Source organism: Phascolarctos cinereus, unplaced genomic scaffold (assembly GCF_003287225.1).
Source record: "Phascolarctos cinereus isolate Bilbo 61053 unplaced genomic scaffold, phaCin_HiC Scaffold_4;HRSCAF=312, whole genome shotgun sequence".
NCBI lineage: Eukaryota > Metazoa > Chordata > Mammalia > Diprotodontia > Phascolarctidae > Phascolarctos > Phascolarctos cinereus.
Window position 1 is genome coordinate 728234844 of NW_027555847.1, and position 143623 is coordinate 728378466.

At 43.4% G+C, this 143623-nt stretch overlaps 6 protein-coding genes and 1 long non-coding RNA gene across 8 annotated transcripts in view; 3 read left to right on the forward strand and 4 right to left on the reverse strand.

The window, feature by feature from the left end:
* The window catches only part of LOC110201792 (uncharacterized), a 67077-nt gene extending 41542 nt beyond the window's left edge, over nucleotides 1-25535 (forward strand). The window contains exons 5-6 of the mRNA XM_078154513.1: nucleotides 1-646; nucleotides 23986-25535. The exon at nucleotides 1-646 is cut by the window's left edge and continues 942 nt beyond it. Of these exons, the coding sequence (XP_078010639.1) occupies nucleotides 1-646; nucleotides 23986-25321 (1982 nt within the window). The 3' untranslated portion in view covers nucleotides 25322-25535. The remainder of the gene's footprint in view (nucleotides 647-23985) is intronic.
* LOC110201786 (putative KRAB domain-containing protein ZNF788) lies at nucleotides 9181-23589 on the forward strand. Its single transcript, XM_020977690.2, has 5 exons — nucleotides 9181-9290; nucleotides 10503-10588; nucleotides 18166-18292; nucleotides 19014-19074; nucleotides 23481-23589. The coding sequence occupies exons 2-5, from the start codon at nucleotides 10553-10555 to the stop codon at nucleotides 23497-23499; spliced, it is 243 nt and encodes an 80-aa protein (XP_020833349.1). The 5' UTR covers nucleotides 9181-9290; nucleotides 10503-10552; the 3' UTR covers nucleotides 23500-23589.
* Nucleotides 25536-36461: 10926 nt separating the features above from the next.
* Nucleotides 36462-86624, reverse strand: LOC144456631 (uncharacterized). Its single transcript, XM_078151913.1, is given in 5 exon segments — nucleotides 36462-41735; nucleotides 65225-67027; nucleotides 80770-80865; nucleotides 81991-82117; nucleotides 86060-86624. Coding segments are annotated over 5 exon segments (4065 nt in total). The 5' UTR covers nucleotides 86273-86624; the 3' UTR covers nucleotides 36462-39909.
* A 2217-nt stretch (nucleotides 86625-88841) lies between these two features.
* On the reverse strand, nucleotides 88842-108785 carry LOC144456628 (uncharacterized). The gene is made up of 4 exons (XM_078151876.1): nucleotides 108709-108785; nucleotides 104111-104237; nucleotides 95438-95533; nucleotides 88842-92501 (listed from the first exon to the last, which is right to left on the reverse strand). Exons 1-4 carry the CDS (start codon nucleotides 108739-108741, stop codon nucleotides 90262-90264), a joined length of 2496 nt encoding a protein of 831 aa, XP_078008002.1. The 5' UTR covers nucleotides 108742-108785; the 3' UTR covers nucleotides 88842-90261.
* Nucleotides 108786-117075: 8290 nt separating this feature from the next.
* Nucleotides 117076-143623, reverse strand: part of LOC110201793 (uncharacterized) — a 31237-nt gene continuing 4689 nt past the window's right edge. Inside the window, 5 exon segments of the mRNA XM_078151869.1 lie at nucleotides 117076-118004; nucleotides 136448-137441; nucleotides 137443-138179; nucleotides 141021-141116; nucleotides 141548-141674. Of these exon segments, the coding sequence (XP_078007995.1) occupies nucleotides 117130-118004; nucleotides 136448-137441; nucleotides 137443-138179; nucleotides 141021-141116; nucleotides 141548-141674 (2829 nt within the window). The 3' untranslated portion in view covers nucleotides 117076-117129.
* On the reverse strand, nucleotides 119882-133057 carry LOC110201776 (uncharacterized). Of its 2 annotated transcripts, XM_020977670.2 has the most exons (5): nucleotides 132816-133057; nucleotides 132241-132331; nucleotides 125349-125581; nucleotides 122988-123083; nucleotides 119882-120977 (listed from the first exon to the last, which is right to left on the reverse strand). In XM_020977670.2, the coding sequence occupies exons 2-5, from the start codon at nucleotides 132271-132273 to the stop codon at nucleotides 120860-120862; spliced, it is 480 nt and encodes a 159-aa protein (XP_020833329.1). In that variant the 5' UTR covers nucleotides 132274-132331; nucleotides 132816-133057; the 3' UTR covers nucleotides 119882-120859. The 2 variants fall into 2 exon arrangements, with proteins under 2 accessions (XP_020833329.1, XP_078008035.1); XM_078151909.1 differs by lacking the exon at nucleotides 132816-133057 and having other exon boundaries at nucleotides 132241-132517.
* On the forward strand, nucleotides 120803-122073 carry LOC110201803 (uncharacterized). Its single transcript, XR_013485643.1, has 3 exons — nucleotides 120803-120878; nucleotides 121263-121378; nucleotides 121996-122073. It is a non-coding gene; the product is annotated as an uncharacterized LOC110201803 (long non-coding RNA).

Sequence of the window (143623 nt, forward strand, 5' to 3'; positions counted from 1 at the left end):
CCCATGGTAGTGAGAGACCTTATGAATGTAATGACTGTGGGAAGGCCTTCCGCTGGAGGAGAGGACTTACTGTTCATGAGAGAATTCATGCTGGTGAAAAACCTTATGAATGTAATGAGTGTGGAAAAGCCTTCAGTCAAAGATCAAGACTTACTCAACATCTGACAATTCATACAGGAGAGAAACCTTATGAATGTAAGGAATGTGGAAAGGCCTTTAGACAGAAGACTGCTCTTACTGAACATCAAACAATTCATACTGGTGAGAAACCATTTAAATGTCATGAATGTGGAAAAGCTTTCCGCCAGAAGACTGGACTGAATCAACATCAGACAACTCATAGTTCTGAAAAACCTTATGAATGTGATGAGTGTGGGAAGGCCTTCCGCCAGAGAACACAGCTTGCTCAACATCAGAGAATTCATACTGGTGAGAAACCTTTTGAATGTAATGAATGTGCCAAGGCCTTTGGTCACAACCGAGAACTTAAAAGGCATCAGAGAATCCATACTGGAGAGAGACCTTATGAATGTAATGAATGTGGGAATGCCTTCCGCTTGAGCACACACCTTACTCGACATAAAAGAATCCATACTGGAGAGAGACCTTATGAGTGCAATGAATGTGGGAATGCCTTCCGCTTGAGCACACACCTTACCGACATAAAAGAATCCATGCTGGAGAGACCCCTTATGAATGTAATGATTGTGGAAATGCCTTTCGGCTGAAAATACAACTTACTCACCATCAGAGAATTCATACCAGGAAGAAACTGTGAATTTAAGAATGATTGTGGAAAGACTTTCCTCCACCATAAACACTTTACACTGCATCATTTTAGGCTGGGATATATGATGTAGGTGGAAAGCCAGTTAGCCAGGGTATCTAACACATTTCCTATACTTCATGCTGGAATGAGGCCTTATCAAGATGATGAACATAAGAATGATTTCAGCCAGCATTACAATCCTTTGTTGAGAGAGAATTGAAACCAAAGGGAAACCCTGTAGATGAGGCAAATCCATGCCTGCTTTACCATGCTGGTTATTTCAAACTTCTTCCTCCTAAAGCCCACAGCCATCTCCCTCCCAGAAATCTCATGTATTCTTACTTTGCTGGGGAGGTTTGAGGTAATTTTACAGGTGCTGTCTATTTGACCTCCACTCCTCAGAAGTAAACTCAGGAACTTAACTTCCTGGTAGAACTCCATTTGACTAGAATTTCGGGGACAATTGGTTTTGCAGAAATCAAATTTAGACCAGCATTTATACCACATATACAACATATACCACATATACAACAATAGTTTCAAATGATGTGAAACCTGTATATAAAAGATTTTTTTAAAAACAAATTAGAAGAACCTGATAGGTTGTATCCTGGACAACTTTGGATGGGGGAAGAATCTTAACCAAATAAGGAACAGATAGGTGATCATTAAAAACAAAATAATTTTGTTACACAAAATTTTAAAACTTGTCAATGAAAAAAACTGAAGCTAGAATAAGAAAAGTCATGAGGAAATATCTGCATCAACTATCATTAGTAAAAGTGTGATATCTAAGAGACACTGAGAATTAACAAATTTGTAAGGCCCCAAACCAGTGCCTAATAGATATGTTTTCAGACTTTTCTGTTTGGGGGAACAAAGCTTCATAATATATGCAGTTTACCTTCAGTGCTTTTATATGAGCTTCAGCCCTTTTTGCCCCTTTTTATGTTGCATACAAAAACTGTCTGCCTTCTATACCCAGATTTTCCCAAGGGGCACTGGGCAAGTGCAAATGGGAGTCAGAGGAAAACACTGAAGGGTCTTCCCAAGATTTCACCAAATCATCGTTATGGCCGAGTCTGGCCGGCTGGGATGTAGGTTGCATACAGATAAAGAAACTGAGGACTCTGGTGGCTGTGACTTGCCCTTACTGACGTGAACAGTAAGAACGCGAGGTAAAGTTCAAACCCAGGTCTTCCTGACTCTTGGTCTGGCACTTTATCAGTTGTATTTCATCGTCTCCCTAGGCCATCAGACACAATTGCATCCAAACACAAGTAACTTCCAGATCATGGGACATGAAGTGTACACGTTACTAAGAGAAGTCACATGAGATTTTGGGTCATCTGCAGAGGCTATGCCCAAGACAGGGACCAGGCCATCGCAGAAAAAGTATTGACCGTCCTTACCCTCAAGGAGCTTATGTTCAACTGGGGAAGAACAACATTTTCACAGATGCAAATGCTAGATACGGAATAAATACACAACAATGTTAACAACTCAAAGATTTAAGAAAGACTCCTTGAAGGAAGGCTCACTTGGGATAGGACTCAGAGCAGGAGTGTGGGAGCCCACAGGAAACACCTGTTGGGACAGGGACCTATGTGAAACACGGGCTGGGTTCTGTTGGACATCAGGATCTAACTGAGCTTAACCCAGGCAGCCTTTCCAGGAATTTGAGTATAACAAACTTGGCCTGACCTCCACACCACATTGGCCAGAAGTTCTTTCCTACCCAGTATTCTTCCATTTATTACAAGTGAGACTCCACTTCTGTTACCATGGAATTGGTGCGGCAAAGGATCCAGGTTTCTAAGCCTCTGTTTACTGTTGGATGGCAAGAGAAGGAAGAAACACCCCACATCAATTTCTTCTTTGTTCCATTTTATCACAGTTGATATTATTTGGTTATAGGACCTTCAGTTATCTGATTGGTGTTTATTGTGGTGTGTGGCATCAGATGCTGATCAAAACCGAATTAGAAGTTTGCAGTGATTCAATGTCAGCATGGCAAGAGAACTCCAGGGGAGTGCCCCAAGGTTCTGCGCTTGGCCCTGGGCTGTTTGAGAAGTTCATAGTGATTCAATGTCAGCATGGCAAGAGAACTCCAGCGGAGTGTCCCAAGGTTCTGTGTTTGGCCCTGGGCTGTTCGACATTTTTATCACTTACTTGATAAAGGCATAGATGGCTTGCTTACAAAATCTGCATATAACACAAAGATGAGAAATAAACCAATTGGAGGGTGGGCAGAATCGGGGTCTCAAGGTATCGTGACAAGGCAACAGCACTGGACTGAGTATAATAAGATAAAATTCAATAGAGATAAGTGAAAAGTCACATGATCATATATGAAAAAAAACAACTTCCCAAGTGTAACATAGGGAAGCAGTTGTAATGAAGTACAAGCCACAAAGGAATCTGTACGGTGACTTGACAGTCAGAAGCTAATGCCACCTTCAGCTGCATTTAGAGGAGTGGAACTTCCAGAAGTGGGGAGATGACATCCCTATAGTTTGTTCATTATTGCTCTTTGTACTCAAAGACCAAAATGACGACATGATGTTGGGGTCAACATAGAGTATGTCAGACTGGCTGTTCAGTCCAATGTGAGCTCAGAAGGTTCTACTCCAGGTTGGGCACAAATAGTCTGTATGAACATTTGGGGTTTCCTCTAGTTTTGTTAGCTTTCATCTGGAGTACTGTGTTCTGGGATGTGCTTGGAGGCTATTAAGAACTTTGGAATTGATTTGTGACATAGGAGACACTGGCACAGGACCACCCAACATGGCGTGCCCTTATCAGAGAAGGTGCTGTACTGCTGCAGGAGCAAAGCAGAATTGACTCCCCTCAAAGGAAACTCGAGATGCACAGATTTAGAGGATCCACCCCAAATGTTCACACACGCTATTTGCGTCCAACCTGTGGTAGAACATTCCGAGCTCGTATTGATCTGATCAACCACAGTCGGACACACTGAAACTTGACTCTAACATAGTGATGTCATTTTGGTCCTCTTCAAGAACAAAGGACAACAACCAGACCAGACTGGAAGCTATCCAGAGGGAGCAGCCAAAGCCATAAAGGGGCTCAAGTCCACAACAGATGAGAAGACTTGAAGGAAGTGGTCGAATGTAGCCTCAAGGGACGAAGCCCCTCTTTAAGGTCTGCAAAGTGTTTTACAGCTACTGCCCCAGTTGGTCCTCATAACAACCCTGTGAAGTCTATGCTATTCTCCTTTTACAGATGAGAAATCTGAGGCACAGGGAGATGTGACTTACCCGCGGTAACACGGCTGGCAGACATCTGAAGCAGGATTCAACTTGGGTTTTCCTGACTCAGCAGCATAATTCACTATACCGTACTATCCGTCACAAGCAGCAGGGTTGTCCTTGGCAAAGAGAAGGATCCCCTCTTCATGAAATACTGGAGTAAAGAAAGTGAAGGGAGACTTTGACATGTACAGTATGGAGGGGAGAGAGCTCATAGGAGAATGAATATCCTCTCCTCACAGCGGGGTGAGAGGCAAGGTCTTCTGTCAAGAGGCTAGAGAGAGGCGGCGTGGAAAGCTCGAAGAGAGAAGAGTTGGAATTTCTTATACACAATGGGGAAGAGGTAAAATGATTTTTTCTTGTAATAAGAGTCTAGTTTGGATTACGTAGTTCCGTGACTTCCTTCAGCAGTACATGAATGGGAGAAGAAGAGGGGAATCCAGGGTTGGGGCTTGGCAAGTGTTTTAGACCAAGGGCACACTGGTCAGATTTTACAGAGATTGGGGCAGATACTAAAATTACAAAACAAAAAAGTTTTTTCCAAATATTAACATGCTTATCAATGATAGGTCCCAATAGGAGACACACAGGTTGATAACAGCAGCCTCCATGGCAATGAAAAGTCTGTCACATTTAAAGAGCTATGGCTTCTTGATGCTGGCCTACATAGATTTCACAAAAAGCATGTGACTTTTCCTGTTTGTGGCTGGAGTTCAATGAAGGTGTATGTTGTGAGAGATTGAGGGACTGGGTGTTTGAAAAAGCACCAGTGTGTAGACTGAAGTCCTCTAGTGTAAAGCAAGGAGGGGATGAGATGGAGAGGAAGGACCTGTGAGCCAAGTTCTGAACTTTTACCATTCCAACAACAACACAACCCACATTATTACAAAGCATTTTTATTACTCTCAGATTGCAACCAATCACCTACAGCTGGGTCCAGGGAGGCTATAGCACTTGCCCTCTTCCACTAAGGGACTCAAAGAAGAGAGGTTAAATGAGTTATGGGAAGAAAAAGACACTAAAAATTGTTTTACTATACTAGTGTGGGACCTAAATGTATCCCTCTAAGAACTAGATAAACCAAAATAAGAAGTTAAAGAGATGAAAAGAATTTTAGAAAAACTAGATATGCTAGACCTCTGGAGAATATTGAATGGGAATAGAAAGGAGAAAATCTGTTTCTTAGCTTTGCATGACACCTTCACAAAACTGACCATGCATTAGGGCATAATAACCTCACAAACAAATGCAGAGAAGCAGAAATATTAAATGCATCTTTACAGATGTGTATGTGTGTGTATGTATATAATTTCCAGCATTAGCATCACCAGTTATAAATGAGACATTTCAAACTGAAAAGTCAACAGACATCTTAAACTCACCATGTTGAAAACAGAATTCATTATCTCCCCGTGAAATTCCCAATCCCACGTCTCTTCCAAAATCCCCTATTTCTGTCAAAGGCACTGCTATGCTTCCAGTCTTCCAAGTTCATGATCTCAGCATTATCCACTCCTCTTCATTCTCCCTCATTCAATATCTAATCAGTTACTCAATTCTTGCCATTTCTACTTCCACAAAATTTCTCAAGAATGCTTTCTACAGGTCTGAGATTCACTCTAGCCCTCTGGTCAGAATGAGCAACAGAAATGTTCAGATTCCTTGAAAATCTGGCCAATATGGCTGATCTTTAATAAACCTTGTCTTTGGCTGAAAAAAAAACTTTCTACAGGCGGCAGCTAGGTGGTACAGTGGATAGAGCCTGGCCCTGGAGTCAGGAGCACCTGAGTTCAAATCTGGCCTCAGACACCTAACACTCACTACCTGTGTGACCCTGGGCAAGTCACTTAACCCCAACTGCCTTGCCAAAAAAACCCCCAAAACCTTCTACATGTACACCAAGTCTATTACCTTCCAGTTAAGATAAAGACTGACAATGAGGGGGAACGTGCTGCTTCTTAAAACAGTCCATCCCAATTTTGGACTGCTCTGATTATAGTTAAATTTTTCCTATTATATCCAGGCAAAACTCAACCATTTTCCACCATCCTGACTTTGATTCTACCATCATGGCCCACGTACTTTACCCTCCACCTCTCAGCCTTCCTTTCATGTATTGTTAGATTATAAGTTCCATAAGGGCAAGGACTTTTTCCCCCTTGACTCCCCAGTGCTAAGCACAGTGGCTATCATATGTAAGTACTTAATAAATTTTTATTCAACTGAATTTCTGCAACATTCACACAATGCTGCCACTCCTGCCATCTGTGTTAAAGCAGAACAGAGCTCATCTCTCCTCATGCCAATCTTTCATAAACTTGGAACACAGCTATTCTTCATTTCTGACCAGGCTACAATCCAGACTTCTCTATCATACCTTGCTCCAAAGTACTCTCTTCTTCCCTGCCTGTCACTTTCAGCTTCCTTTTATGTGTCTTCCCAAATTCCCCATTAGGGCAGAGACTAATAAGAGTTTTGTCAAGATAACCCACTGGTCAGAGCAAACACTCTTTCAACAGCTCAAAAGGTGACTCTACACATGAATATCACCAGATGGTCAAGGAAGAAATCAGACTGATTATATGGTTGTTGTTATCCTTCATGTGTGAAAATGACATCACTATGTTGGGGTTAAGGTAGTGTATCTGACTATGGCTGATCAGACCAACAGGAGCTCAGAATGCCCTACCACAGGTCAGGCACAAAGAGTCCATAGCAATATTTGGAGAGAAGATGTCTCTACATTTCTGCATCTCACATTTCTTTTGAGCTACTATAATTCTGCTTTGCTCATGGAGCACAGTGCCTTCTTTGATGCACGCACTCTATGCTGGGCGGTCCTGTGCCATTGTCTCCCATCTCATACAATCAATTCCAAAGTTCTTCAGTGACCTTGAGAATATCCTGGTGTTGATTCTTCTGACCTCCACGTGAGCACTTGCCTTAAGTTCTCCATAAAATAGTCCTTTAGACAAATGTATGTTTGGCATTCTAACAACGTGACCAGTCCGTGCTCCAGTAGAGTCTGAATGCCTGGCAATTCAGCTCAAGAAAGGACCTCAGTATCTGGTACCTTATTTTGCCAGATCTTCAGACTCTTCCTAAGATAATTCAAATAGAAGCAATTCAGTTTACTGGCATATCACCTGTGTACTGTCCGGGCTTCACAAATATACAATGAGGTCCCCACAATGGCTCTGTAGACTTTCAGTTTGGTAGGCAGCCTAATACCTATGTCCTATGCTTTCCTTCAGAGCCTCTCAAACATTGAGCTAGCTCTGGCACTGTGTGCATCAACCTCATTATTTATGTGGACATCCCTAGAAAGTATGCTACCAAGGTAAGAGTATTCAAAATTTCTCCATTTGCTGTAACTGATGGTTCTGTGGATAGATGGTATAGGGTGTACTGGTGAAGAACCTGTTTTCTTGCTGTTAACTGTCAGGCCAAAGTTAGTACGAAGAGCAGAGAATCAAGCTATACTCTGTGGCATCTCAGCTTCAGAGGCTGCATTGAGTGTTCAATTCATCTGTGAACAAAAAGGTCACAGACCAACTCTCACTCCACTTTAGTCTTAGCTTGTAGCTTTTTCAAGTTAAATAATTTACCAAATTACTTAAAGAAATTAATTCATGCTATTTACCTGAAGGTCAAATGTTGAAGCTGAAGCTTAAATACTTTGGCCATGTAGTGAGAAGAGAGGACTCATTGGAAAGGACCCTGATGCTGGGAAAAACTGAAGACAAAAGGGAAAGGGGATGGTAGAGGATAAGATGGATAGACAGTATCATGAGAACAATGAACATGAATCTGGAAAGATTTTGACAGATAATGGAAGATAGAAGGGTCTGGCGTGCAAAGGTCCATGGGGTCACAAAGAGTTGGACACAACTGAACAGCTTCCCCAATTAGAATGTAAGCTCCTTGAAAGCAGTTTTTGCTTGTGTTTATATTCCCAGCACTGTAGCACAACACACAATAGGTGCTTAATAAATGCTTGTTGACTAGGATAGCCACTCTTCTCAAATGCAGTCATCTTTATCTTCCTAAAATGATTCTCATAGGACACAATTTTGAAGGTCCTCAATCACGTTGGTTACATTCTTCTATGAGCAATCTCTAGTTTATCAATAATCAATGTCAAGAATTCTTTCCTCAGCTTTAGTTGTGAAAGATGTCTCCATCCACTTTCTTCTACTTTAAAAAAACCCAAACCCAACCCAACTGTATGACCTTTTCTAATGGTCAGGTATCAGAACTTGCTGTGATGTAAAGAGTAACAGGCTGGTCTAAATCTCTTTTTTTCCATATCGCTTTCCAGTTTTCTCATCAGTTCTTGTGCAAAGGGAGTCCCTGCCCAAGGAGTTCACGTTCTTGGGTTTATCAGGCATACCAGCTGTTATTGAGCTCCAATGCTTCTGATCCTTTTGTATCCAGGCTGTTCCACCGATGAGACTCATTTTTGGTGAGAGGACTCTTAAGAGCTCTGATGGTTGCTGACTTACAAGTTTTTAAAATTAAGATTTCTTTAAATGACAAGCATTTATTTTCCCTGTCCGTGCCCCACCCCGCCCCAGAAGCCTGGGGGGAAGCCCGGCCTGAGCCCCCCCTTTTCTTCCAAACGACTCCCCCCGATGGTCCACAGCTGTGGCTCCCCAGGGGGCCTCTTCCTCCTCCTGGTCCCGGGAGGCCCTCGTCCCAGACCCAGGAGGGGCCTGCTTCTTCCTCGACCTTGTCGAAGCTGCCCAGACTCAGAGAGGGTGGGGACCTGGGCCCCCTGAGAAAGGGGGAAACTGAGGCCCGGCGCGCTGGGGTGGGGGAGGGGCTCAGCGCTGGCGATCCGAGGGCTCTGCGGGATCAGTCACGGGCCTGGGTCGGGCTCCCGCGGCCGGGGTCCTGGGGTGGGCGGATGGTCAGGGCCGGGGAGGTCAGGCTTAGCCGGCGCCGGGAGACCAGGGAGGGGCAGACTGCCACGGGAACCAGTCCAGCTTCGGGGACCAACGGCAGAAAGCGCCTGCGCAGGTGGCGGGATTCGAGCATGCGCACGGAGCCCCGCAGGAATCCGGACTACGTTTCCCAGAAGGCTTTGCCCTTCAGAAGGGACTCGTTAGCCATGAGAGCGGGGGAGGGGGGAGCGTGACGTCACCTCCGCTTCGCTCCTGTGCCCGGCGGGTTCCTGCTTCCCCAGCCTGAGCCTGGGCGTGGCGGGGAGTCTAGGAAGGTGGCAGCCAGGGGCGGAGCCCCGAGAGGTAGGAGGGGAGGGAGCGGCCTAGCGTCCTCGGCACAGCCCCGCAATCCCCCGGGCTGCCCCTCGCGGACCCTGGCCGTGCCTTGCCGTGCTGTCCAGTCCCCGCGCCGGCTCCGGCCTCAGTTTCCTTTTTTGTAAAAGACTCGATGACCTTGAAACCCCCAGTTTCTGATCCTGGACCCTGCTCCCCTCCGTGCCCCGGGGGTCAGACGACCCCCCCCCCAGGGCAGGACCCCACCTTGGGCTCCAAGGCTGCTCCTGCTGGGAGGAAGCACCCCGAGGGCAGGGGTTTGGGTGTGCAGCGGGGGTGGGGGGGTCTTGGATTCCCCTTGGACCCCACCCAAGCGAGAGGAAGGAGCGAGGTCCCTGCGGGTGGCCGGGGTCATGGAGGCGGGGTGGGCCGGAGCCTAGGGAGTCCCTGGGTTCAAGTGTCTTGTCAGTTGGGTTGCACACCAAGTCACACTCTCCTGGGCTGTGAAGTGGGGTAGGGGCGCGGCAGGAGGGGTCACCTGCGAACTGCCGTCCGACCCTGATCAGCACCTGGGGGGCGGGGGGGGACTTGTGCCCAGGAAGGGTGTCCTATGCGGGAATCAGGGAGGGCTCCGTGCAGAAGGTGCTTGAGGAAGGCGGTGTAAACGCCTTGGAGGGAGCCCGGCGAGGAGGGACCCTAACGGACGACAGAGGCGTTTACCCTCGGAGAAGAGCCGGCCATGGGCGGAGGGACTAGTCTGCAGCTGCCAGGCGAGGCGGGAGCTTGCGGAGGCTTGCCGGCACCAGTGTAGATGCGAGAAGGATGCCCGAGGAAGGGACCAAAGCTGTGGCCGTGGCTCCCGGGACAGCCCCGGGGCTTCAAGCCCCGGGCATCCCCAGGCTCGTCTAGAGGAAGCATCACTGGGGTGTCGAGCAGCCCCGAGCCCTTAAGTCCGTTGCCCTGCTCCCCTGGAAAGAAGGGGAGTTCCCCGATACCTACCGGGTCAATATAGTCCTCACAGAGCCCCGACCTCAGCCGTCACCTTGGTCTAGCGCTTAGGGGTGGGAACCGGACAGTTAGCCGCGTACCCTATGGCTAAAGTAGGTTTGCTAGTGTCCAGCTCGAGGGGAGGATGCTTGGCAAAGCTGCCAATGGGGTCCAGTTGAGGTGGCTGCCCTGCCCCCGGTTGACTGTTAGCAGTAGAGCTTGGTAACCCCGCTTCTGGTTCCTTTTCCTCCCCAGCTCCGCCTTAGACAACTCTCCTTCAAGAGAAGGAACCTTGAAGCGGAAGAATGACCCCTGTACTTGGGACAGCCGGCCACCGCCAGGTGAGCTCTCTGCTGTCTGCTGTGTTCTTCTTAAGGTCATTGTTTCTACAGCTTGGTCTTGATCCAGGCACTGTTAGGTGCACAGAGTCTTTTGTCTCCAGTTTTGCCTCTTTTCTCTTTTTCTTTATTATGTCATGGTCTAATTTGTTTTAACTTTCTCCCCTTTTTTGTTGGTGTTAAGTTCTTTGTGCCCTAATACTTGATTGTGTGTGTGTGTGTGTGTGTGTGTGTGTGTCCAAGTCACATGAGAGCCTGAGAAATACGTGTCTTGGCTAAAGTTTCCATTTGGAAGTCTCCCTAGATTTATTAAATCTAGTTTTTTTATTTAAGGTTGTTTACCCTGCTGTTGAATTTGTGAAGTTCTGACTGGTGAACCTGGCCGGTCTCTAGACCCTCTTAAGGATCTGTTTACCTTGCGTTCAAATTCCGCTTTGGTTCCCTTCTAATCATTTGGCTGCTTTGATATTAAGTGCATGTGTTTTACATTGGTGTAGATTCATTAAGCTGATGTCATTTCCTTTCCTGCTTGTTTCTCTTACTCAACAAGCATTTCTCAAGCTCCTACTGTGCGTCAGGCACTGGGGATACAAGTACAGAGGATGAAAAGTCTCTGCTCCCCTGTACGTATATAGATACATGCAGCATAAATATAAAGCGTTCCTATCAACATGAGCAAAGTAATCAAATACAAGATATTTGGGGAAGGAGAGCACTTGTCAGCAAGCACTTATTAAGTGCCTCCTGTGTACCAGATATGTGCCAGGTATTGGGGCCATAAAGAAAGGCAGAAAGCAGGGAGTCCCCGCCCTCAGCGGGCTCGTGGTCTAACAGGAGAGACAGCCTGGGAACAGGAGAAGCTGGAGACAGTCAGCAGAGAATGGCACAACCATGAAGGGGAGAGAGAACTTTCCCGGCATGTGGGCAGCCACGGAGAACAGCTGAAGTTGGGAGGTGAGAGTCTCAAGTGCCAGCCGGCCAGCGTTGCCGGGATGCATGGAGCCTTGGGGAGGAGAGCGCCTCCGGTGCGGAGCTCCAGCCCCTTTCCAGGCTGCTCCTGGGCCTTCACCCAACTCTCACTTTCACAAAGCTGTAGCATCTGCAGCAGCCACACCCGGGTAGACAGGTTAAACCAGGTTAAGCAGGATAACCCTTCCAGCCCTTTGGTGAGTTAGGGGACTTCTGCCCAAACATGTAGAGACTTCCCTGGTGGAATGGGCCGATGAGAACGGTTCCACAAACCGTGAAGGCAGCATGCAGACGCTATGGAGCGCTTGGAGCTTGGTCAGACATGGAGAAGCCAAGGTCATCTGCTGCAGCCTGGGCCATTGCTGGTTATCTGTCTTTTGTCGTGCCACTGGACTTCAGTGACTTGGAAGAGAGAGTGACGGAGGGCTTTGTGAAGCTCTGCCTCCCTTACATCCAGTGCATGCATGAGGCATGCCATCATCCTGTCATGTCATTGGTCCTCCTTGAAATGAAGGGCAGAAAGGGCCAGATTATAAAGGGTTTATTCAAAGCCACAGGCTTTTTTGTATTTGATCTGGGAGCCAATGGAGTTACTTGGGGGGGAGGGGTGTGTAAGATGATCCGATCTTGCTTTAGGAAAATCGCTTTGGTGTGAGAATGGGGACGTCTTGAGGCAGGCAGGCCCCCCAGCAGCTGTTGCGGGTCTAGGTGTGAGGTGTTGAGGGTCTGTGGCTGGGGGTGCAGTGTCACAGGAGAGGAGGGCCAAGTTGGAGGGGTGTTTATGTGTGTCTTCATCCCTAGCACTTAGCACCAAGCTCTGCCCATAGCAGGAGCTTCATAAATGCTTCATCCATTCATTCTAAAGGTACATGATAGCCAGGGCAGCTGATTGGGGTAAGGGACGAGAGGAAGGAGGGAGGATGGTGCCTAGGTTGTAAACGCATCTACCTCTTCTCATCATCTGCCACCCACTTCCTCCTTGTTCGTGGACCTGGCTCAGTCCCTACTCCTCCAGTATCCTCTTTAATACCTCTTAATATCTTCCTTAACTTTTCTCGATCTTGTTTCTTTTCCTGCCAAAAAGTAGAATCTGGAGGACAAAATTGTTCTCCTTCAGTTTTAAAAAATTTTCTCCCACATTTTGCCAAATTTTTCCTTCCCAAATTCTGCTTCTGACTGCCCTTACCTCCGAGACGTTAGAATGATTCCCTTCTCCTTAGTTGTTGTTCAGTCCTTCGTGACCCTGTTTGGGGTTTTCTCATCAGCAGTACTGGAGTGCTTTGCCATTTCCTTCTCTGGTGGCTTCACTTTGTTAGGCAGTCAGAGGGTAAGTGACTTGCCCAGGGCCACCCAGTTAGGAAGTGTCTGAGGCTGGATTTGAACTCAGGTAGATGAGTCTTCCTGACCCCAGACCTGACGCTCTGGGCACTAGGACGCGTGCCTCCCTCCCCCCCCCCCCCCAGGGTACCCAGCCTGACCTCATAAGTAGTTAATAAATGCTTGTAGATTCAAGGAGCTGGCCTTGTTTAGCCTGGAGAAGACTCAGGGGGACATGGCGGCTGTGTGTGAATCTTGGTCTAGAAGCAGAACCAGCAGTTGCAGGAAGAGGCCTGAGGCCAGGGGGAGACTCCCAAGATTACCACACACCAGCCAAAGGATCCCCTTTGTTTTCTAGGTGAGCTGGCCTTACCACGATTATAAAGTTCTGCCTTTCCAGAGGCAGCAAGGTGGCAGTGCATAGAGCATCCACCCTGGTCAGGAGGGTCTGAGTTCAAATCCAGCCTCAGACACTTGACACTCACTAGCATTGTGACTCTGGGCAAGTCACTTAACCCCAATTGCCTCACCAAAATAAATAAATAAATAAAGTTCTACCTTATACCACATAACTCATTAAAAAAGCAGAGCTCTCCATCATTCTACCAGCTGGTCCCCAAAACCTTTCTAGGAAGGAAGGAGCTGTCTGAACCATTTCCATTTCCCCTGTTTCTGAAGACCTTTTTTTTTTTTTTGTGAGTTGAGGTGTCTTGAGGCCTGGATGGACTTAAGGAGAGGCTGGAGAGAGTCAGCTGGGACTGTGTCCGGAAGCAGGTTAGCTGATGAGGCAAGTCCTCCTGAAGGCAGGAGCCAAGACACTCCCGGAGTGAAGAGCCCTGTCCTTGGGACTTTCAGTCCCCCGTGCCTCCTGGGCGTGTGATGAGAAGCTGGTGTTCCACAGTGCCAGCTGCCGACAGATGGCAGGGAGTGGAGACGGACACGTGTGGTGGCTGCTGGTTCAATGCCACAGCCCACAGGGGATCTGCTTTGCCAGCACTGCTTTCATGTGAGGGTTTTGGTGGTGACTGACTGAAGCGACTTCATGGGCACTGCGGCCCCCTGCCTGATGAGGGCATCAGGGTAGACCTAGGGAAAGAGGAAGTATTAGAAGCAGGACGCCGTGCCCGACCAAGGAGAGGCTTGCACCTGTCCCCGCTGTCTCTCTTTTTCCTGCAGACTGAGGGGTGACCACCAGGTGGGCAGGCAGGGCTGTTGTTGGAGCTCCCTGGTGAGTCTTGAAGGCACTGTGCTGGCTGTGTTCAGAGAAGGAAGGGCCTGTAGGAGCTTGCCGAGGCTTCTGATGCTTCCCTGAATCCCATCTTCTTTGGGGTTGGTTGAGTCATCAAGGTGGGGATGAGGAGAGATGGGGAAGGTGGCAACCTCCGAGTGTGTGCTTATTTAGGTGAAGCTGTCTAACAGGTGGACAAGAAGTCAAGAGAAGACCAGAACCTGTATCAGGGGTTGTCTGGCTGTGGGGGGAATCAGAAGCAGCTTCCTCTACGCGGTAAATGTGACACATTAGAGGCGTTTTCTTGTGGAAGGAGTTGGCTGCATTCAGGCTCAGGTCATACTGTCCGAGCATCAGATTTCTGTCCTGTGAAAACTAGGTAATTATACCTTACATGTTTGTAAGACTTCAGTGAAGACAAAAACACTAGAATTATGTCAGCCATTAGGTCAGAAATGAACGGGCTCAATTAATAGTTCCCAGTAAAAGGGGATGTTGGAGGAAACCTTCTTTACCGACTAGAATCCAGAATCTATGTGCCAGGGTAAACTTGTGTGAGTCAAAGTGGACCTTCCACGGAGGCCCCTCCAGGAAAGTTGCTGCATGAGTCTGAGACTGTGCCGTTCTAAAGAAATGTTAGAAGGGGCTGGGAGTATTTCATTTAGTCAAAATCCTACTTGTTATTAATGCAGTGGTGCTGCTCTGTTTCTCTAATTGTAAATTAATACTTAATTGTACATTAATAAGACATGGAAAACGGATGATTTTCAATAAATGACAAAATAGAAATTTGTGACTTAGTTCTTCTGGGGGTGAGGTACATGTGTGTTTAATTTCCTTCTTTTTTAAAAAATTTTTTCCTATTAAAAAAATATTTTCCCCTACCCACTTACCCCCTGCCTTCCTTGAAAAAAAAAAAGGAAGAAAAATAAAACTCTTATAATTATGTATACATATAATTAGGTTAAAAAAAATCCCTGTGCTAGCCATGTCAAAAAAAATATGGTTCATTCTGCCCTCTGAGTCCATCCCCCACTCCCCCTACCCCCAGGATGTGAGTCCTTTGGTCATGGTGACGTAGAAGAGCATAGCATGCAATGTCAACTTTAGCTATAGGACCCTCTGTTGTGATCTGTCACCTTCCATTTATTATATTTTTCCCATTTTTAAAATGAGCAAAGTGTTTACTTCTGCTGTTTGCCTCACAGAGTTGTTAAGAATTAATTCAGTACCATACCAATCAAATTACCAAAAACATTATTTTATAGGGCTAGAAAAAATAGTAAAAACAGTCATCTGGAAGAAGGAATGGCCAAGAATGTCAAGGGAATCGATGGAAAAAAAAAAGTGAAGGAAGATGGCTTAGCTGTGCCAGATCTCAAACTATAGTACAAAGCGGTAATCCTCAGAACAGTCTGGTACTGGCCAAGAAATAGAGTGGTGGATCAGTGGAATGGGGTACACAATACACAGTTGTAAATGACCATAGTAATCTAGTGTTTGACAGACCCAAAGATCCAAGCTTTGAGGACAAAAAAAAAATCAGTATTTGACCAAAAATTCTGGGAAAACTGGAAAGCAATTTGGCAGAAACTAGGTATAGACCAACATTTTACACTATATATAGAGATAAGGTCAAAGTGGATACATGATTTAGAAATAAGGGTTAATAGCATAAGCAAATTATGAGAGCATGGAATATTTTGTCTGTCAGATTTATGGATAAGGGAAGAATTTATGACCAAACAAGAGATAACATCATGAGACGTAAAATGGATAATTTTGGTTACATCAAATTAGAAAGGTTTCACAAAAACAAAACCAATGCATCCAAGAGTAGAAGGGAAGCTAGTAACTGGGAACAATTTTTTACAGCCCGTATCTCTGTTAAAGGCCTTATTTCTCAAAGCTGTAGAGAACTGAGTCCAATTTATAAGGATGTGAGTCGTTTTCCAGCTGATAAATGGTCAAAGGATATAAACAGGCTGTTTTCAGAAGAAATCAAAGCTATCCATAGTCATATGAAAAAAATGCACTTAAGTCTCCATTCATTAGAGAAAGTGCAAATTAAAACAACTCTGAGGTACTACCTCACACCTGTCAGGTTGGCTAACATGACAGGGAAAACGACAAATGTTGGAGATGTAGAAAAATTAGGACATTAATGGTGAGGGGGGAAAGTTGGTGTTGTGAACTGATCCGGCCATTCTGGAGAAAAATTTGTAACTGCCCAAAGGGCTATAAAGCTGTGCATACTCTTTGACCCCTCAAAGCACTCTACTAGGTCTGTACCCCAAAGAGGTCAAAGAAAAAGGTAAAGGACATATAAAATATAAAAATATAGCAGGTCTTTTTGTGATGACAAATAATTGGAAATTGAGGGTGCCCTTTAGTTGTGGAATAGAAGAATAAGTTGTGAGATATGATTGTGATGGGATACTATTGTGCCATAAGAAAGACAGGCAGGATGGTTTCAGAAAATCTTGGTAAGATTTACATGAACTGATGCAAAGTGAAATGAGCAGAACCAGGAGAACATTGTGTACAGTAAAAGAAACCTTGTATGATGATCAACTGTGAATGACTTAGCTATTCTGACCAGTACAGTGATTCAAGACAGTTCCAAAGGATTTAAATGAAAAATGCTATCCACCGGAAAGAACTGATGGCATATGGGTGCAGATTGAAGCATCCTTTTTTAAACTTTCTTCAGTCTTGTTTTTTCAGTCTGTTTTCTTTTGCAGCATGGCTAATACGTAAATGTTTTGCTTGACTGCACATGTCTAATCTATATCAAATTGCCTTCTTAAGGAGGGAGGAGGGCAGGGAAGGATGGAGAGAATTTGGAACTGGGGATTTTAAAAAATGAATGTTAGATTTTCTTACATGTAATTGAGAAAATAAAAAAGTTAAATGTAAAAATGAAGAAAAAAGAGTTCAGCATTAAAACATTCAAATAGAGCAATTATTTCATTGCATGTTTCAGCATCTAGTATAAACTGAGTCGTAGGTGGTGCTATTCAGTCCTGTCTGACTCTTCGTGGCCACATTTGGGGTTTTCTTGGAAGACACACTGGGGTGGTTTGCCATTTCCTTCTCCAGCTCATTTTACAGATGAGGAACTAAGGCAGACAGGGTTAAGTGACTTGCTCAGGATCACACAGCTAGTAAGTGTCTGAGGCCAGATTTGAATTTAGGAAGATGAGTCTTCCTGACTCCAGGCCCAGTGCTCTATCCACTGCACCTATCACCAGGATGCCCCTGAGTCATAGTTACTAGTGAACATTGCTAGGGGGCAGCTAGGTGGCAGCTAGGTGCCACAGTGGATAGAGCACCGGCCCTGGAGTCAAGAGGACCTGAGTTCAAATCCAGCCTCAGACCAAACACTTGACACTTACTAGCTGTGTGACCCTGGGCAAGTCACTTAACCCCAATTGCCTAAAAAAACCCCCAACAAAATAGCATCCAGTAAAAAACTATACTACGTCCATTTGTAAAAAAGCACAACAGACTTCAGAATATGCTGTTTCCTGAACCTTTTAAAGACCTCCAGCTTTGCCACATCCTAGCCCTGGGTTAACTCCCCCCCACTCCCTTTAGGCATGCCTGGAGGCAGACATGGGGCTCTTCTGACTGCATGCACTGCAGAGTTGTGGCTTTTTAATAGCAGCGCTGTGACTGCATCGATGCAGGGAGCTTTCCTTGGATGTGGAGCACCCCTTGCTCAGAGCTAGGGTGTGTCCGAGGTGGGACCTTAACCTGCTTCCTGCCTGCGTCCCGCCCCCCCACTACAGCATCTTGTGGCTGCTCAGCCTGTGTGGCGAGCCTTTAGGGAGCGCTCTGTTTCCATCCGCTTTTGGTTTGCTTTCCTCCCTAATCCTATGTGTTTATTTTATGCATTTAAAAACATGCTTCTGAGAACAAGTGCATAGATTTCAGTAGACACCAGAGTGGGGCCCTTGACAAAAAGGGTTAAGAACTCGTCGTGTTTGGGAGTTTCCTTTCTTTCCCCAGATCTATAAGTCTGTACAAGTCCCTGGATAAGCATTCATGTCTGGTGTTTCAGGGGTCAGTGACCTTCCAGGATGTGGCCGTGGTCTTCACCCCGGAGGAGTGGGGGCACCTGGAACCTTCCCAGAAGGAGCTGTACCGGGAGGTGATGCTGGAGAACTTCAGGAACCTGGTGTGCCTGGGTGAGGAAGCTCCCCCGGGACTTGGGGTCCATCCAGGGGAGGGTCTTTGCTTCTTTCTGAGTAAATATAATAGGGGCATCTTCAGTGCTGAACAGCTATCATTTGGCCTGAATAGGTCAGAGATGGCTAATTTTTTTGTGGCCAACTGACAGAATTATTTTGTAAGCTGCAGGCTTTGCTCTATGCACCAAGCTGGCAGCTTGGTTGTATCATCCCTGGAGGTGTTGACCCTCCCCATGGCCTTCCCTTAGGCCTTAGATTCTCCCCTAAAGCCCAGAGCCGGGTGCCTAAAGACGAAAGACTGCCTTCCTCTTAAGAAATTGATCTCGGGGCAGCTAGGTGGCACAGTGGATAGAGCACCGGCTCTGAAGTCAGGAGGACCTGAGTTCAAATCTGGCCTCAGACCAAACACTTGACACTTACTAGCTGTGTGACTCTGGGCAAGTCACTTAACCCCAACTGCCTAAAAGCAAAAAAAAGAAAAAAAAAGCAAAAAAAAGAAATTGATCTCATGAGACTTTTCTCGGTCTGTGCACCACCTTGCTTGCTAGTAAGACATCCTTCCAAGTTTGTGTGTATTCCTCCCTGGCCCCTCCGAGCACGCCTAATTTCCCCAGAAGAAACAAGGGCAGGGATTTGGTTTTGAGGTGGCTTCTGCTCCTAACTTTCCCGTTCCTGATGAGCAGGGCTTGTGGTTTACAAACCGTCTGTGATTTGTCAGCTGGAGCGAGGGGGAGCACCGTGGAAGCCAGGGGGAGGAGCCCGGAGAATCAGCTCTTCAGGTGAGACTCAGCTCTGCCGTTCACAGGGAGCATCCTCACGGGTCATAGGCCAGGGCACTGCCTCAGAACTCCCAGGACTGAGAAGAAAAGGCGGCACTCTCTGGCACTGTAGACTCTGTCAGACTTGTCCTGTCTACACCAAAGGATAGATGGGCTGAACACACAAGGAGCAGGTTTTTTGGTTTGTTTCCACTTATGTGGTTGTAGCTGGTGCGCAAATATACAAGACCTCTTAATGGGCGCAAGGCTGTTGGGCAGATTCCAAGCTGCAAGGGAGCATGGGGGTTCAGAGAGGCAGTGACCAGGTGACTGGGATAGGCAGTGGCAGAGGGGCCCTTGAACCTACTTCTTGTGACTCTTCATCGTTATCATTTGAAGTCCTCTGACCATTAGCATTTGAACAAGTATTCATGTGCTTACTGATAATTTTTTTTTCAAGAGAACTGCTTTTTCTATATGACCTTTTATATGGTTTATTTTTTGGAAAATAGATTTTTAAATATTAAATTCTAGTGAAAATGCTTAGGATAGAGATTTTTTTACTATAAAGTATAATGAAGCAAAACAAGCCCGTGTGGTGTGTGTGTCTGACAGCCTTGTGAATGTGTGTGCTCTGTTGAGAAGGTGGCCACCACACCTCCTCGTCAGTCCTCCTTGGGACTTAACTGGTCATCGCTTTGATCAATGTCCTTCAGTCTTTCAGGGCTTTCCTTTGCGATATTGTTTTCTCTGTACAGATTGTTCTCCTGGTTTGACTGTGTTTTGTACCATTTCATTACGGGTATTTTTCTGTTTTGATGACATGGTCTAGTCTGTTGTTTCTCATGAAAGAATAATATTCATGTACATGTATGGATCATGTTTGTTTAGCCATTCCAGAATGGCATGGGCACCCTCTTAATTTCCATTTCTCTACTTTAAGAAAAAGAGCCACTATAAATAATTTTGTACATGTAGGGCATTTTCCTCTTTGTTTGATCTTTTTGGTGACCTGGGCCTGGTAATGGCATTTCTGGGTCAGAGAGCTTAATTATTTTGTGGGCATATCCCAAATGGCCAGACTGGTTCATGTCTCCACCAGCAGTGCATTGATGTGACAGTTCTTCCACAGCCCCTTCAGTGTGTTTGGGGTTGTTTTTTTTTGTCAGATTTACTTTAATTTCTCTAAGAGTTAGTGATTTGGAGTTTAATGCATTTCTATACCAAGCTCTCTGTATGTTCAGCCTATGTATCCTTTGGTGGAGACAGAGCAAGTCTGAATAATACTCTTCCCCATATCCTCTCATGTTTGTGTTCTCTCCTTGCACACCTCAAGAATGAGAATTAGCCACTTTCACCCCCTTCTCCATCCTTTCTACATTAGGATATTACTTTCACCTTCTTATTCCCATCTTAAAACCCCCAGATCAGAATCAGTCTATTACTGTTCTCCTTTTTCTTAGTTAATTCCTTCTGTGCCCTTTAAACCAAGAGTTCTTAACTTGGGATCTAGTTTAAAGAAGAGATATAGGGATATAGACCCCTTTGGGATCGATTTCAGGGAGTCTCTGAACTTAAATGGTAAAAATATCTTCATTTTCACTAACCTCTAACTAAAATTTGGCATTTACTTCAATTACAAATGTAGGCAATAAGCCAGTTCTTCTAAGAAGGGATCCCCGGGCTTCACCAGACTGCAAAATACAGCCACAACACAATAGTTGTCAAGGGTCTTTTCTTCAAAGACACCAAGCCTCTGAAGGGATGCTTGTTTTCCCCCATTCAGATGTTAGCACCATGTCACATGGAACTCTTTCCAGGTGCTCAGGGATTCTGGAAAGCCTGCCCCCTTGCCTGTTCTCTTGGGGTCCCCTTTTGCCACTCACTCTCGTAGGCTAAGTTAGTGTTAACTAAGTGAAGTAGCTTTGGTCTCCTCCTTTGGAATACTGAATCCCAGCATCTCCTCAGTTAGATCCGAACCTGCTGGCTCTTGTGTGGTCCGGGCTGTGGCTGCTGGGAGCTGGATGGCTTCTTTCTGGATGACAGCAGTAGCGCTGCATTTTGGTGGCCATGCTCGGACCTTTCTTTTTGGGGTTTCTTTGAGTGATTTTCATTTTTGCTTTGTTGAAATAGTGTCCAAAAATGTTATGGTTTTCAGGGAATCTAGTCCTTCTTAAATTCTCTCTCCTTGGTTTTTCACATCAAATATCTCACATTGCCTTCTGTGTTTTCAGTATTTTTATTTTCTTTGAACATTTCTTGGGATCTTATTGAGTCACTGATTTCTATTTGGTCTGTTTTAGTTTTCAGAGAAAGTCTCATTTGGTGGGTAAGGTTTACAGTTTTCTAAGCTACTTATTTTCCTTCTAGTTCTTACCCCCAGAACTTTAATTTCATTTTTTAATCTCTTGATACATTTTTCCTAGGTATTCCTGTAATCCTTGTGAAAATCTATTTGTTTGGGGCAGCTAGGTGGCACAGTGGATAGAGTTTTGGCCTTGGAGTCAGGAGGACCTGAGTTCAAATCAGACATGTAACACTGACTAGCTGTGTGACTCTGGGCAAGTCACTTAACCCCAATTGCCTCAGCAAAAAGCAAAATAAATAAGTAGGAAAAAAAAAAGAACATCCATTTGTTTCTTTTAAATCTCTACAGTTAGGTTGTTATTGGGTCCTAGGCTGGATCATCAGGTATATCTGGATATAGAGTACTTTTTCACACTGGCGATTTCTTTGGTTTACTCATCTTCTCAGTTTTAGTTCCTGAGCTAGGCTTTTGGATGGGATCACCCACTGCGTATTGTCTCTCCCTGCTGGCTCTAGCCTGCGCTTTCCTGCACTGACCTCCATCTTCAGAATTAAGCCTCCGCAGATCTTTGAGGTTCAGGCTCGTCTGTGGTATCTCAGCACAGTGCCAGGCACCTCTAAGCTATCTTGGTATGAGTGCTGCTGTGCGGACGTTGGCTGATGTCATTCCTGGTGTCTTCTGAGGTACCAGCCATGGGTTTCTGACCCCCTTGGAACTCTCTGGGGAAGCCCTCCTCTCTTACTGTTTCTGGGCACAGTCTATACGTCTGGCCAGTCTCTGGTCTTGCTGGGATTCTGGCTTATTTGCCCTGGCTCTGGCTTTACTGGTGACCCTCTTTCCTACTGCCTTTGTTTGACTTAGTACTAGAAAAGTTATCTATAGCAGAAAGATGGAAAACAAATTGAGGGACTGAGTATTGATAAAGAGGAGGTAGGAGTATTTTGCAGTGATATGATAGATAACGGAGAGTTGGAACATCAGTCTGAAAACTAGTGGAGATGACTTTATCACAATAGCAGTGTAAACGTGTATCCTCTCTCTGGATACTCATATTCAGCCAGCGTTACCCACTTTGCTTCCATCTGTGGTACACTTGTTTTTATATAGAATAGCTGCCATCCAGAGAGTGAGACAGTTAGCTGGCATAGTGGATAGAGCGCTGTGCCCGGAGTCAGTAAGACCTGAATTCAAATCTGGCCTCAGACATCGACTAGCTGTGTGAACCTAGTAAGTCACTTTTCCTGCCTTGGTTTCCTCCTCTGTAAAATGAGAATGATAATCACCTACCTTCCAAGATTGTTGTGAGGATCAGATAAGAAAATACTTGGAAAGTACTTAGAACAGGCCTGCACAAGGTAGGGGCTACATAAATGTTAGCCGTCATAGCTGTTAGTGTGAGATGACCTCTTGTACTCTACTGAGTCTGACTTGGCATCTGCCAAGTGTGTTCTGTGGGCTCAGGTCATTGGTGCCCTTAGGCAAACAGGAAGCCACATCAGCACAGCCAAGGGGCTAGTCCCCTGTGCTGTTCAAGTCTTGGGGACAACTTCTTTAGCTTTGAAGAAAAGAACTAAGCAACTTGTGTGGTGATGGAGGTGGGAAGAGGGGTAGGGGGACTTGGCCTGTCACATCTGCCAGTGCCATATTATTTTCATGGAAATATAGGATGACAGGAGGTGTTCAAGTATCCATGGTGGGCCATACCAACACAATCAGAATGGTTACTTTAATCCATAGTTTTGTGCTATTTTCAATCACAGCTCCAAGAAGTAGAATTTCAAAATAGGAACAAAACATCAGGGGTAACAAAGGGAATAATTTTTCAAAGGGATAAGAGAAAGGGTCTGACACCATAAGAGCTCTCAGTGTTACATCATAAAACAGTAATTGTGCCAATTCTGACACTGGTTAAAGAGTGAATTTGTGGAGCGGATGAAATAAGCAAGGTCTAAAAGCAAACCCAGCCGCCTGGGGAGCGAGTTATTCTTTGGAAAAACTGGTTGGGTGGAAGGCAGTTTTTGGAGGAAATAGGTTTAGAAGATCTATTTTTGGTGGAGAATAAAGGAGAGAATTAAGTGATAGGTGAATGGGGAATATTTACATTTTTTATATTTTTCAGATTGGGAGACTCTGCTTGAATCCAAGGAGTCACCTCCAAAGTTGGTCATTTCTATGGAAAGATTATCCCAAGAAATACTCAAAAGCAATGATCCTTTCATCTCCAAGTTAGGAGGAGTCTGGGAATATTGTGCCAAGTTAAAGAATCAGCAAAGCGATGAAGAAAAACATTTTCAGCCATCGAAAGTCACGGTAAACAAATCTGTGAATAAAATGAGAATCTGTGAATATAATCAACATAGCAGAAACTTCAGTCTGGGACCAATTGTCTTTTCAAAACAGACAGTAGTAGGAAAAAGTCCCCATAAATATTCTACCAAGAAAAAACATAAACTTTATGTAGATTATAGAAAATATAATCAAATGTGCTTAAAGAAAATATATTCCAATTGTAATGAATGTGAAAACTCCTTTAGGTATAATTTAGCACTTATTAAAAATCATAGAAAATCTAGTAGAGAGAAACATTTTAAATGTAATGAATGTGAGAAAGCCTTCTACCTTACCTCACAGCTTACTCAACATCAAACAGTTCATTCTGGGGAGAAACCGTTTGACTGTAGTGTTTGTGGGAAGGCCTTCCGCCTGAGAACACAGCTAACTCAACATCTGACAATCCACAGCGGTGAGAAGCCTTACGAGTGCAGTGAATGTGAGAAGGCCTTCAGCCAGAGGTCACAGCTTACTCAACATGAGAGAATTCATACAGGACAGAAACCTTTCGAATGTAGTGAATGTGGGAAGGCGTTCCGCCTGAGAACTCAGCTTAATCAACATCAGAGAATCCATACGGGAGAGAAGCCTTATGAATGCAGTGAATGTGGGAAGGCCTTCAGTCACAAAACAGAACTTAATCGACATAACAGAATCCATACAGGAGACAAACCTTATGAATGTAATGAATGTGGGATGGCATTCCGCTTAAGCACACACCGTATTAGACACCGGAGAATTCATACTGGAGAGAAACCTTATGAATGTAATGAATGTGGGATGGCATTCCGCCTGAGAGCACAGCTTACTCAACATAATTATCAACATAATAAAATTCATACTACAGAGAATCGTTATTCATGTAATGAGTGTGAGAAGACTTTCCGATACAGAATAAGTCTTACCAGACATCAGAGAATTCATACTGGAGAAAAGCCTTATGAATGCAATGACTGTGGGAAGGCCTTTAGCCAAAGCTCACAACTTAATTTACATCAGAGAATTCATACTGGAGAGAAACCTTATGAATGCAATGACTGTGGGAAGGCCTTTAGCCAAAGGTCACAACTTAATCTCCATCAGAGAATTCATACTGGTGAAAAACCTTATGTTTGCAATGACTGTGGGAAGGCCTTTAGCCAGAGGTCACAACTTAATCTACATCTCAGAATTCATACTGGAGAGAAACCTTATGAATGTAATGACTGTGGGAAGGCTTTTAGCCAGAGGTCACAACTTAATCTGCATAAGAGAATTCATACTGGGGAGAAACCTTATAAATGCAGTGAGTGTGGAAAGGCCTTCTGTCATAGGTCAGGACTTACTCAACATCAGACGATTCATACCGGAGAGAAACCGTATAAATGTAATGACTGTGGAAAGGCCTTTCGACAGAGGATAGGACTCACCCTACATCAGAGAATTCACACTGGTGAGAAACCTTATGAATGCAGTGAATGTGGAAAGGCTTTCAGTCAGAGGATAGGACTCACTCTACATCAGAGAATTCACACTGGTGAGAAACCTTATGAATGCAGTGAGTGTGGAAAGGTCTTCAGCCAGAGATCACAGCTCACTCAACATCAGAAAATTCATGTTGGAAAGAAACTTTATGAATGTCATGACTGAGGGAAGACTTTCCCTCTGAGCAAACACCTTACTAAACATCGGTTCATAAAGAGTGGACACAGACAAAAGGACAGTTTTGTTATTACCATGTTTATACTCCTTAAAAAAGAGAGACCAGACTATCACAAATTCCATTTCAAACTCTATTCTTTGCATATATGAGTTCATGTTTCTTGTTTAAGTTCATAATAAAAATAACTTTTTTTCTAAATAATTGGCTCTTTAATGGAGAGAGAAACTTTATGTGTATAAGGAATGGAGAAAGCCCATCAGCCAGACCACAAAACTTCCTGAACATCAGATAATTCACATTGGACAGGAGTCTCATGAATATAATAAACATGGGAAGGGTTTCAGCCTGAGCTAAGTCCTTTATGAAAAATTCCAGACAAAAAGAAGTGTTATAGATGAAGCAAATCTACCCTTGCCTGCTTTCTCTCAGCAGCTGTTGCAGATCTTTTACTTCTTTTGTTAAGACAGCCCCATCCCACCCACATCCCCTACATTTTCGCAAGTGACTATGTCTTAATTCTCCTAATTTATCAAGACTGTTGTAGCCATCTGGCAGGCCTTCATCTCCTCAGCTGTGCTCCTCCTTAAAAATTATGAAAGTCATTAACCAATTTCTTCTGGTTCCAAAGTTAGAAGTATCTTTACTTGTGTATATAATGAATATGTGGGTGGGACTTTAGTTCCAGGGCAACACTTAGCATAAAAAATTCTTCACACTGGAGAGAAACCTGATGGCATTTGTCTTGAGAGCATGGCTTACTCAAAAGAGGCTGCTGGTTCAGTATGTGAAGCACTGGGTATGGTGTCAGAGGACTTAGATTCACATTCTGCCTGGTACGTCATGCCTTTGTGACCCTAGGCCAGTCACCCAACTTCCCTGAGGCTCAGTTTCCTTGACTGTAACATGAAGAGATTGGACCTCTAAGGTCTTTTCCTTTCCAGCTGTGGCCCCAGAGAAGAGAATCTATGAATGTTATGTCATGGTTGCTCTTATTTGGCCGCGAATGTTGGGGCGATGTGTCAGGTTCTTGCTCCTCCAATTTTCCTCTCAGAATTCTGAGAATCATCTATCTCTGCTTTATTCCCATCACAGAGGAACACTTGTCTTGAGCCCTTGCTGAAGTTAGATCCTTTTTCTGTCCCCTTGATCCTTTTCCAGAACTTTACTCCAGTAGTCACGTTCTTTCTTCCACTCTCCACTCTTTTCTAATGGTCTACAGTAAACATTTATTGAAGACTCTTCAGGTCCAAGCTTGGTGCTCAGGTGCTGGGGACATAACCTAAAAAGTCATTGGCTTCTAGGAGTATCTTCTCTTTGGGGGGGGCAGGGGAGGGTCATGTGGAGTGGGAAACACAAAGTGCAAATGGATTAATAAATGCAAGGTCATTTGGGGAGATCCCTGATAGCTGGGTGTGTTTGGAATGGGTTCATGTGAGAGCTCATGACTGAAGTCATCTTTAAAAGGTTTTCAGAAGCAGATGGAAAGGAGAGAGTGCACACCACACCTAGGCACAGTCCACATAAAGGCAGCGAGCCTGAAGAAGGAACATCTTGGCTGGAATAGAGTTTGTTATGTGGCAGACTGAGAATCAGTGGTTATCCTAGAGGTAAAAAGAAGCCAGTGAAGGTTTCTGGAGCAGGGATAATGATTTGGTGAGATCTGTGTTTTCAGAAGTTGATTGACAACTGAGTAGAAGGCAGATTGGATAGAGGAGATGCTGAAGAGAGGGAGGGGCTCAAAGGTGACTGAGGGGGTTGGCTCCCATGCTTGGAAGGATGATGGTATAGTCTACCAAAATAGGGTGTTGGAGAAGTAGCTTTAGGAGGGAAGAGAATGGGTTCTGTTTGGGGCATATTGAGTTAGACCTGCTGAAAGACTGTCCAGGTGGAGTCCAGCAGGTTGGGAGGCTGTGACTCGAATTCAGAAGAGATTACAGCTGGCTGCATAGATTTGAGCATTATTCCATCGGGATAAGTGAACCCATGGGAGCTCCTGAGATGACCAAGGAAGAGCTAGAGAAAAAAGAATCCAGGACAAAGCCTCAGGATACATCCATAGTGGGCAGAGAGAAATGAAGGATGATGTTCCAGAAAAGGAAAAAGAAAAGCAGGGGTCACATGGAGAGGAACGCTAAATGATATTGGAGCCTACTTCTAACCCTCGGAGAACAGATAATGAAATATGCCTCCCTTGTCAGGAGAGAGGTGGGGAAGCACAGCGTGGCATAATTTGTCACACTAGGTCACAGCTTTGGTTGCTTTTGTGTGTGTGTGTGTGTGTGTGTGTGTGTGTAAATTATTGTGATATAAAAACAAAAGGTATCAATCATTTAACAGACCTCTTCTTTTCAAAAGCAAAATTCTATTCGTCATGGGAACTAGTGCCTTTACAGTTGTTCGCTTTTTAAACTTTTTTTTTTTAAGCAGAGCACCATCTTTGGATGGTGAGAGAATATGTGTGCTTGATAAATGTTAAGATAAACCAAATCAGCATTATAATATAGCCCAATTGGGAAATAAAGCAGGGGCTGAAACAGGAAAGTAAATATCGATTTCATTCAAGGAATTCATTCGCCACGCTGGATCGAGCTGTGAGGGTGGCTAGAGAGAATTCAGGCCATCTACGTGAGGGTCTCACCCAAGTCCAGCATGTTTAACAGTGAGATGAAGAGGGCTGGGATCCAGACAGAGCAGAAGTGTACGTGTGTGGGCCGAGTGCAGGATGCGGGCACAGAGGGGCAGGGATTCTTCAGACAGAGGGCACACGGGGGCCTGATGAAACCACTAGGTGTGTCAAAGCCGCATGTGGTTATGCAGGATCAGCTAGACCTTAACATCTAGACGGCCACGTTTTCAGACAAGATTCAGTCGAGGAAATGAAACAATTCTGCACCTGCATGGGAAGAATCCATATCTGCCCACCCGGGCTCCTGGAGTGTGACATGATCTCCCATCATATCAGACCCAGGTGAGGACAGGTACTGGCTCATTACAGGTAGTGCCGTTTTAAATGGCATTGACCAAGCAATGTTTGGTGGGCTAAGGGGGAAACCTTATTCTACTTTTTCATTCACTGGAAAAATTGCGAAGCATATTTGATCACAAAGCTTAGGCCCTTGTTTAGTCAAGTACTAAGGCTCGTTTTCTCCCATCCTCCCCACCTCGCTAGAAGGGGGGGCAGAAGTGAAGCTGTGCAGCCACCCCCCCTTTCTCTCCCTTTCCTCTAGGACTTGTCCAGCCTCAGTGCCTGCCCTGGGGAGCAGGCTTCCCGGCAGGTATGAGGGTGATGAGGAAAGCAGACACGTAGGCAGGTTCTAAGCTTGAGTTCCAGCCTGGCTGTGGCCTCAGGTCCATCCCTCTGAGCCTCAAGTTTTTCTGTTTTAACATTAGCCCCTGTTAATGGCTGCAGAGGGTCTTCCAGGTTGTCACCAGCACAAGAAAGGAGTCTGGCAGAGAGAGACAAGACTTGGGTTCTAGCATCGGCCCTCCCCAATGACCCACTGTGGAATGCTGGGCAAGGTCTTGCCTTCTCTTGGCCACCATTTGTATACTGAAGGTGCAGACTCCCCCAGAGAGAAACGCAAGGTGTGGCTATATAAAAACTTAGAGCGCAGGGGGACCTGAATGGGCTCTCAATGAGACCCTAGGGCACCTGGCTGGGCGGGATAGTTAGGAAATGGAGATAAGTATAGCTAGCCCCTATAGAGCACTCAGTTCCACAGAACATTTTAAAACGACCTCATTTTATCCTCACCATCCCCCGGGGGCTAGGTGCTACTATTATCCCCATTACAGCTGAAGAAACAGAGGCAGAGAGAAGTCGTGACTTGCCCAGGGTCACACAGCCCGTAAGTGTCTGGGGTCAGATTTGAGCTCTGGTCTTTCTGACACTGGGTCCCAGAGGTCTCTCCACTCTAGCTCCCCCAAGCTGCCTTGGATGCCCCCCAAGGGGACCTCAGGTTTCAAAATCCCCTTCAGAAGATCAGCCCAAACCCCAGAGGGTCTGTCAGCCGCAGTGCTCCCCTCTCTTCTTGTCCCTCCAGTGTGTAGAGGTGGCAAACTCAAGTAGAAACGAGCCACTAAACCATACGTGAGAATCCCTGTAGGCGAAAGCCATGTATTAACAGTGATATTTTACTGTGTTCTTATTGATTTTGTTAAATATTTCCAATTACATTTTGGAGATGCAAGTCTGAAGGCAAGGAGAGAGCTTAGGGCTAGGTAAGTTGATTTGAGGATCGTCAGCATAAAAATGATAATTAAAACCATAGGAACTGATCAGATCTCTAGGAGTGTAGAGAGAAGAGCAGATCAGAGCTTTGGGGGACACCTCCCCTATTAGTAGACATGGCCTAGATGAAGAACCAGCAAAGAAGACTGAGAAGAAGCCATAAGACATATAGGAGAATAACCAGGACAGAGCAGTATCATAGAAAACCTAGAGAGAAGAGAGTTTCAAGGAGAAAAGGGTGATTGCCAGTGTGAAAGGCTGTAGGGAAGTCAAGAAGTAGAGTTAGGAAGCCAGACCATAAAGGGTTAAGAAGAGAGTGAGAGGAAAGGAAGCAGAGGTGCCTATTGTAGATAGCCTTCTGGAGACTGAGTCACAAGAGGGAGGAGAAATAGAGGACTATTGTTCAGTCATATCTGACTCTCTGTGACCCCATTTGTGGTTATCTTGGCAAAGATACTGGAGTGGTTCGCCATTTCTGTCTCCAGCTCATTTTATAGATGAGGAATGGAGCCAAACAGAATTGAATGACTTGCCCAGTGTCTGAGGCCAGGTTTGAACTCAGGAAGATAAGTCTTCCTGATTCCAGCCCTGTTGCTCTATCCACCATGCCATTTAGCTGTAGGCAGCAGGGAAGAAGCCAGCAGACAAGGAGAGTGAATATAAGTGAGAGGGGTAGATGGCAGAGGGGGTGATTTGCTGGAGGAGACAAGATAGAATGAGATTGCTTGTGCAAGTCGTGGGGTTTGCCTTGACAAGGATATCAGCCCCCTCTTTATGTGAGATGGGTGAAGGAGGAAGGTGTCTGAATGATGTGAGATGAGGAAGAGGGGAGAAGAAAAAGCTCATGCTGAATGGCCTCAATTTTTTTTTTTTTGGAGAAGTATGAGGCAAAGTTCTCAATGGTAAGGGAGGGGTGGCCATGTGAGGTTAGAAAAGGAATGAAAAGCTTTGGAAGATCCACTGTGGTGAGTGGGATAGTGAGTTCATTGTAAAGGTATAAAAGGATCGCTTTGCAGCAGGAAAGGCTCTGTAGAGGTTGTGTAACAAATTTGTAGTGGAACCAGTCAACATGGTTTCATGATTTTCTCCAGCTTTGCTCAGCAGCATAGGAATAGGAGTGAAGGAAGACCAGAGGAAGGAAGTAGCCCAGGCTGAGGCTTGGCTACAATAGGATAAGAGGAGAAAGGTCTCAAGAAAAGAGGACAGCATAGAGCAGAACTGGTTCACCAAGGAGTGAAGATGAGGAAGAGAGAAAGGGTAGCCAATGCATGGCCGATGGCTTGGGAAAGGACAGAGGCACAAAGGATTGGAAGTCATGAGGTTGAAGAACAGGAGTTGGAGTTCCAAAGCAGAGGGAGAATGATAAAAGATTGTGATCAGATAAAGGAATTTCAAAGTTCATGAACACAGAAGTGGAACAACTTGTAGGCGATGGCAAAGTCATGCTACAACAATTGATATATATTGCTGCAGTAGAGTAGAATGGGTCTTTGGGAATGAGTACGCTGAGGAACTAGTTTAAGTATCTGTGTATACAGTCTGTTCTGCTATAACATGATGTGTTGCCCCCGAAATGCAAATTGCACAATAAAAACAATGGGGCTTATGGGGGAAATGGGGTAAGGAACATTATGTTAAAAACTTTGTAAGTGACATGTAAAAAAAGAGATAGGAATTCAAGAAAAATGGTAGCACAGCTTTTGTACATATTAAATCGCTAAGAAATACACAAATACTGCAATAAATAGGGTGGCATCCACAGCCTTGGGCTGCAACTCAACCTGTGCCCTCCTTCCCATGTCCTGGGGCTGACCCTCAGCAATTGTGGAAGGAGGCGAGGCACAGACCAGTGAGCCCTGTCCATGGTTCCTCCTGCACCAGAAGATAGTCACTATAGCCCATTACCTGGAAAAACACCTGAAGTCCGCTTGCAGAAGTGGGCCAAAGGGTTGCATCTTGCAAGAAATTGTGAAGTGGTGCAGTTTCCGGCCAGTGGATATCTTACGTCAGAAAACTTGAAATTCAACCTCTACTGAAATTGTTCCCTAATGTACCAGTTGTTAGAACAGATTGTGTCTTCAAAACAAGTGTTGTGTGAGGGCAGGAGCTGGAGTACTGACTCTTTAGGAAGGGGAATATCCTCGGGGCTCAGCAGCCACCAGCATCTTCATTCATTAGTGGGGATTCTTTTTCAGAACAAAGTTGAAGTAGATGACCTCAGTGTCCTTATCAACTCTAACATTTTATAATTTACGGAGTCCCTCGAAGAGCACCTATGAACCATTCTTCCATTTACATGCCACATCTTCATCGTTTTTGGAGTTTCATTCATAGGTAAAATGACCATATGGAACATATGCTGACATTTTGGTTAATATTGCCTTCTTTACTAACATTAAAAACCTCAGAATATTTATTTTAGGGACAGGGGGTAGAGAAGGGATGGTGCTCATGGTCTGCTCCAGGATAGGCAGGCGAGAAGCCCAGATCAGAAACAGTAGTGGGAAGGGAAGCAGGCAATAGTAGGGCCAGACTAGGGAGTCAAGTGTGTTCAGAGGAGATTAGTTCCTCTGGTGTGAGGGCTGCTTTCCACCTGTGGTGACTACCTGTCACCCAACTCTCACCTGTGGCTCCAAGAAGCTGCAGCACTCACAGGCCACACCTGGTAAACTGTTTTAGCAGATGGGCTGAACCAGGTCAAGGGTAACCAAGGACTCTTCAACCCATTGATGAGTAGGGGGATGTCTACCCCAAGCATGGGAAGATTTCCCCCAGTGGAATGAGTGAATGAGAACCATTTGTTTCAGTGGCCATGTCTGGTTAGACATCAAAGACACTGAGGCCATCCACAACATGCCGAGCCATCAACAGCCATCCTGACTCTTAACAAGATGACTTGACTGAGACAGTTCCGGAAGAGAGTGAGGCTGACGACTTCATGCAACTGCGCCTCATTGAAATCCAATCTATGCATGAATCAAAAGACGTCACCTATACATTTTGACTGATCTCAAAGTCACAGGTGCAAATACACTGGGAGCTGTAGTCCCAACCCTGCACAAAGGTGGCCTAGGCCATGGGGTCGTCATCTCACTGGAAGCAGAAGTGGGATTTAGCAGCCCCCTGTGTGTCTGAGTAGCTTTAAGGATCACACTGCTCACATTCTGGTGTGAGGAAGAGGCTAAAAAAGGTGCCCTAAAAATTGTCTGTTTACCAACAATCATCAAAACTACTTGGTACTGGCTAAGAAAAAGAGTGGTGGATCAGTGGAATAGGTTAGGTACACAAGACACAGTAGTCAACGACTGTATTAATCTACTGTTTGATAACCCCAAAGACTCCAGCTTCTGGGATAAAAACTCATTATTTAACAAAAACTGTTGGGAAAACTGGAAAATAGTATGGCAGAAACTAGGCATAGACCAACATGTTACCCCGCATGCCAAGAGAAGATCAAAATGGGGTGTATGATTTAGACATAAAGAGAGAGACTATAAGCAAATTAGGAGAGCAAGGAATAGTTACCTGTCAGATCTACGGAGAAGGGAAGAATTTATGACCAAACAAGAGATAGAGAACATTATGAAATGCAAAATAGATAATTTTGATTACATTAAATTGAAAAGTTTTAGCACAAAGCCAATGCAACCAAGATTAGCAGGGAAGCAGAAAGCCGGGAAACAGTTTTACAGCCAGTGTCTCTGATAAAGGCCTCATTTCCAACATATATGGAGAACTGAGTCAAGTTTATAAGAGTACAAGTCATTCCCCCAATTGATAAATGGTCGAAGGATATAAACAGGCAGTTTTCAGATGAAGAAATTAAAGCTATCTATAGTCATATGAAAAAAAATGCTCTAAATCACTGTTGATTAAAGAAATGCAAATTTAAACAATTCTGAGGTACCATTTCATACATATCAGATTGGCTAATATGACAAAACAGGAAAATGATAAATGTTAGAGAAGATGTGGGAAAACTGGAACACTAACGCATTGTTGGTGGAGTTGTGAACTGATCCAACCATTCTGGAGAGCAATTCTGAACTATGCCCAAAGGGCTATAAAATTGTGCATAATCTTTGACCCAGCAATAGCACTTCTAGGTCTGCATCTCAAAGAGATCATAAAAAAGGGAAAAGGACCCATATGTACAAAAACATTTATAGCAGCTTTTTGTGGTGGCCAAAAATTGGAAATTGAGGGGATGCCAATCAATTTGGGAATGGCTGAACAAGTGGTGGTATATGAATACAATGGAATACCATTGTGCTATAAGAAATGATGAGCAGGCTGACTTCAGAAAAACCTGGAAAGACTTGTTATGGTCTGACACTGAGTGAAGTGAGCAGAACTAGGAGAATGTTGTGAACAGTAACAGCCACATTGTGCGATGACTAATATTGACAGACTTACCTCTTCTCAGCAATACAAGGATCTAAGACAACTCCAAAAGACTCACAATGGAAAATGCTATCCACATCCAGAGAAAGAAAGTCTGAATGCAGAGTGAAGCATATTATTTTCTCTCTTTTTTCATTTCTTCTTTCTCATGGTTTTTTCCTTCAGTTTTAATTCTTTACAGTATGACTAATGTGGAAATGTTTAATATGATTGTACATGTATAGCCTATATCAGATTGCACACTGTCTTGGGGAGAGGGGAGAAAATTTAGAATTCAAAATCTTACAGAAGTGAATGTTGAAAACAAAAAACAAATTAAACAAAATTTTAAAAAAATTGTCTGCTTACCCAATCCTAGCCTTTCTACTGTGGCAAGTGGGGAATCCCACCTTGTAGTCAAAACACACACACACACACACACACACAAAAATGTACAAAAACTTCTGCAGAAATGATTTTACTCACCATTGGTACATGGAATGCATGACACAGGAGACTCACACAAAGGACTACCAAACATGGCATACCCAAAGGTGCTGTGCTCTTTGATTTGTGATCAGAGCAGAACTGAAGTAGCTCAAAAGAAATGTGGGATGCACAAATTGAGAGAATCCACCCCAAATGTTCACATGGTGTATTTGTGCCTGACCTGTAGTAGAGCATTCTGTGCTCATACTGGTCTGATTAGCCACGGTCTACGCACTGTAACTTGACTCTAACATAGTCATTTTGGTCCTCTCCAAGAACAAAGGACAATAGCCAACCGACCAACCCATGGGCCTGTGGGTTACAGTGGTTCTATAGGACTTTGCCCTCTTAGCCCAGTTCTGCCCTTCATCCTCCTTTCTACCCTTGTCTCCTTTTGGCACACACCTTGCTATAGGCTCTGTCCAATGGGAAGACACCATTGGCATTACATAGAGTCTGCATTCCAACTGCTTTGTAGGTGGTGATGGTGGTAGGTGAATACACATTCCTACCACTATTGAAATGTTCTCAGCATCAAAAAGTGGAACTCAGAATGCATTTGTACAGTGGAAGAACAGAACTTGGAGTCACAGGGTCCGAGTTTGAATCCTGCCCTGCCATCCCTTTCAACTACTGTCTTATCTCTAGGCCTTGGCTTCCTTATCGGTAAAGAAATGGGATTAAATGACCTCCCATTAGACTGTGAGCTCCTGGAGGGCAGGGACTCTTTATTACTTTTCTTTGTATTTTTAGTACTTAACCCAGTGCCTGGCACATAGTGAGCACTTCAATTTGCCCTTTCAGGTGGGTTCTGTTCTTGGTTCCAGCCCACCACATGCGTATTGGGGCCTACATCTACACTACTGCCTTCTTATCGGTCTGCCCATCTCAAATCTCTCCTTGCCCCAATCCACCCTCCGTACAGTGAGCTAGGACTCGAGATTTGGTGCTGCAAATCACATGGGAGATGAGGCAACTGTCTTACTCCCTGACCCAGCCTTGTGTGGTTGTGATCAGCTTTTTGTTCTTTCCTGATATTAGGTGAATGAATGTTCCAATGTGGGAGCATCCAGAAAATATCGGAGTTAAAAGGATCCAGAGGGCTTCTCTGTGGTCAATGCCGTGTCCACCACAGCCAGTAGCTGCTTCTCCTGGTGCCAGAAGCATCTGCAAAGGAGCCATGATATGCACTGAGGCCTGGTGGGCACCCTGAGAAAGGTCAGTCTAGTCACTGTTTCCACTGACTTCCCTGTGCAAAACACTCTCTCCAGCCACCACTGACCCACGTCGGCTGCCTTCCTCTACTGGAATTTCTGGTCTGCTTGTATTTTTAGCTCCAGTCCTCAGAACGATTCTTGGTACATACTAAGTACACAATAAATGCTTTTTCATTCAGTTAGGTTCTTTAACTCTCAAGCAGGATTGGAAGGGTAAGCAGTGGAGGGTATACATTCCTGCCCTCAAAAAGCTTACCTTCTACCACAGGAGACAACCTATACCTACATGACACAGAGCGGATGGCAGGTGACCCCAGAGTGGATGGTAGTAGCCTCTAGGGGGAACAGGAAGGTCCTCTAAGCATGCTTAGAGCCAGAGGGAAGAACCTGCTAGGAATGGGGGACAGTCACTGCAAAAACACAGAGGAGGAGTCTGCCTGGAGCATCACATGTAACAGCACGTAGGCCAGTATGACCACAGCACACGCAGGGTAGTAACATAAAGAACCTTGGAAATATAGGAGAGCAGGTTGTAAAGAACTTTTAAATGCCAAACACAGAAATTCATCTCTCTAGATGTGATGAGGAGTTACTGGAATTTACTGAGTAGAGGGATGACACGGCCAGATCTGCACTTTGGGAAAATCACTTTGGATCTATTACAAGGGAAGCATTTTATTGCAGGTGGTGGGGGAGATGGCACAGTAATGATATTGCAGGGAAAAAATAGCCTTAGTAAAACTAAATATAGAAGAGAACTCAATATAGAAGAGAAGCTCATAGGGCAAAACTTTTACACAGGACAACTTTGGAATTGACATGAATTTATTAAATACTTTTAAAAAGCTGTACACAATAGATTCATAGTTTTCATATAAAATCATTTTTTTCTGTCCTTGTATGTGGAAATGTTTGTCAAGTTTGGAACAATAAACTTTTTTTAAAAGAAATTCATGTTGGCAGTTGTCCAGAGGGTGGATTGGGGTAAAGAGAGACTTGAGATGGGCAGACTAGTAACAAGGCAGTAGTGATGAGGCTCTGAAGGATGGTGGTGGCTGTGTGAACCAAGAGAAGGGGTTGCATGCTTGGGGAAGGACATTACAAGATTTGCAACTAGTTGAATGTGTAGGTTGAATGACTGTGAAGAGTCAGAGTTGACACAGATTACAAAAGTGGATGACTGGGAGAATGGTGGTGCCCTCTACGGAACAGTGAAGTTTGGAAAAGGGGAGTGTTTGGGGAAAATCTAACGAGTTCCGTTTCGGACATGTTAAGTTTGAGATATCTGCGAGGCATCCACTTCAAACTGTCCCATAGGCAGTCGGTAGTGTAGAAGTGGAGCTTAGGACAGAGGGTGAGGTTGGATACATAGATCTAAGAATCATCTGCATAGATAAATGAACCCATGAGAGCTGGCAAGATCACTTAATGAGAGAGTATAAGGAAAAGAGAGAACACATCCTTAGGGGACACCCCAAGTGTTAAGTGGGCATAACAGGATGAAGATCTAGTACAGGAAACTGAGGAGTGGTCAAACAGGGAGGACAACCAGGAGAGAGAACCTCAAAAACCTGGACTACAGAGTATCCCAGAAGAAAAGGTAGTGCACTGTGAAACTTTGCAGAACAGTTGAGGATTGAGAAAAGGCCATTAGATTTGGTAATTAAGCTCATTAGTAACTTTAGAAAACTATTTCAGTTTAATGATGAGGTATCAACTCAGATAGCAAAGGATTTAGAAGAAAGTGAGGAGGTGGGGGGGGGAATGGAAACACTGAGTATAAGCCGCTTTTTCAAGAACTTTACCTGAGAAGGGGAAACATGGGGTTATAGTTGGCAGCCATGGTAGGATCTAGTGAAAGTTTTTCATAGATGAGGTTGGGGCATATTTGTAGCCATCAGGAAAGGAACAAGTAGATAGGGAGAGACTGAACATGAGAGAGGGAAGGTGAAAAGTAAAATCAAAAGGAGTGAGGGTACACACAGAAGGGCCAATCTTGGCAAGAAAGAATATCTCTTCTTTGGAGCCTGAAGTGAAGGAGGAAATGCATGAATGATGACAGATGATAGAGAAGGAAGGGAGATCTAAGAGGGCAATGGAACCAGATTAAAACATAACTGGAAAATGTTTAACAAAACAAATAAAATAACTATAACATATTAGTGTTTTTTCTAAATCAACATATGGCCACAGGTATTCATTGCTATTTGAGTTTGACCTCAGCACTTCGGGTGAATGGCTTCATTTTTTTCCAGTGAGGGTGGGGTAGCATAGGACACTTGAAGAGACACGCATAGACCCATGCTCTAAGAAAATTAGCTATTAATTAGCTATTAGCTCTGAGAGAATGCTAGCTATGTGGAGAATGGCCTAGATTCTTAATGGGTGAGTACTCAACCTTGCAGCAGTGGGACCCAAGCCCACTAGGCCTCTTACTAGGGCCATCTGCATGCCATTGCACATACCCTTCTCCCATCTCAAGCTCTAGTTGCAAACAGTAATCAAGCCAAAGCTATCATCCCTAGAAAAGGTGTGTCTGTCATTGGTCCTATGACTCCAAATCATCATTCCCTTTGGCTACCCTATCCAGAATACTCCTCCCTGACCCATATTCCCTAATATGTGCTAACTTTCCATAATGGCATAAGAGATCATGGAGGCAGGTACTGTTTTGCTTGTATTTGTATTTCTAGCTCTTGGCATAGGACCTGGCACATGGTAAATGTCTTAATACATTCCTCATTTATTTACTTCAGGCCGGGAGACCAGATAGGTGGTTATCATAATTTGGCCAGGTGATAAGAGCCTGAAGTACGGTGGTCCTGTGTGAGTGGAATATTATCGTTAGAAAGAGTAAGGTTTGGCAATTGATTGGAAATGTGCACATGATAAATATTTCTGGAGTGGAAGAACTTAATAGGCAGCTAGGAAAGATGATTGGGAGGGACAGCTTGAAAACAAAAGAGTATATGATTACTTAGATGAGGTCCTAGAGTTGGCAAGAGGGGGTGGGATCAAAGGCACGAGAAAAGGAATTAGCCTTGACAAGGTGCAAGGATACCTCTCTTCCTCTAGACTAGAAGGAAGAGTGGTTGATCATTACAATAGTTTCTGAGGAGTGAAGATGGGGTCCTGAGCAAACACCAGATTGTCACAATTTCCTCAGCAAATCAAGAGTCTTAGGCCATCTACAGTATGTGTGGAGACTGTGGTAAAGAGGTTACTGGAGATTTCAGGATGAGGGAAAAGGAAAAGCTACTGTGAAAACATACACAGGAATTTACATACCTCATTTGTGCAACTTTAGTCTCCATTCTCTAATTTTTCAGTAAAGAATGATGTGACTGAACCAGGAAAATGCACAGTAATGACCACAATGTAAATGGGAAAGGATGAGAAACCAAAATGTCAAAAGGAAATGTAACAAAATGATAAAGATCCAACAAGACCAGGCTGAAGGTGAGAGGATGCCCTTCCAACCTGCCCATTCGTGAAGGTGGGAGGCCCACAGGGACAGGTGTTAGCACTGAAGATTTGGGGGCTTTTTCTATATATTTAACAGTTGTGCTTTTTTTTTTCCTCTCTAAAAATACTATTCTAGGGGTTGGCTCTTGAGGAGGAGGAGGGAGAAGAATACTTGGGCTATGATATAAGAAAGATTTTAATAAAAACTTATTTTAAAAAAACAATGATAGTTCTGACTGAAATCTTCACGTTCATTCCATTCATAAGATTTGTCTCCAATATAAGGTATGTGGCTCATGTGGAAGGCCTTCCTATTTTCATTGTGAAAAGGTTTCTGTCCAGTATGAATGCTATGCTAACATCTGAGTTCTACTCTGTGCCTGAAGGCCTTTCCACATTCATACAGAAAGAGTATGTCTTCTTTTGAGACTAAAAGAGAATGCTTGACAATTCCAAAGAGTTCTGGGGTATGAAACTGAAGTGACAGCCTGTCAGATTGTGCCTGTTTTGTTATAAATCAGGTCTAAATCACCTGCAGCACATTTGGGGATTGTGGAAAGTAGGCACAGAAGGGAGACAAAGGTTTTAGAACAGGTGCTCTGAAAAGTACTTGGTGAATCTATAGAATATCCTTTAGTTTGAATTCTCTTATTTTCAGTTAAGGACTGTCTGGGTGAAATTTCTCGTTCATAATGTTCATATGACCTTCCAATATAAATTACCTGATTTTTAGGTTTGTGCTCTAGCTAAAGGCTCTTCCACATTCCTTATTTTCACAAGATTCCTGTTGTCAACAGCAGCTGATATCGAGTAAAGTGTTTGCTTCGGAAGAAAGTCTCCCTCAATCATGACACTTATAGAGTTTCTTTCCAGTATGAATTCTCTGATGTTGAGTAAGCTGTGTCTTCAGGCGAAATGACAATAGACATTCACTGCATTCATAAGGTTTCTCACCAGTATGAATTCTCTTATGTCGAGTAAGGTGTGTGCTAAGGCGAAAGGCATTTCCACATTCATTACACTCATAAGGTTTTTCTCCAGTATGAATTCTGTGATGCCGTTTAAGTTCTGGTCGGTGGTTGAAGGCCTTCCCACATTCCTTACATTCATAAGGTTTCTCACCAGTATGAATTCTCTGATGTTGGCTAAGTTGTGCTCTCAAGCGAAATGCCTTCCCACATTCCTTACATTCATAAGGTTTCTCACCAGTATGAATTGTCTGATGTTCAGTAAGTCCTGTCCTCTGGCGAAAGGTTTTCCCACATTCATTACATTCATATCGTTTCTCACCAGTATGAATAGTCTGATGTTGAGTAAGTCCTTGGCTCAGGCGGAAGGCTTTCCCACAAACCTTACATTTATAAGGTTTCTCTCCAGTGTGAATTCTCTGATGCTGAGTAAGTTGTGAGCTCAAAGGAAAGGCCTTTCCACATTCATCACATTTATAACATTTCTCTCCAGTATGAATTCTCTGATGCTGAGTAAGATATGAGCTAAGGGGAAAGGCTTTTCCACATTCATTGCATTCATAAGGTTTTTCTCCACTATGAATTTTCTGATGTAGTGTAAGTCCTCTGCTCCATCGGAAGTCCTTCCCACATTCATCACATTTGTAAATCTTCTCTCCAGTATGAATTCTATGGTGTCGGGTAAGTTCTGCCCTCTGGCTGAAGGCTTTCCCACATTCCTTACATTCATAAGGTTTCTCTCCAGTATGAATTGTTTGATGTTGAGTAAGACCTGTGCTCAAGCGGAAGGCTTTCCCACATTCATTACATTCATAAGGCTTCTCACCAGTATGAATTGTCTGATGTTCGGTAAGCTGTGTTCTCAGGCGGAAGGCCTTTCCACATTCGTTACACTCATAAGGTTTCTCTCCAGTATGAATTCTATGATGTCGAATAAGATCTGCCTTTTGACTGAAGGCCTTTCCACATTCATTGCACTCATATGGTTTCTCACCAGTATGAACTGTCTGATGTTGTGCAAGTCCTGTGCTCAGGCGAAAGGTCTTCCCACATTCACTACATTCATAAGGCTTCTCTCCAGTATGAATTGTCTGATGTTCAGTAAGCTGTGTTCTCAGGCGGAAGGCCTTCCCACATTCGTTACATTTGTAAGGTTTCTCTCCAGTATGAATTGTTTTATGTTGAGTAAGTCCTGTACTCAGGCGGAAGGCCTTCCCACAGATCTTACATTTATAAGGTTTCTCTCCAGTGTGAATTCTCTGATGTTGAGTAAGATATGTACTCACAGGGAAGGCCTTCCCACATTCATTACATTTAAAAGATCTTTCTCCAGTATGAATTGTCTGATGATGAATAAGTCCTGTGCTTAGACGAAAGGCTTTTCCACATTCGTTACATTCATAAGGTTTCTTCCCAGTATGAATTGTCTGATGTTGGGTAAGTTGCACTCTCTGCTGAAAGGTCTTCCCACATTCATTACATTCATAAGGTTTCTCTCCAGTATGAATTCTCTGATGTTTAATAAGCCTTGATCTCCATTGGAAGGCCTTCCCACATTCACTGCATTCATAAAACTTCTCTCCTGCATGAATTCTATTAGGTAGATTAAGGAATAAACTCTGGGGGAAGTCTTTCCCACTTTCATTACCTTGATAATGTTTTTCTCCAGTATATAATCTATGATTTTCAGTGAGCTCTGAGGTATACCTGAAAGATTTCCCACATTCATCATACTTAGAAAGTATCTTTTTTGCACATATTCTGCTATATTTTCTTAGGTCTGTATGTAGTCTGAAATGCTTTTTAAGTGTATCATATTTACAGAGACTCTTTCCTACATATATTCTCTGTTGTGGGAAAAGGATTAGCCCCCGATTGATGCTTCTGCCAAATTTATTATACTCTTGGACTCTTAGTTTATTGTGAGATGTCTTTGGGGTGATTTTTACTTGCTGAGAATGCTTCACATCGCTCTGCTGCCTCTGCAACTTGGCATCATATTCCCAGGCTTTTTCCATTTTGGAGAAACAGGTACTACTCCCTGTGATTCTGTCTTGGAATGATTCTTCAATTGAAATACTCAACATTAGAGCTGACTCCTTGGTTTCAGGCCTAGCTCCCCAATCTGAAAGACATAAGAAAATGTAACTCTATTATTTCTCCATTCCATACACATGGAACTTTGTTGTATTCTCTATCAAGAAAAAAAAAATTAACCATATTTTCTCACAGTGATGCAGTGAAGTATAATGGACAGTGCTTGGCTTTAAGTCAAATTAGGTCCAAATTCCTCCTCTGTCCCTAGTTTTCTTACCAAATAATTTAACTTCTCTATACCTCAGGGAACTCTGAAACAAGAAATGGGTTGCCATCTCCACTGATGCAAACTTGTTAGATTGCTATATTTTCCTCAAAAGTGTGTTTCAGGCATCCCTGCAGTTCATGTTAAGCAGGATTCCAACCCCAGCGGTTTATGCTAGAATACCATTTGCTTACAAGTCTTGATCATCTAGTCCTGAATTTGAATTTGAAGTATTTGTGAAAAGGACTAGATGGTTTTCATAGTTACTACTGGATAATACATGCTATCTGGTCATGCTACACCCTTTTAACTCCTATCATTTTAAATTATTTCCCTTGATATGGCTAGCTAGCATTACTAAGAGCTTTACAAATATCTCTTATCCTCACAACAACACTGAGAGATAGGTACTATTATTATCACCCCCATTTTACATATTGGGAAACTGAGGCAGGCAGAGGTTAAGTGACTTGCTCAAGATCACAGAATTAAGTGTAAAAAAGATAAACAAGGATGACATGGAAAACAGACCTGATACCTGTAATTCAAAGATCCTGAGGAGGCAGGAGGGAGGGGAAAAAACAGAGAAAGCCTGTTACTACCCTGTTGTGGAGAGGACTGGGGTCTACATAATTGGGGGTCTTTGTGACCCATAAGACAGACCTGAGGAAAAGGAAGTGCCTGAGGCCAGGTTTGAACTGAGGTCTTACAGATTCCAAGTCCAGCTCTTTATCCAGTATGTCACTCAGCTGCCTCTAATAATATTCTTGACCTTCTACTCTTCCATATGAATATTGTTACTATTTTCTTTAATCCTTGTTTTCAGGTTATTATTCACTGCAATTACTTCCCATGATTTACCCTCCCAAATTCTGCTGAAACAAAGAAAAACAGTCAAATAAAACCAAACAAAAATGACCATGTCCATAGATGTAACAGCCTTTGCCTACAGTCCATCAGTTCTCTACAAAGAAGAGGAAAGTACATTTCATCACAAGACTGGTCTTTACATTTGACTGAGTTAAGAGGGCTTCTAGTGCTGGTTTCATTTATATTATTAAAGTCATTGTGAATATGGTTTTCTCCTAATCCTGTTGTCTTTATTCATCAGTTAACAGAAGACTCCCCATGTTTCTCTGAATTCCTCCTATTTGTTCTTGCTAATGGTACAATAATAATAATATTATTTATAGACTGCTTTAAGGTTTGCAAAGCATTTTAGCTCATGTTGTAAGGAACAAATATTGTCCCACTGGTTCCTTGCAACATCCCTATGAAGTAGATACTATTATTAGCTTCATTTTTCAGTGGTATCCAACTTTTCCTGATTCTCCCATGTGGGGTTTTCCTAGCAAAGATAACTGCAGTAGTTTGCCATTTCCTTCTCCAGGTTTATAGATGAGGAAATAGGCAAACAGAGTTAAGTGACTTGCCCAGGGTCACACAGCTAAATGGCCAAATGGCAAAAGAGGTCCAAAAAGCCAATGAGGAGAAGAATGCCTTAAAAAAAGGGAAAGGAAGGACCACAGTCTAGATAGAACAAAGCACAGTATGTTGGAACTATCACCTTCCTTGCTTTGGAAACAAAGCCTCCTATGCTAGTAATTTTTCTTGGCTGCCACATCATATTGTCCTCCCAGTCCATTAAAAAACTTGGATTTTTCACTGTCATATAGCCCTGCCCCACCTACACTGAATCTATAAAGTTCAATGTTTGAGTCAAAGTGTAGAATTCGGGATTTAACCAACTATGAAATTCCACGTTCCTCAGTGTGGCTGCTTGTTCTAACCCTTCTTGAAGCTCTCCTGCCACACTCCAGGAATTTTCAGACATCATGACAACGGCTCACTCTTTCACACCTGTTATTTCTGTCCTCCAGCACATGGTCTGTGTGCGAGACATGACTGCTGTCCATCCAGGGCAGTGAGCTGTGGCCTTCACTTGCCTTCCTGTTTGGGTTGTCTTTTTCTGAAGCAGTGAGCACTGTCCTTGAGAAGACAGGGCCAAAGCAGAGCCGCTAGGGAAGCTGAAGTAGCTGTGTCTGCAGCAATGCCTGGGGTGGCTGCCGCCATTCTGTCACCGGACCTCCACTCATTCTGACAGGCTTTTTCACTTCTTAGTGACTTGCTATCATTTTGTGTGCCACACGCGTATTGTTAAGATCCCTGATGCAGCAACATGGTCTCTTTAGGCAGCTCCTCCTTTCCCTCCAAACTGGAAGGATTTCCATTTGTCTGCCAGAACTTTTTTTTGTCGGCTTCATATTTCCCTTGGACTGAATTCCCCTGCAAAATGTTAGGTGACTGAATCTTACCTATTCTTTCTCTGAACCTCTGAAACTCTCTCTCCTAAAATTGATTACACAGCCCAGAATCCTAAACACAGACCATCCCAGCTGTAAACTAACTCAGAAATGATCAGTCAAATCTGTATAATAATAATAATGAAAGCTGGTGTTTCTACAACACATGACATAGGTACTATTATTATTCCCAATTTGAAAATGAGGAAACTGAGGCAGGAAGCATCTGACTTGCTCAGGGGCACCCAGCTAGGAACTGCCTAAGGCTGGATTTGACCTCGAGTTTTCCTGACTCCAAGCCCACTGCTCTGGGCACTGTGGCACCCCACAGCTCCCTACAGCTTGTATGGATCTAGTTTTTTACATGTCTTCTCTACTAAAATGTAGCTCTCTTAAGAGTAAGGGCTTCTTTTGCCTTTCTTTATATCCCCTCACAAACACTACCTGATTATGAATAGATACTTGTTAGGCAACTGACTTTACTTGCTAGTAATACTGGTTGTGCTGTTTATAAGGCAACTTTTAACGGCTTGGATATTTTAGAAGTGTAGACAAGTACTTCTGCCCATAGAACCCTTAATAGGTAACCAGCCATGTCATACTGCTCTTTGTTCAGCATCTCGATACCCACCCCAAACGCTCAGGATTGTCTAACAATGTAATGGAATGTTGTCACATCATGTTACAGTAAGGAAACTAAACCAGAAGACTGACCTTCACAATGACTACAGGGATTAACAACTCTTGGCCGCCACTGTTTAAATCCTGCTCTCTGTCCTCACTGAATGCTCCCTAATTCATCTCTCTCTAAACCCAAGCTCCCATGGCAAAGCTACCCCCCGTCCTTTGTGCTCTCCAGAATGCGGGCCCCACATGTAACAGCTTGCTTTCATCTTCCTGTACTCTCTTAGAGCAGGCTCGCACCTGAAGACACATTTCACACGTACTCCTGACTCACTCACTGGTCCTGAAGGGGAGCTGGAATCCTCCCTGCTCCCCATTTCCCACGTCCAGCCTCTCCCTCTGCCATCACTCAGTAACCTCTTCTCCTTCGGCTGTTGTCTACCAATCTCCAAGACGCTCCACTTCCATTCTCAGTGAGTTCAGTACCTGGCTCACAGGCTTTCTCTCCTCCCCAACCCCTGCCCTCATACTCCGGCAGTTTAATATGCTTACTGATAGGCTCCAAAACTTCCTAACTCCTGAACCTGCATATTCTCTAACACCTACCCCTCTACCCTTGATCCTTCTATCACACACAAGTATTACTGGCCTTACCACTGCTCCTTGAGCGGAACACTCCCTTTCCCAACTCTGAGCATTTCAACTCATATCCCTCAACCCCACCTCCACTTCTTTCCTCTGAGACTATCCCTCAGTTAGCCTGGATGCCTTGTTTGCCCTTAAGTCATTGGCATGTTTCTTCTCGTTAGACTGAACCCTTTGAAAGCAAGGACTACTTCTGCCTTTCTTTGCACTGCCAGTGCTCAGCACAACACCTGCTTCATAACCATGCCCTGATGTGTCACTCCTCGTCTTCCTCCCTGCTCTTGGATAAACAACCCACCTGCGGCTCCCCATCCACAGATGGCCTACGTACCTCTGCACACCTGGTCCCTGGGGTCTGGGGGACACTCTCCCCCCTACCACCACTCCGAATCTTGAACTTCCTTCCAGGCACAGCTCAAATGCCTGCAAGGCACTCATTTCTTCCCTTCTCTCCCCAGTATCACAGTAGTATCTTATAGGATACGTGACCTTCTGGGATTATGTGAATATGATCATAATAGCTAATGACACAATGATATCACAGGAAAATATTATGATGTATGACAATATACGATGCAGCAGTATCGTTGTGCTAACATTTATGTAATGTTTACTCTGTGCCAGGCACTGTGATGAGCACTTTATACATGTGATCCTCAACAACAACCTTGGGAGGCAGGTGCCACTTTACAGATAAGGACACTGAGGCAGACAGATGAACTGACTTGCCCGGGGTCACCCAGCTAGGAAGTGTCTGAGGCTGGACTTGATCTCAGGCCTTCCTGACTCCAACGGGGGCATCAGTGACTGTAAAGGACTAGCTGGTAGCCTCTGCATATCCACGCCCTTTGAGGAACACCCAGTCTTCATCTCTTCTGACTGATGCAGTAACAGCGATGAATCCTGGACAGGAGCTTAGGAACCTGACATCGATGCCAGGCCCTCACCGCTCAGTCTGTCCTTCTCCTCCCTGACCCTGGCACCTCGTGGATCAAGGCGCCAGACTCTCGTGCTGGGCACCCCTCCTTCCTAAGTTCCCTTCTCCATTTCCTTGGCTGGACATTCACCCAACCTGGCTCCCTGAGGGGCAATGCTGCACCGCAGCTCAGGTGTCATTTTCTTCAGAAGACCTGGCTTAAGTTCAGCCTGTTACTAATGCCTCTTCCCACCATACCCTGACCCCAAATTAATCCATTAATAATCAACAGGCATTTGTTAAGTGCTTTTATATGTACAGCACCACGCAAAGTGATGAGGGCGCAAAGAAAGGAGAAAACCCCGCGCCTGCCCTCCAGAAGCCTCCATGCGCAGACGTGTACGACGTGCAGAAGGAGGACCCGAGGGAAGGCGTTACTGTCTAAGCACTCTTGTCTACTCTTCCATGGACGCCTGAATGCCAGCTCTCAGAGAGAAAGGACCGACCGCTCTTTGTCTTTGTACCCAGCACCCAGCACAGTCTCTGGTACACAGCAGTTGCTTAATAAGTACTTGTTGAATAAATGAAAGAACAGGCACAAAGCAGGGCTGTTACTCTCCATACTATGGAGAACACTAGACTGTTACTATTTGGTATCCTTTTAACTATGTCGTTTCCATAGGAGTAAGGCAAGGAAAGGCCACTAGGGGGCGCCACAGCGCTAGGCCTGGAGCCAGGAAGACTCCTCTTTCTGAGTTCAAATCCAGCCTCAGACACTTCCTAGCTGGGTGACCCTGGGTGAGTCACTTTACCCTGTGTGCCTCAGTTTCCTCATCTGTAAAATGAGCCGGAGAAGGAAATGGCATACTGCAGTATCCGTGCCCAGAAAACCCCAAATGGGGTCAGGAAGAGTCAGACCCAACTGAGCAACAACATCTGAGGTAAGTGAAAAAAAAGAAGGGAAAAGATGCTACAAGATCCCCCTCTGCAAAACAACATCATAATCAGGAAACTTCAACAAAAAACTATCTGAGGGAATCAATGGGCTCCACGAGACAGACAGCAAATCATGCCACCAAAAATCCCTAGCGCTCCTCTGTCCAGACCCGGGTTAAGGGGATGCCGACAAGAACGCCCGCCGGCATGCTTCTGCATAGAGCCAGAGTGACAGAGGTCCTCATTTGATCATTTGTCCCTGGTTTTTGTTCCTGCCACATGGAAATGCCGACTATTCTCTGTATTTTATATCCCAGTACTTTACCCAAGCAATCATTTCACCTTTGTCCTTTGCCAATTCTCTGGGTTTTCATCAGTATACAGTTGTGTCTGTCTACAGGGATGACCATCCGCTCTCTTTCCATGTCTTAAATTTTTCTTTTTCTCTGTTTCTAGCACTTCTAGAGCTATCTAAAAGCAGGGCAGAGGCATCCCTATTTTATGCCTGCATTTCCTGGGAAACCTTCTACTACTCTGTCACAGCCAACAGTCTTAAGCTCCGCATTTCTGCTGTTCCCGTTAGTCAGTCATTCCCAACATACCTGACGCTTCCCACCCTCCTCTGGGATTTTCTTGGCAAAGACACTGGGGTAGTCGGGCACTTTCTTCTCCAGTTTTAGATGGATCAAAAGAGGTCGTTCCATGCTTGTGCATTTTAGGGTTTTCAGCATAAATGACTGCTGTGATTTGTCAAAGGCGATTTCTGCATCTAATCCTATAGGTTTTGCATATCTGATTAATTATGCCAATTTTTAAAAACTGCTGAACCATCCTTACTCACAACTCTGGCATAACTCTAACTTGGTCACAGTCAGTCTAGAGTTCTCTTTCTAAGACTATATATAAGCACACAGAGTGGAGAGAGATCAGGACATATTTGTTTAAGTGACAGTGAGGATCTGAGAAAGACTCCATTTTCCCCTCTGGCTCAGACCACCAACAGTTTAGGAGGGCTTCCCTGAGGCACTGGAAGGTGGTCCCCTGATCCTCTGCCTCCCCACGACTCATATTACTCACTTTGACTGCAACTTCTGCGAACGGCTCCCTCCGGCATCCACGGTGCTTCCCCTCGCTCCAGCTGGTAGACCACATCTGGTTTGGAAACTTCAAGGCCTATGCAATGAAAATGAGAAAGTACTGAGGACAGAGAGCCACCACGGAATCTGTCCTGAGCCCTGTCTCCACAGGCCAGGTTCCAGCCGCACAGAACAAACACATTTCACCTAGGAACAGGAGCACATGGATTCTCTTTGTCTTGGCCACAACCAAGGACGAGCAACCTGAGTCTGTCTGCTCAGACAGAGCAACCTGCTCGACCACCCCCACCACACTAGGATGCATTCAGTCAGGGAAAACACAAAGACACCCAACAGTCAGGCGCCGAGTCCTGCGGCGGCCAAGGTCCTCACCCAGGCACACCAGGTTCCTGTAGTTCTCCAGCATCACCTCCCGGTATAGCTCCTTCTGGGTGGGGCCCAGGCGCCCCCACTCCTCCCAGGAGAAGTCCACGGCCACATCCTGGAAGGTCACTGACCCCTGAAACACCAAGAACATTTATGATTATCCATGGGCTATCACTCCTGTGGACCCGGTGAGAGACAAAGTTGGTGGAACCTGTCAAGAGTATTTCTCGCAAGTGCTCAGGCCTCAACGTGCTCTCAATCAATTGTCTGAGTGCCTCCCACAGCCCCGGTTTGTGCTAGATCCTAAGTCTTACAACAAGTGACAGTCTTGGGGCTCACCAAGCTTTTCCTCACAACAACCTTGTGAGCGAGGGAGGGAAAGTTTCATTATTCTCATTTTCAGAATGCAAAAGTGACAGGAAGGCTGAACAAGAAACTTGTGAGTCTCCCCCCCCACATACACCCACACCCACAGCTAGTGAGGATCACTAGTAGAATCTAGGCCTCATTCGACTACAGCAGGTTGTATCTTTCTACTGAGTTCAAGGTCCCTCTTACATGTGACTTTGCCAAGGAAGCTAGCGTGCCATGGACTTTGCTCTCAATCCCCCAAATTATACATCAGAGATCAGGATGCTGACAATAACACTGTCTATCACGATGTAAGGAGGCAGGTAGGTGGTGCAGTGGACACAGCCTGGCCAGGAGCCTGTAAGACCTGAGTTCAAATCCCACCTCAGATACTTACTAGCTGTATCACCCTGGACCTGTCCCAGAACCTCTGAGGTCTGAGGCCTCAGTTGCCTCAGCTATAAAAGGATAACAGCAGCATCTATCTCGAAGGCTGTCATGAGGATCAAAGAAGACAACAGTTGTAAAGTGTTCCGCACAGCGCCTGGCATGTATTAGGGAACACAAGAAGGCTTTTGTACCTCCTCTACAAGGACTCATTTCCAAGTAGAGACAACACAGCCATCATGGTCCATTTAAAATCCAGCATTTCTTCAGAGTATCAAGCACTAAGCCTTTCTAAGTCCACTATTTCAGCGATCCTTACAAGGCTCTTCTTCCTTTACACCCAAATTTTAACTCTAGCCACAGATATTCTACCCAGATATGAAAGCAGATCAGAAGGATGTCTAGCAGGCAACTCAGACACCCAGATCAACTGTGTCTAACAGTTCTATCAGTATACTGGCCAAAGGCAGAGGCGGCATGCTAGTCACATCTGCCAGTGGTACAAAATTGGGAAGGAGAGCTAACATAACAGCTGTCCAGGTCCCTATTCCAGAAGCTCTTCCCAGGGAAGACATGGTGAGGCAGCTGGTCCTCTGATGGTGAACAGCAGGTGTGGGGCTTTGAAGTGCAGTGAGTTAACAAGATGTGAAAGCCAGGAATGCCACTGTCACTTAGGCAGAACCGAAAAAGGCAAAGCATCCCAGATAGTGGGGGTTATAGTCCCACGATGGTCAATTCTAGGAGCCACATTCAGGGAGGACACAGATAAACTGGAAATTTTCCAAAGGAGAGCAGGGTGTGAAAATAAACTGAGGAAACCTTGGAAGTTTAGGCTGGAGAGAAGATGGAACAGAAGCAAGACAGATATTTTCAAGTATCTGGAGGGCTTGTTATGCTTCACACAATGAGCAGAACGAGGAATAATTGAAGAGTATAAAATTTAAGCTTGTTGTCAGGAAGATCTTTTTAAGAATGAGAGGAATCCAAAACTAGGAAAACAGGAAGTTCTCACCCTTAAAGTCTTCAAGTAAAGGATAAATCATGCTAACAGGTGCACTACGGAGGGGGTACTATTGGGTCCAGGTGGGACAAGAAAGTTTTGAAACCCCTTCCAGCTCTGCGATTCTGCAATTCCTGGTTGGGGAAGGGACTGAACCCAGAGAGCTCCTGAATCCAAGAGGGGAGCTCTTTCCAAAAGTACAAGCTGCTTTCTTATAACTGCCTGGCAGAGACCGGTCCTGGACAGATTTAGCCCTGGGTATGGTTTCCATCTAGGTCTTCTCCTGACTTCTCCTTCACCTCGCTTTACAACTTGGCCTCTTAGGCGAAGGTCCATCCCTGAAAACAGCTCTCCCTGCTGACTCCCTAGTTATCTTTTGAGCTGCCTCCCACAGGAGAAAAGAGTGATATACAGGGGAAAAAAAAACAAGAAAGAAGTAAAGTTTTATACCATCTTCCTTCACTGAATACAATTAATCTTTGGTGCCAGTACAGCCTCATTTGGAACATTAAACAAAACAGCAAGGGGCAAGATTAACAAAGAATTAACAGCTATTCCTAGCCTCCTTTTCTGCCTCTGAACCCACACTTGCCATCATCCCGGTGTCTTCTGAAGTCTAGACTTTACAACCTTCCAAAAGAGAAAGGAGAGATCCTAAGAGAAGCAGAGTCAGTCAATAAATATTTAGTAGACATCTACTCTATAAGTATGAATTATGCAAGAAAAGTCACTTAGCTGGCCAGACCTTTCGCCCCAGCATTATCCCACTCCCACCCCAAGGTCAATGGCACAATGAAAAGTTTCATTTGTGCCAAAATATTCATATCAACACCTTAAGAAAAGAAAAAGAAAAAAAACTGGGGGCAAAAGAGCCCAAATATTTGATAATCATTATCACTGTGCTATAAAGAAAAATGAACGCGAAGAACTGAGAGGAACACGAAAAGCTGTGCAGCACAAAGAACGAGGAGGAGGAACATGAATGTTCGTGACGTGATGGAGCACAGCAGCCACCAACAAGCTGACGCAGACGTGGACCATAAGGTCTACAGAGGACGTTCTCCTGATGGTCCCCTTAGACCTTTAAAACCTGTGATCACGCTATGATCCTATCTGAGGCAGTAGAGGAACTCAGGTCTTCCTGATTCCGGTTTCAACACTATCCACTATGTACGACCCAACTCAAGTCACGTACAGTGGAAATCAGTGATTCTATATTACTAACGTAAAAAAAAAAATCCCCTTCCCCAAAGGAAAACTGGGGAAGAATTTTTACAACCAGTGTCTCTGATAAAGGCCTCATTTCTAAAATACATATAGAACTGAGTCAAATTTATAAGAATACAAGTCATTCCGCAATTGATAAATGGTCAAAGGACACGCACAGGCAGTTTTCAGATGAAGAAATTAAAGCTATCTATAGTCATATGAAAAAATGCTCTAAATCACTATTGATTAGAGAAATGCAAATCAAAACAACTCTGAGGTACCACATCACACCTATCAGACTGGCCAACATGACAAAACAGGAAAATGATAAATGTCGGAGAAGATGTGGAAAAAACTGGAACATTAATGCATTGTTGGTGGAGTTGTGAACTGATCCAACCATTTTAGAGAGCAATTTGGAACTATGCCCAAAGTACTATAAAAATGTGCATACCCTTTGCCCCAGCAATAGAACTTCTAGGGCTGTATCCCAAAGAGATCATAAAAACAGGAAAAGGACCCACATGTACAAAAATATTGATAGCAGCTCTTTTTGTGGTGGCAAAGAGTTGGAAATGGAGGGGATGACCATCCATTGGGGAATGGCTGAGCAAGTTGTGGTATATGAATGTAATGGAATACTATCGTGCTATAAGAAATGATGAACAGGCTGACTTCAGAAAAAGCTGGAAAGACTTGTATGGACTGATGCTGAGTGAAGTGAGCAGAACCAGGAGAACATTGTGATGTGAACGTTAGGATGACTAACTTTGATACACTTGGCTCTTCTTAGCAATGCAATGGTCTGAGACAATCCCAAAACACTCGTGACGAAGAATGCTTCCACATCCAGAGAAAGAACTACAGAAGTCTGAACGTAGATGGAAGCAGACTGTTTGCTTTTTTTGGTTTTGTTTTTGTTTCTTCTTTCTCGAGGTTCCTCCTGTTGGCTCTAATTCTTTACAACATGACTAATGTGAAAATATACTTAATAGGAATGTATATAGAGAGCCTATATCAGATTGTGCACCATCTTGGGGAAAGAAGGGGAGAAAAAATGTAAAACTCAAAATCGTACAGAAGTGATTGTTGAAAACTAAAAATATATCAATAAAAAAATTTAAAAATTCCCTTCTTCCTATTAATAAGTAGTAACTGCAAAAAAAACCACATGTACTGTCATTTTGCATCCTACATTAGGATTTTTACTGAACCTTTTTTTAAAGGGACAGCAACATGGGAGGTCCTTTTCATTGACAAGTAAATAAAGTGTAAAAGCAAAATGTAGGAATACTAAAAAAAACCCAAAGATAGGTCTTTGAGGGAAACATTTCTTGGAAAAGCAGAATTACAGATTTTCTGTAAGACCAATGGTAAAGGGTAGAGGGATAAGTGAATCAATGATCCTTGAGACTGGACAGCACAGGAGAATGAGGGGTGTTCTGTCCCCACTCCAACCAATCACTGAAAGCCTAGAAAACCAGAAAATCAATTAAAAGTTACGTGAATGTCTGTAATTTGAGAAGCCTGGACCGTTTTGGTAATTTAGACAGATGACATCCCACGGAAAACATCTAGCGACTGGCTACTATGAGCTGGAGGAGGATGCAGCTTCGAGCCGCTCTCACGCTGGGGCTCCTACAGCCACCGGCCCTCAGGTCCCAGAAGAGAGCTACACCGAAGGGGATCTCCAGGAGAATTCCCCCAGTTTGGACTCTGGTTCTTCCTGGGACCTTGTCCGCACACAGGAAGAGTCGGACCCCACAGTGGGGGGCTTTCATTTCATAGCGACTATTCTCATTTTGGGTGGCAGTTGGCCAGCACAGTGTATAGAGCCCCGGGCCTGGAGCTAGGAAGACCCACGTTCAACTCTGGCCTCGGACACTCATTAACTGTGTGACCCTGGGCACAAGGCGTCGGTTTGCCTCAGTTTCCTCATCTGCAAAATGAGCTGGAGGGGGAAATGGCCAACCACTCCAGTATCTTTGTCAGGAAAACCCCAAATGCTATCAGAGTCGGGCAGGAAGGATGAGGCGGAGCACACAGGCGGGACTCCTGAACAACAGTACTGAAAGCCCTGGGGGTATCTGCAGAGCCCTAAGAGGTGGGGGTGGTGAGCAGCCACGTTCTTGGGGTCCAGTCTAATTAAATTTTAAAAAGCAGACTCGTAGGGGAGGTAATTAAGCTCGTATTCATCCACAATACAGAAGCAGAAGCTCCTCCAGGAAAGCATAAGCCCCTTGCGGGCAGGAGGCTCCGTCCTTTCTATCTCCCCAGCCCCCGGCCCGGAGAAGGCGCCCAAAGGACCCTGCTCACCGACTACACGCGCCGTGCTTCCTCTGGGAGATGCGGGGCAGAACGTGCCCAGCGGCTCCGGATGTCAACGGCTCAACGTGCCCAGGAAAAGGAGGAGGGCCGCCGACTGCCCGAGGACACGCACGGGCACGCGCACACACACGCACACACCGCGAAAGCTCCAGTCAAACGCCAGGAGGGAGCCTGACAGACGGGGGCTTTGGGAAGAGATTTCGGGGAGGGGTCTCGGCAAGCACCCCCACCCCCGCCAGGCCCGGGGGCTCCTCACCTGGCGGGCGGAGGCCATGCCCTCCTGCTCCTCTTCGCCGGGGGAGGGAGTCTCGGTGGGCCAGACGCGTACGCAGGTGCAGCTGCGGAAGAGAAGGGGCCGGGGAGATGGGCCTCCCGTACCCAGGAAGGAAGCGGAGCCCAGGGAGGGGTCTTATGCCACCCGCGCCGCAGGAACCTGGGTCCAAGACCCCAGCAGGAAGAGGCAGCAACAGCAGCCGCCCCGGCGAGGGGGCGGGAATAGAGCCCGCCCGGATGGAGAAGGCGTGGCCGATGATTGGCCAGAAAGGCTGGCCTCGCCCGCGGAGGCGACCAACAAACTGGCTGCGAGCGGGAAGACCGATTGCGCATGCGCTGGACGCGGCTCCCTTCCCCCCCCCTTCTTCTCTACTCTCTGCAGAGGCTTCAAAACTACGCTCCGGACGCTCTGCCGCCCCGACTCCCGGCGTCTGGCCGGCCAGGCCTCCTCTGTCTGCAGCAGGACGGAGGACTCGCGGCCCAGCGGCGACAACGGAGGACGGCCCAGGCGGCGGTGGCCCCGAAGGCGGACGTGACGTAGCCGCTGTTGTAACCGTGCTCTCGGGGACACGAGGCTGGCGGAAGTGTCTCCAGGCGGCCGCTTCCCGACTCTCCCATTTCGGCCAATCCTGTGAAAGCGCCTTCTGCTGTGGGGTCGGAGGGTCTCTGCCCTTCGAAGCAAGCGCGCAGGGTGAGCGGGGCCTTCTGGGAAACGTAGTCCTGCGGCCAACCCAGTCAGTGCGCATGCTCAGCCCGCAAGTCGCTCTATCACTGACCTCTGGCTGGGTCACGGTGAGGTCCATGCAGTGACGACCCGGGGCTCCCTCACCCCGACCCAGCTGGGCGTCTGTCCTCCCAACAGCCTCCTCTCCCAGGCCCCGGGTGCATATGCCCGCAAGGGCGGCTTGATCCCGGGGGAGCCAGGAAAACAGCCCTGGGCTCCGGGCAGCGTGGGTGGGGGGCTCGTGAGCCCCTTCTCACTGAGTCAAGTGTCAGTGTGAGGGTCCCAGGACGCAGGGCGGAGAAGGGAGAGGGAACGGGGGCAGGGAGCACCCCACGAGACAATCCCATCGGGAGGGTCCCGGCTCCTCCGAGAGCACCAAGCGCCCACTCTGTGCTAACACTAGGGAGATAGGCGGGCGGGAGCTGCCATGCAAACAGCTACGTACAAAGGAGGTCAGTGCAGGCTGAGAGGGAATGCGTTAGAAGTACGAGGGATTGGGGAAGGTGAGGTTTAGGAAGCCAGGCGGGTCAGTGCCGGACACAGCCCAGAGCCTGCAGGTGGAGGGTCTTGTTTGTGGAAGAGCCAGGAAGCCGGGGTCCCCGAGTGGAGTTAGGCGCGAGAAGGCTGGAGAGGTGGGAGGGGGCTTCCAGTACCAAAGAGGCCATAGGAAGCCCCTGGAGTTCATTGATTGGGGGGGAGGGGGCATGATCTGACTTGCATTCAGGAGAACCACCTTACAGACTGTGGTGGGGGGACTTGAGGCAGGCAGAGCCACCTGCAGCCACTGCTGTTGTTTAGGAGGCGCGCTAGGGCGTTTGGGCAGCGTCACAAGAGAGATGAAGGTGTGTTCCTTTAGGAGAGGCTGTAGAGATGAAATCTCCAGGCCTTGGTATCATATTGGATGAGGGGTGAGAGAGACGGAGGAGGCCAGGATGATTCCTAGGTTGTGAGCCCAAAAGAGCGGGAGGACAGTGTTGTCCTCTGCAGTAAGAGGGAAGGTAGGGGTGGGGGTGCTTAGGGGAAAAGATGATATGTTCTGTTTTGGATATATGGAGTTTAAGATGTCTACAGGACATCCGTTTCTAGATGTCTGAAAGGCAATTGGAGATCCACAGAAAGCTTTCGGTAGAGTAGGTAGATTTGAGAGTCATCAGCATAGAGGTGGTAATTAAAATCATGGGAGCCGATGAGCTCACCAAGTAAAGCACTATAGAGGGAGGAGACAAAAGAGTCCTGGAAGAGCCTCCAGGTTCACCCATGATTAGAGGGCTTGATCAGGAGGTTGACCTAAAGGAGGAGACATAGAAGGAGTTATCAGATAGGTAGGAGGAAAATCAGGAGGGAGTGATGTCCCCAAAACCTAGAAAAGAGAGACTATCAAAGGGGAGACAGTGATCAGCAATAGCAAAGGCTGCAGAGAGGTCTAGGAGTACAAGGACTGAGAAAAGACTGTTAGATTTGGCCACTGAGAGATCACTGGTAACTTTGGAGCAGTTTCAGTGGAATGATAAGACTATAAGAGGTTAAGACAGTGAGAGGAGAGAAAGCGGAGGCATCAATTGTAGATGGTCTTTTCCAGGAGTTCAGCTATAAAGGACAGAAGAGATAAAGGGTGATAGCGGGACGGAAGACACGAGTGAGAACAGGAGAGACCCAGGCACGTTTGTAGGTAGTAGGAAATGAGCTGGTAGAGAGGAAGAGATAGAAGAGTGAAAGGGCAGGGATGACGGAGGACAGCGACCTGTTGGAGGAGATGGGATGGAATGGGATCACTTAAATAAGTAGAGGGGATAGCCTTGATCAGGAGTGGAGCCACCTCATCATGAGTGGTTAAAGGATGTGAAGAGCTTTCAGAAGAAAGACGACTGACAACTGTGTGGAAAAATGCAAATTAGAAAAACAAAGTTTCTGTTCATACCCCATCAAATTACCAAAGATGAGAAAAGAAAATGGTCAGTGTTGGAAGAGATGAAGGACAGCCTCTGTTTGTGGAGCTATGATTTCATTCAACCATCTTGGAAAAGCATTCTAGAAAAGTAACTAAATTGTTATTATCTTTGAACAGTCAGTCCATAAATATTTATCAAGCATCTTCTATGTGCCATGACACAGTGACTTAACTGATTACTGGACTCTTATACTGTCCTTCAACCTGGTATCCTGGTTGCCCTGTACCTATCAATTTTCCAGGCTTCTTTTTTTTTCTTTTTTAGGCAATTGGGGTTAAGTGACTTGCCCAGGGTCACACAGCTGGTAAGTGTCAAGTGTTTGCTCTGAGGCCGGATTTGAACTCAGGTCCTTTTGACTTCAGGGCCGGTGCTCTATCCACTGTAGCACCTAGCTGCCCCTCAGGCTTCTATTTTCAATGGAGCCATTTAACTCAAAGAAAAAAACTTCATTAAGCATCTTGAATATGCCATTTAATAGGTTCACTGCTGGAAATACAGACAGAAATAAAACAGTACCTGCCCTCAAGGAATTTTCATTTTCCTGGTGGTGAGAGAACCTAACATTTAAAGTGATGAATAAATGAGAATTTGAAAAAGGATAAAGTACTTCTAAATGGCAAAAACAAAAAGGACTTCACCTGGGAGCTTGCATATTACCTGAACTTCAGGAGCTAGGGCTTCTTAGAAATGGAATTTACGGAGGGAGAGATTTTTGTGCATGGGGGCCAGCATGAGCAACAGCCGAGAGGTGGAAGATGTTACACTGAATTTGGGATACAGCAAATAGGACAGTTGGGCCCAATGTAAGATGTTTGCAGAAGAGTAATGAGAAATGTTAGGAATGGTAGGCTGGAACCTGCCATGGACAGGACTTTAAATCCCTGGGTGTGGAGTTGGTATTTTACAAATAATGGGAAGCCAATGAAGTTTCTTGAGTGGGAGAATGGACTGATGGACAGAAGCGCTAGTCAGATTATTCTGGCTGCCATGTGAAAGAGACAGAGACTGGAAGCTGAAAATTTAATTAGAAGATTATTGCAGGGGAAGCTAGGTGGCACAGTGGATATAGCACCGGCCCTGAAGCCAGGAGTACCTAAGTTCAAATCTGGCCTCAGACCAAACACTTGACACTTACTAGCTGGGTGACCCTGGGCAAGTCACTTAACCCCAATTGCCTTAAAAAAAATTATTGCAGAATTTCATGTAAGATTTGACAAGGGCTTCAATGAATATGGTTGCCATATGAGGGAGAAAGAGATGGATGTGAGCTCTGCAGATAGAATCAAGAATTGCCCACCAAATGGACACAGGAAAAGAGTCTAGGATATGTCAAAGTAAACTTTAGAGCCTAGAAAAAAGAAAAGTTGCTACCCACAACAGAATTAGGGAATTTTGGGGAAAGGATGAGGTCAAGAGGAAAGGTGAATTCCCTTTTGGACATACTGAGTGTAAGGTGCTAATGAAAGAGGCAGTTTGACACAGGGTCAGAGAACCAGCATTCACTTCTCATCTCTGGCGTTTTCTGCCTGTGTGACGCTGAGGAAGCCCTGTTACCTCTCTGGGCCTCAGTTTCCTCATCTACTTTATGAGGGGGCTGGCCTAGTTGGCCTCTGTTGTCCCCTCCAATGCCTCCTGTAGAGTCCCGTGGAGTTGGAGGGTCAGGCATCTGTGCTAAATCCACCATCAATTTGTTATCTAATAGCTGATACTTCACCTCCAGGGGACAATCCTTTTATTCCTAACTGATTCTCTAATCCACTCCCCCACTACCACCATTACTCACCCTTGTATCAAATATAGTCAAGCAAAACACATCCTGAAATGCACTTTTCCTCTCATCTCCACCTTCTCAAACTCTTATAGCTTCATTCACTGCTCAACTGCATGGCCCCTGCTACTGGGATCGCTTTGGGGTCCCCTTAGTTGAATCTGATCTATCCATCTTCACATTATTTGCCTATTTAATGAGGTGAATGCTCTCATTACTAGACTTGAACAGTTTTAAATTTTTATCTCTGCATTTGTTGGATCTAGCATGTTTTCTTACACCTACATGTTGTCTCCTATTTTTTCACTCTTTTGGTTTCGTTTTATTGTTTCTTGATTTCTCATAAAGTCATTAGCTTCCATTTGCTCCATTCTGGTTTTTAAGGTATTCTTCTCCTCATTGGCTTTTTGGACCTCTTTTCCACTTATTTGGCCTAGTCTGTTTTTTAAGGTGTTATTTTCTTCAGTATTTTTTTGTGTGTGTCTCTTTTACCAGGCTCTTGACTTGTTTTTCATGATGTTCTTGCATCGCTCTCATTTCTCTTCCCAGTTTTCCTTCTACCTCTCTTATTTGATTTTCAAAATCCTTTTTGAGCTCTTCCATGGCCTGGGACCAGTTCATATTTTTTCTTGGAGGCTTTGGATATGGGAACTTTGACTTCTCCTGAGTTGTGTGTTTTGATCTTCCTTGTCCCAATAGTAACTTTTATAGTCAGAGTTTTTTTTCCCATTGTTTGCTCATTTCCCCAGCCTATTAATTGACTTTTAACTTTTTGTTAAAGTAAGGCTCTGCTTCCAGTGTAGAGGGCGAACTGTCAGGGGTTTTGTGCAGCTGTTTTCAGAAATACTTCTAGGGATCTCTAAGTTTTCAGTTGTTCCAAGGTGGTATAATCTAAGGAGAGGTGTTTATGCCCCTCCTAGCCTGTGCTCTTGTCTGTGAGTGACCACGAGGACTCTTTTCTGCCTTACCACTATGAAGAAAGTCCCCACTCCACTGCTGCCACAAGCTCTGCTATTCTAGTGCTGGAACTGACACTCAGGACTGCAACCCGGATCTGAGTATGGCCAAAGCAACAGAGTCCTGCCTCAGTGCTAGCAAAGACCCCTGTAATCTCCTTCTGACCAGTTATTTGACTCCATTACCATCTGTGGGCTGAGAGCTCTGGAGGCAGCCGCTTCCACTGCTGATTCAGCTGGTCCCAAGGCCTGCTCCTGGTTTACTGGAGCCTGGCTGTGCTGGGGCAGCCTCTGCCGGACTGTGCACCCCTCTCACCCAGGTGTGAAAGACCTTTCCTGCTGACCTTCTAAGTTGTCTTTGGTGTCTGTGAGCTGAGAGGTCTGGAAACCAACACTGCTGCTAGTGATTGAGTCACCCTAAGGCCCACTCCAGGTTTGCTGGGGCCCAGTCTGCACTGGACTGCACTCCTGATTCTCCTTGGGGCTATAGACCTTTCCTGCCAACCTTTCAAGCTGTCTTGGGCTGGGAATTTATTTCACTCCATCTTTTTGTGGGTTCTGCTGCTCTAGAATTTGTTTAGAGTCATTTTTTACAGGTATTTGAAGGGGCTTGGGGGGAGAACTCAGGTGAGTCCCTGCCTTTACTCCACCATCTTGGCTCCACCTCCTACATTTACATATATAGTTAAAAGAAGCTTTTCTTGACTTGGACAGTGTAACTGTAGGTTGGTGGGAATGAGTCGATTTAGAGGAACTGAGTAAAAATGCATCATTGCAAGAGTGATATTCTGGAGCCAGTGGGAGGGGGTGGAATTGAGAGGACAGGAGAAGAAATAGTCTTGAAGAAGAAGGATATTTATTTCTTTTGATATGAATGATTGTGGTGGATAGTCCTCAGACTTCCGAATAGGCTAGTATCTATGAGATTTCCCCCAGTTTTCTTAGTAAAGGAAGAGACTAAGTCACATGGAGTAAGTTTGGTGTTGTGGATTTCAGGATTAATAGGATTTGAATAGCCAGTGTGGGAAAGGGTTTCTCTAAGTTTCAACTTTCTGTAAAGGAACTGAACTCTGGCTTACAAATGGTTCTTATATTTGTCAATCTTGTCTCCTCACTATCTGTTATTCCCCACATTCAAACTGTTGCCAAGAAAGGCCTGTCCAATGCCCCTTTTCAGCATATCTCAAATATGCTGACACTGCCCCTATCCTCATCCTCTCATGCCTGGACCTGCCTGCCTCGAGTCTCTCCCCACACCCCATTCTAGTCCATCTGCCATTAAGATTTTCCTGAAGCACAGGCTGATCAGGTCACCCCTTCCTACTCCATTCAAACCCCTTCAAAACCTAGCCCCTCCTGCCTTTCCAGTCCTTACAGCAAACCCTGCACAGATGATCCGCTGATCCTGGCCTTGCTGCTGCTCCCTAGACAAGACCCTCATCTCACAGCTCTCCCAGGTCTGGAACGCTCACCTTTGTCTTTGCCTGCTGGCTGCCCTTAAGTACAAGATCCCTTTTTTTTTTTCACTGGAAACCTTTTTCAGCCTCTCTTAATTCTAGTGCCTTCCCTCTCTTAATTATTTCCTATTTATCCTTTAAATAGCTTGTCTCTATATTTTTGTTTGTGGTCTTTCTTTCCCATTAGATTGTGACCTCCTTGAGGACAGGAACTATCTTTTGCCTCTTTTTTGTATCCCTAGTGCTTAGGACAATGTCGTATGCAGTTAATAAATGTTTAACTGATTACATTCACAAGAGTTTTGTCCATAGGAATTGTTCAATGTTGAATATGTTTTGGGTTCTGATAGAAGAGCTTTCCACATTGACTGTATACATAAGGCTGCTCTGGTGCTTGCTCAAGAGCAAAACAAATATTCTCCTCTCTCAAGCCTACCACACCACACCCATCCTTCATGGCTGAAGACCTTGCCCCATGTACTGTAGAGCAAAGAAGGGCCATTCTGAGTGACCGCAGTTTTCTCCCTCTCTCTATCTCACAGCCCCTTAACATAACTTATCAAGCTTTCCTCTGTATTGATGAAGAGGGTGGAGGGATTTCCCTCTGTGTTCCTTTGATCCCAGCTGTTTCAAGCTTCTCTACTAAATTAACTTCCACATTAATCTTCAAGCTTTACAAATCTATTGGTGCCCCCCTTGCTGCCTCCGTGTCATCTCTCTGTCTTTAAAGACTCTAAACCAAACCATCCTCTCAAGTTAATGTTCTATATCCACCCACTGCTCAGCGGAATGAATATACAGAAAAGCTGTCGACTCTCACTCCCTACATTCCCCTTCCTCTCACTCCACAACCCTTTGCAATGTGGTTTCAGGCCTCACTACTCAGAAGTTTCCAATGATGTCTTACTTACCATGACGAATGGTCTTTTCCTAGTGCTCCTCTTGACTTCTGTGCTGCATTGGACACTGTGGACCACCCTCTCCTCCTCTCTAGGTTGGTACCAGTGGTTTGGAGCCAGCTAGTGAAGGTTTTTAAATGCCAAGGTGAGGAGTGACATTGCTTTCTCTTGGCTCTCCTACTACTGACCACTCCTTAGTATACACTGCTGTGTCCAGATCTATGTCACAATGGCTGTGGATGTGCCCCAAGGTGCAAGGTCCTATTCTCTTTTCTCTTTATGCCTTCCTGGGAACCTCCTCAGCTCATATGGATTTAATTATCTCTGTGCTCATGATTTCTAGGTTCCTATAACTAGCTGTAGTCTCTCTCTTGGGCTAGCTGTCTCTGGACATTTCAAGGAGCATGTCTCAGGCATCCCAAATTTGACGTGTCCAAAAGAGAATATCCCCCAAAACCTACTTCTTCTGAAATTCCCAATTTCTTCTTCTTCCTTTTTTTTTTTTTTGCTTTTTGGTGAGGCAACCAGGGTTAAGTGACTTGCCCAGGGTCACAGGGCTAGTAAGTGTCAGTTGTCTGAGGCTGGATTTGAACTAAAAGGCCAGAGCTCTATCCACTGTGCCACCTAGCTGCCTCTGATTCCCTGTTTCTTTTGAGGATCTCATCATCCTTCTAGGTTCCCAGGTCTACAATCTTATTGTCACAACCTATATTGATCCTTCTTCCTTGAGACAAATGATGATTAATAACCAATTAATATGGGAGGGGGCCCTTTCTGTTTCCTCATTTAAAGGCTAGGCCAGAGCAGCTTCTGAAGGACAGGGTGGATGACGAGATTGTGTTAACATTGTCCTCAGTCCTGGGAGAACCCTCCCTCCCCCAAAATGGGAGAGTTTAGTTCTGATTAAAGGGTAAAGATAAAGACCATCTTATCTAGGTGAATTCCAACCCAACTACAAAAGTAGTCTGGGTGAAGGACAGATCCTTTTGTATAATCCACATCACCCTTCTGCTCAAAAAACCCAGTGGCTATGTATTCCCCCAAGAATAAAAAATACCAACTCCCCACCTAGGGATTTAAAAGCCTCCACAATCTATCAACACACTCTACATTCCACTAAAAGTCAGTAACCATTTAACACTTACAGTGTGCCAGACACTGAGTTAAGTGCTGTGGATAGGATTAAAAAAAAAAAAAGAACACATGATAGTTTACAGTGAATTGGAGACTAGCAGGGCAGTGTTGAAACTGCCATGAAAAATTTAGAATAAACACATAAAACCCACAATAGATAAATAGTGGAGATTTACTGTTCATGTTCATTCCCTTTTCTATTCTTTTTGCCCAGGGCAGGTATTCCTAACCTGGAGTCCAGGGGTAGATTTCAGGCAGTTGGGGGAATTACATCTTTATTTTATTTTTACAACTTCTAAAGTTCAACATTTTGATTTTGAATTTAAAAAAAAAAAACATCCTAAGAAGAGATCCATGGAATTGACTAGACTGCCACAGGAATCTATAACACAAAAAATGTTAAGAATCTCTGGTCTAAGGAAATGTTCATGTTTTTGATGTCTGCCAAGTACACGATAATGAAAAGGAAAAATTCTTTAAAATGCTGTATTGCCATGTATTTGTATTTCTATCATGACTATCTACCACCATAGAACTCCCCCACCATAGAACCCTCCCTTGTATCAAGCATAGAAAAACAAATCTATACATCCTGAAATGCACTCTTCCTTTCACCTTTTCAAACCCTGTTAGCTTCATTTAATGTTCAACTCCATAGCCACCTGTTATTGGGATCTCTTTGGGATCCCCTTAGTTGGGACTACTCTACTCATCTTCACATTACATGCTAATTCACTGAAGTGTCCTCTACTTTAAAAAGTTAGTGCTGAGAAGACTAGGGCTTTAAAGAAAAAGTTTTTGTCTATAGCTATAGGAGCACAGTGAGTTGCATATAATTTAAAAAACCACCATTTCTTTAACTGGGCAATTTAACTGTAGACTTCTGGGAAATCTTGATCTAGATGAATAGAGTGAAGATGCATCATTGCTGGAGTAATATCCTGGAATTAGCAAGGAGGGGAATGGGATTAAGGGGTTGGAGGAGTAAGGAAATCATCTTAAAGAAGAGGAAGGATATTTTTTCCTTTGTGATAGAAATGTGTGTGTATGGTTGACAGCCTTCAGATGGTTAAGTAGGCAAGTGAAGGAGCATCTATGAGATTGTCCTGAATTTTCTCAATAAATGAAGAGTGTAAGTCATGGAATAAGTTTGGCATTGTAAATTTGAGAAGGAATAGGGCTGGAATGTGAGAAAGGGTTTCCCTAAGTTTCAATTCTCTAATTTTTAGTAAAGGATGATAACTCTAGCTTAAGCATTTCATTGGTTTGTTATATTCATATTTTTATATTCATCTGATGTTGAATTCGTTTTGTGCTGTGGTTTGAAGACTTTCCATATTCATCAAATACATAAGCTTTTTTCTGATTAGCACAAGCTCATGATGAGTGTAGTATTTGCTCAGGAACAAAGCCTTCCCTTAATCATTATATCCATATATTTTCTTTGTAGAATGAATTCTCTGATGTTGCGTATACTCTCTTCTCAGGTGGAATGATATTCCACATTCACTACATTCATAAGGTTTTACTCCAGAATGAATTCTTTTATGTTCTATAAGCTGTGTGCCCCAACAGAAAGCCTTCCCACATTTATCACATTCATAAGGTTTCTCTCCAGTATGAATTCTCCGATGTTGATTAAGCTGTGCTTTTAGTCGGAAGGCCTTCCCACATTCATTACATTCATAAGGTTTCTCTCCAGTATGAATTCTCTGGTGTTCAGTAAGTGCTGTGCTCAGACGGAAGGATTTCTCACATTCATTACATTCATAAGGTTTTTCACCAGTATGAATTGTCTGATGTTGGATAAGTTTTACTTTCTGGCTAAAGGCTTTCCCACATTCAAAACATTCATATGGTTTCTCTCCAGTGTGAATTTTCTGATGCTCTGTAAGGTTAGAGCGTCTACAGAAGGCCTTCCCACATTGATTACATTTGTAAGGTTTTTCTCCAGTATGAATTCTGCGATGTTGATTAAGCTGTGCTTTTAGTCGGAAGGCCTTCCCACATTCAGTACATTCATGAGGTTTCTCACCAGTATGAATTCTCTGGTGCTCAGTAAGAGTTGTACTTAGGCAGAAGGCCCTCCCACATTCATTACATTCATAAGGTTTCTCACCAGTATGGATTCTCTGATGTTCAGTGAGGTTTGAACGCCTGCAGAAGGCCTTGCCACATTCACTACATTGATAAGGTTTCTCACCAGTATGAATTTTCTGATGTTCGTTGAGCTGTCCTTTTTGACGGAAAGCCTTACCACATTCATTGCATTCAAATGGTTTCTCACCTGTATGAATCGACTGATGTTGATTAAGCTGTGCTTTAAGTCTAAAGGCCTTCCCACATATACTACATTCATAGGGTTTCTCACCAGTATGAATTCTCTGATGTTTAGTAAGAGCTGCACTCAGGCAGAAGGCCCTGCCACATTCATTACATCCATAAGGTTTCTCACCAGTATGAATTCTCTGATGTTCAGTGAGGTTTGAACGCCTGCAAAAGGCCTTCCCGCATTCATTACATTTATACGGCTTCTCACCAGTATGAATTTTCTGATGTTCATTCAGTTGTCCTTTTAGTCGAAAGGCCTTTCCACAATCACTGCATTTATATGGTTTCTCACCAGTATGAATCGTGTGATGCTGATTTAGTTGGGCTTTCAGTCGAAAGGTCTTTCCACATACATTACACTGATGAGGTTTCTCACCAGTAAGAATATTCTGATATCTGGGAATCTCCATCCTTAGGCAAAAGGTGGTCCCACATTCATTAGTTTCATAAGGTTTCTCTCCAGTAAGAATTTTCTCATGAAGGGTGAATCCTTTCCTTGGATTAGTCTTCTCACATTCATCACAATCATAAAGCCTCTCTCCAATACATATTCCACCACTGTCAATAAAGGCTGAATTATACATAAGGCATTTCCTGTATTTTGAAGTTCTATTTGAGCACCTATTATTACATTTTCTTCTATCTGTATGCATTCTAAAGAACTCTCCATGTACGTCACATATACTTAGACTCCTTCCTACTATATGTTGTGGGAAAAGAATTGGCCCTAGACTGAAGCTTCTGCAATAACGATTATTTCCATGGACTATAAATTTATTGGGTTGTTTCTTTTGTGCGATTTTGACTTCCCAGAAGTGTTTTTCTTCATTCCTCAGATGATTTTCTAACTTGGCATTACATTCCAAGGATTCTCCCAATGAGGAAATAAGGAGACCATCCCTCTTGAGTATTCCCTGGGGTGAATCTATCATTGAAATACTCAGCTTTGAAGTAGACTCCATGGATTCATACTTAGTTTCCCAATCTGAAAGAAATAAAAAATTTAAATAATCACTGCTGCTGCTGTATACACGGTATCTACAGTATTACCTCTGAATAAATGAAGAACTATTATCCTCAAGCCATGTTTTCCTGCAAAATGTGCTCAAGTTGTGATCAAATATAGAATCCCTTCCCGTCAGAATTTCTGCTCCTGTGTGGATCCAGCACGAGAAGCCACATGCAGCTACTTTGAGGTCTTTCTTCTGATCTAGTGCAAACTGCTAACTGATGTTTCCATTTGAAAAATCACTTCTGGTTTTCATGATGATGACATTCATCAAGTAAAATCTCTCCAGACCTATCTTCCAGCAAACTGCACTCTCCAGTTCATTTATTCATTAGCAATTTGGATAAAATAATGAAAGCTTCCCCTAGTACTTTGTGCTCTAGCATAGATCAACACTAGGTTGCCATATGCATTTCCTTCTAAGTCTTTCTAATGGAGTGCGTGTCACTGATCTACTTTTCTTTTTCAAACTAGTACCACATAATTCTTATAATTGTTTTCACATATAATTATAAGATCATCTGATGCTAGACAACTTTTGCTCCTTATCTTTATGGATGAATGTCATTGATATTCTTAATCACAAAGCTTTTCATATAAATTACATTGTTGATTTACATATTTCATAAAGAATTGCCTTTTTAATTAGATTGGCACCAGATGATATCTGTACATTAATTTAGTGGTACTGTCATATTCATTTGGGGTATAATCTATCCATGAATACTGACTTTCTCTCCAATCATTAGGCCTTCCTTTTTATCCTTGAAAATAACGTGGTTTACACATTATCTTCCCCAATATAGTGTAAACTCATCGAGGACAAGGTAGTGTTTCATTTTTAGTTTCTATATCCCCTGTGCTTACCACAGTGCCTGGAACATAGTTGGTAGACTACAATAACTCAGTGACTCTAATGTCAGGGTGGGCACAGAAAAAGGTGAAAAATATTTTTAAAAATATAGTTCAGGAAGAAGCAAGAGAGGCCAAAAGGCTTGCACCTGACAGGTGACACAGTGAGACAACTGTATATCAGAAATATTTTCTTTGAAAAGAGTCAAGGGCACTGAATATGAGCACTCAACACTATTCCTAAACTGGTATAGATGATCCTTTAACTTCCAGAGAATCACTGCTTACTGACATGAGCATTATATCTAGGACAGCATTAACGGGGTAGTTAGACCACTGAATATTCAGAATACTCAAAAGAAATGTAAACTATTTACGAGTATATTAAAAATATCCCATATCCTTAAGAGTTAAGATAATTGTAAATTAAAACAACCCTGAAGATTTTTCTCACATCCAGCAAATTGAAAAGATGATACAACATGAAAGTCATCACTACAGGAAGAACTCATGGGACATACTAATACAGTCTGGGTGGAGCTCTGAATTGGCCCAAATACTCTGGAAAACAGTTTGGAATTACATGAGAAAAGTCCATAAAGTATACATAATCAAAAATTGCACCACTAAATACAAACTCCAAAGAGGTCCCATATCAATGCCAATATTCACTGTAGTTGTGAAATGTTCACACTATACCAGCAAAATAGGTTATTTTTTACGGAGAAAGTGTTACATACACAATCAGGCAATCAGGGTACACTTACTTAATGCTTCCTCTGTGCCGGGAACACAAATACCACTGCCATTCCGTAAGAACACAAAAGAACATGCAAACCTCCCATCTAACTCTCCAGTGAACAATCAAAAGCACAAGACAATAACCAGCAGAATGACACATTTCTGACAAAGCATCTAAAAAGACCATTTTTTCCTACCTCTTGTATCTCCCTGACCACCATTCTGTTCTCTTCTCAAAGGGACCCCTCACTCATGAACAAGTTGAAGAGCATGAGACTGACATCGGCTCTGAGACAGGTCCCCAGCTCCCGTTCTAAGGGAGACTAGTGTGATGTTTAAAAAGTTCGAGAAACATAGTTTCTGGGTAATTTATCCATTTTATTAATAATGCTAGCACGTTATAAATAAAAGAGGTCAATGACACTCTCGAATACCAAACCCCTCATGGTTTATGTGTCCTTGGAAGAGCGGATGTTCTGAGGGTGGCAATCAACTCTGACTCGTTGACAATTAACAAGAAAATAAATATTATAAGGAGAGGTGGGCTCGTTGTAATGAGAGTCTTGGTGGAACATGACCTGGATCACTCAAGTCTTGGTCAAAGAGACTTATCAATTCCTGTTTCACCTGTCTGAAAAAAGGGACAATCTGCACTTTCCCAGACCTGTTTGAGTAAACACAAGGAGCAAGAATCCACCCATCTGCCTAAACTTAGAATTTCTTTACTGTCTTTGATCAGATCTTAGCCTGGGTAAGTCTTTAAGTCTAAGATTTCCCACACTGATTTCTGGATGAGGAAGTAGAAAAGGGGGGAAAACCTTAGTTTTAATTCAATAATTAGTTATTCAGTACAAGCAAATAATAATAACCATTTCTCTCACTAGGGGTCTTGCCCGCTCATTTCCAGGACCTGCTGTGATTTTTCAGTGACTCATTCTTTGAGGGACCCTTCCATTCACATGGTTGTAGACATGTGTAGAATGTTCTCCCTTTGCTCCTTCTTTTACTCAACTTCACTGTCTACGAGTCTTCCCAGTTTCTCTAGATATCTTAATATTCATTTCTTACAACAAAAGGGTCTATTATACTCATATCCCTTAGCTGTATAGGATATTTTCTAATCAATGGGCATTCACTTTATTGGTTAAATTGACAGGCACCCACTTTGCTTCCTTTTCCTGTGAGGAAGGGGCCAGCCAACCATCAATCCAACACTGGACAGGCTAAATAGCAGGGCACCCTGTGGCAGAGACAGGAGGCAGCATGTGGCAGGCCAGTCAAACCACCTTCACTACCACCCTAATCACCACCCCGCTGATCAGACCCTAAGAGTGGTAGCCCACGATGTTGGACCAAAGAGCAGTGTTTCCAGCCCAATGCCCACAGCCATCATCCTGGGAAGCAACCCCAAGGGAGATGTAGTCTGGCCACTGCTCCTGCAGGGGCTAAAGCCAAACTGCTAAAGACCCAGAAATAAAGTTCTTGTCACCAAGGGCCTTGGGAAGAGTATCAAATGATTCAATATTACAAACAAATTTGATTTCAGCAGTGGAAATGACATTAAAGAAGAGGCATGACCATGTGCCTTGCTGCTGCACCTTAAAGACCTTTGCCTGATTTGTAACTGAAACCTTCCCTATGGGTTGATTCTCCCATTAGAATGTGAGTTCCTGGAGAGCAGGGAATGTTTGACTTTTCTGTCTGTACACCTGGCACTTAGCACTGTATTTGGCACACAGGAAGCACTTAAATGCTTTTTTAAAATATCCAAAAATGCTAATGTGTTTTGGTACAGATACTGAACTTTGGCTTCTGTCTTTCTATATTTCCTCAAGGCATATGCTCAGCAATAGGAGAGTCTAGGGATAGTTTAGTAGTTTTGTTCACTTAACTCCAAAATGAAATCAATAATAGTTGGACCACTTCCTGGCACCAGTAACAGTAAGTCGGTGTGCCTGCCTTCCAACACCAGCTACCCCTCAATGACTGTTGCTATTTCTTGTCTCTTTGTCAATATTCATGGTGTAAGGTAAAACCTCAGGTGGTTTTTTTTTCCTTTTTTGAAAGTTTGTTTTTAAAAATTGTTTAATTATATTCTTGTAAAGAAAATTTTAATTAAAAATTCCAAAAAATTTATAAACCAAAAACATCAGAAGGGAATAGGGTAGCATGTAAATAAGATCCTTTAAAACATTTAAAGTGGGGGCAGCTAAGTGGCGCAGTGGATAGAGCACCAGCCTTGTAGTCAGGAGGACCTGAGTTCATATCTCGCCTCAGACCAAACACTTGACACTTACTAGCTGTGTGACCCTGGGCAAGTCACTTTACTCCAACTGCCTAAAAATTAAAAAAAAAAGTTTAAAATGAGGTGAAGCAGAAAAGATTGCTATTCTTGGTGCAATGCAAAAAAAAAAAAAGAGAGAAAAGATCTGCCCTTTCTGAGGCCCTTTTTACTCTATCCTGGGAGGGAGATTGAAATGGATCCATATCCAGGTGTTGACTTATTCAAGGGAAAATGAAGTTTGATAAATGAGCTTGTGACAAGTAGGCTGAGTGTGCATCCACAGTACTAGGGAGCTCTGTTCAACATTTTATAGGAGGTGGCAGAATAGAGGCAGCTCTCCCAATGTTCCCCAACAAACTACTTTAAAGTAATACCAGAAATAAAATTCTGGAAAGGCACAGCCAACAAAATGTTGGGGTGAGCCATTTTCCCAGTCCAAGACAAGTTAGCAGCTCAGAACAAGAGATCTACAACATGGGGATGGGCGTCAATCTGAATGTACATGAAAACAGCACTAGCTGTGGGCCTCAGAGGTGGCAGTGACAGCCGAAGCAGCTCTGGGACCTGTCAGCCCAGAGACAGTAAAAGGGATTGGATAACTAGTCAGAAAGGGATACAGGGGAAACCTGTGCTAGCACTGGTAAGAGGCAAGAGTGCTGTTTGGAAACGTCATTATCCATCTCCACTTCTGGGTCACAGTTCCAGAGCAGCAGGGAATGCTTGTGGTCAACAGGGGCCCAGAGGAGCAATAGCACTTGTGGCTGCCGAGGATCAGGAGCCCTCCCTGGGTAAGGATTGGAGTGTAGACCCGAAGAGCAGTGACCATACCTCTCCCAGGATTATACCACTTTGGAAGCACCAAAAACTTTCAAATCCCCAGAATTTGTTCTGAAAAAATCTGAAGCTTGGAATAGTGCCTTTTGTACCCCAGGTGAACATAGCCCAACTTTAACATAAAGTTTAAAGTCAAGAAATAGGCTAGAAAAATGAACAAAAAAGAAAAGAGAATCTGACCATAAAAAGCTATATGGTGACAAATTCAGAGGTTTAAAAAAATGGGAAGAGAACTACAAGCAAAGCTTCAAAGAAAAGTGCAAATTGGAAATAAACCCAACAAGAATTCTGGAAAAAAGATAAAGATAGTGCAAAAAATTATTTTAAAAATCAGATAAAAGTCACAGAGGAAAAATGGGCAAAGAAAATGAGGATACAAGAAAATTAAGAAAAGAAAATTAATAACTTGGTAAAAGAGGCACCAAAAATACCAAAGAAAATAACATCTTAAAAAACAAAATTGGCCAAATGGTAAAAGAGATACAAAAATTCACTGATGAAAAGAATTCCTTAAAAAGTAGAATTGGACCAAAAAAGGGGTAAAAAAGTTGACTGGAGAAAATAATTTCTTAAAAATTAAAATTGGGCAAGTGGAAGCTAATGACTCTATGAGATATCAAGAAACAGTAAAACAAAGTTAAAAAAAAAAAGAAAATGTGAAATATATCATTGGAAAAATAATTGACCCTGGAAAACAGATGGAGGAGAGATAATTTAAGGGTTAATTATTGGACTACTTTAAAACCATGATGAAAAAAGGAGCCTAGACATCATAGTTCAAGAAATTATAAAGGAAAACTGCCCCAATATCTTAGAACTAGAGAGTTAAAATTAAAAGAATCCACCAGTCACCTCCTGAAAGAGATTCCAAAATGAAAACTCTCAAGAACGTCATACCCAGATTCCAGAACTTCCAGGTCAAGGAGAAAATACTAAAACCAACCAGAAAGAAACTATTTAAAAAATACCATGGAGTCACACTCAGGATCATGTAAGATTTAGTAGCTACCACTAGAAAGGAGTAGAGGGTTTGGAATATCATATTGCAGAAGCCAAAGGAGCCAGGGCTAAAACCAAGAATAATTTACCAGAGGAAAACTAAGTATTAGTTAATAAAACTAATTCTATAGGATTATGGACATTTGGTGAAATCAAGGTATTTCAAGTACTCCTAATGAAAAGACCAGAGCTGAATGGAAAATCTGACATGCAAATAGAAGACTCAAGAGAAGCACAAAAAGGTAACCATAAAAGAGAAATCATAAGGGATCCAATAAGGTTTAAGTGTTTGCATTTCAACATAGGAAGATGATACATGTAACTTCTAAGAACTTTATCATCATTAGGGCAGTCAGAAGGAGTCTACATAGACAGAGGGCATAAGTTTGAGTCAATTTTGTTGGAATGATCTCAGAAATAAAAATGGAAGGGTATGAAAGAGGGATGTACTAGGAGAAGGGGGAAGGGAGAGAAAGAATGGAAAAATTATCTTACATAAAGGAAGCACACAAGGGAGAGCTTTTACAGGGAAGGCAAAAGTGGGGTTCAAGGGGAAGGAGTGGTGCCAAAGCTCGAACATCACTGTCATCTGAACTGGTTCAGAGGGAAGAATATACATACACACTCATTTGCAGATTAAGGTAGGCAGTGGTCGGAAGCAAAACATACTTTGAGGAGGCAGAGGGTAAAAAGAGAGAGAATAAACAGAAGAAAATGGTATTAAGGGAAATACACAGTAATCATAACTGGGCCCTTGTGCTGACCTCATTGTCGTATGCCTGTGAAACCTGGACAGTCTACCAGCACCATGCCAGGAAACTGAATCATTTCCATTTGAACTGTCTCAGGAAGATTCTGAAGATCACCTGGCAGGATAAGATACCAGACACTGAGGTCCTTTCCCAAGCTAGCCTGCCAAGCATTCAAACTCTGCTTCAGAGAGCGCAACTCTGATGGGCTGGGCATGTTGTTCAAATGCAAAACATGTGCTTGCCAAAAAGACTATTTTATAGAGAACTCACACAGGGTAAGTGCTCATGTGGTTGTCAGAAGAAGCGATACAAGGACACTCTCAAGGTCTCTCTTATGAACTTTGGAATTGATTGTGTGACATGAGAGACACTGGCACAGGACCACCCAGCATGGCATGCCCACATCAGAGAAGGTGCTGTGCTCCATAAGCAGAGCAGAATTGAAGGAGCTCAAGAGAAATGGGAGATGCACAGACTTAGAGAATCTACCCCAAGTGTTCACACGGACCACTTGTGCCCGACCTGTGGTGGAGCACTGAAAGCTCACATTGGTCTGATCAGCCAGTCAGATACACTAAAACTTGACTCTAGCACAGTGAAGCCATTTTGGTCCTCTTCAAAAATGAAGACAACAACCAGCGATGTGAATGGGATGAACTCACCAATAAAACAGAAGCATATAGGGTTAGAAACTAAGATCCAACAATATGTTGTTTATAGGAAACACTTTTCAAACAGAGAGACACACAGTTAAAATAAGGGGTTGGAGGAGAATCTGTTCTAACTCAGTGAAGTCTAAAAGGCAGGGGAAGCAATCACAATCCCAGACAAAACAAAAGCAAAAACAGACCTACTTAAAGGAGATCACCACGTTTTGGTGAAAGGTACCATGGACAAGGAGAAAACATCAACAGTAAATACGTGCACCAAACAGCAGACCACCGAAATTCTTAAAGGAAAAGAGAAATGGCTTATAGGAGGAAATAGTAAAATTATATAAGGGGGGGGGACCCCAACTCTCCCCTCTCAGAACTAGATGAATCTAACCATAATAAGATAGAAGTTAAGGCAATGAGTAGAATTTTAGAAAAGTTAGATATGATAAATCTCTGAAGAAAGCTGAATGGGAACATGAAATACACCTTTTTCTCGGCTGTACATGGTACCTTCGCAAAAAAATGCCTGTATTATTAGTTCTTATAACCTTACAAATAAATGCAGAAAAGCAGAAATATTAAATGCACCATTTTCAGACCATAATGCAATAAAAATTACATTCAATAAATGTTCTTGGAAATATAGATCAAAAATGAATTGTATAGTAAAGAATCTAACCCTGAAGAATGAAAGGATCAAATAATAAATCCTAGAAATAATCATTAATTTCGTTAAAGATAATAACAATGAGATAACATACCAAAGTTTGTGAAGTGGAGCCAAAGAAGTACTTAGGGGAAAATTTATAGCTATAAATGCTATATCAATGAAAAAAAGAAAGAGCAGATCAATGAATTGGTCATGAAACTAAAAAAACAAATAGGTAAACTACTGGCTAATGTGATTTAAAAAAAAGAAAGAAGAAAACCAAATTACCAGTATCAAAAATGAAAAGGGTGAATACACCACCAATGAAGATAAAATTAAAACAATTATTAGGAATGATTTTGCCCAATTATATTCCAATAAAACTGACAGTTTAAATGAACTGGATGAATATTTTAAAAATTATAAATTGTCTAGATTAACAGAAGGAGAAATTGAATACTTAAACTTTATCTTAGAAAAAGAAACTGAACAAGACATAAAAGAGCTCCCTAAGAAAAATCTCCAGGATAAGACGGATTTACAAGGAAATTCTACCAAATATTTAAATAATAATGAATTCCAATACCACATATAAACTATTTGAAAAAACAAGCAAAGGAATCCTACCAAATTCTTTCTATGACACAAATATGTTTTTGATACCTGGATCAGAAAGAGCAAAAAAAGAGAAAGAACAATATGGACTGATTTCCTTAATCAATATAAATGTAAAAATTTTAAATAAAACACAACAGCAAAGAGATTATAGTAATATGTCACAAGGATAATGCACTGTGATCACATGAGATTTATACCAGGAATGCATGGCTGGTTTAATATTTGGAAAACTATAAGCATAATTGACCATATAAATTATTGAAACAACAAAAATCATTTGATAATATCAATACATGTAGAAGAGATTTTTGCCAAAATACAACATTCATTCCTATTAAGAACACAGGAATGAATGGAGCTTTCCTTTTATTTTTTATTTAATAGTATATTTTTTCCCCAATTTATGTCAAAACAATTAGTTTTTAAGAATTTTAAATTCCAAAATCTATCCCTCCTTGCATCTCCCCTCCATGATAAAGCAAGCCATTTTATATAGATTATACACGTGCAGTCATGCAAAACATATTTCTACATTAGTCATGTTGTGAAAGAAAACACAGGCCAAGAAAAATAAAGTAAAAAAAATCTTGATCTGCATTCAGAATCCATTAGTTCTTTCTCTGGGGATGGATGGCATATTTCATTGTAAATGTTTAAGAACTGTCTTGGATCACTATATTCCTGAAAATAGCTAAGTCATTCACAGTTGACCATCATACAGTATTGCTATTACTATGTACAATGTTCTCCTGGTTCTGCTCATTTCCCTTCACATCAGTTCATCTAAGTATTTCTGGGTTCTTCTGAGAACATTCTGCTTGTCACTTCTTAGAGTATTCCATCACAATCATATACCACAGCTTGTTCAGCCTTTCAAAATTGATGGGCATCCCCTCAATTTCCAATTCTTTGCCACCACAAAAAGAGCTGCTATAATATTTTTGTATGTAAAGGTCCTTTTCCTTTTTTTTTTTTTTTAATAATCTCTTTGGGATAGAGGGCTAGTAATGGTATTGCTGGGTCAAAGGGTATGCATGGTTTTAAAGACCTTTGGGCATAGTTCCAAATTGTTCTACAGAATGGTTAAATCTGTTCATAACTCCATCGACAATGTATCAGTGTCCCAAATTTCCTATATCCCCTCCAAAACGTCTGATTTTCCTTTTTTTGTTGTATTAGCCAATCTGATAGGTATGGAGGTAGTCCCTCAGAGTTGTTTCAATTTGTATTTCTCTAATCAATAATGATTTGGAGCATTTTGTCATATGACTATAAATAGCTTTGATTTCTTCTGAAAACTGCCTGTTCACATCCTTTGACCAATTATCAATTGGGGAATGACTCATATTCTTAGAAATTTAACTCAGATCTCTGTCTGTTGAGAAATCAAGCCTTTATCAGATAAACCTGCTATAAAAAGTTTTTACAATTATAATTACTATAGTTTCCTCCATCCTGTTTTCCCCTATTCATCCTATTCTCTCTCTCCTTTCACCTGGTCCATCCTCAAAAGTGTTTTGCTTCCAACTACTGCCTCCCCCAATCTGTCTCCCTTTTATCAGGCTCTCCCCGCCCCTTCCCTTTCACCTCCTACTTTCCTGTACAGTAAGATAGATTTCTATACCCAATTGAGTGTGTATGTTATTCCTTCTTTGAGCCATTTTTTTTTTAGGCAACTGGGGTTATGTGACTTGCCCAGGGTCACACAGCTAGTAAGTATCAACTGTCTGGTCTGAGGCTGAATTTGAACTCAGGTCCTCCTGACTTCAGGGCCAGGGCTCTATCCACTGCACCACCTTCTTTGAGTCAATTTTGATGAGAGTAAAGTTCAGGCACTGCTTACCACCCCCTCCATCTTCCCTTCCCCAGCAAAAGCTCTTCCTTTCATCTACCTCTCTCTTCTCCCTTCTACCAGTAAAGCCTTCTTTCTCACCACTTAATTTTATTTTTGGAAATCCTCCCATCATATTCAACTCACCCCCCATGCTCGCTGTCTATGTAGACTCCTAAATGACTTAATAATGATAAAGGCCTTAGGAGGTACAATATCTTCCCATGTTGGAATGTAAAGTTTAACATTATTAAATCCCTTATTATTTCTCTTTCCTGTTTACCTATTTATGCTTCTCTTCAGTTGTGTATTTGAAAATTAAAATTTCTATTCAGTTCTGATCTTAAAATGAATGCTTGACAGTTCTCTATTTCATTGAATATCCATTTTTCCCCCTGAAGGATTATACTCAGTGTTACTAGGTAGGTAATTCTGGGTTGTAATCCTAACACCTGTGCCCTCCAGAATATCATATTCAAAGCTCTCTGATCCTTTAACATAGAAGGTGCTAAATCTTATGTTATTCTGATTGTTGCTCCATATTTGATATTTGAATTGTTTCTTCCTGGCTGCTTGCAGTTTTTTCTCCTTGACAAGGGAGCTCTGGAATTCGGCTATAACATTCCTTGGAGTTTTCATTTTGCAATCTCTTTCAAGAGATAATCAATGGATTCTTTCAACTTTTATTTTGTCCTCTGGTTCTAGAATATCAGGACAGTTTCCTTGATAATTTCTTAAAATAGGATGTCTAGGCATCTAATAATTCTTAAGTTGTCTAATATAAATTATCTCTCCTGCATCTGTTTTCCATGTCAGTTATTTTTCCAATGAGATATTTCACATTTTCTTCTATCTTCTCATTCTTTTGATTTTATTTGGTTGTTTCTTGATGTCTCATGGAGTCATTAGTTTCTACTTGCCCAATCCTAATTTTTAAGGAATTATTTTCTTCAGTGAGCTTTTGTACCTCCTTTTCCATTTGGCCAATTCGACTTCTTAAGGAGTTATTTTCTTCAGTGATTTTTTGTGCCTCTTTTACCGTTTGGCCTATTCTCCTTTTTAAGGTGTTATTTTCTTCAGTATTTTTTTGTGCTTCCTTTACCAAGCTGCTGACTCTTTTTTTCCCAAGATTTTCTTGTATCACTCATATTTTTTCTCAATTTTTCTTCTACCTCTCTTATTTGAGTTTGATAAGCCTTTTTGAGCTCTTCCAGGAATTCTTTTGGGCCTGAGACTAATTCACATTTTTCTTTGACTTTGTTGTCTCCTGAGTTTGTTTTGATCTTCCCTGTCACCATAGTAACTTTCCCAGTTTCCTTTTTTGTTGTTTGTTCATTTTTCCAGCTTACTTCTTGACTTTTAACTTCATGGGGTGGAGGGGGGCACTGTCACAAGCTGCAGGTTTTCTGTGCAGTTGTTTTCAGAGCTAGTCTTAGTAGGTCTATCAGTTTTCCGTTCTTCTAAGGTGGTATGATCTAAGAAGAGGTGTGTTTACTACTGTCCTATCCTGTGTTCTGGTCTCTAAGTGACTACAAGTTGTCTTTTCCATTCTGAAACTGTGACCAGGATTACCACTCCCACACAGCCAGAAGCTCTGGTGTGCTAGTGCTCCTCCTCCTCACCCCAGAACTGAGACCTAGATCCCTGTATAAGCAATGCAAGTCTTGCACCTAGTGCTAGCAAAAAGGACATCTGTAGCCTCCTTCTGACTAGTTGTCCAACCCCTTCACCATCTGTGGGTGGAAAGCTTTGGAAGCTGCTGTGGTATATGAATGAGCCCCTACAGTCTGCTGCTGGTTCGCTGGGGCCCAGCCTGCGCTGACCTGTACTCTACTCTCACCCTGGTACAGCAGACCTTTCCTGCCAACCTCCTAAGTTGTCTTGTTTCACTCCCTCCTTTTGTGGGTTCTGCTGCTCCAGAATTTATTTTGAGGTGTTAAAGTTGTTTGGGAGGGAATTTGGGAGAGCTCAGGCTCTCTTTCTTCCACGATCACGGCCCTGCCCCTTAAGTGGAGTTTTTCTTAAAATAAGTAGTATCTAAAACTAAAAGTAAGCATTACCTGTATTTGGGATAAACAGAAGCCTTCCCAGTAAATCTTTAACCCAGTAGCTATTAAACTATGCATACTCTTTGACACAACAATAGCACTACTAAGTCTGTATCCCAAAGAGATCAAAGAAAAATGAAAAGGAACAATATATTTATGAAAATACAGCAGTTCTTTTTGTGGTGGCAAAGAATTGGAAATTGCGGGAATGGCTGAACAAGTTACCCTAAATGTGCGCCTCTGAACGCTAAATTTATGCCTCCCACTCTAACCCTAAATACCCCCAATTCTGACTCCAACACTATTGTGCTATAAGACATGATGAGGAAAAAAAGGGAAAGACTTATATGAACTTATGCAAAATGGAATGAGCAGAACATTATATGCAGAAATAGCAATACTGTATGATGATCAACTGTAAAAGACTTAGCTACTCTTAAGGAGGCAATTCCAAAGGACACTTGATGAAAAATGCTGTCCACTTCCAAAAAGAGAACTGATAAACTCTGAGTGTATGTTGAAGTATAATTTTCACTCTAGTTTTCTCTTTTTTGCAACATAGCTAATATGGAAATATGTTTTGCATGATTTCACAAGTACAGTTGTACCATATAGCTCATCTTCTCAATGCAGGGGAAGGGCACAGGGGAGGTGTAGGGATCGGTAGGACGTTGAGGACCACAGGCTGTTCATAAGACTTCACTGATGGGCGAAGGCCCCTCTCGGGTGTTAGTACATGTGCAGAATATCCTGGGTTGCTTCTCCGTCCACAGACCTTACATTCCCTAATCAGCAGAACTCTGATACTAGGCAAGCTCAAACTACAACACAATGTTGCTAGCTCAAGCACAGTCAGCTCTAGCACAAAGATATATCCAGTATTGCTAACTTATGTATCAAGTATTGCTAGTTCATGTATCAAGTATTGGGAACATTCTGGGAACGAGAAGTACATGGCGTTTTACGGGAACAGCATGGGAGAAGGACACAGTCAGGATAAGGTTGCAAAGAAATGTACTTGTTGATACTTTGACCGGTATTCGCATGAGAAAAATGCTCAGTGTTGCCTATTGGTAAAGATATGTAAACCTTGCTGCTTTGTTCACTGTTACCCTGGGGTATGTTCCCATGAGTAAAAGATATAAAACACTGAAGGCAGGAGTAGTAGTAGTAGTAGTCGCTTACCGCTTGAGACAATGGCTGAATAAACCTTTTCAAACTACACCTCTCTGTCGACTCCACTCCTTCGTTATCTGGGGACACCCGAAGACTCTAGGTGAATATGACCCAGGCAGCCCCTCTCAAGTAACAAGGACGTTACAGGGAGGGAAAGAATTTGGAACTCAAAATTTTTTTTTAAATGTAAAAAAGAAAGAAATATAACCCTAAAAAAAAAAAGGACCAACTGAACTATTGCTTACAATGATGGACTGGCCTGGTAGGACTCAACTCACCTGGATGGCTGATCCTTGGTATGTCTCCCTCCGGGATCCATGGTGCTTCCCTTCGCTCCAGCTGGCCGATGACATACGGTTTGGAAAATGCAAGTCCTGCTCAATGGAAATGGAACTGGAGTCAGGTTCAGAGAAACCATATTGGAATTCAATCCTAAAACCTGTTTCTCTGTAGATGGCAGGAGGCCCAGGAATAAGACAAAACATCTCTAAAGGATGCATGCCGTGTGCCACTAAAAAGTTTAAATAACAGAGGCTAGAGGGGCTTTGGGAAAACAGGTACATTGATGCACTTCTGATGGAGCTATGAAATGGTCCAAGCATCATGGAGAAAATTTTGAATTATGCCTCCAGTGTTATAACATTCTGAGCACCTGCTGACCCAGTGATGCCATTACTGGATCTATACCCCAAAAAGATAAAGAGAAAAAGGACTCACAGGTACAGACAACAGGAACAAGGAAGTAAGCATTTACAGAGTACCTACTACATGCTAGGTACCCTGATAAGCAATTAACAAATATAATCTCATTTAATCAAAGAGGAAACCCTTTCTGATGCAAACTGAAGTGCGCAAAACCAGCAGAACACTGAACACATAACAGCAATGTTGTAACAATGATCAAGAGTGAAAGCCTTAGCTACTCTATTCAATACAGTGATCTAAGAGAATTCCAAATGACCCATGAAAAAACACTGTCCACCACCAGAGAGACAACTGATGAGATGAACGTAGATTGACACATACTTTATTTTTTCCCTTTTTTTTTTGCAACATAGATAATATGGAAATATGCTTTGCATGGCTTCACATGTAGAACTGAGGTCAGCTTGCTTGCCTTCTCGATGGGTGGAGGAGGGGCTGGAGGGAGGGAGGGAAGTTGGAACTCAAAAAAATTTTACATGTATTTTTAAATAATTTTAAAAAAGAGAAAGAAACCATCGAGAAAAGCTACAAAAAAAAAGGGAAAACTTTTTATTGATGAACAGGAAGCTTATGTATATCCATTCTCTCTTAAACCCAAATGTCTGGTCTCTGCATTTCAAACATTAAGTGCTCAACATTTGAGACACCCAAAATCAAAGAACCACAGAATTCAAGCATTTCAAGGAACCTTAGCAGCCATCTATTCCAACCCATAAATGACAGAACATTTATTAAACTAGGAAACAAAGGCCCTCCAGCAGAAAAATCCGAGTGCCAGGGAAAGCTGTCCTTACCCAGGCAGACCAGGTTACTATAGTTCTCCAGCATTACATCCCTGTAAAACTCCTTCTGAGAAGTGTCCAGATGCATCCATTCCTCCTGGGTGAAGTCCACAGCTACATCCTTGAAGGTCACTGATTCCTGAAATAAGAAATACATTTAAGTTTACCTAGGACCCAGATTTAGACCAGTAAAAGATATAAAGTTGGGGGGAGCCAGGCAGAGCCAAGATGGCAGACTAAAAGTTGTGACTGGCTTGAGCTCTCACCCAAACCCCTCCAAATATCTGTACAAAATTCAAGAGCAGCAGAACCCACAAAAAGACAGAGTGAAACAAATGTCCAGTACAAGACAACCTGGAAGGTCAGCAGGAAAGATCTATTGTGCTGGGCTGGGAGAGGAGCACAGTTCAGTGTGGGCTGCCCAGGCAAAGACGGGCCTCAGCAAACCTAGAGCAAGCTTCAGGGGACTGAATCACAAGTAGCTGTGGCGGTTTCCAGCCTTCTCAACCCACAAACGCCAAAGACAACTTAAAAGAGCAGTAGGAAAGGTCTGCTGGACCTCTGTGAAAGGGGAGCACAGTTTGGCCCCGGTCCTGGTGCAGCTCTGGGGCAGTGGCTTCTTTCAAAGCTCTTGGCCCACAGACAAAGGGGGAATCAAATGGCTGATCAGAGGGAGATTGCAGAGATCTCTTTGCTGGTGCTGAGGCAGGATTCTCTTGCTTCCCCGTGCTTGGATCTGGCTCACAGCTCTGGGTGGCGGTCCTGGGGTGAGGAGGACTGGCATGGTGGAGCTTATGGTGGAGGTGAAGAGAAAATCCTCTTCAGAGTTCCAATGCAGAAAAGAGTGCTTATAGTCACTCATAGACCAAAAAAGGAGTAAACACCTAGCCTTTGATCATACCACCTTGGAAGAACTGAAAATTTACAGGTCCCTAGAAATATCTCTGAAAACAGCTCCACAAAACCCCTAAAGCTTGGGACAAGACATTCTCCACACTGGAAGCAGATCCCTACCTTAACAAAGAGTTTAAAACTCAAGTAATTAGCTGGGAACGTGGGGGGTGGGATATGATGGAGGGAAATAGAGTTAGTCTTTCACAACATAACTTATGGAAGTATTTTGCTTAACTATACATGTATTGAGTTGCTTGCCTTCTTAATGAGGGTGGGTGGGGAGGGAGGAAGGGAGAAAATTTGGAACCCAAAGTTTTAAAAACAAATGTTCAAAATTGTTTTTACATGCAACTGGGAAAAAAGATATGCAGGCAATGGGGTATAGAAATCTATCCTGCCCTACAGGAAAACAGACTGGGAAGGTGATAAGAGAAGGGGAAGGGGTAATAGGAGGGAGGGCACATTAGGGGAAGGGACATTCAGAATGCATGCCATCTTGAGGTGGGGGTAGGGGAGTGATGGGGAGAAAATTTGGAACTTAAAATCTTGTGGAAGTGAATGTTGAGAACTAAAACTAAATTAATTTTAAAAAGAGATGTAAAGTTGGTAAACAAATATGGAAATTTTGTTTCTAATCCATTAAACTGAATAACAGAAATTCAATTTTGTATATGATCCTTTTTTTTGTTTTGTTCCTGTTTTTGTGTCCTAGGACATTTCTACTTGTTGATCACTGTTTACCAAAAATAAATAAATAAATAAAACATTTCATTAATATATCACACTCTCTTTCCTTTTACCCCCTAGTACTCACTGGAACCTGGCTCCTGTGCTGATGACACTGAGTCCTTAGCCATGCTCTTCAATACCCACCAATGCCTGGTGCTAATGGCAAAGCTGAAATGTCCCTTGCTCCCCACTGCCACTTTGAGTCTCACCTCCTACCATGATCACTCAGCAAGTCTGCCTCTTGTGAGGTCTCCTCTATCCAAACTGATCACCCAATCCCAACCCAATTGGTGGCTATTATCTACCAAGCCCCAGAGCTAGTCCCACAGTGAATTCAGTGCTTGACTAACAATTTCCCTCCACACTACAGGCCTGGCTCAGCCAGGACTCTCCAAACTATTTTCTGACCACCTTCCCAAGAGCCTTTTCATGTTGGCCAAGACTTCAATTGTGACTGATGAGTATGTTTCCCCAACCTCCATTTGAGGAGGTACCCAGCTAGTAACATCCTCTCCATCCTAGCATTCTCACTACTATCTCCTATCTGTCACCTGCTTCTCAGCTAAACTCCTAGGAAAAGCCATCAATACACAAGGTATCCAACTGAATCAATAAGCATTTACTAAACCTTACTATGTGCCTAGCATTATGCTAAGGGCTGGTAGACAGAGAAGAGAAAAGAAAACCATGGTCTCTGCCCTCAAGGAGCTCACAGAAGATAACATTGGGGAGGGGGAAGATTCTACATGTGATATAGATACATATGTATGTACACATGCACATATACAGACACACACATACATACGGGGTGGGAAGGAGAGAACAAGAAAGGCATTAACATGAGGCAGACTGGGAAAGGCTGAGGTTAATCCAAGACAGAGGTAAGTGGGCAGACCCTCCTGGGGGGTTACCCAATGTAAGGACACAGAGACGGGCAATGACATGCCTTGGTCAAAGAATATCACATCCGCCAGGAAGTGCTGCGGGATCAGAACATGTATGGAAGGAAGGAAAGTGTAAGAAGAGGACACTTGATCTTTGGTCCTGGATGTCACAGGGAGTCGCTGGAGATCACTGAGCCTAAGTGTATTGGGGGTGACATTGTCACACTCACGTGTGAGGAAAATCCCTCTGGTAGCTGCGCAGAGGAAGGTCTGGAGTAAGGAGAGAGCTGGGATAGCAGGACCAACCCAAATGCTATTGCCACAGTCTAGACACAAAATGAAGAGGGCCAGCAGCAAGATGGTGGCAGGATCTGGAGAAAGGAGGATTTAGGAGAGATCTGGTGATGGTGTGAACAAGACTGACAGCAAGCTGGGTTTGTAGAGTGAATGTGAGGGAGAAGTCCATGATGCAGGAAAGCAAAGCTGCAATCCCAGACAGCAGAGATATTGGTGATACCCTGAATAGCACCAAAGGAGTAGGAAAGACAGGAAGGTTTAAGAATCTGTTTTGGACTTGCTGAGTTTGAAATGCCCATAGGACATCCAATTCAAGAGATAAAAATAAACCACTGAAGAAATAATAAATAAAGCTCCCTCTCTGCCTGCAGTGTTCACAAAGTATGCATGTAGAATACCACATACTATCAGAACACACTCATGTGTTTATTGGTTTTATTGAACGGGGTTTTTCTGCTTTTTAAATCTCCAATGAAAGGGATAGTTTGCTGGACAGGAATTGGAAAAGGGACATAACTAGAAGTGGGGGAAAAACCACAGAAATAAAAGATGCCAATAAAAATGAGATTTGAAAATCTGTATAAGTAAAAAAAAAATAGCCTATGAATATGGTGAAGAAAACATTTTTGAAAACCTTAGGAACTCTGACCAACAAAATTACAAATCACATTCGAAAGGAAACTGGATTAAACATACAGTCCACCGAAAGAAGTAGAAGTGATGTACTAGGTACAGGTGGAAACATTTTTTTTTAACATGGCTACTGCAGGAATTGTTGTGTTTGGCTACACATGTTTGAAGTAAGGCTATTGTTTTTCTTCCTTTCTCAATGTAGGGGTGCATTGGCTGCACTGAGCAATAGTGAAGGTAGATTTTTGCTAACATACATATATATTTTTACATCTACATATATAAATACACAAACACACACACATATATGCCTGTATCTTTTTTTAACATTAAAGAAAAATGAACGTCACCAAACCACATGTTGCCTTTTGTGCAGGAATCCCTACAAGGCTGTGTGACTCTCAAGCTCTTTCCAGAACTGTACAGCGGGATATCATGGCTTAGGGCACAAAATCCATAAACCACAGAAAAAGAAGGAAATCTGAAACCCACCCACAGACATAACTGAAAAAGGAAGACTGAAGAAAAGACCCCACGAGACACACTGAATCAGGCAGAGGCCGGGTGGTTCCTGGACAACTGTCAACCCCAGGAGACGGCGCGACCCTCGGGATGCACAGGAAGGACAAAGCTGGGCTCTCACTCACCTGTGGGGTCCCAGGTGGCAGCACAGGGGCCATCTTCTGCTGCCCAATTCGACCTCGTCCTGGGCAAGGGCAGAGGCATGGGAAGGCAGAGCTAGGGAGGAGAGAGGGTCCATGAGGAGCGCACAGGCCCCCTCCTGCAGCCCCCAGCCCCACACATCTGAGTGAGGCTGTCCTCAGCCAGGGCTCACCACCTGGTCCTAGAGCCACATTCATTCGAGGAAAGGCCCGTTCTGGCCAAAGTGCTGGACTAGAGTCCAGGAGGAGACGTGCCTGCCCTCGGGGGGCTTACATTCCACTGGGGGGGGGACACCAGGTGCAAAAACACTCAGCTCCCACAGCCAGGAAACACTGACAAGCTGAGGGGGTCGGGGAACAGGGGGCGGGGCCAGGACGGGCGCCCAGGATTGGCTCCAACCGCCACCGCCCCACGGCCAATGGGCGCCTCTGCTGCCCGAGGGGGCGGGGCTGAGGTCACACTAAGTGTTCAGACCGCTCCTCCCACCCAGGAAGCTTTCAAAGCAGGCGCCGGGCGCTGGGCAGCCCAGGCCCGGCCGGCCCGTCTTCGGGTCCCCACTTACGCCAGCCTGGGACGCGGGGCTCAGCCTCCGGCACCGGCTGAGAGCAGAGCAGGGGCCCAAGCAACTGCCAGCCTACCCAGGACTCCTGGGTGGGGGAGGAGGAAGGGGCGGATGTGACGCCATAAACCCCGCCCCCGTGTGGCTCCCGCTCCAATCCCGGGCAGACCCTGTCGATTTTTTTTTCTGGGCTCGGTCATACCTAGACTGTCAGGACCTCCACTTCACCCGCACCTGGTCTGGCAAAGGCTCTTGGGAAATATAGTTCCTTGGGTAGGCTACTCATGCGCACCAAAGAAAGCGCCGTACCTGCCTCCCTGGCACTGTCTTGCCCTGCGTTTGCGCGCGCGCGGCCCAGGGTGGGAGGCTGGTGTCCAGGCTGGAAAGCCCCGGGGAGCCGACGTGCATGAAGTTGCTCTGCCGCGGTGTCTTCCTGGTGTCCAGCGGATGGTTCCGAGCCCTGTGTGGCAGGAGAGCCTGGGCTACAGGCCATTGGCGGGAGCTGCCACGTGTCCTCACCCCCCTACCCTCCTCCCTCAGGTGTGCCTCACCTGAACAGGTGACCCCGCGCTAGCCCTGGCCCCTCCCTCTCCTTGTCCCTCCCGGCACACAGGCCTGCCCTCCCCTCTCCCTTCTGCCCTGTTGGGACCCAGATAAAGCCCTCCCAGGCGCTTTCACAGGGACCTGCCCGGCGACCGGGGTGTCTTCACCCCCCATGGAGGTTTCCAGTGCCCGCGTCCAGATGGGGAAAGGTACCAGCCAGGGACAGCCCAGAAGGGCGCTGGGGTTGGGGTTTCGGCCCTCGCTCTGTACAGCCCCAAGGAAGAAGAGGGGCCACGTGTGGGGCAGCTGCTCCATGCCCAACAGCTGGCACTGGCGAGGACAGAGCTGGTGTGGTGGGGAGGCGCAGCACTGGACAGAATGCGGGGCGAGATGGCAGCAGATGGCCAGTGCAGGCAGTGAGCTTTATTGGGAGGAGTGCAGCTGAGGGCAGGGAGGATGGCCCTCCCCAGCCTGCTGGGGTCCTGCATGTGCTTTGCAGGGTTCTCTGGGGCAGGAGGAAAAGCTCAGCCCTGGGCTCCGTAACACGTCCAAGTTCAGGACTGGGACTGCCTCAAGCCAGGCTGAATAGAGGGGGAGACTTTCTGCCACTTGATGAGCCCCTGCCAACAGTGTGTGGGAGAAGGGAGCTTAAGGTGTTGTAGTTCCTTCTCCAACAGAGGAATTCAGGCATTCTGGGAGCTTTGTTTAGCGCACTCTTCTTCTATGGGGATCACAACATTCTAGGAATTAACACCATCAAGGTGGGTGCCCCTTGCTCAGCTACCCTTCCCTGCCTCCAGTCCAAACTAACTGGGACTCCAAGAGGGTCACCTTCTTCTCTGGGCTTCTTACATGCCCCCGACCGTGTGCTCTGGGACACCTCCAACCTCTGTGTCTCTCCAGATTCAACCATGCAGATTCAGCTGTGGTACACTTGGCACTGGCAATTCCACTGGCTTGAACAAAAGGCAGGACACAATCTCTCTCAAAGTTCACTGTCTCGTGGGTGAGACAACAAGCAACCACATACAAACAAATCTGACAGGATGAATGGGATTTAATCGACAGAGGGAAGGCACTAGCAGGAAAGAGGACTGAGAAAGGTTTCTTCAGAGGCAGGATTTTAGCTGGGAAGTAGGAAGCTGTGGAATCCAGGCAATGGAGATGGAGTGGGGGCAAGAATCCAGACCCGAGGGGCAGCCAGTGAAAATGCCTGGACTCTGAAGAAGGGTCTTGTTGGAGGCCCAGCAAGACCAGTGTCAGGCATCTTGGAGAATGCGGGGGTCAAGGGGAGAGAGGTATAGGAAGACTGCAAAGCTAGGGAGGGGTCAGTTTAAGAGAGGCTTTAAAAGCCAAACAGAGGATTTTATATTCAGGGCTTTAGCTGACAGGGAGTCACTGGGATTGATTGAACAGTGGCCATCATCACCCCTGTGCTGTAGGAAGATCAATTTGATAGGTGAAGGCAGGACAGAAGGAGAGACTTGAGTTGTGCAGACCCACCACAAGCAGGCTATTGCAATATTATTGTTCGGGCATGAGATAAAGTGGGCCTGGCCCAAAGTGTCAGAGGAGAGAAGGGGGCAAACTCCAGGGCCATTGCTAAGGGGAAATTGATAGGCCTTGGCGACATATTGGATGTAGGGAATGAGAAATCACCATCATCAATGACAACAAGAACTAGTATTTGGATAGCACTTAAAGGTTTACAAACATTTTACAAATATTCTCTCATTTCACCCTCAAAACAGCCCTGTAAGGTTTTTGTTATTGTTTGGGCATTTCAATCACGTCCAATGCTGTATGACCCTGTTTGGGGTTTACTCGGCAAAGACAGTGGGGTGGTTTGCCATTTCCTTCTCCAGGTCATTTTACACATCAGGAAACCGAGGGCAACACAGTTAAGTGACTTGCCCAGGGTGACCAGCTAGCAAGGGTCTGACTCCAGACAAGCTCAGGAAGAAGTGTCTTCCTGACTCCAAACACAGCATTCTCTCCACTGTGCCACAAGAGAGTAACTGAGGCTGGGATGGCTTAAGTGACTTCTTTAGGGTCACATTAACTCTACCCTAAATCACAGCACATCCCTGGGCCACCCTCTCTAGGACGACACAGACCTTCTCCAATACGCCTCAATGCATTCTGCTTCAAGAAGAACAAATGTGCCATTTTCCTCTCCTCCACGCCCCCATTTCATATGGAATAGCTTTGGAATTTTGGATTTCAGGAGGAAAAAGACTGGAGTAGCCACTGAACTCTTGTTCATGGAATACACAGGAGGCCAGGGCCAGTGGATCAAAGAGTATATTCCAAAGAGTAAACTGGCAAGGTAGAATGGCACAGGTTATGAAGGAGTTCAAATGCCATACAGATTTTGTATTTTTTTCTGGAGGCCAGAAGCCATTGGAGTTAAGGAATACTGGAGTGATGTCTTTGGATCTGTGTTTTTGGAAAAGCACTTTAGAACTGAATGGACAGTGGACTGCAGTAGGCATAGGTTTAAGGCAGGCTGACCTGCAAGCAGGATATTGCAATAATCAAGGTGTGAAGTGATAAGGGCCTGTACCAGAGTGTAGGCAATGTCAGAAGACAGAAGGCAGTGTATTTGAGAGATGTTGCAAAGGTGACATCAATAGCCCTTGGCAACCACTTGGGAATAGGGGGTGATAGATAGTGGGGAATCCAAGATGACTCCTTGTTTGAGAACCTGAAGGACTGGGAGAATGATACTGCCCTTGACTTTAAGAGGTAAGGTGTGTGGCAAGAGTGTCTAGGGAGACAGAAAATCACTTCTGCTGGGGATATATGGAATTTAAGATATCTAGTAGATATCTACAACTAGTAGTTTAACATGTCTGAAAGGCAATTGGAGATGCTAGATTGGAGTTCAGCAGAGACACCAGGGGCAAGAAAGATTTGATTATCATTAGCATAGAGATGGTAACTAAATCCATGGGAGCTGATGAGATGTCCAAGTGAAGTGGTATAGAGGGAGAAAAGAGGGCTCATCACAGAAGCCTGAGGGACACCTATGGAGAGAGGGCTGATTTGGAAGAGGATCTTGCTCTGAAGTAAAGCTTTCTCTCAGTCACCATATCCATATAGTTTCTTTGTAGAATGCATTTTCTGATGTTTAGTTAGAGCTGTATTCCAGTAGAAGGCCTTCCCACATTCATTACATTCATAAGGTTTCTCTCCAGTATGAATCCTCTGATGTTGAGTAAGTCCTGTGATCCATCTGAAGGCCTTCCCACATTCATTACATTCATAAGGTTTCTCACCAGTATGAATTTTCTGATGTTGAGTAAGTCCTGACCTATGTCCAAAGGCCTTTCCACATTCATCACATTCATAAGGTTTCTCTCCAGTATGAATTCTCCAATGTTGATTAAGCTGTGCTTTTAGTCGGAAGGTCTTCCGACATTCATTACATTCATAATGTTTCTCACCAGTATGAATTCTCTGGTGTTCAGTAAGTCCTGTGCTCAGACGGAAAGATTTCCCACATTCATTACATTCATAGGGTTTTTCACCAGTATGAATTGTCTGATGTTGAGTAAGTTTTATTTTCTGGCTAAAGGCCTTCCCACATTCAATACATTCATGAGGTTTCTCTCCAGTATGAATTTTCTGATGGTCAGTAAGGTTTGATTGCTTACAGAAAGCCTTCCCACATTGATTACATTTGTAAGGTTTTTCTCCAGTATGAATTCTGCGATGTTGATTAAGCTGTGCTTTTAGTCGGAAGGCCTTCCCACATTCAATACATTCATGAGGTTTCTCACCAGTATGAATTCTTCGGTGTTCTGTGAGAGTTGTGCTTAGGCAGAAGGCCCTCCCACATTCATTACATTCATAAGGTTTCTCACCAGTATGGATTCTCTGATGTTGAAAAAGTTTTAGTTTCTGGCTAAAGGCCTTCTGACATTCAATGCATTCATAAGGTTTGTCTCCAGTATGAATTCTCTGATGTTCAGTAAGGTTTGAACGCTTGCAGAAGGCTTTGCCACATTCATTACATTCATAAGGTTTCTCACCACTATGAATTTTCTGATGTTCAGTAAGCCATCCTTTTAGTCTAAAGGCCTTTCCACATTCATTGCATTCAAATGGTTTCTCCCCAGTATGAATGGACTGATGTTGATTAAGCTGTGCTTTAACTCTAAAGGCTTTCCCACATATATTACATTCATAAGGTTTCTCACCTGTATGGATTCTCTGATGTACTGTTAGAGCTGTGCTCATACAGAAGGCCCTCCCACATTCATTACATTCATAAGGTTTCCTACCAGAATGAATTTTCTGATGTTTAGTAAGGTATGTGCGATGGCAAAAGGCCTTCCCACATTCAGTACATTTATAAGGTTTCTCACCACTATGAATTTTCTGATGTTCATTAAGATGTCCTTTTAGTTGAAAAGCCTTTCCACATTCATTACATTTATAAGGTTTCTCACCAGTATGAATTCTATGATGTTCAGTGAGGTTTGAACGCCTGCAAAAGGCCTTCCCACATTCATTACATTTATAAGGTTTCTCACCACTATGAATTTTCTGATGTTCATTCAGTTGTCCTTTTAGTCTAAATGCCTTCCCACATTCATTACATTCATATGGTTTCTCCCCAGTATGAATGGACTGATGTTGATTTAATTGGGCTTTTAGTCTAAAGTTCTTCCCACATACGTTACATTGATAAGGTTTCTCACTATTATGAATGTCCTGATATTTGGGAATATCAGTCGTCAGGCAAAAGGTACTTCCACTTTCATTACTTTCATAAATTTTCTCTCCACTATGAATTTTCTCAGGCAGAATACATTGTTTCCTTGAGGCAGTCTTCTCCAATCCATTAGACTCACAAATTTCCTCTCCAGCACCTCTTCCAGAACTGTCAACAAAAGCTGAACTATGTTTACAGCATTTCCCATGTTCATCGTATTTAGTTGTTTTCTTTGAGCATCCAACACTACATTGTGGTCTATCTCTATGCAGCCTAAAATACCTTCCGTGTGTGTCACATGTACTCAAACTCTTTCCTACTAGCTGTTGTGGGAAACACGTTGGCTCTGGATTGAAGGTCCTGTCATAAATCATGTATTCATGGACTCTAGATTTATGGGGATGTTTCATTTGTGTGATTTTGACTTCCCAGAAATGTTTTTCTTTAGTCAGATGATTCTGTTGCATGGCACCATATTTCCTGCATTCAACCTGTGGGTAAAAGAGCAGACTATCCCTCTTAAGTATTTCCTGGGATGATTGTTCCATTGAAATGCCCAACTTTGAAGTGGGTTCCTTTGATTCTTGCTGAGTTTCCCAATCTGAAAGAAATTAAAGATGTAAATGAACCCTGTTGCTGTTATACACATATCCATATGAATAAATAATCCCTATATTCATAATCCTTATGAATAAATGAATTAAAATCATTCTCAAACTTTGTGTTCCAACAAAATGCAATCAAGTTCTGTCACAAGTTCTGGTCCAATAGAGAATCCCTCACTCACTCCAAGAGCTTCTGCTCCTGGGTAGATCGAGCACTAGCAGCCATATCTAATTACTTCTCAGCCTTTCTAATCTAATGCAATCTATTTAGTTTTCCATTTTTAAAATCAGTTACAGGTATTTTGCAGGACTACATGCATGTACACAAATTATTCTATAATCCTATATTTTACCTCTGCACCTTCCTCTGTGTGTGTGTGTGTCTGTGCACGCACACGTGAACGCCTGTGTCTTTGTAAACAATTTGTTTCAAAAACTAGAAGACTCCCACCATAGTTCTTGTTCTAGCATAGATCCAACACTGGGCTGCCACATGCATTTCCTTCTAAGTCTTCCTCAGGAAGTGTATGCCTTTAATCTGCTTTCTTCCTTTTTTAAACTAGTACCAGATAGTTTTGATAACAACTGCTTTAGAGTATAATTTTCAGATCATCTTAATGCTAGAAGACTTTTTCATCCCAACCTTTATAGGTTAATGTCAGTGATATTCACCTTGAAGATTTTCATATGAATAATGTATATAATAATGTATAATAATTATGTTGATATGAATACTACAGAATAATGTTCTGTATATTTCATTTAAAAATTGCCTTTGTAATGAGATTGGCACCACATGGCATCTGGAAAGTAATATTGTAGTAGTACCATTTTTTATTAGGCTGAAATATTCAATGAGCACTCAGTCTCTCTCTAATCATTTAGGCCATACTCTGTGCCTTTCAAAATTGCTTCTTTACATATTATCTTCCACAATATATGAAGGGTCATTGAGGACAAAGTAGTATTTCACATTTCGTTTCCATATCCCCTATGCTTCCCACAGTATTTGGAACATGACTGGTAGATTTTAATACTTCTGACTTAAATGTCAAGATGGGCAAAGGGGAGAAAGGTGACAAATATCCAGAAAAATATGATTCAGAAAGAAACCAGAGAGGTCAAAAGGCTTCTAAATGACACTGAATACAACACAGTGAGATAATTATAAGTCTGGAATACTTTCTTCAACAAGGTTTTCAAATTAAAACTGAGGTTTCTTCTGAAATCCAGTGAATTGGTAAAGGCACTCTTAATAGCATCACTGCAGGAAGGGCTCCCAGATACACTTATGAGGACTTGTTAGGACAACCAGAATGCACCAGCTACTCTGGAAGACAGTTTGGAATTCCATGAGAGAAATTCTCAAAGTGTACATAACTAAGAATCACAGCACTAAGGCCAAAGTACAAAGAGGTGAAAGACACACATGAAGAACATACATGTTCACATACATATGAACCTCAATGATAACTGGATTTGTGAAATGCTCCCTGTATGGAGGCCAGTCAAACCACCATCACCACCACCACCACCTTGATCACCATCCCCCATCGGATCCTGATAGTGACAGCCCAGGATGTTGGGCCCAAGAGCCTTGAGAAGAGCAGTGCTTTCAGCCCAATGCCCACAGCCATCATCCTGGGAAGCAACCCCATGAGAGATGCAGGCTGGCCTACATCCTGCAGGGGCTTTTTAAACAAAGCCCTTGTAACCACAGGCTGGGAAAGGGTGTCAAATGGGGCAGCTTGACAAACCAATGTGATTTTGGCAGTGGAAATGACAGTAAAGCAGAGGCCTGATCGTCTGCCTTGCCACTGCACCCCAAGGACCAGGGGACCTTTCCCTGACTTGCAGCTGAAACCGTCCCTGTGTGTTGTTTCCCCCATGGGAATGGGAGCTCCTGGAGGGCAGGGACTCTCTGACTTTCCTGTCTGTGTCCCCATCATTGAGCACCATGCTTGGAACTCAGTAAGCACTTAAAAACACTTTTTAAAAACATCCAGGGGGCAGCTAGGTGGCACAGTGAATAGAGCACCGGCCCTCGATTCAGGAGGACCTGAGTTCAAATCTGGGCTCAGACACATAACACTTACTAGCTGTGTGACCCTGGGCAAGTCACTTAACCCCACTGTCTAGTCAAAAAAAAGAAAAAACAAAAACAAAAAAAGAACTATAAAACATCCAAAAATCCTTCTGTGTTTTGACACAAATACTGAATTTAGGTTTCTTTCTCCATTTCCTTAAGAAATATGCTTAGCAGTGAGAGAGTTAAGTTCAGGGATAGTTTAGTCACTTTGTTTGCTTAACTCCATAATGAAATCAATAATAGTTGGGCCACTTCCCAGCACCACGAACAGAACATCAGTGTGCCTGTCTTCCAACACCTGCTCCCCCTCAATGACTGTTCCTATCCCTTTAACAATTTACATGGTGTTAGGTAAAACCTCCAAGTTGTTTATGTTTCAGTTGTTGAAAATTGTTTAATTATATCCTCATAATTAACATAATTCAAAAAATTTGTTTAAAAAGCAAACATTAGAAGACAACAGGGAAGCAAGCATGCCATTTCTTTTGTTTTTTGCAAGTGAAATAAGACTTTGAGAAGTACAAAGGAATAACCAATCAAGTGAGGTGAAGTAGGAAAAGAACTGCTACTCTTGAGGAAAAGGCCACAGGACAGCAAAGACAAAAGATCTACCACTACTGAGGCCCTTCCTCCTCTCTGCCAGGACAGGCACCCAAGGGCATGGAAGTCAGGGCCCTGACTTGTTCAGGGGACAAGAAGGTTCAGTGAAGCAGCTCATGACAAGCAGCCTCCCCGGGAGCCGAAAGAGGGGCTCTCTGCTCAACACTTTACAAGGGAATCTCACCAAAGGACCACGTCAGCCATGGTTTGCAATGACACACCTGCCTGGCTGGACTCACTCACCTGGATAGCTGATCCTCGGTATGTCTCCCTCCGGGATCCATGGTGCTTCCCTTCGCTCCAACTGGTTGATGATATACGGTTTGGAAAACGCAAGTCCTGCTCAATGGAAATGGAACAGGGAGGGCTCAGTACAGACAACCACACCAGAATATCAACCTTAAACCTGTCACTTTGTGGCTGGTAGAAGGCCCAAGAGTAAAACACCTGGAAAAGGTACTTGACGTATGCTGCTAAAAAGTACTAGGGAAAAAGATTCTAGAGGCTTTGGGACAACATGTCCATTGATGTACTGCTGGGGAAGCTCTGAATTTGTCCAGCCATTCTGGGGAGCAATCTGGAATTAGGCCCCCAAAGTTATAACACTTTGAGAGTACCTTTTGACCCAATGAGAAAACTACTGGCTCTATACCCCAAAGAGATCATGAAGAAAAGGACCCATAGACAGAGACATGTTTATAGCACTCTGTAGTGGCAAAAACCTGAAAACTAATGGGATGCCCATCCACTGAGGATTAGCTGAAGAAATTATGATATCTGGATATAATGGAATTCCATTGTGCTGTAAGAAATAATGAAGCAAGTGGCAGCTACGGGTTGCAGTGCATAGAGGACCAGCCCCTGAGTTCAAATCCACCCCAAAACACTTGACATTTACTAGCTGAGTGACCCTGGTCAAGTCACTTAACCCCAACTGCCTCCTCAGAAAAAAAAAAAGAAGCAGGATAGTTTCAAAGAAACCTAGGAAGACTTGTATGAACTCATACAGAGTGAAGTGAGCAGAACCAGGAGATCAGTGTGTGTGTATGTGTGTGTGTGACACCCATTACAGCAATCACTTTAAAGACAAAAACCTTTGAAAGTCTTAAGAACTGTGATCAATCATGATTCCAGAGCACAGACGCCAGATGTTATCCAGTTCCTGACAAAGACTATGGACTAACAAATTCATTAATTTGATCCATTACTTCCTTTTTTAAATGTATATTATTTTTTAAAATTATATTTTGTTCTGCCCTCTCCCAATTACATTTAAAAATAAGATCCATGACTTCTTAAGAGGACAGAAGTCATTTGTGTATTCAGGTATCTGCCCTAGGAATTTTAGGGAGAATCTTAGATCATTTGTAACAGAGATCATGAGTAGTTAAATCTCATGAGATTTAACTTTCCAGTAGCACAAAGTATAGCAAAGGAGATAGTATCAACCACACTCAGCCATAGGTTACACCTCTACTTCCAACTGGACTTGTTTTCTTTATTATCCTGAGCTCCAGAGCAATCCCAGAGTATCTTTAGATATTTGCTTTCCAATTAATTAAATCATTACCTGCCACCTGAGTTCATTATACATTAGGTACTGAATAAACTGGAGAAATCGCCTTTCTTAAAAGTAGTTACTTATATACACTTTATTAACAAAATAAATCAATTAGAAAGCAAAGACATATAAAATTATCTGCTACATCTTAGCTCTAAGAAAGCACAGCATAAGGTACTTCAAATCCTTGCTAAAATAATAGATTCCTCTTTACTTCTGAAACACAATTGACCAGAACAAAAGTTCAATCCAGATAGTGATTCCAGTCTCTTAAAAATCATCTTCATATTTCTACTCAACAGTTAAAAGCACCATTCAGGAAATATGGCATTTTAATCCTTTGTCTTCTATTCAACTACGATACCAAATAGTCTTTCCAGAATATTATAAATTGCCAATTAATAACATACTGTTTGATTTTCTTTATGATGTTTCTTTTTTAATTTTGTTTTTTAAAATTTATTTTATTAATTGATTTTGGTTTCTCAACAATCACCTTCCATATGCTTTTGAGTTTAAAATTTTTCTCCCCCTTCCTCTCCACCACCCTCCCGAAGATGGTGCACAATCTGATATAGGCTATACATTTACATTCCTATTAAACATATTTTCACATTAGTGATGTTGTAAGTAAAAATTAAAACCAATACGAGGAACCATCAGAAAGACGAAACAAAACTCAACAGAAGAGAAAAAAAAGATAGCAATTCAACTTCCACAGTTCTTTCTTTGGATGTGGATAGCATTTTCCATCACGAGGCCTCTGGAGATACCTTAGATCTTGTATTGCTGAGAAGGGTTAAGTTTATCAATATTAGTCATCCCACAATGTGGCTGTTATTGTGTACAATGTTCTCTTAGTTCTGCTCCCTTCACTCAGCATCAGGCCATATAAGTCTTTCCAGGTTTTTTGAAGTCAGCCTATTCATCATTTCTTATACCACAATAGTATTCCATTATATTCATATACACAACTTGCTCAGCCATTCCCAATGATGGGCATCCTCTCAATTTCCAATTCTTTGCCACCACAAAAAGAACTGCTATGAATATTTTTGTACATGTGGGTCCTTTTCCCATTTGTTTGATCTCTTTGGGATATTGCCCTAGGAGTGCTATTGCTGGATCAAAATGTATGCACATTTTTATACCACTTAGGGCATAGTTCCAAATTATTCTCCAAAATGGCTGGATCATTTTACCACTCCACCAACAATGAATTAGTGTTCCAATTTTCCCACATCTTCTCCAACATTTATCATTTTCCTATTTTGTCATGTTAGCCAATCTGATAGGTGTGATGTGGTACCTCAGAGTTGTTTTGATTTGCATTTCTCTAATCAATAATGATTTAGAGCATTTTTTCATATGACTATAGATGGCTTTAATTTCTTCATCTGAGAACTGTCTGTTCATATCCTTTGACCATTTATCAATTGGGGAATGGCTTGTGTTCTTATAAATTTGTCTTAATTCTCTATATATTTTAGAAATGAGGCCTTTATCAGAAGACTGGTTGTAAAAATTCTTTCCCAATTTTCTACCTTCCTTCTAATCTTAGTTGCATTGGCTTTGTTTGTGCAAAACCTTTTCAATTTAATGTAATCAAAATGATCCATTTTGCTTTTCATAATGTTCTCTATCTCCTGTTTGGTCATGAATTCTGTTCTCCATAGATCTGATAGGTAAACTATTCCTTGTCTCCCAGTTTACTTACGGTATCAGCCTTTATATCTAAGTCATGAACCCATTTTGACTTTATTTTGGTATATGGTGTGAGATTTGGGTCTATGCCTAGTTTCTGCCATACTCTTTTCCAGTTTTCCCAGCAGTTTTTTTCAAAGAGTGGGTTCTTATCCCAGAAGCTGGGGTCTTTGGGTTTATCAAATAATAGATTACTACAGTCATTGACTACTGTGTCTTGCATATTTAACCTATTCCACTGATCCACCTCTATTTCTTAGCCAGTACCAAGCAGTTTTGATGATTGCTGCTTTATAATACAATTTAAGATCTGGAATTGCTAGGCCACCTTCCCTGCATTTCTTTTCATTAGTTCCTTTGATATTCTGGACCTTTTGTTTTTCCAAATGAATCTTGTTATTATTTTTTCTAACTCTAAAATAATTTTTTGGTAGTTTGATTGGTATGGCACTGAATAAGTAAATTAGCTTAGGTAGGATTGTCATTTTTATTATATTAGCTCGGCCTACCCATGAGCAACTGATGTTTTTCCAATTATTTAGATCTGATTTTATTTGTGTGAAAAGTGTTTTGTAATTGTGTTCATAGAGTTCCTGGGTTTGTTTCAGGAGGTAGACTCCTAAATATTTTATAATGTCTACAGTAAGTTTAAATGGGATTTCTCTTTCTATCTCTTGCTGTTGGGCTTTGTTGGTAATATATAGAAATGCTGATGATTTATGTGGGTTTATTTTATAGCCTGCAACTTTGCTAAAGTTGTTTATTATTTCAAGTAGTTTTTTACTTGATTCTCTAGGATTCTCTAAGTATATCATCATGTCATCTGCAAAGAGTGATAGCTTTGTTTCTTCTTTGCCTATTCTAATGCCTTCAATTTCTTTTTCTTCTCTTATTGCTAAAGCTAAGTTTCCAGTACAATATTGAATAACAGTGGTGATAATGGACATCCTTGTTTCACCCCGATCTTATTGGAAATGCTTCTAGCTGTCCCATTACATATAATGCTTGCTGAAGGTTTTAGATAGATGCTATTTATTATTTTAAGGAAGACTCCATTTATACCTATGCTTTCTAGTGTTTTTAATAGGAATGGGTGTTGTATTTTTCAAAAGCTTTTTCTGCATCTATTGAGATGATCATGTGGTTTCTGTTGGTTTTGGTGTTGATATGCTCAATGATGCTGATAGTTTTCCTAATATTGAACCAACCCTGCATTCCTGGTATAAATCCTACCTGGTCATAGTGTATTATTCTTGTGATAAGTTGCTGTAATCTATTTGCTAGTATTTTGTTTAAAATTTTTGCATCTATATTCATTAGAGAAATTGGTCTATAATTTTCTTTCTCTATTTTGACTCTTCCTGGTTTAGGTATCAACACCATATTTGTATCATAAAAAGAATTTGGTAAGACTCCTTCTTCACCTATTTTCCCAAATAGTCTATATAGTATTGGAATTAATTGTTCTTTAAATGTTTGATAGAATTCGCATGTAAATCCATCTGGCCCTGGAGATTTTTTCCTAGGGAGTTCATCAATGGCTTGTTCAATTTCTTTTTCTGAGATGGGGTTATTTAAGTATTTTACTTCCTCTTCTGTTAATCTGGGCAATTTATATTTTTGTAAATATGTATCCATTTCACTAAGATTGTCAAATTTGTTGGCATATAGTTGGGCAAAATAATTCCTAATTATTGTTTTAATTTCCTCTTCCTTGGTGGTAGCTTCACCCTTTTCATTCTTGATACTAGTAATTTGGTTTTCTTCTTTTTTTTTTAAATTAACCAAAGGTTTATCTATTTTATTGGTTTTTTCATAAAACCAGCTCTTAGTTTTATTTATTAGTTCAATAGTTTTCTTAATTTCAATTTTATTTTTTCCTTTGGTTTTCAATATTTCTAATTTGTGTTTAGTTGAGGATTTTTAATTTGTTCTTTTTCTAGTTTTTTAGTTGTATGCCCAATTCATTATCTCCTCTTTTTCTATTTTATTTATGTAAGCATTTAGAGATATAAAACTTCCCTAAGAACTGCTTTTGCTGCATCCCATAAGTTTTGGTATGTTGTCTCATTATTGTCATTCTCTTGAATGAAATTATTGATTGTTTCTATGATTTGTTGTTTGACCCAATCATTTTTTAGGATTAGATTATTTAGTTTCCAATTATTTTTTAGTCTATCTTTCCATGGCCCTTTATTACATATAATTTTTATTGCATCATGATCTGAAAAGGATGCATTTAATATTTCTGCCTTTCTGCATTGGATTGTGAGGTTTTTATGCCCTAGTACATGGTCAATTTTTGTGTATGTGCCATGTACTGCAGAAAAAAGTATATTCCTTTCTATCCCCATTCAGTTTTCTCCAGAGGTCTATCATACCTAACTTTTCTAATGTTCTATTCACCTCCTTAACTTCTTTCTTGTTTATTTGTGGTTAGATTTATCTAGTAGAGAGGAGGTTCAGGTCCCCACTAGTATAGTTTTGCTGTCTATTTCTTCCTGTAACTCCCTGAACTTCTCCTCTAAGAATTTGGATGCTATACCATTTGGTGCATATATGTTTAGTAATGATATTACTTCATTGTCTATGGTGCCTTTTAGCAGGATGTAGTTTCCTTCCTTATCTCTTTTGATTAGATCTATTTTTGCTTTTGCTTTGTCTGAGATCAGGATTGCTACCCCTGCTTTTTTTACTTCAGCTGAAGCATAATATATTCTGCTCCAGCCTTTTACCTTTACCCTGTATGTGTCACTCTTTTTCAAATGTGTTTCCTGTAAACAACATATTGTAGGATTATGGTTTTTAATCCATTCTGCAATCCGTTTCTGTTTTATGGGAGAGTTCATCCCATTCACATTCACAGTTATGATTACTGTGTCTTTTTCTCCATCCATTTTTCCCCCATTTATGCTTTTCTTTCTCCTTTTCCCCTACTAGTGTTTTGCTTTTGACCACGCCTCCTTCAGTCCCTCCTCCCTTTATTATCCCTTTCCCTTTTCTTCCCCTTTACCTTACTGCTTCTTCCCTCCCTTCTTCCCCCTCCCTTTTCTTTCCCCTTTTCCCTCCTACTGCCTATAGGGCAAGTTAGATTTCTATACCTAACTGATTATGTTATGCCCTTCTTGAGCCAAATCTGATGAGAGTAAGGTTCAAACAATGCTCCCCCCTTCTTTTTCCCTCTGCTGTAATAGGATTTTGTGTCTTTTCCTGTAATGTAATTTACCCTTGTCTGCCTCCTCCTTTCTCAGTACATTTTCTAAGATCAGATATCCACTTATTTGGATCCATTTAACCCACTTGATTAGATTTTTTTTTCATTACAAAAGTCAACTAATATCCACCCTTTATGTATACTCCTTTAACATGGTGTAATAACAATACAGTTCTCAAGAGTTGCAAGTGTCATATTCCCTTGTAGGGTAAACAGCCCCTTTATTAACATATTGTATCTTTCTGTCCCATTTACCTTTTTATGTCTTCTTGAGTCTGTACTTGAAGATCAAATTTTTTTTGAGCTCTGGTCTTTTTATCAGGAAGTTTGGAAGTCTCCTATTTTTGAATATATCTCCTCCTTGAAAAATGATGCTCATTTTTGCTGGGTAATTGATCCTTGGCTGCATTCCAAGCTCCTTTGCCTTATGGAATATCATGTTCCACCCTGTGTCTTTTAATGTAGAAGCTGCAAGGTCCTGTGTAATCCTGACTGTGGTTCCATGATATTTAAATTGTTTCTTTCTGGCTGCTTGCAGCACCTTCTCTTTCATCTGGTAATTTTGGAATTTTGCTTTTGGGATTTGATCAGTGGTATTCTTTCTATGGTTATTTTCCTTCTGGTTCTAGGACTTCAGGGCAGTTTTCCTTTATGATTTCCTGAAAGATACTGTCCAGGCTCTTTTTTTCATCATGATTTTCAGGTAGTCCAATAATTTTTAAATTGTCTCTCCTGAGTCATTTTCCAGGTCGGTTGTTTTACATGAGGTATTTTACGTTTTCATCTATTTTTTCATTTTTTTGTTTCTGTTTGACTGATTCTTGCTCTCTCATAGAGACATTAGTTTCCATTTGTCCAATTCTAGTTTTTAACAGATTGTTTTCTTCTGTAGTTTTTGTACTTCCTTCTTCAATTGGCCAATTGTGTTTTTTAGCGACTTGTTTTCTTCAGTGTAGTTTTTTTTCCAGTTGGCCAATTGTATTTTTTAAGGACTCTTCTACCTCTCTCATTTGACTATTAAAATCCTTCTTGAGCTCTTCTAAGAAGGCTTTTTGGGCTTCAGACCACTTCATATTCCCTTTTGATGTTGTAGATGTGGGTTTGTTGACAATGTTGAACTCTTCAGCATTTCTGTATTGATCTTCACTCTTCTCATAATATGAATCTATGGTACGTTTCTTTTTACTCATGGTGTTTTATTCCCTGGCCTTTAAAGAGATTGAGCTCTCCTGCTGGGGAACAGAGGGCACTGACCCAAGCTTCTTGTGTTGGGAGCCTAGGTCTTCGTCACTGGCTTTGTGTGCTGGGGCCTCTTATGTTGGCAATTGGAGGCTGTAGGGCTCTGGCGGCCTACCTACTGTTGGGCTGGAATCAGCAAGGCTGGAACTTTCAGGCAATTCTAAGTTGCCTGCTTTTCCTTCCCTTTAGCTTTCTTCAGCTCCTTTTAGATGGGTGCTGCAGGGTGCTTATCCGGCTGGGGCCCTTTACAATGCTGTTTCTCTTATTTTTGCTGAGGCACCAGAATCTCCCCCGGTGTGCTAAAATGTGGCTTTCCGTTGACTGGCTGGGGCACCTCCCATGATGTACTGCTCCCCTTCCCCCAGGGTAAGAGGGGCTTTTCCCATTAATCCCTCAAGTTACCTGGACTACTGCACTGCTGCTCCCTGTCTTTCTTCTAGTTCAGCTGTTCCAGGGTTTTTACTGGCGTGATATTTTCTGAGGTTTCAGAGGTTGATAGGGGAGGGTGAGAGCAACTACCTTTTTCTCCGCCATCTTGGCTCCCGGAAGCAGAAGTCTCTACAATGTATCTTTAAAATGTAACATTTAAGACAGTTCTTCCAAGGAAGAAGTCTCTCCTTACATCAATCTTCCTTTGTGTATTATCCAAAAAGAGGTTACAGATTCAAGATAAAACACACACTCTGTCCTGACTCCACTGGGAGAAGCCCCTCAAAGCAAGACAGTCAGCACTGTCACTCTCCACTGCCCTCTCCACAACATTCCATGTGGCTGTTAAAGATACAGTAACAGGATCTGTAGCCTCAGGGGAGACCCTAGTGAAACAGTGTTACTAAAGAGGAGAGGGGAGGGGAACAAGCATCTAGATAACACTTCCTATGTGCCAGGTCCTCTGCTAAGCAGCTTACAAATATAATCTCCTTTCATCAAACTGCAAAACCTTTCACCACTGAACAGAAAGCACATGGGTGTCCAGTGTCTCTCAGAGCCACAAAGATGAGGAATCTCTGATCTCTGCATCTCACACAGTAAGTGCTCAACACCTGACACACCCCAGTCAGAGAATCACAGAATTCAAGGGCTGGAAGATACCTTAGAAAGCCAGTTAGGTTAGCCTTATATCCTATAATATTTACTGAGGTGTGAACATAGGCCTTCCAATGGGAAAACTCTGAGCACCAGGGGAAGCTGTCCTTACCCAGGGAGACCAAGTTACTGTAGTTCTCCAGCATTACATCCCTGTAAAATTCCTTCTGAGAGGAGTCCAGGCACTTCCATTCCTCCTGGGTGAAGTCCACCACCACATCCTTGAAGGTCACTGCTTCCTGAAACACCAAGTACATTCGAGTTTACAAAACACCCAAACTTGTACCTTGCAAGAGAGGTAAAGGTGGTAAACCAGAAAATTCTGTTTCTCCCTTATAAAAACATTAAAAAATAAAGTGCTGATAACTGAAGTTATTCACTTTTGATTCACTTAATTCAGTTTTGTTTACTTTTAATCCACATTTTGGGTTTTGGTTTACCGTAACATTTGTTAATATTTGTTGTTTTGGGGAAAAAACACATTTAAAAACAATGTCATTAATGTATTGGACCCTGACAAATATGTCCAGCAAAAACACAGGAACAAATCAAAAAGTAAAAGTTTAATGACAAAGCACCAGAGGCAGATGAGAAGTTAGAGGAAGGCAATTTGAGAATTAACGGAAAGAATGTGAACTGAAGAAATCTGAATAACATCTTATAGGTCTACATATACATATCCTATGTGCTGCCTTTAACACAGTCACCCTCTTCTCCACCATAATTTCTCTTCCATGGGTTTTCTCATCCCTGCTCCCTCCTGGTTCTATCTGTTTGACCACTCCTTTTCTGGAACTTCAACCACATCACACCCACCCCAACCAACTACAGCAGTCCCCAAGGCTTTTTAGGAGACTTTCTCCTCCTCTCCCTCTATACTACGTCACTTGGGGAGCTCATCAGTTCCCATGGGTTCAGTTACCACCTCCAGGCAGACCATCCCCACCTTTATATATCTGGCATCTGAAACTCAAACCTACCAAAACCTCCCCCTCTTCTTAACTTCCCTCTTATTGTCCAAGGCTCCACCATCCTCCCAGTTATTCAGGCTTACCTCAGTGTCATCCTTGACACTCCCTCAGGCTCACTCCAAATTGCTGCCAAGGCTTATCATTTCTGCCTTCCTGACATCCTTCTCACAGGCCTCCTTCTCTGTATTCACACAACCACCCTCCACCCCCCCCAATGCAGGCCTTCATCATCTCAAGAATCTCATTCAGTTCATATGAGGATTAACTAGCAAAGAACAATATTGTTCAAATGAAACAGCCGAAAAGTTATAATGTTAGTGTAAAAAAATTGTTTAATGGAGAGAAGATGGTGAAGGAGGGGGTTGAGCTGGGAAAGTGAGTGGGTCAATTACTGTGCATCTGAAAAATGTGAGAGATGGTGGAATGAGGGCTACAGGGAGATTTTACTTAAACGACAAGGGGAACAGTAACTGCCTAGGAGAAAGAAGGGGTCACCCTTCACATTCCTGGTTCCCCATTCATTATTTACTCTTGTTCCTTTGAATTCTACAATGGTCCAGGGGCACCATTGGATAGATTCTTATTCATTAAATGGAAACTTTTTTCTCATTAATTGCTTAGATCAATCTACCCATTTCAGGGAATTAAATGAACTATACAAAAATCCTTTTCCAACACTAATTTCTTTTATTTCTCTATGCTTAAATAACATACTATAATTCAGAGATATGTACAATTCAATAAATATCACAGATGAGAAACATAAAGACATAAACAATTATCTATTATATTTTAATTGTACACAAGAACACAATCACCCCACACACTTTCTGTACCACCGACACCTGAGAATTCTTCACTTTGCTGCAGTTACCCACAGCATTCTCACATATAAGGTAGAAAACCATTTCCCAAGCAAAGGAGATATGGTCTCTCCATTGCTCATTCTCTCTCTCTCTCTCTCTCTCTCTCTCTCTCTCTCTCTCTCTCTCTCTCTTTCTCTCTTCCCCTCCCTCCTCCCTCCATCCCTCACCTTCTCCCCATTTTTCACTGCATGGGGAGAAGGGCCTGAATAGTAAGACCTTTTTCAACAGTGACTTCAAAACTGCCACAACTCCCCTCCCCCAACCCTGTCAGTTGAGGACTTCAGTTCTGGACTGGGAAGGATGAGGCCAGCATCCAGGAGTTCCCTCTTTTCCCTTTTTCTTCACTGCAAAGCCCTTGGTCACGGCCTGCTCTCTCCTTTCCTTGCCTTGCTGTGGTCTTTCACACTGCTGACCACACTCTCCTGGACCCTCTCTTCCCTCTAGGTTTCTGGGATATTGCTTTCTTTTGGGTCTCCTACCTGTCTCATCCTTCTCTCAGTCTCCTCTGGGGGGTCACTAAGTATTCACCCGACTCTGGGCGTACCCCAGGGATCTGTCATGGGCCTGGTATTTGCTTCTTTAAACAGTGTCCTTCAGGAACAGCATCTCCCCCTTCAGTTAAAAAGACTCCTGGCAGCACAAACTGCTTTTCTAAATGTTCCATTTGGCCTTTAGTCTCTGTGGGATCATTTTTAGTTATGGAAGTTAATTCAAAATTAACCCATAACTAGTAATTGAAACTAATAAAATGAAACAAAAAATTGAGTTTATTTAAAAGTAGGTAAAATGAGGAGTCAAGGATAACTAAATATTTACATCGATCTGTTGCAGCTTTTAAGGCTCTCTCGGTGTTTATTGCAAGACTTGGCAAGCAGAAACAGAGACCTGGCACATCACCTTTGCCTTTTCAATAAGATCCTGGAGACCTCAGAACATGACAGAGACAGGTCCTTCTCCCATGTGTCACAGGGCCAGGCTTCCAGCTCCCCTGGGACACAGGACCATCACCTGACATGTGACTGAGAGACTGAGAGTAATGCTGAGACCATGAGCACCAGGGCCCAAGGAAGACCTTCAACCCTCTGATCACCTGCCTTCATCAGCAAACATTCCCACACACTGGACGCATTTCCCAAGATTCGGCATATTCCCACCTCCTCTTACTCAACCCATCTCAGTGAAAGTGAATTCTCAAAATCCAAAGAAGAATTCTCACCTTCCAACCTCATTCCCATAGACCTCAATCCTAACACAAAGTAAGTCTCCTCTGTCCAAACTGATCACCCAATTGGTGGCCATTATCTTACCAAACCTCAGGGCTAGTCTCACTGTGAGTTCAGTGCTTGACTAACAATTTCCCTCACTACTCCATCACACTACAGGCCTGGCTCAGCCAGGACTCCCCAAACTATTTCCTGACCACCTTCCCAACAGTCTTCTCATGTTGGCCAAGACTTCAATTTTAACTGATGAGTATGTTCCCCAACCTTCATTTGAGGAAGTAGCCAGCCAGGCACACCCTCTCCATCCTAGCATTACCACTAATGTCTTGTATTTGTCATCTGCTTCTCAGCTAAACTCCTAGGCAAAGCCATCTATACAGAAGGCATCCAATTGAGTCAATAAGCATTTACTTTACTACGTGCCCAGCACTGTGCCAAGTGCTGGGAGGCCAAGAAAAAGAAAAGAAAATCATGGTCTCTTCCCTCAAGGAGCTCACAGAACATAACATGGGGGGGAAATTCTACATATAAAATTACACACACACACAAACTTTATTCTTGAGGTTGATGCTAAGATGGCAATGCTGAGTAACTCTATATCTAGTACTGATGATGCCACAAATACAAATACAGAAGTTTAAAAGAGAAGTGGGTTAGAGGACAATGATAATGAATTCTATTCTAGACAGGTTGAATTTGAAATGACTATGGGGACATCTAGGTCAAGAGATAAATCTTTGTAGGAATAAATAAATTTCTCTCCCCCTCCTGTTGCAGTTCCTGAAAAACATAAGTGTAAAATACCATATTTACTATCAGACATTAATTGTACGTTGATTCATTTTATTAAACTGGTTTTTAACCCTCTTTCTTTTTAAATCCTTTTTGCAAGAGATGGTTTGCCAGATGGGGATTACAGATGGGACACATCCAGGAAAGAAGAAAATACAAAGAAAAAGATACCAATATGTATAAGATTAAAACATTTTTATCAGTAAAAATAGAAGCCTAAGAGTATGGTAAAGACAAATCTTTGAAAACCTTAGGAACTCTGGCCAACAAAATTACAAATCACAGTTCCAGGAGTCATAATGAAACATGCTGCCCACCTCCAGAAGGAGAACTGATGAACCCAGACTGTATATAGAAGCAAATATTTCGAGTGGCTAACTGGAATTTTTATCCTTGACTAGACATGTCTGAAGTAAGTGTTTTGTTTTCTTGCTTTCTTTGTTAGGGGTTAAACTGGTTGTACTGAGCAGTAGTTAAGTGTAGATTTCTGCTGATGCATAAAGATACACATATAACTATATATGACTTTTACAAGGTTAAACAAAAAGAAAATGAACGTCACCAAAACCATGTTGCCTTTTGTGCAGGAATCCCTACAAGGCTGTGTGACTCTCAAGCTCTTTCCAGAACTGTACAGAGGGATATCATGGCTTAGGGCACAAAATCCATAAACCACAGAGAAAGGCGGAAATTGAAAACCCACCCACAGACATAACTGAAAAAGGAAGACTGAAGAAAAGACCACACGAGACACACTGAATCAGGCAGAGGCCTGGTGGTTCCTAGACAACTGTCAACCCCAGGAGACGGCGCGACCCTCGGGATGCACAGGAAGGACAAAGCTGGGCTCTCACTCACCTGTGGGGTCCCAGGTGACAGCACAGGGGCCATCTTCTGCTGCCCAATTCGACCTCGTCCTGGGCAAGGGCAGAAGCATGGGAGGCAGAGCTAGAGGAGAGAGGGTCCATGAGGAGCGCACAGGCCCCCTCCTGCAGCCCCCAGCCACACATCTGAGTGAGGCTGGCTCACCACCTGGTCCTGAAGCCACATTCATTCCAGGAAAGGCTCACTCTGCCCAAAGTGCTGGACTAGAGTCCAGGAGGAGACGTGCCTGCCGTCGGGGCGCTTACATTCCACTGGGGGGGGGAGGCACACCAGGTGCAAACACACTCAGCTCCCAGAGCCAGGAAACACTGACAAACTGAGGAGGCGGGGGAGCAGGAGGCGGGGCCAGAACGGGCGCCCAGGATTGGCTCCAACCGCCGCCGACCCACGGCCAATGGGCGCCTCCGCTGCCCGAGAGGGCGGGGCTGATGGCACGCTCGGTGTCGCTCCTCCCACCCAGGAAGCTTTCAAAGCAGGCGCCGGGCGCTGGGCAGCCCAGGCCCGGCCGGCCCGTCCTGGGGTCCCCACTTACGCCATCCTGGGGCGCGGGGCTCGGGCTCCTGCAGCGGCTGAGAGCAGATCAGGGGCCCAGGCAACTACGAGCCTGCCCAGGACTCCTGGGTGTGGAAGGAAAAGGTGTGGGTGGGTGTAGGAGGGAGGAGCGGATGTGACGTCGGAACGCCCCGCCCCCGTGTAGCTCTCGCTCCAATCCCGGGCAAAGCCTGGCGATATTTTTTGAGGGGAGCTGGGTCGTACCTGGACTATCAGCCTCTGCACCAGCACCTGGTCTGGCAAAGGCTCCTGGGAAATGTAGTCCTTCCGCCGGCTGCACATGCTCAGCAGAGAAGGCGCCCTGCCTGCCGCCCTGGCCCTCTCTTGCCCCGCGTCTGCGCGCATGCAGCCCGGGAAGGAAGGCTGGGGTCCGGGCTGGGAAGCCTCGGGGAGCCGACGTGCACAAAGCTGCCCTGTCGCGGTGTCTTCTGGTGTCCAGCGGATGGTTCAGAACTACCAGGCCATTGGCGGGAGCTACCCCTGGCCCCGCCCCACCCCTCCTACCCCCGGGTGTGCCTCACCTGAGCAAGTGGCCCCGCCCTCGCGTGGCCCCGCCCTGTATTGCACACACAGCCGGGCCCCACTCCCGCGGCCCCTCTGTCACCCTCCCTTCTGCCCTTCTTGCACCCAGATAAAGCCCTCCCAGGTGTTTCTGTACGGACCTGGCAGGCAGCCGGGGTGTCTTCACCCCCCAGGGAGGTTTCCAGTGCCCGCGTCCAGATGTGGAAAGGTGCCGGCCTGTTTCCCTTCTGTGCCCTTTCTGTGGCCAAGGAGAGCCCAGAAGGGCGCTGGGGTCGGGGCAGGCCCGGCCTTGGGCACACTTGGTGCCCTGTTCGGCCCTTGCCCTGTACAGCCCCAAGGAAGAAGAGGGGCCACGTGTGGAGCAGCTGCTCCCTGCCCAACAGCTGGCACTGGGGAGGACAGAGCTGGTGTGGCTGGGAAGCGCGGCACTGGTGCCCGGACACAAGACCATGAGGGGCTGTGCCAGGTTCGTGCCAGCGTCAGCGACAGAAAGGGTCCTGTGAAAGGTGAAACCCAGGTGCCTTTATTTACAGATCGGTCCGGCGTGGAGCAGATGACCGTAGGAGTTAGGGGTGACTCTTTCTTTGGCAGCCAGAGGGCACAGGGACAAATGGGGCGTCCTCACACATAATGAGGCAAATTAGGAAGAGGAGAGCTGTTGAGGGAAAGAGCTTTGCACAGCCAACATTCGTCCATGCTGCATCATCGTCCAAGCTAGCATGTGTATAGTGTTTTCAGGTTCTGAAATGTTTTATAAATATCATCTCTGCTGTCTGAGTTAGCTTGGGTGCCCAGTTTAGGGTTACCCTAACCCCGAACAGTGCCCATTCCTGGAGACCCTCTCCAGGACTACTTAGACCTTCTGCCACATACCTTGGCACACTGGGCTGACAGAACACGTTCCCCCTGCTCCTCGGATTTCCAGCCCTTTTTCCTGAGGTTCATTCTATGCACCCCTATCGTCACCCTTCTGTCCAGACCTTGATGGCTGTTGCTGTCTTCTCCCAAGGATTTCCCAAGAACCACCCCACAGTGCTTCCTCAGCCCCTACTTCTTGGGGTACTCCAAGAGGCCTTTGTATATAATCACTTTCATGGGCACATTGATGGCCCCTCAAATATCCTGCCAGTTCATTAACCTCCTGAGCCCCCCTGAACTGTATTGTCATGCCACCTCAGCTACACACAAGCCCGCCCATATCGTTGACTGATACGATCACTCCTCTACAAGTGCTCAGCCTCCCCAGTGCAGACACTCTCCTACCTGACCATTCCCTTCTGGTTTCTGTCTCCCTATGCCTTGAGACTCCAATACCCCTATTCTTTGGGCTCACCACAACCTGTGGGCACTCCACCTCTCCTTACTTTTCTAGGCAATCCCCCTGCTCTGGTCATCTTTCCTCCCTCTAATACTGATGCTACAGCTGAGCAGGTCAACCTGGTACTGTCCTCCTCCCTGGCATCCTGGTAGCCCTGCCTCTATCTTTTTTCAAAGCCTCTATTTTTTTTTCTATTGTTATGTATTTTATTTTACATATTTTAAAATGAGCTTCCACAAAGGGGTCCATAGGTCCAATGGGTCCATGACACAGGGTTGAGATCTTTATCTTGTCTAAGCCTCTCATCTTCTAGATGCAGAAACCAAAGTCAGAATATATGTCTAAGTGTATAGATGTGGATAAGCAGCCTTCTACTGAAATATGAAAAGCCAGGACATCTCCATTTTCCTTCTTGGGAGAGCTCTCATTTCTATCAAGTCCAGAGAGGAGAGGGCAGGAGGCTGAGGACCCCAATAATGGGCCTCCTCCAGAACAGGTCTTTGGTTATTAGGCCACTGAGCACAGAGAGAGCCAGCTGCCCTTATCCTGGATGAGAAGCCTTGGGTCTGAGGAAAGAATCCAGAAGCTGGTACTCTAGGCAGCTGTGCACCTTGATTATGGGCAACAGGCTGCCCTCCTCCCCAGCTCTCCCAAAGGGGCAGAGATGGTTCCCAAATGGGAAATACTTGTTGGATGAGAGCTGACCACTCATGGCCTAAGCCTGGGAGTAAGGTTAAAGTCTCTTTTCAGTGGATCCATTTAACTCAAATGAACAGTTATTCATTAAGTGGGCTCACTGCTGCAAAAGCAGACTGAAAGAGAAACAGTCCCTGCCCTCAAGGAGTTTCCATTTTCCTGGTGGTGGGGTAGCCCAACATTTACAATAATAAATAAATATGAGCTAATATGGAAGGAGAAATTACTTCTAAACATGGAAACCAAAGACTTCACTTTGGAGGTTGTATATTGCCTGAGGCTTAGGAGCTAGGGCACCTGAGGAATGGAATTATGGAGACAGTGAGTTTTTTGCACAGTGGCCAGCCTGAGCAACAGCCCAGTAGGGGAAGATTGAATTTGGGGTACAACAAATAGGGCAGTTCAGCCAAAAATATCAAATGTGTGCATGGGAATAACGTGAAATGTCAGAAATGGTAGGCTCAAACATACCATATACTTTGAATCCCGTGGCATGGAATTGGTATTTTTCTCTACAAACAATGATCAGCCAATAAAATTTCTTGAGTGGGAGAATGGGCAAAGGTCCTAGTTAGGCTGCCATGTGAAAAATGGATGAGAGGAACAGCTAGGTGGCTTATTGTATAGAGCACTGGCCTTGAAGTCAGGAGGACCTGAGTTCAAATCTGGCCTCAGACACTTGGCCCTTACTAGCTGTGTGACCCTGGGCAAGTCACTTAACCCCATTGCCTAGCCCCCCAAAATATGGATTAGAAAGGCAGAGGTTGGAAGCTGAGTCCAATTAGATTACTGGGGTGGGGGGGAAGAGGATTACTCCTCAGAGTAGTGCTGGCATTGGAACCAAAACTATTATGCTCCTGACTTGGTTCCCTATAAATTTTAAGTATCAGCTTGATCAAATCCTGTTTAATTTTTTTTTTCAATCTGGTTGGCACATAGAAACCTGGCAGGAACCTCCAGCTGCATTCTAGAGATGGAGGAGAATATTCACAGGGATCATGCTCTTTAGAGAGAATGGAGCCTGCTTGCTGTTGGAAGGCATGCTGCTGAAAACTTTCTTCCTTGGTTTGCCAGGGGTAGGAATAAGAGAGTGAATTACCAAAGTAGAAGGAGGAGAAGGAAGAGGAGGAGGAGGAGGAGGAGAAGAAGAAGGTGGTGAAGGTGGAGGAGGAGAAGAAGAAAGTGGTGAAGGTGGAGGAGGAGAAGGAAGAGGAGAAGGTGAAGGAGAAGAAGAAGGTGGAGGAGAAGAAGAAGAAGGTGGAGAAGGAGAAGGTGGTGAAGGAGAAGAAAAAGATGGAGGAGGAGAAGGAGGAGGTGGAGAAGGAGAAGGAGGAGGAGGAGAAGAAGAAGGTGGAGAAGGAGAAGAAGGTGGTGGAGGAGGAGAAGGAGGAGGTGGAGGAGGAGAAGGAGGAGGTGGAGTAGAAGAAGGAGGAGGTGGAGAAGGAGGAGGAGAAGGAGGAGGAGGAGGAGGAGGAGGAGGAGAAGAAGAAGAAGAAGAAGAAGAAGAAGAAGAAGAAGAAGAAGAAGAAGAAAAAGAAGAAGAAGAAGAAGGAAACAGCAATGACTATTGCAGTACTTCATGTAAGATATGACAAAGGCCTGAATGAATGTGGTTGCCACATGAGGGTGAAATAGATGAGATATGAGCTCAGCAGGTATACTCAAGACTATGCTACCAAATGGATGTGGGTGCAAGGGAAAGAGTCCAGGATGGCCAAAGTTAGTATACTTTGGTGCCTGGAAAAAAGGTGCTACCCACAATACAATTAGGGAATTTGGGGAAAAAGTTAAGTTTAAGAGGAAAGATGAATTCCTTTTCCCACATAGTAAGTATAAACTGCTAAAGAGGCAGTTTGATACAGGGGAAAGATCACTGGCTCTGGGGTCACAGAACCAGCATTCACTTCTCATCTCTGACATTTTCTGCCTGTGTGACGCTGATGAAGCCCCATTACCTCTCTGGGCCTCAGTTTCCTCATCTACTGAATGAGGGGGCTGGCCTGGTTAACCTCTGTTGTCCCCTCCAATGCCTCATGTAGGATCCTGTGGAGTTGGAGGGTCAAGCATCTGTGCTAAATCCACCATCAATTTGTTATCTAACAGCTGATTCTTCACCTCCCATGGACAATCCTTTTATTCCTAATTGATTCTCTAATCCACTCCACAAAACAATCAGTCCCAACTCTCTTCTCTCTTCATGCCTACTGAACCAGCCTTTCCCCTTACTTCACAGCCAAAAACCTTGTCCTATACATAACTGAGGAGCCTCCTATACATAACTGAGCAGAGGGACCATTCCTAGTGACCTGCCTTTTCCCTTCCCTACGTCTCACAATCCCTTGATATCATCCTGAAGGTCTCCTGTTCACCAGGGACCAAGAGGGGTTTCTCTCTGTGTTCTTTGGATCCCAGCTCCTCCAGGCTTCTCTAACATATTGCCCTTCCTCCCCAATAACTCCCATGTTCTCATTCATCTTGAATCTAATGTTCTTTATCCCTCATCCATTCCTCAATAGGATGCATATACAGAAAAGTTGTCTGCAATCACTGCCTATACTCCCCCTCCTTTCACTTCACAACCCTTCATACTCCGGTTTCAGGCTCATCACTCAAAAGTTTTCACATTTCTTGCCAAGACTAACGACCATTTCTCAGTCTTCATCCTACTTGACTTCTGTGCTGCATTGGATGCTACGGACCACCTTCTCTTGCTGTAAACTCTCTCTTCTCTAGGTTGGTACCGATAGTTTGGAACCAGCTAGTGGAGGTTTTTAAATGCCAAGGTGAAGAGGACGTTGCTTTCTCTTGGTTGTCCTATTATTAACCACTCCTCAGTATCCACTGCTGTATCATGATCCATGTCACAGCTGCTGTGGATGTACCCCAATGTGCAAGGTCCTATTTACTTTTCTCTTTATGCCTTCCTGGGGACCTCATTAGCTCATATGAATTTAATTATCATCTCTATACTCATGATAGCTAGGTCGCTATGACTAGCTCTAGCCTCTCTTGGGTCTAAACCCTTATCACCAACTGTCTAGTGGGCATTTCAACCTGGATGTCTTCTGGATGTCCAAGAGGTCTTTATTATTCTCCCACCCCCAACCCATCTCTCTCTTCCAAACTTCCTTTTTTTTTTTTGAGGGCACCGCCATCCTTCTAGTTACCCAGGTTCACAAGCTCATTGTCATCCACTGTGGGGAAGTATCAAAACTGCCACATCCTATATGGAATATACAAGAAACTTAACTCTGTACATAGTAGGGATTTACTGGTTCTCTTCTTTGCCTAGGGAAGGCATTTTTAACCTAAGGATTGATTTCATGGACTTCATGAATTTGGATGGGGAAAAATTTGACATCTTTAGTTTCATTAACCTCTAACTAAAGTTTGGCATTTCCTTCAGTTATGAATTTTTAAAAAATAAACACTCTGGGAAGAGGTCCATAGGCTTCATTAGACCATCAAAAGAGCCCATGACACAAATATAGGTTAAGAACCTTTGGTCTAGAGTAATGTTCATATTTTTTATGTTAGTGAAGTTAATAATAAAAAGGAAGATTTCTTTAAAATGTTGTATTTATCATGACCTGAATCCCCCCCACCATAAAACCCTCCCTTGTGTCAAATATATTCAAGCAAAATCAATGAACACTTCCTGATATGCCCTCTTCCCTTCACCTCCACCTTCTCAAACCTTTTAGCTTCATTCAGTGCTCAACTCCATGGCTCTCTGCTATCGGGATCTCTTTGGGATCTCCTTAGTTGGCTCTGGTTATCCATCTTCACATTATCTGTTTACTTAATGAAGTGTCCTCTAAAAGGACTCTTAGAAAATGAGCAGTTTAGAAGCAGCTAGGTGGCACAGTGGATAGGGCACCGGCCCTGGAGTCAGGAGGACCTGAGTTCAAATCCAGCCTCAGACACATAACACTTACTAGCTGTGTGACTCTGGGCAAGTCACTTAACCCCAATTGCCTCACCAAAATAAACAAATAAATGAAAAAGAAAATGAGCAGTTTAAAATTTTTATCTCTGTATCTATTTGACCCAGCATGGTTTCTTATATATACATATATAGTTTTTAAAAAAATCAACAATTATGAGTTAGACAGTTTTAACTGTAGACTACTGGGAATGACTGAATTTGAGAGGAATAGAACAAAAATGCATTATTACAGGAGTGTTATCCTGGAGTCAGCAGGGGAGGATGGAATTAAAGAGGACAGGAGAAGAAATGGTCTTAAAGATGAAGGTTATTTATTCCTTTTCATAGGAATGAGTGTTTGTGGCAGACAGTCCCTCAGACTTTTGAATAGCTACCATGGGAAAGGGTTTCTCTGAGTTTCAATTTTCTGTAAAGGAAGTGAACTCTGGCTTAAATGGTTCTGTATTGTTCTTGTCTCTTCACCATCTCCTATCTTCCATATCCAAATTGTTGCCAAAGAAGGCCTGTCCAATGCATCTTTCCAGCATTTTTGGAATATGCTCCCTTCTCTCCTGACACTGCCCTTACCTTGGTGCAGACCCTCATCACCTCATGCCTGGACTGTGGAAATAGCTGCCTGCCTCCTCCAGTCTCTCCCCACTCCAGTCCAAATTCTATTAAGGGGTCAAAGTGAAAGCACAGGTCTTATCAGATCATGCCTGCCTAGTCCATTCAAAGCCTTTCAAAATCTAGCTGCCTCCTGCCTTTCCAATCTTCTTATACCAAATTCACCATGTAATCTGTGATCCATGGACACTGGCCTCTTTGCTGTTCCATAAACAAGGCACTCTATCTCTTAGCTCTTCCAGGTCTGGGAAGCTCTCCCTTTTCATCTTTGCTTCTGGCTTCCCTAGCTTTGGTTAAGTACAAGTTAAAATCTCATTTTCCACTGGAAACCTTTCCCAACCTCTCTAAATTGTAGTGCCTTCCCTCTCTTAATTATTTCTTATTTATCCTTTCAATAGCTTGTCTCTATTTTTGTTTCTTGTCTCTCCCTTTAGACTGTGACCTTATTTTTTGCATTTTGTTGTATCCCTAGCACTTAGCACAATGTCTGGCACATAGTAGGCAGTTAACAAATGTTTATTAATGGACTGATTACTTTCACAAGGGTTTTTTTCATATGAATTACTTAGTATTGAATATATTTTGAGTTCTGATTTAAGAACTTTCCACATGCATTATATATGTAAGGCTGCTCTGATTAGTACAGGCTAATGTAAGTATAGTGTGCTCAGGAACAAAGACTTCCCTCAATCAATACAGTCATATAATTTCTTTGTAGACTGAAATCTCTTATGTTGAGTGTACTCTCTTCTCAAGCAGAATAACACTCCATATTCATCACATTCCTAAGGTTTCTCCCAGAATGAATTCTTTTATGTTGCATAAACTGTGTACCCCAGCTGAAGACCTTTCCACACTCAATGCATTCATAAGGTTTTTCTCCAGTATGAATTCTCTGATGTTGATTAAGATGTGCTTTTAATTGGAATGTCTTCCCACATACATTACATTTATAAGGTTTTTCTCCAGTATGAATTCTCTGATGTTCATTAAGCTTTCCTTTTTGTTGGAAAGTCGTACCACATTCAATGCATTCATAAGGTTTCTCCCCTGTATGAATTCTCTGGTGTTCAGTAAGAGTTGTGCTTTGTTAGAAAGCCTTCCCACATTCATTAGGTTTCTCACCAGTATAAATTCTCTGATGTTGAGCAAGCTTTGAGGGCCAACAGAAAGCCTTACCATATTCATTACATTGATAAGGTTTCTCACCTGTATGAATTTTCTGATGTTCACTAAGCCTTACTTTTTGTCGGAAAGCATTACCACATTCATTGCATTCAAATGGTTTTTCACCAGTATGAATTGACTGATGGTGATTAAGCTGTGCTTTAAGTCTAAAGGCCTTCCCACATATATTACATTCATAGAGTTTCTCACCAGTATGACTTCTCTGATGTACAGTAAGAGCTGCACTCAGGCAGAATGTCTTCCCAAATTCGTTACATTCATACAGTTTCTCACCAGTATGAATTCTCTGATGTTCAGTAAGGTTTGAATGCCTGTGGAAGGCTTTGTCATATTCATTACATTGATAAGGTTTCTCAGCAGTATGAATTTTCACATGTTCCTTGAGTTTTTGTTTTAGTTGAAAGGTCTTTCTACCTGCACTACATTTATATGGTTTAACTATTTCTTTCATTGAAATATTTAGCTTTGTAATGGGCTCCTTGGATTCATGTTGAGTTTCCCAGTCTGAAAGAAATGACAAATGTAAATAGCCCCTGCTGGTGCTACTGCTGCTGCTGCTGCTACACACATAATGTATACGGTCCTACCTCTGAATCAACAACCACAAAAAAATCATCTTTAGACCCTGTTTTCCAGCAAAATGAACACAAGTTCTGTCAGTAGTTCTGGCCAAACACTGAATGCCTTGCTCTGGTAGTCTCTGTTCCTGAGTACATCCAACACTAGCTGCCATATTTAATTACTTCTAGGTCTTTCTTATCTAGTGCAAACTACTAAATGGCTTTCCCATTCTAAAAATCATTCCAGATATTTTTCATAATGACTACATTCATTCTCTAGACCTATTCCATACTGAACTACGCTCCAGACTTTCTAAGCAATTCAGATTCACATAATGAAAGCCTCACCCGGTAGTTTGTGCTCTTGAATGGATCTGACATTAGGCTGCCATATCCATTTGCTTTTAAGTCTTCCTCGTGAAGTGCATTCCACTAATAGACTTTTCTGATTTTCAAACTGGTACCAGATAGTTTTGATCATAACAGCTTTGGAGCATAATTTTCAGATCATCTGCTGATAGACCACTTTTCACCTGTGTCTTTATGGATATTTGCAATTGACATTCTTTATCTTGAAGGTTTTCATATGAATTATGTTGTTGTTTTGCATTGTTCTACACAGAATTATACTTGTAATTAGATTGATACAGCATTAAATCTATAGATTAACCTAGTAGTACTATTATTTCATTAGGATGGTGTAGTTCATCCACAAACACTGAATCTCTGTTGAATCATTTAGGCCTTTCTGTGAAAATTGCTGGGTTATATGGTATCCCTCCAATACGGTGGAAACTCACTGAGGAAAAGATGTGTTTCATTTTTTTGTCTTTGAATCTCCTGTGCTTGCCACAGTGCCTAGAACAGAGATGGTATTTCATAGATGCTTGTTGATTGGTAGAATCCATAGTTGTATTTATAATAGTGTGCTTTGGAAACTTCCAAATATTTTGTACATTTTTTCCTTCATTTAAAATAGAAGTTCTAATTTTACCTGGACTTCCCAGTTTCTCAGTCATAGAGATATATTAATAATCATTAGTAGTTTTTTTATCCTGATAATTTATTGCACCTATCAATTTTGCTAATTAATTTTAGGGTGGTTTTCCAGGATTTTGTAAGTAAACTATGCTATTATATGTAAATGAGTATAATTTTGCCTCTTATTCCTTTCCTTTTTTCTGAGTAATTGCTACAGTTATGCTGGAGTGGAGACAGCAGACAACTGTGCTTTATCCTCATCTTATTGGAAAACTTAACATTATTTCTCCATTAGAAATTATTCTACCTCTCAGTTTAGATTAATACATTTGATTAAGAAACATTGCATCATTTTCTATGCCTTTTGGTGTTTTTAATATGAATAAATGTTATATTTTTCTGTAACCTTTTTCTTTTTTAAAATTAAAAAAATTTGTAACCTTTTTCTATATGACAATCATGTGATTTTTTTTTTACCATTAGTTTAATGCTAGTGACTTCCAAAGGCAACAAAAAGCAACTTGATCATCTCTTCTTTGCACTGTGCCTGACAAACATTTATAAAGACCATACACTTCTGTACTAACACCTGCTGCAGAAAAGGAAAGACAAATATCCCTCCAAGCAAGGCCTTCTAAATTAAGTCAATGAAGAATTTAATACTCCATGGCTTCAGTGTCAACATTGGCCCAGAAGAAGATGGTTAAAATGTGATGAAATACATAGTTCAGGAAGGAAAAAAGAAGCCAAAAGACTTGCTGGTGACACAGAATATGACAGTGATAAAAACTATATATCAGGAATATTTATTTCAAAGAGTCAAGGGCATTGGATATGTTGAACAGCAAATATCATCACAAAAATTGGCATAGATTATATATTAGCTGCCAGGGAATGACTGTTTACTTACAGAAGTGTTTATTTTCAGACTATGCAAAAGAAATATAAACTGTTTACATTGTTATATGAAAAAAAAACCCCTCAAACTCTTAAGAGAAACATAAAGTAACCCTGAAATTTCTCTTCACATCCAGCAAATTGGTAAAGATGATACAAGATGAGAGTCATCACTGCAGGAAGGGCTCATGAGGCATACTATTATAATCTCGGTGGACCTTCAGATTGGTCCAACTCTTCTAGAAAACAGTTTGGAATTACTAGAGAAGTCTTTAAATGAACATAACCAAGGATCATACTACCAAGTATAAACTCCAAATGGGTGAAAGACATTCATGAAAAGTCCCATACTCATTGTGTTTCTGAAATGCTCACTCTGTACTAGCCAAATAGCTCCTGTTCTATTGGGAAGACATCACATACAAAATCAGCCAATCAGGGGGCCCTTATTCAGTGCTGCTTCTGTGACAGGGACGGTGCTAGGTGCAGACTGCTATCATTCCATAAGAACACAAAAGAACATGGAAAGTCTTCCGTGGAATCATCACAAGTCAGAATTCCAAGACAATAATCAGCAGAATGACATCTGAGAAGATGTTTTAGTCATGCCTTCTGTTTTTCCATGACCACCACTCTACTCCCCTTTCAAAGGGAATACTCACTTGGGAACAAGTTGAAGAACATGGGACCAACATCTGCTCTGAGAGCTCAGCTGACGAGGGCCACCATCTGCTCCCTTAACAGGGCCCCCGCTCCAGTTCTGAGGGACACTAGGGGTCTTGCCAGTGCATCTCCAGGACCTGCTGTGGTTTTTCAGTGACTCATGGCTTGATTTCCTTTGAGGGACCTTTCCATTCACATGGATGTAGATATGGTATAGAATGTTTTCTCTGTTCTTTTTTCATTCAGCTTTGCTGCCCATAAGTCTTCCCAGGTTTCTCTCAATTTCTCAATATTCTTTTTTTCTTTCTTTCTGTTTTTTAGGGGGGTGAGGCAATTGGGGTTAAATGACTTGCCCTGAGTCACACGGCTAGTGAGTGTTATGTGTCTGAGGCCAGATTTGAACTCATTTCCTCCTGACTCCAGGGCTGGTGCTCTATCCACTGCACCACCTCGCTGCCCCTCAATATTCCTTTCTTACAGAAACAAAGTTCTATTAGATTCAGATCCCGTAGTGGGAGAGGCCATTCTCTAATCAATGTATACTCATTTTATTCCCTAACTGATGAGCACCCACTTTGCTACCTTGTCCTATGAGGAACTGGAAGCTTACCCCACCAACTACCAACCAACTGCCAGTCACTGGGGGAAGCATGCCAGGACTGAAAAAGCCACAGGGTGCCCTGAGGGAAAGACAGGAGACGGCTGTGCCAGGTCAGTGTCTCCACCGCCTTGATCCCATCCTCCATCGGATCGTGACAGTGACATTGGGCCCAGGAGCCTAGGGAATAACAGTGCCTCCAGCCCAATGCCCACAGCCATCATCCTGGGAAGCAACCCATGAGAGACGCAGGCTGGCCTCCGTCCTGCAGGGGCTTTTTAAACAAAGTCTTTGTCCATGACTGCTATGGAAGCGTTTTGCACAATTGCACATGTACAACCTATATGGAGTTGCTTGCCTTTTCCATGAGGGTGGGTGGGGAGGGGGGAAGGGAGAAAATTTGGAACCCAAAGTTTTAAAAACACATCAGAAAAAAAATGTTTTTACATGCAACTAGGAAATAAGAAATACAGGAAATGGGGTACAGAAATCTATCCTGCCCTACAGGAAAGCAGAAGGGGAAGGGGATAAGAGAAGGAGGGGAGAGATAGAAGGGAGGGCAGACTGGGGGAAGGGGAATTCAGAATGCATGCCATTTGGGGTGGGGGGAGGGGCGCGATGGGGTGAAAATTTGGAACTCAAAATAAAAATGAAACAAAGTCTTTGTCATCAAAGGCTGGGGAAAGGGTGTCAAATGGGTCAACTTTACAAAGCGATGTGATATTAACAGTGGAAATGACATCAAAGAAGAGGCCTGATTGGCTGCCTTGTTACCGCACCCCAAGGACCAGAAGACCTTTCTCTGACTTGCAGCTGAACCCTTCCCTGTGTGTTGTTTCTCCCCTTAGAATGGGAGCTCCTGGAGGGCAGGGATGGTCTGACTTTCCTGTCTGTGTCCCCATCACAGAGTACCATGCTTGGAACTCAGTAAGCACTTAAAAACACTTTCTAAAACCATCCAAAAATCCTGCTGTTTTGGCATAAATACTGGACTTTGGTTTCTTTCTTTCTCCATTTCCTTGACAAAGATGTTCAGCAGTGGGAGAACTAAGTCCAGGGACAGTTTAGTCACTTTATTTGCTTAACTCCACAATGAAATCAATAATGATTAGACCACTTCCCAGCACCACTAACAGAACATCAGTGTGCCTGTCTTCCAACACCAGCTCCCCCTCAATGACTGTTCCTATCCCTTTAACAATTTGTGTGATGTCAGGTAAAACCTCCAAGTTGTTTATCTTTTAGTTTTTGAAAATTGTTTAATTATATCCTCACAAAAAAACCTGAGTAACATAATTCCAAAAAGTTTATTAAAAAAGCAAACATCAGAAGGCAATAGCGAAGGAAGCGTGCCATTTCTTTTACTTTTTGCAAGTGAAATAAGACACTTTGAGAAGTACAAAGGAATAACCAATCAAGTGAGGTGAAGTAGCAAAAGGACTGCTGCTCTTGAGGAAAAGGCCACAGGAGAGCAGAGACAAAAGATCTATCCTCTACTGAGGCCCTTCCTCCTCTCCGCCAGAAAGGTTACCCAAAGGCATTGAGGTCAGGGTCCTGACTTGTTCAGGGGACAAGGAGGCTCAACGAAGGAGCTCATGACAAGCAGCCTCCCCTGGGAGCTAAAAAGGGGCTCTCTGCTCAACACTTTACAAGGGGATCTCACCAAAGGACTGCATCAGCCATGGTTTGCAGTGACACACCTGCCTGGCTGGACTCACTCACCTGGATGGCTGATCCTCGGTATGTCTCCCTCCGGGATCCATGGTGCTTCCCTTCGCTCCAACTGGTCGATGACATATGGTTTGGGAAATGCAAGTCCTGCTCAATGGAAATGGAACAGGGAGGGCTCAGCACAGAGAACCACACTAGAATTCAACCTCAAACCTGTCACTTTGTGGCTGGTAGAAGGCCCAAGAGTAAAACACCTGGAAAAGGTACTTGAGGTATGCTAGTAAAAAGTACTAGGGAAAAAGATTCTAGAGGCTTTGGGACAACGTGTCCATTGATGTACTTCTGGGGAAGCTCTGAATTTGTCCAGCCATTCTGGGGAGCAATCTGGAATTAGGCCCCCAAAGTTATAACACTTTGAGAGTACCTTTTGACCCAGTGAGGCCACTACTGGCTGTATACCCCAAAGAGATCATGAGGAGAAGGACCCATAGGCAGAGACATGTTTATAGCACTCTGTAGTGGCAAAAACCTAAAAACTAATGGGATGCCCATCCACTGGGGATTAGCTAAAGAAATTATGATATCTGGACATAATGGAATTCCATTGTGCTGTAAGAAATAATGAAGCAGGATTGTTTCAGGGAAACCTGGGAAGACTTGTATGAACTCATACAAAGTGAAGTGAGCAGAACCAGGAGATCAGTGTGTGTGTGTGTATGCACATGCGAACGCATAAGCACATATTACAGCAATCACATTTTAAAGACAAACACCTTTGAAAGACCATGGACTAACAAATTCATTAATTTGATCCATGACTTCCTTTTTTAAATGTATATTATTTTTTATTTTTTTAATTATATTTTATTCTGCCCTCTCCCAATTACATGTAAAAATAAGATCCATGACTTCTTAAGAGGACAGGAGTCATTCATATATTCAGATATCTGCCCTAGGAATTTTAGGGAGAATCTTAGATCATTTGTAACAGAGATCATGAGTAGTTAAATCTCATGAGATTTAACTTTCCAGTAGCACAAAGTATAGCAAAGGAGATAGTATCAACCACACTCAGCCATAGGTTACACCTCTACTTCCAACTGGACTTGTTTTCTTTATTATCCTGAGCTCCAGAGCAATCCCAGAGTATCTTTAGGTATTTGCTTTCCAATTAATTAAATCATTACCTGCCACCTGAGTTCATTAAACATTAGGTACTGAATAAACTAGAGAAATCTCCATTCTTAAAAGTAGTTACTTATATACACTTTATTAACAAATGAAATCAATTATAAAGCAAAGACACATAGAATTATCTGCTACATCTTAGCTCTAAGAAAGCATGGCATAAGGCCTTCAAACCCTTGCTAAAATAATAGATTCCTCTTTACTTCTGAAACACAATTGACCAGAATAAAAGTTCAATCCAGATAGTGATTCCAGTCTCTTAAAAATCATCTTCATATTTCTATTCAAGATAAGAGTTAAATGCACTATTCAGTAAATGAGACATGTTAGTCCTTTTTCTTTGTCTTCTATTCAACTACCATAGAAAACAGTCTTTCCAGAATACCTATAAATGGCCAATTAATTACATATACATTATATTATAATACATACATTTCCTTCTGTGCAGCCTTTAACACAGTCACCCTCCTCTCCACCATAATTTCTCTTCCTTAGGTTTTCTCATCCCTGCTCTCTCCTGGTTCTGCATGTCTCACCACTCCTTCTCAGTCTTCTTTGCTGGATATTCAACCACATCACGCCTATCTCCACCACCTACAGGAATCCCCCCAGGCTGTTTTGGGGACTGTTTCCTACTCTCCCTCTAAACTACTTCACTTGGTGATCTCATCAGTTCCCATGGGTCCATCAATTCTCTTTATAATGTTTCTTTAAAATGTAACATTTAAGACAGTTCTTCCAAGGAAGAAGTCTCTCCTTACATCAGTCTTCCTTTGTGTATTATCCAAAAAGAGGTCATAGATTCAAAATAAAACACACACTCTGTCCTGACTCCACTGGGAGAAGCCCCTCAAAGCAACAGTCAGCACTGTCACTCTCCACTGCCCTCTCCACAACATTCCATGTGGCTGTTAAAGATACAGTAACAGGATCTGTAGCCTCAGGGGAGACCCTAGTGAAACAGTGTTACTAAAGAGGAGAGGGGAGGGGAACAAGCCTCTAGATAACAGTATGTGCCAGGTACTCTGCTAAATGGCTTACAAATATAATCTCCTTTAATCAAATCGCAAAACCTTTCACCACTGAACAGAAAGCACATGGGTGTCCAGTGTCTCTCCGAGCCACAAAGATGAGGAATCTCTATCTCTGCATCTCACACAGTAAGTGCTCAACACCTGACACACCCCAGTCAGAGAATCACAGAATTCAAGGGCTGGAAGATACCTTAGCAGCCAGTTAGGTTGGTCCTTATATCCTGTAATATTTACTAAGGTGTGAACATAGGCCTTCCAATGGGAAAACCGTGAGCACCAGGGGAAGCTGTCCTTATCCAGGGAGACCAAGTTACTGTAGTTCTCCAGCATTACATCCCTGTAAAATTCCTTCTGAGAGGAGTCCAGGCACTTCCATTCCTCCTGGGTGAAGTCCACCACCACATCCTTGAAGGTCACTGCTTCCTGAAACACCAAGTACATTTGAGTTTACCAAGGACTCTCATATAGAACTTGTAAGAGAGGTGAAGTTGAACATATCAGAAAATTTTGTTTCCACCTCATTTAAATGGAAGAAACCACTAAAAAATAAACTGAATACAAGAGAAGTTATTCTGTTTCTGTTCGTTCTGTTGTTTACATGTATACTTTCGTGTGCAATCTTTTTTGGTTTTCAAATCTTGGAACATTTCTGTTTGTGGATGATTATTTATAAAAAAGCACATATTTAGAAATTTCCGTAATGTACTGGGCTTCTCGAAAAATGGTGTTTCTGCCAAAAGGAAAAAAAAACAGAGAGAGGAACAAAATGAAGGTAGGCAGGAAGGAAGGAAGAAAGAAAGGAAAAGTTTTCATGACAAAAGTGAAGGATAATGTGAAATCTTACAATACAAAGAGCTGGAGTCAGATGAGAAAGTGGAGCAAGGCAGTCTGAGAATTAATGGAAAGAATGTGAACTGAAGAAATCTGAATAACATCTTATAGGTCCACATATACATATCCTCTGTCCTGCCTATAGCACAGTCACCCTCTTCTCCACCATAACTTCTCTTCCATAGGTTTTCTCATCCCTGCTCCCTCCTGGTTCTATCTGTTTGACCACTCCTTTTCTGGAACTTCAACCACATCACACCCACCCCAACCAACTACAGCAGTCCCCAAGGCTTTTTAGGAGACTTTCTCCTCCTCTCCCTCTATACTACGTCACTTGGGGAGCTCATCAGTTCCCATGGGTTCAGTTACCACCTCCAGGCAGACCATCCCCACCTTTATATATCTGGCATCTGAAACTCAAACCTACCAAAACCTCCCCCTCTTCTTAACTTCCCTCTTATTGTCCAAGGCTCCACCATCCTCCCAGTTATTCAGGCTTACCTCAGTGTCATCCTTGACACTCCCTCAGGCTCACTCCAAATTGCTGCCAAGGCTTATCATTTCTGCCTTCCTGACATCCTTCTCACAGGCCTCCTTCTCTGTATTCACACAACCAGCCCTACCCCACTTCCCCCATCTGTCCCCACCCCTCATGCAGGCCTTTATCATCTGACACCTGGAACACTGTAATAGCCTGCTAGTCGGTCTCCAAGCCTCAATTCTCTCCCCACTGAAATCAATCCTCCACTCAGCTTCCAAAGTGATCCTAAAGCACAGTGTAACCATGCCACCCCTCTCCTCAATAATCAGCAGTGGCTCCCTATTACCTCCTCTGTTGGCCTTTTACGACTCCTGACAACAGGGCCCTTCCTACCTTTCTAGTCTTCTTATATCTTATCCCCTGGGATCCACCCCCCCCACCCCCCAGCCTCCTCACACACACAACACTCCCTCCTCCAACATTCTCTCTCCTGACCCTGGGCCTTTTCACTGGCCGTCCCTTGGGCCTCAAACATTCTCCCTCCTCATCTCCATCTGACGGCCTCCCTGGACTCCTTTCAGTCATGACTCAAACTCCACCTTCTGTATCTCCTGCCCTTCCCCCCTGCTAGGGCCCTCCACCACAGAGGATCACCCATCTATTCGGAATACCTTTTCTAAGTATACAGTTGTCTTGAGGCTGTCTTCCCCATTGAAACGGGAGCTCTTTGGGACCAGGAACCATGTTTTTTGCCTCTCTGTGTATCCAGAGCTTGGCCCAGTGTCAGGCACTTACTCAGCACTTAATAAATACTTACTAATTTACTGAATACAAAAATGTTTCCTAGAAGTATTGGAGACAAAGAGGGCAGACAGAATTGGCCTGGCACCAAAGGGCCCTGAAATGTCATCACTAAGCTACAAAGGGCATTAGCCAAGGAGGGTCTTTACAAGCAGCCGAGAGGTAGCCATTTCTATGCCAACTTGTCAGTTATTCAAATTTCACAAGATTGTTCGAAGAAAATGAGAAATCAGAGGCTGGGATACGGAACACTCAGAATCAAAGTCTGCACACTTTGAGATATGCCAGCAAGAGGGGCGAAAGTGGTTTTCAAATGAGGTCAAACAATGCAGGAGCAGTCCAGATCTGGGTAGCCCCTTGGACTTGCAAAGTGACCAACCAAAGGAAAAACAATTGGCCCCCTGTTAGAAGGACAAGACAGTCAGATAAACCATCGCAGAAATAAGTAAATAAAGCTCCTCCTTTGCTTGCAGTGATCACAAAACATGGGTGCAGAATGCCGTACATATTATCAGATATCACTCATGTGTTTATTAGTTTTATTGAATTGGATTTTTTCCTGTTTTAAATCTTTGTTGAAAGGGATGGTTTTATGGACAGGGATTAGAGGAGAGACATATCTATAAGTGGAAAAAAGCCACAAAAATAAAAGATGCTAATGAAAAGATTTAAAACATTTAAATCACAAAGAAGCATAATCTTGTATATCTCTAAGGGGAGTGTAAGATAGAAGATCACTGACTACTTAAGTTTAGATTGTAACAAAGAATCAAGTTAAAATTGATGTTCAGAACAAAAGCTGAATGGTATATTTTGTGCTGATATAAGAAAACAATTAACATAAGAACTACAGGAATAAAATCTAATTTAACAATTATGACTTTTAGGTTTTTTTAAATTTTTTTTTACTTTTAGTTTTAATAGACTGAATTCAGCAATGAAAAGGCATCTATTTACAAGATGGCTAGAAAACAAAACTGCCTATTTTTTCCTTACAAAAGTCATATCTAATGCAAAGATATTGCTACAGAATGAAAGAAATGAGCAGAATAAAGCCTCTTATGTGTCAGCTCAATGCCCAAAAGGAGGAGTTGTGCACTTGGTTTCAGAAAATATGGATAATGTTAAGAGAAAGAAGAAGTAAGAAAACTACCTTATAATTCAAAGCACCATAGACATTGAAATGATAGCAACAGTAGAAATACACACCCAGATGTTTGTGTATGTGTATGTGCAAACATCACAGCAACTAAATTCAGAAGGGAAAAGATGAGAAAAATTTGAAAGATGTACGTACATACACACATATATGAAATCAAGGCAGTATTAATGTTCCTGTCATTTCTCACCACATACAAAACAAATATAACCAAAAAAGAAGTTACAGACTTGAACAAAATGATTGGAAAAGTGAACTTCAAAGGCAGCAGCAATTAAGTGGACTTGAAAACTCTCTGACACCAAAAAGACACAAACAAAATGACAGAACAAAAACACTCCTCCAAACAGAACTAGAAAATGCTCTAGAACAGATCCTGATGGGAACACCCTAGAAAAAGTCAGTCAGTTATTTTTTCACCCTAGGTCAGCCTTGAGAGGAGAAAGAGGAACTGGGGATGGGGTGAGGCAGCAGCATGGTGCACTAAGGCTGTACACAAGAGAAGGGAAGACCCACGCCGGCACACTGCGGTGGGAGCAGGTACCACCTGGACGCTTGGTCTCCCACTGCTGAAATATCTGCGACAGATCCAGGGCCACCGAGGAGAGGAACTGGGCCCAGGGTAAGGAGAGGCTATGGGTCCTGAGCTGTGTACCAATAAGGGGAAGTTAAGAAGAAGGTAGCAGTGGTGTGGTATCCGAAGGGCAGAGGGGTCTCACTTCCTACTGCCAGCCCAGTCTGAAGTCTATAAAGGAATGGCCAGGGCAGGAACTGCAGACGAAAAAGAGGCCTAGAGTTCTATCACTCTGAACTTCCCAAGCAGCTTACAGTGGCTAAATTAAGCAGCCGTCTACTGTTGCTCAGACAAAAATACAGGCCAAGAACTTGCAAACCTCTGACTAGGTAGAAAGCAATCAGGCTCTGCCCCAGAGAATGCTTTGGGAGCACTGAAAGCTTACCGGTTCCCACCCTGAGCTGCCCCTATGATCCTAGGATAACAACACTCAATACCCCAAGAAAGGAGCAACAGGACCAGCCCAAACCTTCCTTGCAACAGCATGCAGAGCTTGGCCCTAATGTAAAATCTGAAGTGAGAAGTGGGCTAGAAGAATGGGCAAATAACAAACAGAAAGGATCTCACCATACAAAGCTACCATGGTGACAATGGCATTGAAGACACCAACCCAGAAGAAGAGAATGACTAGAAAACATCTCCAAGTAAAGCCTCAGAAAAAACCCCCAAAACCATGCACACAAATTCAACTAGGTTTCCTGTAAGAGATAAAGAGTGAATTAATGAAAAGAAAATGTTGAAAAAGATTTTCACAAATGAGATGAGAGTGCTAAAGGAAAATATATTGGAAAACAAATGAATGTTCTGAAAAAAAGAATTGTAAAGGGAATGAGTAGATTGGCAGAAGAGGCACAAAACTTTGCCAAACAACAAACTTCCTGAAAGTCCAGCTGGAACAAACAAAAAACCAATGATTCCATGAGACAATAAGAGATGGTAAAATAAAGCCAAAAGGGGGAAAAATAAATAAATAAAAAGAAAATGTAAGTTATCTGATAGCAAAAATACCTGACCTGGAAAATGGATCAAGGAGAAAATAAATTTAAGAATGACTGGACTATCGAGTGCCATGGCCAAAATAAAGAGCCTAGACATCTCATTTTGAGAAATTTTAAAATAAAACTGCCCAGATCTATTAGAACCAGATAACAAAGTGCAAATAGAAAGAATCCATTGGTTGCCTCCTGAAAAAAAGCTCACAATGAAGACTCCCAGGAACATTATACTCAAATCCAGAGCTTGAGGTCAAAGAAAAATACCACAAGCAGCCAGAAACAAAGAATTCTGAGGAACCATAGTTCAGATCACACAGGATTTAGCAACCACTACTATAATGGTGAGGAGAGCTTGGAATAATATTTTAGAAGGCAAAGGAAATAGGCTTATAGCCAAGAATAACTTATCTGACAAAACTGAGTATAATCCTACAGGGGGAAAAAACAGGCCTTTAATGAAATGGACGACTTCCAAACATTCCTGATGAAAAGACCAGAGCTGCAATAGAAACTTTGAGGTTGAAACATAAGAATTAAAAGAAATATAAAAAAATAATATAAGAACAGTCATAAGGGACTAAACATTAACATAGGTGGAGATGATATACATCTCCTCAGATCTCTATCACAAGCAGGAGTCATAGAGGGCATCTAATTAGATAAAAAGCTTGGGATTGACTTTGTTATGTCTCAGTGGGACATAAGAGAAGAATGGAAAGAGAGGGAAAGAAAAATATACTGTGGAGAGTAAAGAGAAGAGCAAGGAAGGAAGGGAAAAGGTTAGGGAAGACTATCTAAGGGTGTGGAAGAAGACATCCATGGGAAGAAGGAAAAGGAGGTAGGGGAAAGAAAAGACACTTGAACTACATTCTCATCTGAACCTGTCAAAGGAAGGAAGATACACACACAGAGTTGGATACTTTTCACTCTATGAGAATATAAGAAGTAAAGGGCAAAAGGGAGAAGAGGTAATTAGAGTAAAAGTAAATTAAGGAAGAGGGACAATAGACTTAGGGTTATTCATAAATAAAGCAAACAATAACTAAAGACATACAAAAATATGTATAACTTTTTTTGAGCTGGCAAAGAATGGGAATCTGAGTGCATACCCATCATTTAAGGAATGGCTGAGAGAGATGTGTTATATAAATGTAATAGAATACCGTTTGGCTATTTTAAAACAACTGATGAAGGGGATGGTTTCAGAGAAACCTAGTAGGGCTTATATGAACTAATGCAGAGTTTAACGAAGACAACCAGGAGGGCAATTTGTGAAATGACACCAATATGGCAAAGGCAAATACCTTTGAAAGAATTAGGAACACTTATCAGTACAATGACCAAATACAATTCCAGGTGAGCCATAATACATGCTGCCTACCTCTAGATAGAAAATTAGTGGACACAGAGGGCAGATACAAGCATTTTTTTTTGACATGGCAGGAATTTGTTTTACTTCACTATATATGCTTGCAGAAAGGGTTTTGTTTTCCTTGTTGAGGACTTGGGTGGGAGGAAGAAAAGGTGGATTTTGTTGACTTTTTAAAAAACAGATTAGAAAAAAGTTTGATAGGAAGAAACATTATAGGGAGACCCAAAGAAGTAACCTGAGTCACACTGCTGTGATCAGTAATGGAGAGACAGGCAGGCCCTTGGGAAAAGGGATAGCTTTGGTTTTTTGTTTTTCTGGATACAGCTAATGCAGGAATCTGGCTTGCTTGATTATGCATGTTTGCAGCAAAGGCTTTGGTTTTGTTTCCTTTACACTCGAGAAGTAGAGGTGGTTGCACTGCTAGATGGTAAAGGTGGATGCTTGTTCATTATATACATATATACACAAACACATATATACATACGTGTATATGTATATATACATATACGTATATGTATATATACATATATATAATATTTACAAGGTTAAACCAAAGGAAAAATGAACGTCACCAAACCACATGTTGCTTTTTGTGCAGGAATCCCTACAAGGCTGTGTGACTCTCAAGCTCTTTCCAGAACTGTACAGCGGGATATCATGGCTTAGGGCACAAAATCCATAAACCACAGAGAAAGGCGGAAATCTGAAACCCACCCACAGACATAACTGAAAAAGGAAGACTGAAGAAAAGACCCCACGAGACACACTGAATCAGGCAGAGGCCGGGTGGTTCCTGGACAACTGTCAACCCCAGGAGACGGCGCGACCCTCGGGATGCACAGGAAGGACAAAGCTGGGCTCTCACTCACCTGTGGGGTCCCAGGTGGCAGCACAGGGGCCATCTTCTGCTGCCCAATTCGACCTCGTCCTGGGCAAGGGCAGAGGCATAGGAAGGCAGAGCTAGGGAGAAGAGAGGGTCCATGAGGAGCGCACAGGCCCCCTCCTGCAGCCCCCAGCCCCACACACCTAAGTGAGGCTGTCCTCAGCCAGGGCTCACCACCTGGTCCTGGAGCCACATTCATTCGAGGAAAGGCCCGTTCTGGCCAAAGTGCTGGACTAGAGTCCAGGAGGAGACGTGCCTGCCCTCGGGGGCTTACATTCCACTGGGGGGGGACACCAGGTGCAAAACACTCAGCTCCCACAGCCAGGAAACACTGACAAGCTGAGGGGGTCGGGGAACAGGGGGCGGGGCCAGGACGGGCGCCCAGGATTGGCTCCAACCGCCACCGCCCCACGGCCAATGGGCGCCTCTGCTGCCCGAGGGGGCGGGGCTGAGGTCACACTAAGTGTTCAGACCGCTCCTCCCACCCAGGAAGCTTTCAAAGCAGGCGCCGGGCGCTGGGCAGCCCAGGCCCGGCCGGCCCGTCTTCGGGTCCCCACTTACGCCAGCCTGGGACGCGGGGCTCAGCCTCCGGCACCGGCTGAGAGCAGAGCAGGGGCCCAAGCAACTGCCAGCCTACCAGGACTCCTGGGTGGGGGAGGAGGAAGGGGCGGATGTGACGCCATAAACCCCGCCCCCGTGTGGCTCCCGCTCCAATCCCGGGCAGACCCTGTCGATTTTTTTTTCTGGGCTCGGTCATACCTAGACTGTCAGGACCTCCACTTCACCCGCACCTGGTCTGGCAAAGGCTCTTGGGAAATATAGTTCCTTGGGTAGGCTACTCATGCGCACCAAAGAAAGCGCCGTACCTGCCTCCCTGGCACTGTCTTGCCCTGCGTTTGCGCGCGCGCGGCCCAGGGTGGGAGGCTGGTGTCCAGGCTGGAAAGCCCCGGGGAGCCGACGTGCATGAAGTTGCTCTGCCGCGGTGTCTTCCTGGTGTCCAGCGGATGGTTCCGAGCCCTGTGTGGCAGGAGAGCCTGGGCTACAGGCCATTGGCGGGAGCTGCCACGTGTCCTCACCCCCCTACCCTCCTCCCTCAGGTGTGCCTCACCTGAACAGGTGACCCCGCGCTAGCCCTGGCCCTCCCTCCTCCTTGTCCCTCCCGGCACACAGGCCTGCCCTCCCCTCTCCCTTCTGCCCTGTTGGGACCCAGATAAAGCCCTCCCAGGCGCTTTCACAGGGACCTGCCCGGCGACCGGGGTGTCTTCACCCCCCATGGAGGTTTCCAGTGCCCGCGTCCAGATGGGGAAAGGTACCAGCCAGGGACAGCCCAGAAGGGCGCTGGGGTTGGGGTTTCGGCCCTCGCTCTGTACAGCCCCAAGGAAGAAGAGGGGCCACGTGTGGGGCAGCTGCTCCATGCCCAACAGCTGGCACTGGCGAGGACAGAGCTGGTGTGGTGGGGAGGCGCAGCACTGGACAGAATGCGGGGCGAGATGGCAGCAGATGGCCAGTGCAGGCAGTGAGCTTTATTGGGAGGAGTGCAGCTGAGGGCAGGGAGGATGGCCCTCCCCAGCCTGCTGGGGTCCTGCATGTGCTTTGCAGGGTTCTCTGGGGCAGGAGGAAAAGCTCAGCCCTGGGCTCCGTAACACGTCCAAGTTCAGGACTGGGACTGCCTCAAGCCAGGCTGAATAGAGGGGGAGACTTTCTGCCACTTGATGAGCCCCTGCCAACAGTGTGTGGGAGAAGGGAGCTTAAGGTGTTGTAGTTCCTTCTCCAACAGAGGAATTCAGGCATTCTGGGAGCTTTGTTTAGCGCACTCTTCTTCTATGGGGATCACAACATTCTAGGAATTAACACCATCAAGGTGGGTGCCCCTTGCTCAGCTACCCTTCCCTGCCTCCAGTCCAAACTAACTGGGACTCCAAGAGGGTCACCTTCTTCTCTGGGCTTCTTACATGCCCCCGACCGTGTGCTCTGGGACACCTCCAACCTCTGTGTCTCTCCAGATTCAACCATGCAGATTCAGCTGTGGTACACTTGGCACTGGCAATTCCACTGGCTTGAACAAAAGGCAGGACACAATCTCTCTCAAAGTTCACTGTCTCGTGGGTGAGACAACAAGCAACCACATACAAACAAATCTGACAGGATGAATGGGATTTAATCGACAGAGGGAAGGCACTAGCAGGAAAGAGGACTGAGAAAGGTTTCTTCCAGAGGCAGGATTTTAGCTGGGAAGTAGGAAGCTGTGGAATCCAGGCAATGGAGATGGAGTGGGGGCAAGATCCAGACCCGAGGGGCAGCCAGTGAAAATGCCTGGACTCTGAAGAAGGGTCTTGTTGGAGGCCCAGCAAGACCAGTGTCAGGCATCTTGGAGAATGCGGGGGTCAAGGGGAGAGAGGTATAGGAAGACTGCAAAGCTAGGGAGGGGTCAGTTTAAGAGAGGCTTTAAAAGCCAAACAGAGGATTTTATATTCAGGGCTTTAGCTGACAGGGAGTCACTGGGATTGATTGAACAGTGGGGTGCCATCATCACCCCTGTGCTGTAGGAAGATCAATTTGATAGGTGAAGGCAGGACAGAAGGAGAGACTTGAGTTGTGCAGACCCACCACAAGCAGGCTATTGCAATATTATTGTTCGGGCATGAGATAAAGTGGGCCTGGCCCAAAGTGTCAGAGGAGAGAAGGGGGCAAACTCCAGGGCCATTGCTAAGGGGAAATTGATAGGCCTTGGCGACATATTGGATGTAGGGAATGAGAAATCACCATCATCAATGACAACAAGAACTAGTATTTGGATAGCACTTAAAGGTTTACAAACATTTTACAAATATTCTCTCATTTCACCCTCAAAACAGCCCTGTAAGGTTTTTGTTATTGTTTGGGCATTTCAGTCACGTCCAATGCTGTATGACCCTGTTTGGGGTTTACTCGGCAAAGACAGTGGGGTGGTTTGCCATTTCCTTCTCCAGGTCATTTTACACATCAGGAAACCGAGGGCAACACAGTTAAGTGACTTGCCCAGGGTGACCAGCTAGCAAGGGTCTGACTCCAGACAAGCTCAGGAAGAAGTGTCTTCCTGACTCCAAACACAGCATTCTCTCCACTGTGCCACAAGAGAGTAACTGAGGCTGGGATGGCTTAAGTGACTTCTTTAGGGTCACATTAACTCTACCCTAAATCACAGCACATCCCTGGACACCCTCTCTAGGACGACACAGACCTTCTCCAATACGCCTCAATGCATTCTGCTTCAAGAAGAACAAATGTGCCATTTTCCTCTCCTCCACGCCCCCATTTCATATGGAATAGCTTTGGAATTTTGGATTTCAGGAGGAAAAAGACTGGAGTAGCCACTGAACTCTTGTTCATGGAATACACAGGAGGCCAGGGCCAGTGGATCAAAGAGTATATTCCAAAGAGTAAACTGGCAAGGTAGAATGGCACAGGTTATGAAGGAGTTCAAATGCCATACAGATTTTGTATTTTTTTCTGGAGGCCAGAAGCCATTGGAGTTAAGGAATACTGGAGTGATGTCTTTGGATCTGTGTTTTTGGAAAAGCACTTTAGAACTGAATGGACAGTGGACTGCAGTAGGCATAGGTTTAAGGCAGGCTGACCTGCAAGCAGGATATTGCAATAATCAAGGTGTGAAGTGATAAGGGCCTGTACCAGAGTGTAGGCAATGTCAGAAGACAGAAGGCAGTGTATTTGAGACATGTTGCAAAGGTGACATCAACAGCCCTTGGCAACCACTTGGGAATAGGGGGTGATAGATAGTGGGGAATCCAAGATGACTCCTTGTTTGAGAACCTAAAGGACTGGGAGAATGATACTGCCCTTGACTTTAAGAGGTAAGGTATATGGCAGGAGTGTCTAGGGAGACAGAAAATCACTTCTGCTGGGGATATATGGAATTTAAGATATCTAGTAGATATCTACAACTAGTAGTTTAACATGTCTGAAAGGCAATTGGAGATGTTAGATTGGAGTTCAGCAGACACCAGGGGCAAGAAAGATTTGATTATCATTAGCATAGAGATGGTAACTAAATCCATGGGAGCTGATGAGATGTCCAAGTGAAGTGGTATAGAGGGAGAAAAGAGGGCTCATCACAGAAGCCTGAGGGACACCTATGGAGAGAGGGCTGATTTGGAAGAGGATCTTGCTCTGAAGTAAAGCTTTCTCTCAGTCACCATATCCATATAGTTTCTTTGTAGAATGCATTTTCTGATGTTTAGTTAGAGCTGTATTCCAGTAGAAGGCCTTTCCACATTCATTACATTTATAAGGTTTCTCTCCAGTATGAATCCTCTGATGTTGAGTAAGTCCTGACCTATGTCCAAAGGACTTTCCACATTCATCACATTCATGAGGTCTCTCTCCAGTATGAATTCTCTGATGTTGAGTAAGTCCTGTGAACAATCTGAAAGTCTTCCCACATTCATCACATTCATAAGGTTTCTCTCCAGTGTGAATTCTCTGGTGTTCAGCAAGTCCTCTGCTGAGACGGAAAGATTTCCCACATTCATTACATTCATAAGGTTTCTCACCAGTATGAATTCTGTGATGATTAGTAAGTTCTCCTTTTAGCCTAAAGGCCTTCCCACATTCATTACATTCATAGGGTTTCTCACCAGTATGAATTCTTTGGTGATTAGTAAGTTGTCCTTTTAGTCTAAAGGTGTTTCCACATTCATTACATTTATATGGTTTCTCACCACTATGAATTTTCTGATGCACAATAAGGTTTGAGCGTCTAGAGAAGGCCTTTCCACATTCATTACATTTATAAGGCTTTTCTCCTGTATGAATTCTATAATGCCTAGTAAGTTCTGTATTTTGACTAAAAGCCTTCCCACATTCATTACATTTGTAAGGTTTCTCACCACTATGAATTTTCTGATGTTCATTAAGATGTCCTTTTAGTTGAAAGGATTTCCCACATTCATTACATAGATAAGGTTTTTCACCAGTGTGAATTCTGTGATGTTCAGTAAGGTTTGAACGCCTGCAGAAGGCCTTCCCACATTCATTACATTTGTAAGGTTTCTCACCAGTATGAATTTTCTGATGTTCAGTAAGTTGTCCTTTTAGTCTAAAGGCCTTCCCACATATATTACATTCATACGGTTTTTCTCCAGTATGAATTCTAAGATGCCTAGTAAGTTCTATCTTCTGACTAAAGGGGCTTCCCACATTCATTACATTTATACGGGTTCTCAACACTATGAATCACCCGATGTTGATTTAGTTGGGCTTTTAGTCTAAAGTTCTTCCCACATACATTACATTGATAAGGTTTCTCACTATTTTGAATGTCCTGATATTTGGGAATATCAGTCGTCAGGCAAAAGGCACTTGCACACTCATTCCTTTCATAAGGTTTCTCTCCAGTTTGAATTTTCTCAGGAAGAATATATTGTTTCCTTGAGGAGGTCATCTTCAATACATTAGAGTCATAAATTTCCTCTACAGCACCTCTTCTAGAATTGTCAACAAAAAATGAATTATGCTTACAGAATTCCCCGCATTCACTATATTTAGCTGTTTCCTTTGAGCATCCGCTATTACACTGTGGTCTATAGCCATGCAGCCAAAAGTACTTTCCCTGCGTGTCACACGCACTCAGACTCTTTTCTACTAGCTGCTGTGGGAAAAAGGCTGGCTCTGGATTGAAGGTCCTGTCATAACCCATTTGTTCATGGACTCTAGATTTATTGAGATGGTTCATTTGTGTGATTTTGACTTGCCAGAAAGGCTTTTCTTCATTGGTCAGATGACTTTGTAGCATGGCACCATATTTCCCGCATTCTCCCTGTGGGTAAAAGAGCAGGCTATCCCTCTTAAGTATTTCCTGAGATGATTGTTCCATTGAAATGCCCAACTTTGGAGTGGGTTCCTTTGATTCTTGCTGAGTACCCCAATCTGAAAGAAATGAAAAATGTAAATACACCCTGCTCTTGTTATATACATAGTGTACACAATCCTTACAAATAAATGAAGAAAAATCATTGTCAAACTTTGTTTTCCAACAAAGTGCAATCAAGTTCTCTCAGCAGTTCTGGTCCAATAAAGAATCCCTCACACCAAGAGATTGGCTCCTAGGTGGATCCAGCACTAGCAGCCGTGTCCAATTACTTCTGAGCCTTTCTTATCTAGCACAATCTATTGAGTTCTCCATTTGTTAAATCAGTTCCAAGTAGTTTTCAGAATGACTACATTCATCAAGAAAAATTATCTATACTCCTGTTTTTAGCTATCTGCACTCCAATCTGTGTGTGTATTCTTAAACAATCTGGATCAAAATATGGAAGACTCCCCCTGTAGTTCATGTTCTAGCATAGATTCAACACTGGGCTGCCATATGCATTTCCTTTGAAGTCTTCCTTAGAAAGTGCATGGCACTAATCTGCTTTTTCTTTTTTTTAAAATTAGTGCCAAATCGTTTTCATAATAACTACTTTGGAATACAATTTTCAGATTGTCTAATGCTAGAAGACTTTTTCATCCCTACCTTTATGGATTACTATCAGTGATATTCACCTTGAAGGTTTTCATATGAATAATGCTGTTGTTCTGTGTATTTCATACTGAATTTCCTTTGTAATTAAATTGCCACCACATGGTATCTAGAGATTAATTTTATAGTACTATCATTTTCATTAGGTTGAAATAATCAACCCATGAGCACTGAATCTCTCTCTAATCATTTAGGCCGTATTCTGTGCCTTTCAAAATTGTTTCATTACATATTATCCTTCCCAACTTAATGCAGGCTCCTTGAGAACAAAGTAGTATTTCACATTTCGTTTCCATATCCCCTATGCTTCCCACAGTATTTGGAACATGACTGGTAGATTTTAATACTTCTATGTCTTAAATGTCAAGATGGGCAAAGGGGAGAAAGGTGACAAATATCCAGAAAAATATGATTCAGAAAGAAACCAGAGAGGTCAAAAGGCTTCTAAATGACACTGAATATAACACAGTGAGATAATTATAAGTCTGGAATACTTTCTTCAACAAGGTTTTCAAATTAAAACTGAGGTTTCTTCTGAAATCCAGTGAATTGGTAAAGGCACTCTTAATAGCATCACTGCAGGAAGGGCTCCCAGATACACTTATGAGGACTTGTTAGGACATCCAGAATGCGCCAGCTACTCCGGAAGACAGTTTGGAATTCCATGAGAGAAATTTTCAAAGCGTACGTAACCAAGGATCACAGCACTAAGGCCAAAGTACAAAGAGGTGAAAGACACACATGAAGAACATACATGTTCACATACATATGAACCTCAATGATAACTGGATTTGTGAAATGCTCCCTGTATGGAGGCCAGTCAAACCACCATCACCACCACCACCACCTTGATCACCATCCCCCATCGGATCCTGATAGTGACAGCCCAGGATGTTGGGCCCAAGAGCCTTGAGAAGAGCAGTGCTTTCAGCCCAATGCCCACAGCCATCATCCTGGGAAGCAACCCCATGAGAGATGCAGGCTGGCCTACATCCTGCAGGGGCTTTTTAAACAAAGCCCTTGTAACCACAGGCTGGGAAAGGGTGTCAAATGGGGCAGCTTGACAAACCAATGTGATTTTGGCAGTGGAAATGACAGTAAAGCAGAGGCCTGATCGTCTGCCTTGCCACTGCACCCCAAGGACCAGGGGACCTTTCCCTGACTTGCAGCTGAAACCTTCCCCGTGTGTTGTTTCCCCCATGGGAGTGGGAGCTCCTGGAGGGCAGGGACTCTCTGACTTTCCTGTCTGTGTCCCCATCACTGAGCACCATGCTTGGAACTCAGTAAGCGCTTAAAAACACTTTTTAAAAACATCCAAAAATCCTGCTGTGTTTTGGCACAAATACTGGACTTTGGCTTCTTTCTTTCTCCATTTCCTTGAGAAAGATGTTCATCAGTGGGAGAGCTAAGTCCAGGGACAGTTTAGTCACTTTGTTTGCTTAACTCCATAATGAAATCAGTGATGGTCAGACCAGTTCCCAGCACCACTAACAGAAGAACATCAGTGTGCTTGTCTTCCAACACCGGCTCCCCCTCAACGACTGTTCCTATCTCTTTAAAAACTTGCATGGTGTCAGGTAAAACCTCTGTGTTGTTTTTATCTTAGTTTTTGAAAATTGTTTAATTATGTCCTCATACAGGAAACTGAATAACATAATTTCAAAAACTGTTAAAAAAGCAAACATCAGGGTGGCAGGTAGGTGGCACAGTGGGTAGAGCTCTAGCCTTGGAGTCAGGAGGACCTGCGTTCAAATCCAGCCTTAGACACGACACTAACTAGCTGTGTGACTCTGGGCAAGCCACTTAACCCCGACTGCCTCACCAAAAAGCAAAAAAAAAAAAAGTAAACATCAGACAGCAATAGGGAAGCAAGCATTCCATTTCTTTCATTTTTTGCAAGTGAAATAAGACACTTTGAGAAGTACAAAGGAATAACCAATCAAGTGAGGTGAAGTAGCAAAAGGACTGCTGCTCTTGAGGAAAAGGCCACAGGAGAGCAGAGACAAAAGATCTACCACTACTGAGGCCCTTCCTCCTCTCTGCCAGGACGGGCACCCAAGGGCATGGAAGTCAGGGCCCTGACTTGTTCAGGGGACAAGGAGGCTCAATGAAGGAGCTGATGACAAGCAGCCTCCCCGAGAGCTGAAGGAGGGGCTCTCTGCTCAACACTTTACAAGGGAATCTCACCAAAGGACCACATCAGCCATGGTTTGCAGTGACACACCTGCCTGGCTGGACTCACTCACCTGGATGGCTGATCCTCGGTATGTCTCCCTCCGGGATCCATGGTGCTTCCCTTCGCTCCAACTGGTCGATGACATATGGTTTGGAAAATGCAAGTCCTGCTCAATGAAAATGGAACACAGAGGACCACATTAGAGTTGAATAGAATTAGAATATACAGGATCTCAGCCTCAGTGGGAGACTGTAGTGAAATAGTAACGATAGGGGAAGGGAGCAAGCATCTAGATAACACTATGTGCCAGGTCCTCAGCTAAGCAATTCACAGATATAATCTCCTTTGATCAAAAATGGTGATACATGGGTGTCCAGTGTCTCTCAGAGCCACAAAGATGAGGAATCTCTGATCTCTGCATCTCACACAGTAAGCTCAACCCTTGGCACACCCCAATCAGACAATCACAGAACTCAAGGGCTGGAAGATACCTTAGCAGCCAGTTGGGTTGGTCCTTATATCCTGTAATATTTACTAAGGTGTGAACATAGACCTTCCAATGGGAAAATTCTGAGCACCAGGGGAAGCTGTCCTTACCCAGGGAGACCAAGTTACTGTAGTTCTCCAGCATTACATCCCTGTAAAATTCCTTCTGAGAGGAGTCCAGGCACATCCATTCCTCCTGGGTGAAGTCCACCACCACATCCTTGAAGGTCACTGCTTCCTGAAACACCAAGTACATTTGAGTTTACAAAACACCCAAACATACACCTTGCAAGAGAGGCAAGGGTGGTAAACAAAGCAGAAAATTATGTTTCTCCTTCACTGAATTGTGTAAAAACATTAAAAAATAAAGTGCTGATAACAGAAGTTATTCAGTTTTTATTCTTATCGTTTTAAAAATTCAGTTTCATATACATTTAATCTGCATTTTTTATTTTGGTATACCATAACATTTCTAAATTGTTGTTTAGGGGGGGAAAAAAAGCACATTTAAAAATAGTCTCACTAATGTACTGGATTCTGACTAATGTATCCAGCAAAAAACAAAGAAACAAAAAAAGCCTGAAAAGAACAACTGAAAAAGAGATATGGAGGAACAAAGCAAAAAGTAAAAGTTAATGACATGAAATATTACAATACAAAAAACCAGAGTCAGATGAGAAGGTACAGTAAGACAGTCTGAGAATTAAGGGAAAGAATTTGAACTGAAGAAATATGAATAACATATTATAGGTATATACATATCCTCTATCTTTGCCTATAACACAGTCATCCTCTTCTCCACCATAATTTCTCTTCCATAGGTTTTCTCATCCCTGCTCTCCCCAGGTTCTACCTGTCTCACCATTCCTTCTCAGTCTCCTTTGCTGGATCTTCAATCACATTGTGTCTACCCCAACCAACTACAGGGGTCCCCCCACCTGTTTTGCAGACTTTCTCCTCCTCTCCCTCTATACTTTGTCACTTGGTAATCTCATCAGTTCTCATGGTGCAGTTATCTTTTCCAGGCAGACCATCCCCATATTTCTATTTTTAGCCCTAATCTCCTGCATCACCAGCTATCTGTTGGACATCTTAACCTGAATGGGCTGTAACTGGCATCTGAAACTCAAAACAGTCCAAAACTGACCTCATGATCTTCTCCACCAAAACCTCCCCCTCTTCTTAACTTCCCTCTTATTGTCTAAGGCTCCACCATCCTCCCAGTTATTCAGGCTTACCTCAGTGTCATCCTTGACACTCCCTCAGGCTCACTCCAAATTGCTGCCAAGGCTTATCATTTCTGCCTTCCTGACATCCTTCTCACAGGGCTCTTTTCTGTACTCACACAACCCCTGCCCCAACCCTGCTCAACGCAGGCCTTCATCATGTCACCTGGCTCCCAGAGTGTACAAGAATCTCATTCAGTTTATATGGGGATCAACTGGTTAAGAACAATATTGCTCAAATGAAACAGCCCAAAAGTCATAATGTTAGTGTAAAAAAATGTTTAATGGAGAGAAGATGGTGAGGAAGAGGGGTGAGCTGGGAAAGTGAGTGGGTCAATTATTGTGCATCTGAAAGGTGTGAGAGATGGTGGAATGAGGGCTACTGGGAGATTTTACTCAAACAACAAGGGGAACAGGAACTGCCTAGGAGGAAGAAGGGGTCACCCTTCACATTCCTGGTTCCCCATTCACCACAGGCCTTGGATTGATCCTCTTATTTACTCTTGTTCCCTTGAATTCTAGAATGGTCCAGGGGCACCATTGGATAGATTCTTATTCATTAAATGGAAACTTCTTTCTCATTAATTACTTGGATCAATCTACCCATTTCATGCAATTTAATGAACTATAGAAACATCCTTTTCCAACACTAATTTCTCTTATCTCTATGTTTAAATAACATACTATAATTCAGAGATATGTACAATTCAATAAATATCACAGATGAGAAACATAATGACACAAACAATTATCTATTATATTTTAATTGTGAACAAAAACACAATCACCTCACACACTCTCTGTACCACCACCACCTGACAATTCTTCACTTTGCTGCAGTTACCCACAGCACTCTCTCAAGTAAGGTTGAAAACCATTTCCCAAGCAAAGGAGATATGGCCTCTCCATCATATTCATTCATTCATTCATTCTCTCTCTCTCTCTCCCCCTCCCTCCCTCT

Bases quoted from the DNA above. Each gene is read 5' to 3' on its own strand.
- LOC110201786 (XM_020977690.2), top strand. From the start codon at position 10,553: ATGACCCCTGTACTTGGGACAGCCGGCCACCGCCAG. The intron at 10,589-18,165 runs GTGAGCTCTCTG...CTGGTGTTTCAG, and splicing joins GGACAGCCGGCCACCGCCAG to GGGTCAGTGACCTTCCAGGA. The intron at 18,293-19,013 runs GTGAGGAAGCTC...GTGATTTGTCAG, and splicing joins CAGGAACCTGGTGTGCCTGG to CTGGAGCGAGGGGGAGCACC.
- LOC144456628 (XM_078151876.1), bottom strand. From the start codon at position 108,741: ATGGCCCCTGTGCTGTCACCTGGGACCCCACAG. The intron at 104,238-108,708 runs GTGAGTGAGAGC...TTGGTGTTTCAG, and splicing joins TGTCACCTGGGACCCCACAG to GAAGCAGTGACCTTCAAGGA. The intron at 95,534-104,110 runs GTAAGGACAGCT...TCCATTGAGCAG, and splicing joins CAGTAACTTGGTCTCCCTGG to GACTTGCGTTTTCCAAACCG.
- LOC110201776 (XM_078151909.1), bottom strand. From the start codon at position 132,453: ATGAATGTGGCTCCAGGACCAGGTGGTGAGCCCTGGCTGAGGACAGCC. The intron at 123,084-125,348 runs GTATCTTCCAGC...TCCATTGAGCAG, and splicing joins CAACCTAACTGGCTGCTAAG to GACTTGCATTTCCCAAACCA. The intron at 120,978-122,987 runs GTGAGTGAGTCC...CCTAAAAAACAG, and splicing joins ACCGAGGATCAGCCATCCAG to AAAGAAAGAAAAAAAGAATA.